The sequence below is a fragment of the Salvia hispanica genome, chromosome 1 (genome assembly GCF_029641045.1).
Source record: "Salvia hispanica isolate PSC_SH4W2 chromosome 1, Shi_PSC_v1, whole genome shotgun sequence".
Lineage (NCBI taxonomy): Eukaryota > Viridiplantae > Streptophyta > Magnoliopsida > Lamiales > Lamiaceae > Salvia > Salvia hispanica.
In genome coordinates, this window is record NC_142692.1 from 24,261,729 (window position 1) to 24,402,664 (window position 140,936).

The following is a 140,936-nucleotide window of genomic DNA, read 5'->3' on the forward strand; positions in this document are numbered from 1 at the left end:
AAGTGACACTGTGACATCATGTATCCAACAATATTATAAACGTTACACAGCAATAGTATACACGCTAGACAACAATCTATAGATTGTTGTCTAGCATATTAGATATTGCTGGTAGGGTTGGCAAATCGTGTGTGTTGTGTCGTTATCGTGTCGACACGATAATGACACGACACGATAACAACAAACACGAACACGACCCGTTAAGAAAACTTCAAACATGAACACGAACACGACCCGCTACCCTCGGACACAAACACGACACGAACCAATTAACGCCACGAACCACTTCGGGTCAACACGACACGATTGATGGGGTTTGGTGTCCCTTGCACAGCGGAAGACTTGTACAGAACAAATAAATCAGATACGGATCTATTTGACCGATTATGCGATTAATCAATTCACATGTTAAACAGATAATTGCATGCTAGAACGCAAATAATTCATGCTTAGAAAATATAAATCCTAAACATGATTTCTACGGTTTAGGGTTACCGATTTTGATTCTCCAAAGAATTGACGATTGCTTGCGCCTTCTCCAAGATGATCTTCAATACTAGACACGGATCTTCTGACTGGTTTCCGAACTGTATCTCGATATCAGGGTGGACTGATCTTATCAAAATACTAGGACTCGAATAAAGAAGACAGAAATTCCTTACAGAGGAGAGCTGAAGAATTTTCGAGCTCCTCTAAAACCAGAGGGGGACGAAAATTTCTACTACTGATTAATTAATTCTGTCTCTCCTTTATTCTCCTATTTATATTAAGATCATATTGGGCCCAGTCAGGAATCTAAGGAAGGTTTTGGATATGGGCTCCTCAATTGGCTTTTTACTAGTTAAGTTGAACCCACAATTTAATACAAGCTTATATTGGAATATTACGAGCAGACACACAGAAGTAATATTGTACTCCCCATCCAAATCCGAAATTACAAGTAATTCGGTTTCCATTATTTATATTATTTATTTCCCGCGCTTAAGATATAAATATCCATTAATTAATTAATGTCTGCTATGGACTTAATTAATTAACATCTTATTAATTTCAAGAGTGGACTTAGCAAGAAACACTTATTTATTATTCATAGAGTGGTAAAACTCCAACTGACCAGTTTTCTGAAAAATAAAACCTTGTTCGAGCTCCTCTTGAGGACATTATCAAACGAGACTCACCTCGCGCACGATTCAACATAATAGCAATCCTAGCACCGCTAGATATTAATCACCACTACCCAATATATCAGGATTATTGGGTTGCGAAAAACCCGCACCATTTGATAAGTCAAAGTAGTGCATAATCAATACCGTATGCTCAATGCTTACGTATGTAAATTAAGAAATAGTATTTTATCAAGACCTAGTCTTTCAGTAGATAGCATAAAGACACGTCTTGCTGTTAGATCCATTCAGTGCTATACCACACCAACGTCATCTTATTTCAGAAAGGCTTAGAAATAATCGGACTGACATTGCAACCTTTCACGATAGGTAGTCTAAGCCTATCTGGGTAGTGAAAATCTTCTTTTTCTTTTGCAAAGCATTGCATAGAACCGACTGTGTTACCTTAAAGTGGACGACGCCCACAACCAGTCTACTAAGCAAAAGACTTAGACTTAGTTTGCTTCTTATACATTTAAATGTTTATAAAACATCTTATAAATGCACAAGCAAACACAATGTAATAATATACTGATCCTATTCGTGCGAACCTGCTCGAATAATACTGAATCGGGTTAAAAGTGGATTATAGAGTTTCACGTATACAAGCAAGATTCTATTCGAGCGAAACTTTCTCGAAACATGCTTTTCAGTATACCAAACCTAACAACGATTACAACACATATATGACACGACACAATAACAACACTAAAATAATAATATTATAATACATTAATATTATTTCTAATATTAAATTATAAATTTTAAAATTTTAAAATAAATAATAAAATAATAATACTATAATATATTAATATTATTTCTTAACGTGTAACACGAACATGACACGAAGTTTTCGTGTCGTTAACGTGTCGACACGATAAGGACACGAACCCAATAAGCTTTGACACATACCCATTAATTTTGTGCGGGTTCGTGTCGTGTTATCGTGTCGTGCCAAAAATTGTCAGCCCTAATTGTTGGCCGAGAAAAATTGTTGTATAGTGTATTGGATATTGCTGGCCGAGAAAATTTACCCTTAAGCATTTTTATTGATTGCTACATGGCAGCTGATTATTCGTCCACGTGTACAAATGATTGACTAGGAATGGTAGTATGGTGTTACTTTAAGAGGTGCTGTCATTTTAATGCACCCCATATATATATATATATGTGTGTGTGTGTGTGTGTGTGTGTATAAATGTAATTTACAAGAAAATAATAAATGTACACATCCATTTAGAATTCTTTTACTACGATTGGTTGCATATTAATTAGAGAAAATAAGTTTCCATCATTATGGTGCAATTGTACACAAATCGGCCGCAACAATACAAAATCAATTGATTCAAAGTCTTTTTTATTACTAATAGATTATAATGTGAAAGGCCAGAGAATTTGTAACTCATTTGTTAATAATTTAATTTATAACAAATAATATTGGATTAAATTCACTAAGAATACGAACAGCTACCCGTTCTCTATAAATTTGACTTTTACAAGGATGATTTATTGAAATGGAAATACTAAATTTGATTCGACTTTGTTCTACAAAATAATTGAGTTCTACCAAGCAAAGAAGCTTGAAGAATTGATGGAAATTCATTCTTGCTAGGGCAACTTCAACAATACTTCAACTTATTGTTGAGATTGAATTAGCTCCAACCATTCTGCAAAACGTCAACTTCAACAATACTTCAACTCATTGTTGAGATTGAATTATCTTCAACCATTATGCAAAAGGTATCCCATTTCATTTTTTTTGCTATTTTTGTATAATATCTATGTTTATTTTTTCTAATGTTGCAAATTTCATTTACACTATTGCTTCTTTGTTTGTTGAATAGAGAAAGGGAGAGAAGTACCTGATTGAGCTGGTCGACGAGTAAAGGTTGGGTAGGAAGATGTTTGTTGTCCAGAAAAAAAAAACCACATAAATATTTGGCGAAGAAGATGAGAATGGAAGCTTTTTTTTGCTAGGTTCGGCTAATAAAGTTATCAAATGTTCACATATGCACAAATGCGTTAGAATTATAAACGTGTATAATTGTATAATTAGTGGCTGATTATATGAATAGATTCCTTCTTGGATATATATGGAATGGTAGAGACGTCTTTTAAGGCTATATTATAGGGATATTTTAATTTTTAAAAATAACAATTTATATGTGCAATATTGGAAGCAATTTTTAGGCTTAAATATTAGGGACATGTATTATTTGATCATAATCGATGCTAAATTGCTAATCAACCAACAATTCTCCATCATTAATGTTAATAGAGATTTCGTACACTTTTTGAATGGCCAATATAACAATGAAAGGATTGCCTGTAGTTTTGTAATTAGAGATTTCAAAATAGAGATTTGTACTCTTAAGTTTCCTTAGTTACGTTTAAGGATATAAAACAAATTAGTCATAACAAAACACTATAATTAAGAAATTCAAATTTGTTTAAATCTTATTTTATTTTCTCTTCACTTTGAACACAATTTCTTAAATCTCGTGCCGAAAAGAAATGTCTTTACAATAAAGGGACGGAAGGAGTATATTCAATCATACTCCATCCGTTTTTTAAAAATAACAACTATTTCCATTTTGGGTTGTTCCTTAAAAATAGAAACTTAAGAATCTTTCTATTTTAGGACATGAACCCCACAATCCACTAACTCTACTTTCACTATTTTTTCTCTTCATCTCTCTTACTTTACTCATTTTTTTTCCATCTCTCTTATTTTACCAATTCTTCTCAATTATTTTACTAATTATGCATTAAAACTCAAGCTATTTTAAATATTTCTATTATTTGTATACGAAGGGAGTAAGATATAATCTTTCAAATCGAACAACCCCTACCGTAAAATATCTAGCAATAAAGATAGAAAATAGAGGTAATGATAAATTACGTACCTTTTTTTTTGTTAAATTTACTTACCGTTTGACAAATGTAATTCGGGCAAATATGGTGGCTCAGTCCAAGTGGGCTCAGACCAATATATTTATTTGAGCATTGCTACAAATAGTATTGGAACCCGCATAGCCCACAGTGTAATTGAGGCCAGTCCAAAGTATGCAGATACATCCACATGGCATTGTGGTGGTCTGCGTCGCATAGCATCTACACCCACTCCAAATTAGGAGTATTATAAATTCATTTTACACCCCGAGTAGGGTTTACAGTTTTGCCTTATTTCCTCGGCTGCTTCTCAAAACCCTAAATATCTCACTCTCTCGCTCTCGCTCTAAACCCTGCAACTCTCGCATCGTAGTCTTCAGCAATGGAATTCTGGGGTGAGTTTCTCTTCTATTCCCTCGCTTCTCGTTTTCCACAGTAGCTGCGTTTCTGCATTCTCTTTCACTACGAATCGTTTTCGCAATTTCGCATGCTCTATTTTTATTTTCTCGTTCCCATTTCCGTCATGTTATCTGCGCCCGTCAATGAAAATGCTTTTATTGAATTCACTATAAAGATGATTCCCCATTTAATTCTAGTATTTCTGAAATTACACCTGGCCTTTTTTTGCTCTATGATGCAAGTTTTTTTGTTTTCTGTTAACATTTTGCTGTAATTTGTCACTGCTATTTGCTTCTAGAAAAATATTGGAATCAATTGCTTGTAATTGCAAGATTTTGGAAAACAATTTCATTGATTGATTCTGCTCAGGTGTTGAGGTGAAAAATGGAGAGACTCTGAAGGTTGCTCCTGGTGAAAATATGGTTTTGCATTTGTCTCAGGTATGTTGCTGTACCTTTTTGATGGACTATGAGTATGATGTTTACCTTTTCTTTTAGTATTCTGAAGCTTAATTTTATAATAGGCATGTCTTGGTGAGACAAAGAAGGAGAAGGCAAATGATTCTGTCTGCTTGTTTGTGAATGTTGAAGGGAAGAAACTTGTTCTCGGAACACTAGTCACTGATAAGATACCCCAGCAACAGTTTGACTTGGTGTTTGACAGAGATTTTGAGCTGTCACATAACTGGAAAAGTGGAAGTATCTACTTCTATGGATACAAAGCCAGCAACCCTTTTGATGAATATCCTTTGACTTGCATTTTTACCTTTAAAGCCATATCTTCATATCAAATACTGTATGTATGATCTGCATAATTGTTTGGATGTTTTCTCCTTGACTCAAGTTGTTTCATCTCTACGGGTTCAGAGGAGGTTGAATCTGGTATTGATACCATGCCTATTATTTTATTTATCAACAAACCTTTCTCTCTATCCTTATATCTCTACCTTTAGTGTTGGGTCATATAATATATTTTGGTTATTTTTTTCAGATGAATCTGATTCTGAAGAGGATATACCACTTGTGACTGCCAATAATGGTAACCTTATTTACCATCATCTCATCTGTTTTGACTGAAACTGGTTCTGTTTTGATGTGATCTAATGATGTGTCATGTAATCTTCAGCAAAACCCGAAGTGAAGGCTAAGCAAGAGAAACCTGCAGAGGCTGTTAAAGCCAAAGGGAAGGAGTCTGATGCTGGCAAACAAAAGGTGAAGATCGTGGAGCCCATCAAAGATGATGATGATGATACCAGTGATGATATGATGTCTGAGGATGATGGTGACGATGACTCTGAGGTGCACATAATTATTTGAGTAGAACATGCTGGTTTGGTATAATATTCATAGTTGTTCCATATTTCTGAATGGTTAAGTCTAAGTCCTAATATAATATTTATAATTGGAAAGCTAATTTAACGGTGATGTAGCCTGTTTCTTCTGCACCATTCCCTTTGGTCAGTGAGCTTCTGTTGATCGACGATCAGCTTTAATTGCTCACTGGTCTTACTTTTGAGTCTTTATTGGAATAATCTTTGGCTATAGTGCAGTTTGTGGTTTCATTGAACCAACTAGAATGTTCCTCACCTTGCAATAATAGTGGACATATAGTTATAGATTTTTATATATTTACCCTATATTTGTTTTAATATATTTGGCTGTTAATATATCTTCATTACTTGAAAATCTTTTGTCCCGGGCATAGCACGGGTGGTAACACTAGTTGATAATAAATGATAAGTTATGGGAAAAACTTCAGATTTTTATTGCATATTCCTGTAAATTATTTTGTTGAGTAATCATTTTATGGTATAATCTTCTGCTCTATGTTTCTCTGATCAACTATTGTCGGTACTAGAGTGTATGTAATTGTTTTATGCTTAAACATTTGTCTATTAGATTTTACAATAGTTTTTGAATTAAAATTTGTCTAAGGACTTCAATTAATAGTTAGTTAATTAATTGCAGGATGACGACTCTGATGATTCTGGTGAGAGTGATGAAGAGACACCAAAGAAGGTAAAAAACAGAATATATTTTTCTTTGTTGGTGTTCAATAATAAATGTAGATTGTGTATTCACTTAATTTTTTACGATTGAAAGGCGGAGCCAAGCAAGAAAAGAGCTGCAGAATCTGCTACTAAAACCCCTGTCCAAGATAAAAAGGCCAAAGTGACACCCCAGAAAACTGGTGATTGTCTTGTCTCAGCCTATTGATTACATTTTTGTAGTCCTGTTTGTATACTTTGTTTCATATATATGTTCTATTATTGATTCAGATGGAAAAAAGGTTGGTGGTCATGTAGCCACACCTTACCCAGCAAAGCAGGCTGGCAAGACTCCGGGTAACAAGCCTAACCAGCAGACACCACAATCTGGAGGATCAGTGACTTGCAAGAGCTGCCCCAAGACATTTGGTTCGGACAAAGCTTTGGAATCCCACACAAAAGCTAAGCATTCCAACAAATAACTTGGGGTTTAGAGAATTTGAATTTTTGCAGACTTGGCTTATTAATAGGGTGTCATCAATGTGTAAAGGCTCAGTGGGGTTGGTTGAAAGTCTTCTGCATGACTGTTTTTCATGAATTTTGGATTGTTGCCTGAATTATGCCTATCTCGTCTCTTTTCTATTCCAATTATTGTTCCATTTTCGATCTTTTCATGTGTTTGTTTTTAAGTCGTCCTGTGCCTTGATGAAGTCTGAAACCAAATGTTGTGCTGATTTCTAGTGGACTTAGTTCTGTCTTCTAGATGAAATTTACCAAAATGTCAGCCAGATGCAGTGAATTTCCTCTTACTACATCCATACACATACATAGTGGTCACACACTTCACACATACATCCAACACTCACTGCATGTTCAATATACACATCCAATATATAATTCATACACTGCACACTGTAACATACAATTAACAGCTGCATACTATAACACACAATTCACAACTGCACATTGCATAGGAAAATACGAGTGACATAGGTAATGAGTGGAATAATCAGACGATGAGTGAGAACCTAAAGATAAATACAATTGCTGCTGAAAGAGTATGCAATGTAGTTCTCATAAGAATTTTATGATAAAGAAATGAATAAAATATAGACTGATTTTACAATAAAGAGCAAAGACTAAAAATAAGAATGAGTGAATTACATAAAATTCATTGAACTATGGGTTTCATGAGTAGTTCCTGAATTTTAAATATATCTCAAGTAGTCCTAGTCCTTGAATTAAGGGTTTATTTCATCCTAGTCCTTGAATTAAGGGTTTATTTCATCGGCAGTCATTTTGCATTTTTCATGGCAAATTTCTGCTGTAAATACCTCCAAAAATGAGATGGATATTTTAGTTCTTCCATATTTTAAAACAAATTTCAAATATATGCATGTACTTGAAAATCATTTAACAGTGACAGCTCTAAAAATATTAAAATGTGAAATACGAAAATGCCCATCTCACTTTTTGGAGAGATTTTTGGCCAAAACTTTCCATCTATAGTGCAAAAAGATTGCCAGTGAAATAAACCTCTAGCTCAGGGACTATTAGGATATTTTTAAATTTCAGGGACTACTAGTGAAATAAACTCTTAGTCCAAAGACCATTTTGAGTTCACTCTAAAAATAAAAAAGTACTAATACTTTCTCCATCCTATAAGAGTGCCCTCTTGATTTAGTATGAGTTTTAATGCACAATTGGTAAAGTAAGGGAGGTGGAGAAAAAATAATTGAAGTATTGTTAGTTAATAATAGGTCCCACCTCATTAGAGAGAAATGACTTTTCAAAATTATAAAATGTATACTCTTATAGGACGGACTAAAAAAGATAACAGTGTACTATATTCTTTTGGGACGGAAGGATTAGAAAATAATTATAATGGAAGGACATGAAATATTACATAAGGAAAATTGGAAGAAAAAAAAATACTACCTTTATTCTTTAAAAATAGCAAGTATTTCTATTTTGAAAACTTTTGAACAACATATTTCCCTCAAACATCATTAATTAACATGCTTGATCTTGCTCATCTTACTTTCTCTAAACAAAAAACTCTATTTGTTGATTCACTCTTAGGACTCGTTCACTTTTCATTGATATGGGAATGCAAGAAATAAAACAGGACAGATTTATGTGTATTGGGCCCACAAATTTTAATTTCAAATCCTCCGTTCAGTGTTCAAGATATAACTCAAGTTTTAACATTTGAAATTTAAAAATTAATTCATAATTTCTAATTCAGACAGTGGGTGGACTAAAATAGCCTCCACTTTCCTCAACCTCCGTCCAGTGCCGCCACGGAGAAGCTACACAAGCGGTACCGCGCCGACAACCAGAGATCCGCCGCCAGTGGGCCCACTTCCATCAAATGCACTCCATGGAGTAGGGCATCGACACCCCCACCCTCCTCCATCCTCCTCATCGAAGAAGAAGAAGAGCACAACAGCAAGAGCAACAGTGTCAAATGCCGCATCAAAGATCTCTACAACCGCCACGCCAATCCGAACAGCGCCTCCAAGCCCGGGGTCCGGATCAAGATGCCGGGCACAGCGGCAAATGCTCCAAACTACCCTTGCGCTAGAATAATCCACAACTTCTCTTTATTCTTCTCCGTGCTGAGCTTCTGCGAGGGCACGACGAGGAACCCCAACGCGGACGGAGAGGAGCTCGCAGAGCCGGTGTCGGAGGGCTCCGGCGCTGGTTGCTTGAGCAACGTGGTGAATTTGGATTTTTTCTTCGCCGTCGCCGCTTCTAATGGCTTGACGGCAGCCGGAAATGAAAATTAGGGGAAATGATAATAAAGGGGAAAATGAAAAATGACAGGGCAAAAAAGTAAATTCCTCTCCAATTCTGGATTTGAACAGCACATCCAGTTTCAAATACCACCTCATGGTCAAGATTTCATTTTCTCTCTTTCTTGAAGGAAAAGTGCGGGCCTTCGATGTATTCTAGGGCTTGCTTGAAATTAGTATAGGAAACTGAACATCAGAAATTCCCCATAATTGACTCTTATTCTTGCTATTTCTAGGAAACTGAACATGTCCTTAATAATCCAATTCAGCAAGTAAACCGACAGAATATGTGTTTTGAAGTGTGTATTGTGTATATGTGTGTATTCAGGGAGTGTGTTTCTGTGTATGATTTTTTTTGTTTTTGCATAGCATGTGTATGTGGTGTATGTGTATGTGTATGTGTAAGTGTATGAGTTTATTGTGTGTTGTGAAAGTGTATACATATATTGGGTGTTGCACGTACCATGTGTGTTTTATACATAGTGTGTGTATTGTATACAATGTAGTGTCTGTATATGCGTGCATATGTTTATTCAACGAGTATGTTAATGCTCCGGCACAATTTCTTTCAATTTAATTTCATATCATTACTTCATTATCAAATAAAAGATTTGGAATAGAATTCCATTCTATAGAATTTCAATGCCAATTTCCTATAAACTCTTGAAGATTTTACTAAGAAAAAGATATTCGACAAGAACCAAGACGAAAAAACTATTGCAGTTTGAAAAACCACAAATTCGATGCTGCCAATATTTTTCACAAGACTAAAAAAGCAGTAAGTAAGATCAACTTAGTCACAACAGAAAGATGCAATAAACGAGTTTTATATGTTACACACCTTACGAATTCAAAAGGAAACAATAATCTTCTAAAGAAAAGGGGAATAATTGCCGAGTACTAAATAAAATTCTAAAACTAAAAGACATTGCACACCCGACGGTTGCTCTGAAGAAGCCAGTTCACTTCAGTGTCGAATCAAGTATCACAAGCACTTACATACTCAGCCATCACATACACTGGCTGTATCTTGGATCTTTTCTGCAGTCAAAACTGGATAACCTGTATACAAATATTGACATAAGCTGCTACACCAAAAGCATGCCCGAGCAGAAGTATCCAACCCTGCACAACTTGACAAAACTGTATTAAATGACCTAATTCTTAAAACGGCTGATTCCTTCAGCTCAACATTGATAGGCGACGGGAATAAAAGGATGCTTACCTGTTAATTATGTTAGTCATCCCAGTAATTGGTTGGGATGATTGGGGTGAGTGGGGGTGGGTTGGGGGAACCTAACATAGTCAAGGAACACAGATGGTTCGAACAGAAACACAAATAATTGAGAAAATAGTCTTAAGTTATTTTCCACAAGGCAAAATAGCTCCTTCTCCACCAACTGATATTTTACTACTAGCAGTAACAAAAAGGCAGTCTTTGCTAACCATGGGGTGGGTGATGGTGATGGTGATGGTGATGGTGGGCGGGGGGCAATGGCATGCTTACATTTCATATATGTATAAACAGCGAGTAATCTATAGCAGCTTATATAGAGTCAGTACGGACTTCACCGAACATGAATGTATGCCTATTCCCATAATTGAAAATTTATTTTAGGATTTTTCGGCAGTTCAAAATATGTTTAACCATATGGCCTGTTTCATTTGCTATTCGTCCTAAACATAGATACTATTTCTTTGGAATGAGGAAAGGGAGAAAATGGTGAATTATCCGCACCTGCACAGTGAAAAATAGGCAGTAAGCCTTTTCTCACGGCAGTACGTAGTTAATGAGTAAATGGGCTAGCGCCAAAAGCCACACGACATGGAATAATCAAACAAAGAAAGAAGACAAACCAAGATTAACTGCATAGAATTTAGAAGTCATAATCTCCATTTCCTTGCTCTGATGGTTGCTGATTGTCGTTATAGGAACGCGATCGCCCATCGTTATGTTCCAAGCCATGGTTACCATCCTCGGCTTCTTCATTATTACGATCTTTAGCAGGTTCAGGATTCTCCCTTTCCTTATTCCACTGTTCAATTTTGGCCCTTCTCTCCGCACTGCTTTCTCTAACTGGGCTCCTGTTTCTCCTTCCCCCAGGACTTCTGCTTCGGCCACTCCTTCGACCTGGGCTTCTGCTTCGAGGTCTTCTGCCTCTATCATGGTGACGGCTATCACCACCCCTTCTCCCAGAGCCATGACGCTCCTCATAGCCACGATGGCGAGGACTACGGCTTCTGCTTCTACTGCGGTCATGTCTTCTTCTACTCTTCCGAAACAATTGCTGTCTCAATTCCCTACAGGAAAATTTAAGAAATCAATCATAAATGAAATGGTGGACCATTTTTTGAGTTTTAATTAATTACAGAAATAACAGTTTGAGACAAAGCACACCTGCTAATCTTTTTCAGATGCATGAAATTGCAGTATCCACCTCGATTGCATACATTTTCTTCGTATTGCCTACAAGTTGCTTCACGGAAATCCGTCACAGGAGAGAAATCAGCAATGATTGGTCGCCCTGGAAATGGTTCAATTAAGATAATTAAAAGTCAGTTTAAATCAAATATAAAAGCATAATAGAAAATCAATTCTACATTCCAGACTCAACGGCAGTAAATAGATTGAAAACATTCCCCAAGAGAACAAATTATGCAGCAGAAATAAATTGCAGTTTCGTGGAAGTTCCACAGTACTATACACCACAAATACAAGGTTTACATATTGGGAAACAGTATACAAGAAAACACATTCATCCAAACTTTTAATGTGCATAACTTTAGGAAGTTGAACATACAGTAAATAAATAGGGGAAAGGAGAGTGATAAAACTTGAGATCAGTGTTTCAAACTTGTGCAAATCATAATCATCTATGATGTACAAATAAACACTAGTTCAGCCTTGGGTATTCTATCAGATATCCTGTTTTGCAGTTCAGGTAAAGGCACAAATTGTAATGAGAACCTTCGTAAGACCGGCCGACAAGATTCTGGAGGGCATTCTGAGCTTGGTCTTCCTCCCTAAACTGGACGTAGACATTACCAACCATGTGGTCAGCCAAATTATCACATATGTTCAGGCTCTGGATATCACCATATTTGCTCAGCTCCTGAAACAAATCTTCGTAGAAATCCTGTTCTCAACCAAGTGAAAACATAATTAATTACACAAATTATCACCGAAACCCTAGAAATTCAACATAAATAGTAAATCATCGCAATGAATCTGAACTTGCTCCAAAACCAATCATCAAAACAAATCAATAGGTTAGCAGGCAATTAATCAGCTGAATTACAATACGAGTGAAATATTGGTCGAATTAACGGAAGAGCAAGAAAGGAAACCTCGAAATGGGATTGGATCTTCTTGGGATCGATGGGCTGGCCCTGAGGGTCGACGCCGGGAGTGATCATATCGGGGCGTTGATACATGTTGGAGAGGAGGAGAGTGGGGCTAGTGCTGGGCTTGGTATGCAGACGCGAGCAACGGTCTCCGTGCCTGCACGCGCCGATCTTGAAGTAGAAGGGGCAGTTCACCCTGTCCTTCTCGGTTCCGAATATCGACGCCAAATGCTCCGCCATTTTTCTCTCTCTGCAGATTTCTTTCTTCTCTGCACACTCACAAACACCCTTCTTTGTAAAGGTCCGCTCTAGGGTTTGGAAATCAAAATTAAATTGTGTGGCGTCTGAATAATAAGGATACTCCTCTTTTGTTAACTAAGTTTAAAAAATATTTGCTGGTTTGCCCGAGTGGTCAAGGGCGATGATTTAAATTCTTCTGCAATGTGCGCGCATGTGTTCGAATTCTATAGACAGCAATAATTATTTTACCCTACCCTAATTCAAAATCAAGACTAAATCTCTATCCTTGGATTTTAAAATGAATGGATGAGATTAAAGCTCACAAATCTCAATAAATAGTAGACAAAATATCAACAAAAGGGTAAGATCATCGTTATGTTATCATATGATAATTTTCGTGAGTGTTTTTTTATATCAACATTGTGTATTACAAATATCAACAATATGACATTAGAATATCAACACAAGGACAAGAAAATATCAACACATTTTTATTGAGATTGGACATGCACAATATTGAGATTTTGCCTACAATATATTGAGATTTTTTGTTGCATTTGTTGATAAAAGCTGCTTATCAACATATACGAAAATTGAACACATTCCAGTTTTAAAATATTTATATAATTACCATATATTCTTTTTCATTTTTAGAAATTTCTCTTATAATTTAAAATAATTATATCATTGCAATATTTATTATCTTGTTTTCTTCATTTCAGAACTTTTTTAAAAAAATTCTATAATTCCAGCATATTCTTTTTTCATGTTTAGAAATTTCTTAGCAAAATTTTATATATTTCCAATATTAATTTATTATTTCATATAAAATATTTGGTGTTTAAAAAACTTTAAATTGTTTTTTCCCATCTTATTATTAGGTGGCAATGATATATATGAATTATTTCTAATTCTACTTCCAAGTTCTAGACTGTGAATCATTAAGTAATTAATTTAGAATCAGATTTTATAGTTCTATGACTTCTATCGGTCATATCTGTCATTCACCGGTCCAGCTCCAATATTAACATTTGCAGTTGTGGATTACTAAATAAAGAATTCCAACAGACCCATTTTATTGCAACAATTTATGATTTATATAAACAGATCTCTGTATAAATACTCCACCAAATATTTTTCTTCAATCAAATTTCAGAAGCGTGGTTGTGGATGAATAGAGAATGAGTCGTCCCCATCTAGGATTTACAAGTAATCCTAGAATTAGTGTAGGTTCTTGGGCAACAGTTTGTTAGTCATAATGTATTGTTGTACAACATTTGTTTTTTAGCATTTCCATGTAGTATTTGTTCATCTTCTAGAATGCGTGATTTCATTGTTCATGATTCCAAATACAGTAGCATTTCTTCATCTTCTAGAATTAGTGTAAATATTTAATTCATCCCATGAATAAAGATGTCAGTGAAAATTTATTTAAATTTTTGAAAATTTAATTAATTTACGGTAATATTATTTTATACGGTACTACAAAACTCAGTAATCTCATTTCTAGTATTAGATATCTTTTTAATTTTTGTATCAACATAAAAACATCCATTAAGTTACTGTATATTATAATTTGTCAGTGTATTTGTACTAAACGACTGTCATTCATTGATGAGGTTTTTAAAATTTTCGCTATTAAAATTGAGAACAGCTAAGTTAACAGTAATTGTGTTATTAAACAATTCTTGCAGTGTAAAATTTAAACATAACTGACGATCATCATTACATTTATTAAATCAAAATTAATAATAAATTTCAGCTTAAATTAGATATATAGTCAGACATAATTTAAATTATTTCTCCGTGGAAAATTAAATTCAGAGCATCTTTTTACGAAAATTAGTCATGCATAATGTAAACTATTTCTCTATGGAAAAGTATTGTACGGAGTATTATTGTTATATAATCAAAATTCGCAATTTTAATATATATTTTGTATAAACTATTTTTACAAATTACTGTCATAAAGTTACGGTATAATTTGAAAGTGTGTATTTTGTATTGTTAAATTTTTTACAAAAGTAGTTACCCAAGATTATAACTATTAGTATTATTATCGAAGAATATTTAGATTTTAGATTTAATATACTGGTCATGTTAATTTTTTTATATTTGTACTTTTATTTATTTATTTGTTTTGTAGTTCATTATATGATTTTTAGGTAATAATTTTGACATTCTAGATATTATACGTTGTAGATTAATTATTGGAAAATTTGCAAAAAACGATGAAGTTTAGTGAAATTTGATTAGTTTCGCAACTTTAAAAATCAACTAGTAAAACCATGAAGTTTGGATTTGTTCTAAATTTTTTCATAATGATTTTTGATGAAATTGTATTTGGAAGCTGAAAAAATCATATGTGGATGTCATATGGCCAATATCAATCGCTCATAATCGCTTACGAATTTCTAAGCTCGATTCTCAAGCACCGTGCGAATTTCTAAGCACCATGCGAATTTCAAGTCATTTTGACATAGAATGTTTTTGGGCACTTTTTCAACGTCTTCGTTGTCTACATGCATCACTATAGCTTAAAGTTTCTTAATTAATGATTATTAAGGGTTGATTAACACTTTAAACTGAATTTAGTTATCTATAATTAACTTTGATTCTTGTTTTACAACATAACACCTTTGGTATATCCTTTTCCATATGAGTTATAGTACGTAATCTTCTCCTAATTCACTATATTTTCTTTTCTCACGACAAATTATGTAATTATTTTAATAATATTTCATATTTTTGCAGTGGCAATATGAGATCCAAAACTGCATGCTCGATCCATATAACGGGGTCTTTGTTATCAGGATTGTAATAGCGAGTATATAAGAATTTTTTTATAGTATATAATAGTCATTCGAATAGTTGGGAAAAGGAAACTCGAGCTATAGATCCAGAGAGACTTACGAGTAGTTTTGCTACAGATTCTACTTACCTATGGATTGTAAGTATATTCAACGTTTTTTGTTTTTTAATTCCAATATAATTTTATATGTAGAAATTAATTATGATCTCACATTTTCTTTTGGTTTGTGGCAGAGATGTTTTTTCCAACAATTCTTCCGGTCTATGACAAAAGATCGCTACTTCACTCTGCGCTAAGTTAGGTTTATATATATTTGCCATATGAGATTCTTTAATGCAGTAGTTAATATATGCATACGGGGGAAGTGTTATATTGTTAACCCAATGCTTAATTGATAACTACAACTCAATAATAGCCATTAGATATTCAAATTAAAGGCCTAGATCATCAACCACGAAATGTCAATACGATAAAAAAAAAAGGTCAATAAGGTCATATGATTAATTCCAAAAAATATCAATAGGGGCATTAATGTCAAGTTAGTTATAACTAACTTTTAAAAGAAATCCCAAAACTTTAAATTCATATAACATATATCAAATTAAAGATAATTTTATAAGGATTCCAACGATATACTACATGCATATGTTCCGACGTCAAAATTTGAAAAAAAAAATCTAGAATTTTCGTATTTTTCGTACACATGCTAATATCAATACAGCTAAGATAATATGTCAATATAAAGCATATACAATGTAAATCCTAAATTTGTGTTGACATTCTCAAAGCATTGTGTTGATATTTTCGAAACACTATATTGACATTTTCATCCAAAACCCTAATTTGGCGTTTTTTTTTAAAAAAATTCGATTTAATTAATAAAAACAAAAATTACACGTGGCAAATTGTAGACCACATGTTTTTTAAAATTATGTGATCTTAAATTAGTTGTAGTTAGCAATTAAATGATGAGTTAGCAATTGATCACTCCCCGTGGTGTACCTAAATTTGATTGTAGCATGCAACAAATGACTCCTTCAATTTTCGAAAAAATATTCAACGATCATTGGAAGACGATTTCAAAGATGTCTTCGGCATAAAGTAAATGGAGTAAATCATAGGAGTTATAATTAATCACCGTTAAAAAATATGTACTCAATTTCCATTTTAATTTTTCACTACAATAATATTTTATATATTTATGAACAACCCAATCATGTGTATGATGGTGGTCATATTCTTTTTTCGATAATCTACTTAGTATTTTGATTTAAAGTAGTATTGCTTCTATTTAATTTTATCTATTTGTCTTTATATGGCTATGGTTCTCATTTCTAACTCTAGTCATGGGTGTATTATTTATTTTCTAAAAAGAAATTTTCTACTTTTGGAAGAGAAATGATGACAAGTACTAATATTGTACTACTATGTTTATAAGAATGCATGCACTTCTGTTCGTGGGAGCAAAACTGAAAATAATAGTGCCAAAAATGACTCCAGCTCAGGTTGACTATTCTTCAGACATCAATCTCTTCTGGTTCAAACGCCTCTAGCTCGTCTGGACTCTTTTTCATTTCGTTCTCTTTATGGTAAATATACCATAAATATAAATTGAAGTTTCTTAATTAATGATTATTAGAGGTTGATTAACACTTTACATTGAATATAGTTATTTATAATTAACTTTGATTCTTGTTTTACAACAGAACACCTTTGAGAACACCTTTGAGATGCCCTTCTTTACATGTGTCACAGTAGAAAATTTTCTTCTAATTCACTATATTTTTTTATTTTCTCATGAGAAATTATTTAACTGAAATAATAATATTTCATATTTTTGCAGTGACAATTTGGGATCGAATCCCGCTTCCACGAAAATGGCTCATTCTTTCTTATCAAGATTGTACTAGTGTGAGTATATAAGGATTTTTTATAGTCTATATTTATTAGAATTTCTACATTCACTCAAAATATTATTAAATGTACATTTGCTTAGTTAATTCAGTAACATGTTAAATTAATTAAATGCAGAGTGACGATACAAGTCCTTTGCAGCCAGGGACAAAAGTAGAAACTAAATTCTGTTGAAACAGGCCGAAAACATTCTTTGTTAGAATGACTTGAAATTCGCACGGTATTTGCAAATTGAGCTTATAAGTCATTCTGACATACTATAGATATTAGGCTAAACTCTAAACAATAAAATTTGCATTGTGAAACTTGAAATTCACACGATAACTTGAAATTCGCACGATGTTTTGAAATTTGCACAATACCATAGATATAAACAAAACTATTAGTGTGGGTTATAGTAGTATTCGTTAACACATTAAGCGTGTGTAATCCACATACAACTTCATGTTTTTATAGGAACAAAATGAGATTAAAACATCATAAACAATAAAATTAAGATAACGAAAGTTATAAGAAGTGCAAAGCCAAAGGGATCCCCATGATCACTTTCCATTACTGATATTTATGCATGAGCCGAAAATTTATATTTCAAAGTTTTAATTTGTGATTCCTTTCTTGTTTCATGAAAAGCAGTTTAATGTAAGGAGTAAAATTAAAATTGAAGAATATGGATTAATAGTGAGCTTTCTATTTAGGATATTAATTACTGGTATTTTAGTTTTAAACGTTTGTGTTAATGAGTTATAACTATTTGACCTTTTAAATAATAAAAATAATTTTAATTGATAGATAAATTTTTAATTTAAATGATATTAATTTAATCTTTTTTAAAACTCTCCTTTTATATATGTATAGATAGATTGTTCCCTTGTACGTAAGAACTATTAAGTTTACGATAAAAGAGGGGAATTACAAGATACTATTTCATCCGTCCCATAAAAATATTTACACTCCATTAACACTATTTTAACTTTCATTTTCCTCTTCTCTCTTACTTTATCAATTTTATCTTAATTTCCATGTCATATCAATGGCTCATATTTTTATGAGATAGAGAGAGTATTAATTACCAAAATTAAATAAACAAATTTTCTAATGCACTAAATCCCCCTACGGCATAACATAAACAAGGAAAACATTCTTAATCTTTATTAGACGTTAACACACCAACAACAAATAAATAAACAAGAACAAAGGAAAACATTCTTAATCTTTAGAGTGAACTCCATAAAAGGGCCCTAACTCTTCGGCTTGTTGCACCGTTGACCCCTAACAAAAAAAAATCCCACCTTAGGAGTCTAACAAAATATAAAATCACAAATCTGATTTTTTCGGACGATAACACCCTTAAGCCCTTAAAGGGCATTTTCGCCTATTTATCGACGCCGCCTCTACATGCCGCCTGCAACATGCAGTTTGGCTTACATCCGCCCAATGATGTGATTGAAATGTCATGTCTCTCCTCTCTCTCCCTTGAATTTTGGCAGACGACGTTTGGCTTCTCACAAGCAACATATGTGTACCTGAATTGAAATATATTAAATAGGATGTGAAATTAAATCACTTATTTTTCACTTCCCTCCAATTCACTTTCACTTGTAGTCTTTTGTGTTTTGCGCTCTCTCATAAGAATCCACTCCACCACTCCAATTTTTATCCATTTTTCGGCGGTGTTCAGACGCCATTTTCATCAATGCCGCCTAAACGAAAACGAACTGGTACCTCTGGAGCGTCCTCGTCCCGTAGTTCGTCGTGGCGGAAAAAGCAACCGGCACCACCGTCGTCTCCGTCTCCGTCTCCGCCACCGTCACCTAGACGCGGTCAGGTAATCGACGTAGACCCAGAAACATGGGACATCCGCAATCCTGCGTTGGATATCTTTTTCCCGGAAGAAGAATACAGTAAGTTCAATTTTAAATTTCACAAATCGCTCACCTACCAATTTTGTGATTTAATTTAGGGTTTCGAAAATTGTTAGTTTTGGGAATTTGTTTTGATTTCGTTGCGTTCTTCTCTGATTTTAGACTTTATATGTGACATTTGTTGGTTTAATTTTGGTATTTTTCTAATTTTCTAATAACCCTAACAGAGGAGCATCCCGGGAGGTTTTCCGTTGCATTTCATCACGGTGGTTCACTCTTCGAAATCACTGGACAGAAGAAGTATGTCGGGGGTCACCTGACATTCTTTGACTATTGCAATATTAACCAATTCGAGCTATTAGATCTGTCCAGTATGGTGTTGAGGTTGAAGTATGATAGGAAAACCGTCTGCGAGTTCTATTACATTCATCCAAAGTATAGTGGTGATTGTATGGGCGTTGACATACACGGTGAGCTGATGCCCATTATTGATGACCCACATATGGCCGCTTTTCTCGAAGTTGCGGCTACTAGCACAAGGCTAGTTCACATTTACGTCGTCGAGATGACGGCGGCGGCAGCCTTACTTAAGAAGTGAAAGGAATAAGCGGAGAAGTTTCTAAAATTTGTCGAAGATAGGAAAAAATCCAAAGTTGTGATTGAGGAGATTGACGAACCTGAAACAATTACTGTGCCCAAACCTAAACCAAAAAAGAAGAGACAACAACCAGATGAGCTTAAGAAAACAGTGTCACCGTTGTTGATGATTGAGTGGTACCCTAGGGATGTAGAGTTTGAAGAGTATTTGACCAAATGTTTAGAAGACAAACGTGCGGAATGGAAGAGGGAAGAGGACGCAGCCCGTAAGAATTTGATGGAAGCATTTGCATCATGTACGAGTGCAGAAGGAGCACAACCCGAAGTTGTTGTGGCCGAGTTTGAAGAGACTGATGCAGTAGTGGAAGTTGATGGACAGGGAGACGTACATGCATGCAAGAGGTAGATGTGCTGTTTGTGATTTATGAGTTACATTGCAATAATAATGGGTCTTCTCTTGTGATTTATTTATGATGTTTAGTACAAATATTGTAGGATGTCACAATCCCAAGACCGTCATCAGTTGATTCCATGACAAGTATGCCAACTGGGCAATCATTGTCTACTCCATTGCGGAAATCTGTACCAGATGTACAACTTGAGGTTGAAGCCGTTGAAGATAATCTTGTTGAAGAAGTTATAGTAGGTGGCCGAGATGCCTATGAATGCATAGCAGAGGTTACTACTCAACTTGGAACTACATTTGTGATTTATATTTTATGTTTGGTATGCATTTGAGATTAATCTTTTTCATGCATTGTAGGTTGTAGTTTCAATGGCCCCAGCTTCAGAAGAACAATGTATTCGAAGTCCTCCGATGGAGCAATCAATTCCTACTCCTTCACCTGCACATCCACGTGACCAAGTGTCTGACTCAGTGGAAGTGGAAGAGCCAAGTACAGTTGAAGAGAATATGTACCAACCGAGCATGGACTTTTCAGCCGAACCACATTGTCAACCGCGGTTGAAAGTTCCCATTGTCGAGGACATATCAGATGAAATGCTAATGTCGGGATTCCATCCTGATGTGCAAGATGGAGCTCCAACGAAAGAAGTATCTGAAGTGCTGGAAGTACCACATGTTGTACCGGATATACATGCTGAGCCGGAACTAGAAGCACCAGAGGAGGTTTACATACCATCATTTGATTATGTTCCGGACGGCTGCCATCTCCATAACGAGGGACCTCCGAGTGATGATGAAGATGATGAGGTCGACCATTTTATCTCGTTGGCACACATGTGCCGAGATGAGCAGCTGTTTACGTCGTATTATGAATCCATATTCCAGCAGCAACATCCGTGTCAGGAGCAAGAGAATGTACACCAGCCGGGGCCAGGGGAGAAACGACGGAGGAAGTATTCACCTTATGTGGAAAAGAAGAAGACGACAGAGAACCCATTATGCGAGGATGAAATTGTGGACGAGCTACAAGATATTGATGACCTTGAAGATTTGGAGGGTTTGAAGAAGAAAGGCATCAAGTATACCCCGTTCAAGCTCAACCTTAATGAGATACCGATGTGGAAGCCTGGTAATGTTTTTTAAGTATAGAGATTTCTTGTTTGATGTGTTGAGGTAGTATGCAATCATGACTAGACGGCGGGTGCATGTGAAAAGAAATGACGGCGACAAACTACGTGTCGTGTGTAAAGGGCAAGACTGTGAGTGGTATGTGTTCTTGAGGAAGCTCGAGACAAACAATGGAGCGGATTATGTACTGAATATGCAACGGGATCACGCGCACACATGCTACCAAGTGCTGGATCAGAAATGGCTCACTGCAAAGTGGCTAGGTGAGCGTTACATGGAAAAGATCAAAGACAACCCTCACATTCCACTAGCAGCTATACGGCAGTGTGTCGATGAAGATTTTGGGCTAAAGATCGGTAGGATGAAGGCATATCGGGCCAGAGAGCACGCACTGATGGCATATTCGGCTCTGCGGCAACCCAGTACAGGAACCTGTTCTACTACAAAGCCGAATTGGAATGGACACACCCTGAGTCCAGTGTACATATACATTATGAAAATACGAGGGATACTGGTGCCGTAGGCCCGAGATTACTGAGGTTCTACTGTTGCCTTGGACCATTGAAAAAGGGGTGGACGCGGTTATGTCGACCAATTATCTTCTTGGACGCGTGTTTCTTGCGAGGATTGTACAAAGGGCAGCTAATGACAGCAATGAGAATTGATCCCAACAATGGCTGGTGGCCGATTATTGCCTGGGCTGTGACTGAAGCGGAGAGCTATGTCCAGTGGAAGTGGTTTTTGGAGTACTTGTCCGACGACTTCGATTTGCACGTTAATGGCCCACGATATGTCTTTATGTCTGACTAACAAAAGGTATGTACATTTTTGTGATTTCACTGTTACGTATTATACTTCGGATGTGATTTAAGTTTAATACTTTATCTGTGATTTTATCAAATATTTAGTACTGTCATTGTGATTCTATGGTAATGGTGTTGTGTTGTGTTGTGTACGCCTGTGGCAGGGTCTTGCAAAAGTGATTACTGAGGAATTCCGATAGAGCGAGCATCGCTTCTGTGTTCAGCACATATACAATAATTTCAAGAAGAGATTCGTTGGGGAAAATTTCAAAGAACGGTTGTGGGAGATAGCCGCGAGTACAACCTTCGAACATTACGTGGACAAGATGGATGCTCTGCAGATTGAGTACCCTTCAGCACATCATTGGCTTTCTGGGGTTGCTCCCAAAGACAAATGGGTGAAGGCTTTTTTCTCCCCACATACTTGTTGTGATGTGCTCCTCAACAACATTTGCGAGACCTTTAAATCGAAGATTGCATTGGCTCGAGAAAAGGCTATTATCAGTATTTTGGAGGACATCAGAACCAGTCAGATGGAAAGGCTCCAGATCAGAGGCCAGTGGATCAAAAGCTACAATTACGCAGTCCCTCCTGTTATCAAGGAGATTATTGATAAATGGTACGCGGGGGCTTCTTCACGGAGAGCTATATGGAACGAAGAGTCTTCATGTTGTGAACATGCGCGATTTTACATGCTCATGCAGACTGTGGCAGCTATCAGGGATTCCGTGCACTCATGCTATCGCAACAATCAACAAGAATGGCGGGGATGTCCTTTACCCAATCAATGGGGTGGACAATTGGCCCAAGAGTTGTGATGGTGCATTGGAACTGGCGCTTCCCAGGACAAAGCGACAGCGTGGACGATCGAAGAAATTGAGGCGTGAGGAGCCCCAGATTCGTCTTCATGCCGACGGAGGTAAGTCCCTGCGACGAACCTTCATAATGAGATGTCGCCGGTGCGGGCAAGAAGGCCATAACATGAGGACTTGCAACTGTCAAACCTCAACTCTTATGACGTATGCACTTACTATAAATAAATTCAAACTTTAAAACAAATAACCACATTTCGAGTACATAAAGCGCACATATTATATAGTTTCAAAACCCCTATTGATCAAGTACATATTTTAAACTTTCTAAACTGTAGTAGGACCTTCTCACCACTCTATTGAATATACATTTATCTACATGCAAAACTGATGAGGAGGAGAAGGTTGTCAAAACGCGTCAGCCGCCGAAACTGATAACACGTGCAGTTCCTACGACCAACGTCAACCAAAAACTTCACTAATCTCTTATTCCTGAAAAATATTAGTGGTTTATATGAGCCACAACTCAGTATATATAAACCATGCCTTTAATTTCACATCACGAAAATCAAACATATTCTCTAGCCAAAATATTCAACAATAAACAACATATATTAAAAATAATTCATATAAATATGCATTATGCCACTCTGCGCAGTTTATTATTCTGTGACAAATCAAGTCTGGTATCTGCCCGGGATTCCTCTATGACCCGAAGGTCCCTCTGTAATTGGACTCATAGGTCCCTCTGTATTCGACTCGAAGGTCCCTCTGTATTGGACTCATAGGTCCCTCTGTATTTGGACTCATAGGTCCCTCTAAAATTTCAGATCCAGTGCAAGGCTGTCACAGATCCTCTTTAATCACATGATTCATGTACTTTCAAAACCACATGTAACATATATCAATGTCATCAACTACATATCTATATTATATTCAATCAAATAATTCCAACATAATATATAAAACATATCCATGTAAATTTCACACCATATAATTCAATTACTCAATCAAATTCAACAATTAGCAATCACTCAAATATCACATATAAAATTAAAAGTGTGATTTATACACACCTGATAAATAATTGAATTAAATTCTGATTCTGGTTTTGCGATCCACAATTCTTATTTCCTTTCTTCTTCTAATTTTCCTCTACTAACTATGTATCATTCTGTTTCCCTTTCTCTTTTTATTTTTTTCTTTGCTCACTGACTATACGTGTGATTATATAAGTAGGCAAAAGTGGTTATTGAAAAGTAATAACTTAAAGCTACTGATAATAATTATAAATATTAAAATAAATAGCAACATGCAAATTATAGTCCATTTATTTGACATTTGTCCTATAAGATTAGTGGCACTATTAATTAGTAGCCACGTACATACTAACACATTTTATTTCAAGCAATGTTACAACTATTATTTATATTATATTGATTTAGGATTACTATCATTTTCTATGTACTAATATATATCTGTACGTACATAATTATTAGTACTATATAGTACACATGCACACACATTTACATAATTATTTATATATACGTGGTATTTTATACTATAATACAATATATATACATCTATTTAATGATTTCCGTATATGAAAACTATCTATATATTCGATTATAGTGAGTCGATCATAACCATAAATATATCCTTTATGACACACTTAATATCTATATAGTATAAATGACAATTTATTATGCAATGACAAAATAATATGATAATATGCAAAATAATGCAAGTTTCGGGTTAGGGATGTCACAGCAACAATGATCCTCGGACAGATGCTCGTGCTGAAGTTGGAGAGAGTTCACAGCAAATGGGTCGCGTACGACGGATAGGAGGGGGAATAACTTGCCCGAATCGTCAAACAATCGCCAAAGCCAAGAGGTAGTATTCATTACATATTCGCATAAAATAATACGAAATGCTTTTTTCATATCATATTATTTCTTGCAGCCTAATGTTGCAGTCCGGGACATAGCACTAGGAGCAGGACCAGGGCCAGGTCTCAGCCTCAGCGTTGTGGCCGCCGCGGTGATCAAGATTGACAATCTTACTTACTGAAGCAGCAGTGGAACAGTTTCAAATCACTGTAAAAACTTGTCTGTGTTTGGAGGTGTTTGAGATGGTTTTTTTGTCAAACAATATGGTGCATATATTGTGAATTGTGGTCGTTTTTGGTACGTATTTTGGTAGCAGTGATGAACTGAAGTTATGTATGTTAATATTTTGTGGTGTTTTGGTAGCAGTGATAAATGATGCTTAAAACTACCACACCATCTGGTTATGAAGGCATATTCATTTGATGGTCATCTTCGACAGTTATTTTTCAGTTGTGTTCGTAGTGTGTTATTTCATCCAAAATTGAATACCTCATTCGTGATTTATGTTATAACTTCAAATTTGAATCGTGAACTGAGTCGTGATTAATGGTATTCCATGCAAACTTAATACGTGATTTCTCTCATAGTTTGTGTCCTGAACTGTGACTGTATCCTAATTTGTGACCGCTTCTGTGATTATATCGTATACGGTTTTTATATTTCATTGATATTCATATGACATCGAAAAATGAAAATTTAAACATAATGACAAAATAATTAGATAACAAAAGACAGTACGTCCCACATACCATATAGCTACAAAAGTAGAAATATTACAATGCATAACAACAAGATTGTGAATTTAAACTTTCGGGACGTTTTCGTTGTTTTAGCAATTTTCAGTGTCAAAGCTTCACACTCGTCAGTTTTCATTGCCAATTGTAACTTCAACACTTCACACTCCTCAATTTGTGTGTGCAATTTCTCTTCAAGAACACCTTCAATTAATGATTTGGCTCTAAGCTGAGATTCGAATTGGTCTCGTTCAAGTTTCACTCTTTGAAAGTAACTCTCTTGGCTTGGGGACAGACTCGCATCGACCCATCGAAAAAACTTGCAATCATCTTCCTGCAGAAAACTTGGTGATTAAACTTCTGCCAACAAAATTCATTTGAAATACTTATTACAATACAAGATTTTAACCTTCCATATTGGGCAGCGATAGTAACATCTACCCGGGTTAGCAGCCGTCCTAGATATCACAAGCTGAGCCTCAAGATCATGATTACAGTTCACAATTTCAGGATGAGGCCAATTCCAATTGAAGCTTGACCCGTAAGATTGAGAAGAAGAAGAGGACATTGCAATAGGGCCTGAATTCAATTCAATATAACAAAATTCAAATAAGCATTGCAAGTTCGACGAAACCAAAATTCAATCCAGAATTGGAAAATAATATGCTAAAATAAACTCAATAGAAAAAAAACAACAACAAATGAAATCCCCAAAAATTTGCATACTACTGTAACCTTAAATCATATGCTAAAATTCTTACCACAATTGCAAAATAAAATGAATCATATGCTAAAAAAACAGTAACATTAACTGTTTGCAATTTAATATTGCTCTCTAAAACGAAATCCCCCAATATTTGCATAGTACAGTAATCCTAAAATCGAAAATCCCTAAACCCCTAATTCGCGTTGCAAATCGTTTAGCCTAAACGGGAAGCAGTTCACTCTATAAAAAATAATAAGAAGACACTAACTCGAGTTAGGGATGGCGATTCGTGGGGTTCACAATACGACGACGAAGAAGAAAAAAACGAAAGGGGAAGAAGGTAGAACGACTGAATAGAGAGGGAGAGATAATATAGTCTAACTCAACATCATAAGAAAGTGAAAACAAAAAGCCTGTTTGATTTTTGACATCTCTTACACACTAGCTTGTTGTCACAGCATAGGTATGCAGGGTTCTGGCAGGTTTCAGGGATAATGAGATGCAATTGAAAGCTATTTGGGCAATTTCGTCCTAAAATTGGCAAAATATGCCAATTTTTTTGTTATGATTTTTTTGTTAGGGGCCAACGATGCAACAAGCCGAAAAGTTAAGGCCATTTTATGCAGTTCACTCTAATCTTTATTAGACGATAGCACACCAACAGCAAATAAATAAACAAGAACAAAGGAAGTAAAGTTCATTAAAAGCAATGCATTCCCCAACTCGGGAAGAGAGTTGAGTTTCAAATGAAATTTTAGATGTTCAGCCTCAGCCTGTGCAGAGTTTCAGTTCTCACGACTAGCTAAAGGTCTAAAACCAAAAATTTTGTTTATTCAAACATCTTACATTTCCCAAAACATAGCAAGCTCTACGAGACATTATTCAGCCGTAGTCAAGCCTCAACTCCATCGAACCCATACATGTCTAGTAGGGTGCAACAGGTGTGCGGAAGCTGGCTCCTGCGTACACTGCTTCTGAACCAAGCTCCTCCTCAATCCTCAACAGCTGCACCCAAGTTATACCACTTAGTTTTATGTCACCAGATATGAAATCAAAACACAAAAGGAGAGACACCGAGTAGTTAGAAAGTTGAGGTTACGAATAATTAGATGCTTACCTGGTTGTATTTTGCAAGACGTTCTGATCTGCAAGGAGCTCCAGTCTTAATTTGTCCCTGTCAAACGAAACAAGTAAATAGATTTTAGCTAAATCCTACATTTAAGTTAAGGTATACACAGGTGTTTAACGTTTAAAACAAGCTTTACCGTGGACAATCCAACTGAGAGATCAGCAATGAAAGTGTCTTCGGTTTCCCCACTACATCAAGAAAGGATCATTTTGAGTATCTACGAAGTTCAATAAGATTTCAACCACAATACATACAAGCATAAAAAGTACCATACCTTCGGTGGCTGGCCATCACGCCCCATCCAGCTTGCTTCGACATCTTTACAGCTTCAATACTCTCAGTCACAGATCCAATTTGGTTAACCTGGTAAACAAGGTGGATAAATTTATTACTATAGAGGAAATAAGGATCACAAGAGACTGTATAGATGATCGCATGAAACGTAGCCATACCTTTAGAAGAAGGGCATTGCAACTCTTCTCCTTGATTGCCTTCTCAACTCTCTGCAGATGTTAATAACCAGCGAAGTAAGAATTTGAAATATAAATTTATATTAAGTACTTAAAACCAGCAACATAAACTACAAGTCAGATTGCCAATTACCTTAGGGTTGGTGACAAGGAGATCATCTCCCACAATCTGTACTTGAGTTCCACATTCTGCGGTCATTTTTGCGTAGTGCTCCCAGTCATCCTGGTCAAATGGATCTTCAATTGACACAATAGGGTACTCAGCCACAAATGACTTGTAGAGATCCTTGAGTTGTTCGCCAGAGATCTTGTCTTTCCCATTATTGTTCTGCAGGGACAAAACGATAATTATGGGAATAGAAAAAGCTACAGACAATCAGTTGATGTTGTATAAGCACGGGGCAGCATGTCTCACACAAGAAAGTAAACACACGAAATCTAATTCTATGACATTGCAGAGCTGTTTAACTTGCCTCTTCCTTGAAGTTCAAGTCATAGGTCTTGTCTTCCCCATAAAACTCAGATGCAGCAACATCCATTCCAATAACAACCTAGAAGCATCAGTATTTGCATCATCAATACCACTTAACAGTTGAAGTTCTCTAAAAGAAGAAACATAATACATGAGTCAGCAATTCACAAATAAGAACTCACTTGTTCAGTATAACCAGCTTTGGCAATAGCAGTCTTTAGCAGTTCAAGGCCCTCCTTGTTCTCCTGTAAATAGCAGTGATGTTGAACATGTAAGTATTCTATCACACAAAAAAATGGAGAAATGCGGACCAAAGTATATGATACCTGAATGTTGGGAGCAAAACCACCCTCATCACCAACGTTAGTGGCATCCTGCCCATATTTCTTCTTAATAACAGCCTGAAATCAAAGGATCAAATATTATGAACCGGTTGACGACATTGCAATTGTAGGAACAACAATTGTAAAATTCGACAAGGATATTAAGTTACAAAATTAACGACTTCTTAGTACACGCTAAATGCAAGCAGAAGAAAAAACAAATTGTGATTGCTATTCTAGATCTTCCTAAAACAAGGCAGTCAGAGCTATTAGGCTTTAAAACTACAACTAGCTCCAGAGATTGATAAGCAGAGTTGGAGGAGCCAAGAGATATAACTTGCCTTCAAATGGTGGTAGACTTCAACACCCATCTTCATGGCCTCCTTGAAGGATGAAGCTCCAATAGGAAGAATCATGAACTCCTGCAGGAAAAAGTTAATTTTGATTGAGACAAAGTTTGATTACAGCAGTAAGATGATTCAAATAAACTTGTGTCATAGACATGCCTGCATAGCAAGCTTGTTTCCAGCGTGTGATCCACCATTGATGACATTGAAAGCAGGCACAGGGAGCACCATGTTCTTGTTGCCAGCTAGGTTGGCAATGTGCTGATAGCAGAAAGATTAATCATGTCAGCAATCTAAACATAGAGACTATTAGTAGTACCAAAATCTGGAAAATATTAATGTTGGGCAGTTGAAAATTCAAGGATGCAACAAATTGATTACGCCAGAAACATAGAATAGAAAAGGCTCCAAAAAAACTGATTCAAATATCTAAAAGTAAATGAGAGTTGGTATCCTTTATACCTTGTACAGAGGGATATTGAGGACAGCAGCTCCAGCTTTGCAGACAGCGAGTGACACCGCAAGAATAGCATTCGCTCCAAGCTTAAGAAAAACAGTTTATCTTCCAATCAATATATATCCCAAAAGAAAGAGGAAAAACATCAACAATTAAACAGATATACTAGGCTACCTTTTGCTTGCACCAACCCCACTCGTTCTGAGTTCCATCAAGTTGGTGAACCATGTAATTATCAATGGCAGTCTGATCAGTCGGGTCCTGAAAAATACAAATTTCAGTAATGTCACCAAATTTATGAAACAGTTTGCTTGCATAACTAGTCGAGGAAAACAAACCTTTCCAACAAGGGCTGGTGCAATGATGTTGTTGACATTGTTAACAGCCTAACAAACACATCAGAACCATATAACAAAAGTTAGGTTCCAAACTTGCAATCAGATTTGTAAAACAGAATAATACACAGCGAACACCGACCTTTGAGACACCCTTGCCAAGGTAGTCAGATCCTCCATCCCTCAGTTCAAGAGCCTCATAAATTCCTAAGATGATATTTAAAGATATATTAAAACCAATAAATACATTAAATGTGTCGCAAACTTTTATTCAGCAGACAGTTGCACAAAACACAGATCATCCACATCAAGTTACTGGAAAACAAAATCAGCTTCGAATAAATAAATCAAACTAAACAGTTTCTCAATCAAAAACTATCAATGTATGAGTCAATTTGAATCGATTGGGGAAATATGAAATAAGCGCAAGGAATCAGATCTCACCAGTGGATGCACCACTAGGAACGGCAGCTCTAGCAAAAACTCCATTGGATGTTTTCACATCAACCTACAGTTAGTTCACACAACCAAACATTACAACAAGAAGCAAAAAGAACTGATGCATGACAGTACAAAGTGTAGGTTGATTATAGCAATCGCCAACAGTCTCGTGACTCAAAATCGTAAAAAACAATCTAATTTAGACAAGAGGTGAAGAATTACTTTAACAGGGGCACAAATATAGAAGCGTAGAGATAAAAGGGAAATTAAGCAGAAGTTGGAAGTGGACGCACCTCGACTGTGGGGTTGCCACGGCTGTCGAAGATCTGACGGGCCTTGATGCTGGTGATAGTGGCCATTTCGGAGAGATAATAGATCTAGTGCGAGAGAGGATAGTGAAGGTAGTGATGCTTTTGACGATTGAGAAGGCGGAGGAAAATATGTGCGTGTATTTGTAGAGGTTGGGGCTTATTTAGAGCCGTTGATTTAGATGAGATTTGAGATTATGGTTGGATTGGGCAACAAGAAATTCATATGACTGCCTTTAACTTTCTTTCATCGACTGTGTCCAAAACTGCAAAATGTCTTTATGACCACTCGTGTGACAGCCGGTGAGATTTAATTAAACAAAATTACTCCTATTTATGACTTTTAAAAATAGAAATTATTTTTATTTTGTGAGATCCTTGAATATAAAAAATTTTTAAATTTTTTATTTTAACATTAACATTATATTTATTATTTTTTTCATTTTATTTTTCTTATTTTATTTATCTTATTTTATCATTTTTTTATTTTATTTAATAAATTATCTATTAAAATTTGTGTTGTTTATAAAATTTTTATTTTTTAAGGACAGAGGTAGTAATTGTAGTAATTTGTATTTAAATATTGGGAAAATGTTGAGTATAATATAGATATAGGTAACGAGAAGGTCATCTCATCACCAATAAAAACTGTTGGGGTGCACCATTTCTTCTTATAGAGAATTTAAGTTTTAAATCCAATTGATTTTTTATTTTGTATTAGTATGTTTTCTTAATTAAAATCATATCTTTATTTTAATCGATAAGTAACTTGGTTGCATATAAAAAATCAGATTATTTAATAATGTTACTATTTAAATGATTTTCACAACTTAAAATGAAGGTTCTTAGATTTATAGTTATAGATAATTTATTTCAACTTTTACACGTTGTATTATTTTTACTGAGATATTATCTTTTAACTATTTAAATAAAGTTTTAGTTTTTTAAAAAATATAGAAAGGATATATAATATAAATGTATTAGAAACAGAAAAAGATTAAAAAAAAGTGAAATCTAAAAGTAATTTTTAATAAAAGTATTTTGCAAAATTATTTTTATATGAAAGTTGAAACGTAAGATACTTTTTCAACATTTTATAAAATACTAGATGATTTATCAAAGTTGAATATTTACTTTGTAAGTTAAAGTTTTGCTTGCTTGGTTTCCTTCAAATATGTATTAAAAAATTATTTTGTCTATAAGAGCATCTCCAAAGAAGAAGAGTAAATTGAAAAATTATATTTCTCATTTATTTTTAAAAAAAGATATAGTACTATATTTTTAAAAAGTAGTGAATTTCAAGTGAAAAGGATAAATTGAAAAAAAAATTAGATGGAGTACAAAAATATGTCCCTATGTACATTTTGTACGGAAAAGAAGTAAATATGCATTTTTAAAATTAAGCAAGATATAGTCATATCCTTTCAAATATAGGACTCTATATCCTACCCATCAGAGTATTTTAAAGGAGGTAAGATATATCAAAAACGTATATCAACGATTTACCTTCTTAAAAGAAAAATATATCATTTGAAAAAGTAATAAACTCCAAAAAGAAAAGGTATATAGAAAGGTAAATTATTATTTTAAAAAATAGTACGAGATAGTGTAACAAAACAAATATTTTATAATATGATTTTCAAGAAAGATAAATAGTCAAATATGATACTTATTCTCAATTTACCATTCTTTTTAAAGATGCTTTTAGAGATACTAAGAATATATAAATTACTAGTATTAATTATTTATTTTTATTCTTTCCTCAGAGATGCTAGTTAAAAGCAAACTTAGAGTAGACCAAATTATTGACATGCCCCTGAAAGAATATAATGATATTCATTTAATTGCTTGAAGTATACAAAAGAATTTGAAGAATCGCTATATTATTTGTTTTTTCCTTCAACAAATACCATTAACCATTAAGGTAGACCGAATTAAAGTCTAGAACTCATTCCTCTATTTTTATTTCTTTCCGAAACCACAAACCGACTAACCGTTCTCACGACCGACGATGCATTTTGTAGAAGTTATTCAATTAGGAAGTCAACTGTTTATTAGTAATTATGTTTTTTATGACAACTAGCCATAAAACTAAAAAGACGGAATAAAGTTAATTAATGTTTTGGTTAAAGAAGGTTGTTGTGTCAAAGTCAAGGACAAGAGCAAACAAATATTTTCAGAGAGCAATTAATACGTTTTCAATAATCACTTTTACTCAACAAGTGTCTGTTTTTAATTTGGAACATAATGTAACTGGCCTTCTTGGTTATAAAATCAACCATTTTTATTTAGAGTAGTGATAAATTAATAAAAATTGTACTATAAAATTGGGGTATATTTGTCATTTTCTTTTAGGAGATGTTGTTTCATAATAATAAATTAAAGAGAAAAATATGGCTTCTACCTTGTGATGGTGGGAATACAAATTTTTATCATAACTTATTTATTGTTGGAATTTTATAAAAAAAAGATATTGACGCCTACTATCATAAAATTTTTCAAAATTTTATTTTTTCCACGAACTTTGAAATTTAGATATAATATCACGAACTTAAATATTTGTTGAACTATTTTCCCTGTGACAAATTCTAACTACATTAAAATGAAATTGATAACTATATCTGGTTTCTAGGGAGGGACTTTGTAATCACATTATTATCAATTTTCAGTGGTAACCATATCTTATAAGTATGAAGTAATAACAAATGAAATTTAGCTAGATATTGTTGCTGGTGGGAAAATACAATAAATGTTTAATTTTGTGATATTATTATATATCAAGTTTAAAATTTATAAAAAAAATATATATTTTTAAAAAATTCATGATATTAGACCCCACTATTAAAAAATAAATAAGCTTGAAGTAATAAAGGCATTGAAAGTATGACACAATATTGCACGTCTCGTGGTAAACTTCGTCATAAATAAAAAATAATTCGTATATATTGCAAAATAGAGCTCTATATCGGCCGGCAAAATAAAATAAAAAAAAACATAATGAGGAGATAAAATGATAATACTATAGGAAATTTGAAAAGGCTAGGTGTTTGGCCTTTCATCTTTTGGTAACCTCCAAATGCATTATGGTATGCATTAATGTCAAGACCTTTGAGGTGGTCTCCCATATCCTATAAATAGGTAGAGTTTGGGAGAGGAGAACACACCAACAATCATTCTCTCTTCTCTCTAATCTCTCAAGCATTCTAGTTCCATCTTAGAAGCATTGCATAGCTCAGTTCTCGTCTCCAATTCAAGTTCGCCGGAGCCTACGAGTTTGAGGTGCTTCAACTCGGTAGGAGGAAAGTCGTTTCATCTTTGGGGACGTTGCGCCAATCCGTGAGCACTAGCCGGGGCGTATCTCGTCTTGCGGAGAGAGGGTTTACCTCGACTCGACTTGAAGAAGACAATAGTTTGCATCTTGTTCTCTTATTGTATTTCTTTTGTTTTATTTACCTTCTAGTTTTTGGTTCTTTTGTAATAGCAAGAGTTGCCCATGTAAAGGCTACACTATTTCCAACAATCGCAAGACGAGATAATGTACTCTTGCCATCATCATGTCGACCGAAGCTGGAGGAAACATAAAATTCAAAGCTGGAATGAAGCAACAAACAGACACAATGTCGATGCGCACTGAAGTGATTAATTTCTTGAGATCCATTCTCTTGATAATTGTGTTTATCGTTTATCATTTGACAAGTAAGACCAGTTTTGACTTGGTAGTAATAATGCATGTGGTGTTGAATATACCAATGCACATATGGTTCAAGATAATTGTGTACTTATTGATGGAGACAATATTGTGCAAATTATTTGAACGTGTTGTTATAAACAACAAATATCAAGAGGTGGTCGCAATGGTCTCCGGCGTGAACCATGGTAATAATCCAAATGAATGGTTTGTTGATACGGGTGCCACATGTCATGTGTGCTCCGAGAGAAGCGTTTTTTCTACTTACAAATCTGTTGGAGGTAGAAAAGTACGCATGGAAAACCAAGCCTCTTCTGAGGTGGTTGGTGTGGGTAACGTGTTCCTAAAATTAGAATCTGGAAAGGTTCTTACCCTTAAGGATGTGCTGCATGTCCCAAACATCCGAAATAATTTGGTGTCAGGCTCACTTCTAGTAAATCATGAATTTTCACTAGAATTTGAGTGTGAAAAGGTTATATTGACCAAGTATGGAAACTTCATAGGTGAAGGTCACCTAGTGAATGGGCTTTTTGAGCTGAATGTTATGGTCATTCACCGTGGAAAAGCAATAAGCAATAAGGAAGATGGCACATCTTCTTATTTGCTTGAGTGCTCTGATTTATGGCATAAAAGATTAAGACATGTAAATCTAAATGCTATAAAAAGATTAGTAAATCTTGATTTACTAAAAGTTGATGAGTTTAATTCACAAAAGAAATGTGAAGTCTGTGTTGAAGCAAAAATGACCAAGCTGTCGTTCTGCTCAGTAGAACGGAGCACAACACCTCTAGAATTGATCCATACAGATATATGTGATTTTGTGCAAACTAGAGGTGGTAAAAAGTATTTCATCACATTCATTGATGATTAAACAAGATATTGTTATATTTACTTATTAAGAAGTAAAGATGAGGCAATTGAAGCGTTTAAAGACTTAAAAAATGAAGCCGAAAATCAACTTAATTGTCGAATTAAGTGTGTTCGAAGTGATAGAGGTGGTGAATATATGACGTCATTTGCAGAATTATGTCATGCAAGTGGTATTATTCACCAAACCATGGCTCCATATTCTCCTCAGTCGAATGGTGTTGCTGAGCGCAAAAATCGAACAGTGAAAGAGATGATGAATGCTCTGTTGATTAATTCAAGATTACCCCAGAACATGTGGGGGGAAGCTTTGCTAACCGCAAATTACATCTTGAATAAGATTCCACTCAAAAATTGGGATGTGACTCCTTATGAATTGTGGAAGGGAAAGAAACCTTCATATACATACCTTAAAGTGTGGGGGTGTTTAGCAAAGGTACAAGTGCCGCCTCCAAAACAAGTTGCAATTGGCCCTAAAACAGTCGATTGTATCTTTATTGGATATGCATTGAACAGTAGCGCATGTCGCTTCTTAGTTCATAAGTCAGCTATTCCCGATGTAGCTGAAGGAACAATAATTGAGTCAAGGAATGTTGTATTCTAGTGAAAGAATGATGGATGAAACCACTAGTTCTAATTCTCCAAAAGTGACGAGGACAAGTCCTGAGGATGTAGAACCAAGACGTGGTAAAAGAGTTAGAGTGGCTAAGACTTTTGGTCCAGACTTCATAACTTTTATGTTGGATGGTGAACCAAAGTCACTATCAGAAGCATTGTCTGGCCCAGACGCAGTGTGGTGGCTAGAAGCTATCAATAGTGAAATGGAATCCATCATGCTAAATAACACATAGGTGTTAGTAGACTTGCCGGAAGGCTGCAAGGCCTTAGGATGCAAGTGGATTCTGAAAAAGAAATATAAACCCGATGGTACTGTAGATAAGTACAAAGCTCGCCTAGTGGTGAAAGGCTTCAAACAGAAAGAAGGGCATGACTTTTTTGATACTTACTCACCTGTTACGAGAATAACTTCCATCTGGGTGCTTCTTGCGATTGCTGCATTACACAATCTTGAGATTCACCAAATGGATGTGAAAACTGCGTTTCTGAATGGTGATTTGGAAGAAGAGATATACATGGAGCAACCTGAAGGGTTTGTTGTGCCCGGGCAAGAACGCAAGGTATGCAAATTGGTAAAGTCTCTTTATGGACTGAAGCAAGCGCCGTTGCAATGACACTTGAAGTTCGACAATGTGATGTTGTCAAATGGATTCACTATCAATAAGTGTGATAAGTGTGTTTACATTAAGAACACAGATAACGGGTTTGTTATTGTGTGTCTGTATGTTGATGATATGTTGATAATGGGCAGCAATAGTGCCATTATTAACGAGACAAAAAACATGTTGAAAAGAAATTTCGATATGAAAGATATGGGTCTAGCTGATGTGATTCTCGGAATCAAAATAGTGAGAACTAATGAGGGAATTGCTTTAACGCAATCTCATTATGTTGAGAAAATGCTTAAGAAATTCAACTCGTTTGATTGTAAGCCAGCAAAGACTCCCTTGGAGCTCATTGTCTATCTAAGCAAGAATGTGGGTGAGCCTGTTGCTCAAGAAGAGTATGCAAAGGTTATAGGAAGTTTGATGTTATCACGAACTGTACTAGACCAGATCTTGCTTGTACGGTGAACAAGTTGAGCAGATTTACGAGCAATCCAAGCAAGGAACATTGGAAAGCTTTGTGCAGAGTTTTGAGATACTTGAAGTATACTATTGACTTTGGATTGCACTACACAAGATATCCCCAAGTACTTGAAGGGTACTGTGACGCAAATTGGATCTCTGATTCAAAAGACTCATTTTCGACGAGTGGGTATGTGTTCACTGTGGGGGGTGGTGCTGTTTCGTGGAAGTCAACGAAACAGACGTGTATTGCTTGCTCCACCATGGAATCTGAGTTTATCGCTTTGGATAAAGTAGGGGAAGAAGCCGAGTGACTCAGAAATTTCCTAGAATGTATTCCATGCTGGAAGAAGCCAGTGCCCACAGTAGTGATACACTGTGATAGCAAAGCAGCTATAGGTAGAGCACACAGTGGCTTCTATAATGGTAAGTCTCAACACATTCGTCGTAGACATAATACCGTAAGGCAGTTGATCACAAGTGGTGTTATCGCAGTTGACTATGTTAAGTCAGTGGATAACATAGCGGATCCATTAACAAAAGGTTTAAACCGTGATCAAATGCATAAATTGCTAAAAAGAATGGGACTGAAAACCACATCTTAAAAGATGAGTATAGTGGTAACCCAACCATACGATTGGAGATCCCATGGGATTGGTTCAATGGGAAACAAAGCTATACAAATCTAGTTGTAACACTCAGAAGATTTTAATCTTTGCCCATTCTTCAGAAAGCATTGAGTGTTGTAACCTGCACGTGGTAAGAGGTTAAGTCTTTTGACTTTTAATGATTCTTGAAATCTCAGGAAGATGAAGTATGGCAGGATACTCATGAAAGAATCACCTATGTAAGTGAGAAGTGGGGCCGCTTCGTGTGTGTGAGTCACTTATGAATTCCAAAGAGGTGTTCCACGGCCGAAACGGACACAAACGTGAGAACTGATGGAGTTGAGACAATATTGTGTTGATACTATTGACTAGGCATACACCAAGGAGGAATAGTTCAAGGCATCGCGTCCACTAGCCTGCCGGTATGTCCGATAGTGTTGACTATGGAATGTTCAAAACCACAAGTTACCTCTCCAAAGACAGTATCGTTTCTCGAGAACTGAGCAAAGAGTCTGCATACATGCATTTGTGTCTGGTGTTGTTTTGAGCTTGCGGCGCTCTAACCAATGTGGGGGATTGTAGGAAAACATGAAACATGTGGGAAATTTGAAAAGGCTAGGCCTTTGGCCTTTCATCTTTTGGTAACCTCCAAATGCATTATGGTATGCCTTAATGTCAAGACCTTTGAGGTGGTCTCCCCTATCCTATAAATAGGTGGAGTTTGGGAGAGGAGAACACACCAACAATCATTCTCTCTTCTCTCTAATCTCTCAAGCATTCTAGTTCCATCTTAGAAGCATTGCATAGCTCAGTTCTCGCCTCCAATTCAAGTTCGCCGGAGCCTACGAGTTTGAGGTGCTTCAACTCGGTAGGAGGAAAGTCGTTTCATCTTTGGGGACGTTGCGCCAATCCGTGAGCACTAGTCGGGGCGTATCTCGTCTTGCGGAGAGAGGGTTTACCTCGACTCGACTTGAAGAAGACAATAGTTTGCATCTTGTTCTCTTATTGTATTTCTTTTGTTTTATTTACCTTCTAGTTTTTGGTTCTTTTGTAATAGCAAGAGTTGCCCATGTAAAGGCTACACTATTTCCAACAAATACTTCCTCGATGCTGAATAGCCTAAAACCATAGTACTACAGTGTTCTAACAATATGTTCTCAAGCATATTCCTTAAAACATATTTCAATAGGTTTTATGTTGATAAATAAAAGGAACAAAGTATAAAATATAAAATTCGCATTGCCAAAAAGTATTAACCAATTCATATTCCCGTGATCGAATTATTTTGTGGAATTTGGATGAAATATTAGTACTCCCTCGGTCTCATTTAAGATTACACGCTTTCCTTTTTAGTTTATCTCAAATAAGATAACACATTTCTATTTTACTCTATAATTAATATACTCAACCATTTTTTCTTTTATATTCAACTATCTTTCTCTCTCCATTTAATACTGATACTATCTTTTATCTCTTCAGTTAAACACACTAACCAACAATTCTCTAAAAAAGCTTGTGTCGACTAAAAAGAGTACTACTACTATATTAGAGTGTCCAATAGACCAGCCGCGGCCGCGGCCGCGGCCGTGTTGCGTGACGTAGCCGCGGTGGTTTATTGCAAGCCGGAGGAGCGCTGCGGCGGTTGGGGGACAACCGAGTACCCGGCGGAGCCGTGTGGCGGGGGCGGTGCAAGACTGTGAGGCATGTTTATTTCAATAAAAATATATCAACGATTAAAAAATGTGAGGCATGTTTGTAAAATGGTTGGATAAATTTTATGTGGCGGCAAAACTGTGATGACTAAGCTGATAAAAAAAAATTTATAAAGTAAAGTCTGGTTGCTTGGCTTTACACTATCGTGGACACTGTACACTCTTAATATGTTTGTACTGCTTTGTGCGAAAGTCGTATCTCATATGCTTATCTGACATAAATCCACGTACATTCCAATATATTACTCCATTTCATAATTAAAAAGGAGGATCACTATATAATCTAAAAGAAAAACGCAAAAAACTTGTCATTTCCATGCCAAGTAGATGTATATTTTAATAGATTAATAATTTATGTCAAATAGTAGTATCAATCTAACTCAAAATAATTGAGTTAATAATTAAAATGCGAATAGTTCAGTAGCATGCGCCTGTAGGTCAACGAATCATTATTTATAAATTATAAATAATTTTATATAAGCTACATAAACATATAGGTAAGATAAAAAAAAAAACAAGTATTATATTGAGTTTGTGTCCTTATCAAGTTGACCTGTTAGGAACCTGATAATTTTGAATTGGATTCAGATACCTGGTAAAAAATTATTATATTTTTAAAAATTACTATATGTTAGTTTTATGTTCTAGATTCTTAGAGCATCCTCATCCATGCTATTACCGAAGAGTATGGATGTAGACCCGAACCCACATTTATTTATTTTTAGTTTCTTACTCTTCCGTAAGAGCACAACACCCACATCCATGCTCTTTCACAAGAGCATGCTCTTACACCATTCAAGGGTCCCACCATTCTATTATTCAATTTAAATACTTCAATTACTAAAAACATTTCCACATATTAAAATGCATTCAAAATACCCGAAATACTATTACAAATTACTAAAAAAATTTAAAATTACTTAATTAAAATCTTAAAAATTAAAAATTACATAATTAAAATTCTAAAAAGTAAAAATTACATGATTAAAATCCTAAAAAGTAAAAATTACATGATTAAAATCCTAAAAAGTAAAAATTACATAATTAAAATCCTAAAAATTGAGATTGAGAGAGTTGGTTGGTGTAGTGTAGTGTATTTTTTTTGTGTTGAAATGAGGGTATTTATAACGAAAGTGTGAATTTTGGGATAAAAATAATGATACCATAAATTAAAAGTGTGGAAAAACGGATATATTTTATTGGGAAGTGTGAATTTATGTATTTTTTTTTTGAATTTTTATAAAAAATAAAAAAAAATGATAAACCAATGGCCAATCAGAGCATGCCACGTCGGCTGCTCGTGCTCTTGCCGATGGTACAGATCTTCCGCAAGAGCACCGATGTGGATGCTCTTATAAATCAGGTTTAAATCGGATTTTTATTGTGTAAATTAAGTTTAATTCGTTATTGTGTTGGTTAACACATACTACCTCCGTTCCTTATAAATACATAAAATATTTTCATTTTAAATGTAGAAACTTTCTTAACTTTCTAATTTAGGAAGTGGATTTCATGGTCCACTACAACTAGGGGTGTGCATTCGGGTTTCGGTTCAGTTTTTTGCCCAAACCGAACCGAATCCGAAAAAGCGAATTTCCTTAAAAATTAAAACCGAACCGAAAAACTAAAAAACCGAAAAACCGAACTAAAAAAACCGAAAAACTGAAATTTTCAATAAAACCGAAAAAATCGAAAAAATTGTGGAGCATATATTAATATATATAATTTGTTTTATTTTATATATACTAATATAGGGATGTAATCAATTGCTAACTAATTACCAATCCCAAATTGAGACCAATTTTCAACCATTAGATTAGAAGATCTCGTGGTTAATATGATGCCAAGTGTAATATATTTTAAATTTAAATAATTATTAATTAAATTAAAAGGGTATTAATGTCAAATCCTACATGTAGTAATTATAACTAACTACTTTCTCTCTCCTCAAAATCATCTCAAATCTTTAAATTTACGTAACTCTCTCAATTTAAATTATTTTTTCGCAAAAAATATATCAAATTAAAGATAATTTAATAAGGATTCCAACGAGATCTCAATTGCATATGTTCCGACGATGTTCGGGTGATGAAATTTGATAAATTATATTTCAATTTTCGTACATGTTGATAAACAGCTATTTTCAACAAATGCCACAAAAAATCTCAATATATTGTAGGCAAAATCTCAATATTATGCATGTCCAATCTCAATAAAAATGTGTTGATATTTTCTTGTCCTTGTGTTGATATTTGTAATACACAATGTTGATATAAAAAAACACTCACGAAAATTGTCATATGATAACATAATGACGATATTACCCTTTTGTTGATATTTTGTCTACTATTTATTGAGATTTTGTGAGCTTTAATCTCATCCACTCATTTTAAAATCCAAAGGCGGAGATTTAGTGTTGATTTTGGATTAGGGTGCTAAAAGCATTAGAATAGGACCCTACTAATATAATATAAAATTAATAGAATATATATAATACATATTATATAAAATATATTAAAAGAATATATATTATATATATGATATAATATATTTGAATTAATAGAATAAATATAATAATATTATATTTAAAATATAATTCAATTTTTTCGGTTTTTTTTTTCGCCCAAACCGAACCGAAAAACCGATTTTTTTTAAAAAATCGAACCGAACCGAAAAACTGAAAAAACCGAACCGAATTTCAAAATTTCAGTTTGGTTCGGTTCGGATATTCGGCTTTTTTGCTCACCCTAACTACAACTATTTCTACTACTTTTTCACTTTCTTTCTCACCCTTTCTCGTACTTTACTAATTCATCTATCTTATTTTATCAATTGTGCATTAAAAACCGTATCATTTCAAAATTTTCTATTTTTCAAAGACGGAGGTAGTACTATATCATGTTAGGTATGAGTTGCCTTCAGGTTTAAGGTAATAGGTCGGATTCGTGTTGTACCTTATTAGATTGGATTGTTACTCGATAATCACACAACATGCATGATCTGTAACTCCTATAAAAATCAAATGTTAAAGTGGCAAGAGAGACAATTCGATAACTTCAAATTCCATTATTTTCGATTGTGTTAGTGGTATGACCATTTTCCGAACAAACACTCGTTCCATGTGGAGATTTTACAGTAGTTTACTCTTGCGACTTTGCTATAGTTTGTGTTAAAATAGAGATCAAACACTATTTGGAGCAAGTATTGATGGATCTATTTATAATGATCCTTATCACAAACCAAGCATTATAATTGAGATCAGCACATAAATGTTTGTCCCCTCACTGTTATAGAACGCTGCTTATACAGTGTGTGTAATTTGATCAATTTTTGAGGGAAATGGAATTCTGAGGATTTCAACTCAATCAGCTGCAGAACAAATTGGTTGGATCGAAAATCAAACACACAAACAAACATATTCGAATTCGACAAGGCATTATCATTATTAGCAACCAAAATAAATTCCCAGACCATAGAGCAATCAAAGAAGTGGAAGAGTGCGAAATTCAAAACTAGAAAAAGAAAATCAATCAAATGGCTTTGAGCAAGTCCTCGGCGCTGCTAACATTGAAGGCACCGCCCTCCTCCAAATTCAACAGCTTAACGACGCCGTTTTCGACCAGCATCGCATACCTCCTCGACCTCACCCCCAATCCTACCGGTTTATCGCTCAGATCCAGCTCGCACCCAATCGCCCGAGTGAAATCCCCATTTCCATCGCTCAGCATCAACACATCGTCCCCAATTTTCAAACCCTTCTTCCACGCCTTCATCACGAACGCATCGTTCACGGAAATGCAAGCAATCGTGTCTACCCCCTTCGCCTTGAAATCGGCCGCCTTCGCGGCGAATCCGGGGAGATGCTTCTGGGAACAGGTCGGGGTGAACGCCCCCGGAACCGCGAACAGGATGACTTTTTTGTTGGATGTTAGGTCGGCGACGGACACGGTTTGGAGCTCGTCGGCGGAGTCGAAGTAGGAAAGTGTGGCGTCAGGCAGCTTGTCGCCGACGGAGATCGTGGCGGATATGCTGGGGAGGGTGGAGAATCGGAGGGGGAGAGGGGCGGAACTGATGGAGAGGAAGGAGCTGGATCTTTTTTGTGAAGAGAAGAGAGAGAGAGGTTGTTTGAGATTGCGAGGGGAGGAAGTGAGGAGCTTCCTGGCGGCGAAAGCAACTGATATTGCGGCGGTGGCTGCCATTTTACCCGTCGATTGGCGACTGAATATTGAGTAGCACGTTCTAGCCGACTTTTATTAGGTTTTTGAGTGTTATTTATATATGTTGGGTAAAATATTTCAATCTAGAAGAATACCTTCTTTATTTACACATTGCAAAGTAGGGTAACACATCAACTCTAAATTTAAGAAACACCAGTGGCAAGGCATCTCATTACAAAATTCTTGGCCAACTGTGACTAATCCTATTCTATTTATATTTGTTGTGCTGACATACAATGCACATCCTAATACATAGCTGAAACACTCTCATCCTAAATGCAAACCAGCTCCATTTTACACCCATTTCAGAGCCCACGAGTAAGCACAGCGCCATCAACATCCTCGAGCTTGGAATGGCATTCAACCATCGCGCTAAAAGTTTCAGCCTTCTCGGGACCAAGACTCCACCAACCATTTCATCAAAGAAATCCCCCGCTCCCTGCACAAACCCATTCGGCCATTCCCATTTTGCCAGCCTCCTCCAGTCAAGTTATTATAAGTCATCTTGTCATGAGGGTTTCCAACAGTCAGCTAATAAGATACTTACTCTCTCATGTCATTTCATCGTAGGCCACCTGGTCAGGAGCCAGCTCCAACTGGGACATTTCTGCAACGATCTTCTCAACAAGATCGAGCCTCTCCTTCTTCAGGATGCTTATCAAAGGATAGTAAGTTCTCAATGTAGGCTTCAGGCCCGATTCTTTCATCCTCTCAAACAATTTCAAACACTTGTCTGCATTACCAGCATACGAGAAACCAGAGATCAAGGAATTGAAGGTGATGACATCAGGGATCAAACTCAAACCATTGTTAGCAATGGTAAAGGCCAATTCTTCTGCTTCTGGAGCCTTACCTATCTTGCAGAGCCCATTTATAAGCACGTTATACGTCACAATGGTGGGAGATACACCATTCCTCGACATCTCATCAAAAAGTTTAAAAGCATTCTCAGTATTTCCTCCCATACAATGGCCACTGATAAGCATATTGTATATCTGAACATTGGGCAGAATCCCTCTCTTAAGCATGTCTTTGAGCATAACTTCGGCTTCAAGAATGCGCCCTTTCTTGCAGAAACTATTGATCAGAGATCCATAGGTGACAACGTTAGGCTCCAATCCATCACTTTCCATTTCATCAAGAATCTGCAAACACTTTTCAAACTGGCAAACACGGCCATATCCATCTATCAAGATGTTAAACGTCCGCACAACCGGGGAAAGACCCTTCGCCTTCATCCTTCCTACCCACTCATGTGCCTCCTCCAGCCGACCCAATTCACAGAAATGGTTGATCATCGTGTTATACGTTATGCAGCTTGGCGTCACCCCTTCTCTCTCCAAGCCATCAACAGCCAAAACTGCCTTATCCACATTTCCCACCTTGCAATAGCCTTTGATCATGGTGTTCAATATCACAACAGTGATCACAACCCCGTGCTCCTTCAACTTGCTCAAGAACTCCTCCGCTCTCTCCATCCTCCCTCCCTCGCACAACCCATTCATCAAGATGCTACACGTGTACTCATCCATTTTGAACCCTTTCTCCACCGCATCTTCATACACCGCCACTGAAGCCCCGAGATCACCACTCCTAGAGTGCCCATCAAAGAGAATACTATAAGTAAATCCATCTGGCACAAAGCCGTGGGCACGCATATCGTCCAAAATCATCTCAGCCTCTCCCATTCTCCCCATTCTGCAAAGCCCCCCAAGCAAAGTGTTATATGTCATAAGATTTGGCTCCACTTTGTCACATTTCATCCTTTCTCTCATATCAAAAGCTTTCTCAATATCGCCTACTTTACAATACCCATCAATTAAACTATTGTACGCCACTCTATTCGGAGATATGTTCAACTGCGACATTTCATCGAACAGATTCTCTGCATCATTCACTCTCCTCTCCCTACACAACCCACCTATCAGAACATTGTACACAAACCCATTCGCCACGACCCCGCGTTTCTTCATCAAGTTCATCAATTCAAAACCCTTGTCCAAATCCCCCAATTTCACGGCGGACTGTATCGCTTTCCCGTAACTGAACTTATCCATCCACACACCGCAATCCATGGCTTCCGCAAAAATCCCGAGGGTCCTATCGAATTGATCCGAATCCACCAGAGACTGGAGAAGCACATTGAAAGCCGATAGCGAGGTGAAAGCGCCGTCTCTTTTAACCAAACTGTACAGCTCGGCGGCCTCGTTTGGGAGCTTCGCCTTCGCGTAAACAGTAAGAAGCGCGTCGGAAAGAGCCGGTTTGATATCCGGCGGTGGAGTCAACTGCGAGAAGGCAGTAAAGAGCTCCGAAACCGAATGATGAGGTATCAGGAGTTTGAGTCGTTTATTGGCGGTTTCGGTCCGTTTCTGCTGAATGAGGATCCGAATATTTCGGAGCTCTTCCAGAAGGTGTTTGGGTGGTGGTGTCTGGAGCGGAAGAGGTGCAGAAGGATTTGGGGAGAGGAAAAGAGAAAGATTTTGAGGGAAGGAGGGGACGAAGGTGTGTCGCCATGGTTTGAGCATCTTCAGTGTTGAGCTGAAATGGAAAATAGCATCATGGGCCATTAAGTTGGAATAGGTTGGGCCTCTGGCTAATTTTTTTATGGGCTGTTTATTACGCAGGAACAAATAAAAGGAAAGACGTTATCTAATTGCATTTTTTTTTTGTTAGATTAGTTTTTTTTTTTGCATTTTTTACTTTATTAATTATATGCACCATACTTTTGTCATATGACAATTGTAGGATTCTCTTGTATGCACCATACATTAGTATCATTATACCAAACGGGAGTGATCAATTATTAACTAATTAGCAAATTCTAAATTAAGACTAAATCTTAGCTATTAGATTAGAAGATCTAGTACTTGAAATAATGCCACATGGATTATATTTTTGTTTAGAAAATTAATAAATAAAATTAGAGGGTATTAATGTCAATTCTCTCTCATTAAAATATCTTAAAACTTTAAATTTACGTAACTTTTTCGATTTAAATTATTTTTTCGCAAAAAATATATCAAATTAAAGATAATTTTATAAGGATTCCAATGACAATTGCATATGTTCCGACGACGTTTGGATGATGAAATTTGATATTTTTTATTTTAATTTTCGTAAATATTGATAACCAGATTTTTATCAACAAATACATCAAAAAATCTCAATAAAACCATGTAAAAATCTCAATAAATATGTGTTGATATTTTCTTGTACTAGTGTTGATATTCTTATGTCATATTGTTGATATTTGTAATACACTATGTTTTGATACAAAAAAAACATTCACGAAAATTATCATATGATAACATAATGACGATATTACCCTTTTGTTGATATTTTGTCTACTATTTATTGAGATTCGTAAGATTTAATCTCATCCACTCATTTTAAAATCTAAGGGTGAAGATTTGGTCTTGATTTTGGATTAGGGTGCTATAAGCATTAGAATATGACCCTAAATGTAGTCACGTAGAGAGTTAGGAATATCCTATTATATCCTTAGCCAAAATAGGAATAAATCACAATTCAAATGTTTCCAGAAAAAAAAAACAATAAAAAATTATTCCATAAATATGTTACATACTTAATTAATGGTATTTAATAGTAGTTTAGTTAAGAAAATATTAGATGGCCTTTTTGACATACGCATATTTTGTTATAATTTCTTCTTCTTTTTTCAACTTTTGAATGTGTATATCTATTATATATATATATACAGTATATAGGAAGTAATTAGGACGAAAATGCTATACGGAATTAGCTTAATTAAGCAATTAGATTACATAAATTAATCAATTTAATCTTATACTGTATATTTTTGGAATAATTTTAAATTTACGTAATAATATTGCTCTAGCAAATGTGTTAAGGATTAAGTTGCTAAAGAAACAAAGACACGTCACCAATGCAAGAAGTTGGAGCATTTGTAGAAGAATTTTTCTTCGTGGAAGAGAAAACAGGCCCAAGAAGGAGAAGCCCAGAACGCCATAATGAGAATAGATGATCTTGAGATACTAGAGATTCTAAACATTACCGATAAGGATACTAGAAATGCATAGATTATGGATTCTAGATGTAGCTTTCACATGAATATAAATGGATTTGCTATTAGGTAGTTTTCGATTCTAAGTTTCTAACTAGACCGATTTACCGGTTTGTGAATTTTTGCTAGCTCTATAACCGGATACACAACCGAATCTTATTCGGTCCCTACACTAACCAGCCGATTAATAATTGATCTATTAGCGTAAAGATTGAAATAAACTAAATCAAATTAATATTAACATTCAATATCTAAAAATTTCAACAATCCAATACATAGTTCTCAATATATTATCAATCATATCAAATAATCCACACCTAAAAATTTAAACAATTTAATACCTAAAAAAATCAATAACGCTAAAAATTTTCTACAATTCAATACCTAAAAACTGATCCTAACAACCTAAATATGTAAACAATCAATACCTAAAAAATGATTAACACCTAAAAATTTATAGTACTATATTTCAATACCTAAAAATTAAAAATAAATCAATTTTATTCCTAATTTTGGTATCGGGTAGCATCGATCAAACTAACCGGTCTGAACTGGTTTTTGGTTTAACCGAGAACTGATATCTAATTAAGCAGTCTTACTGCAAACATGGAATGGTTTGAGCACATTGATCCTGATTAGGGGTGTGTTCTTCTTGGAAACAATAGTGTGGAATAAGGGGCAGAGGAAACGTTAAGACTCTGAACTAACGAATTATAAATTGTTTAAGATGGGATATATAATAATAAAAATCTTAATTACAAGTAGATACATCATACATGTACTTAGCTTAATTGAGGCCTGAGTGTCTCAATTTATTTGGTTTATAGACTAGTCTAGGTCTCTCTATGCCTTGGTCACTCATGTTAGCTTATCATTTTTTTTTTATATATAGAAAAAAAAATAAAGCATATCAGTTGTCGGTTCCTTTTACCAAATAAAGTCAGACTTTGACAAGGTACTCCCTCTATTTAGGGATGTCAATTGAGCTAACCCGCTCGGGTTCGGGCTAATCCATTTGAGTTGTCGGGCTATTTGGATGCGGGTTATTCGGGTTGTGAATTTTTTGGGCTATAAATTTTCGGGCCTAGCCCTAAATCTTCGGGTTTCGAGCTAACCCACGGGCTATTCGGGCAAAAAGTGATTTTATGTGTTACTTTCTATCCAATCCAATATTCTAACTTAAAAAAATATAGATTATCGCAAATAGTAAAAGTATTATCAAAGTGATCAAGAGAAATAAAATAATAACAATTGAAGATTGAAATAAAATACATAAACATATCGCTAATTAGTAGAACACGTGAATCTGACTACAATTAAATGGAAATCATGCATTTAAAAGGAGTTGAATGACATTCTAAATTATATACCCCCCAAAAAATTCTAAGTAGTTAAAAAAGATAGTATAGATAGTAGTATGTCAAAAATAAATTCTATGAAGTTGAATGACATTCTTCTACATCAATAACTTTTGAAGCTTCAACTAGATCATTCTCTTCGAGAGGAAAGATGTAATGTGACATTAATATGAGTAAATATTAATAGCATCTATATTCCATATAACCCTAACTTTCAATTTGAGAGAGAATACATAATTACCATATATACTTCATACCAATGTTGCTTTTAATATTGTAATTACCATATATACTTCATATCAACGCTGATTTTAATATTGTAATTACCATATATACTTCATATAAGTACATAACCCAAAATTTTAATTATATTTTTATTTTAAATGTCCAACCTATGGGCTAACCCACAACCCACCCGGGCCAGCCCACATAACCCGCTGACCCGAACGGGTCAGCCCGTGTAGCCCTATTCTGTATATGAGTTGCGATTTTCCGGCCCTAACCCTATAATTTTACCGGATTATTCGGGTCGATCCACGGGTTTCGGGCTAGATTGACATCCCTACCTCTATTGTATGTTAATAGAGTCATTTTATCCATTTTGGAAGTTTCAAGTTAATTGAGTCATTTCTATATTTGGTGAAAAGTAATTTTCTCTTACTTTATTCTCTCTACATCTCTCTTATTTTATTCTCTCTTGTTTTATTCATCATCCGCTTAACACACTATTCTTAAATTCCGTGCCGAAAAGAAATGTCTCTTTTAACAAGCAACGGATGGAGTAATTTTATAATAACGTAGTAGTACGTATTAATTAAAAAATTGGGCAACCTTTTTTAATGGAACTGTACAACTGAGAGTAGGGATGTCAATGTAGCCCGTCACCCGTGGGCTGACCTGAATAGGCCGCCAAATTTATAAGGTTAGGGCTGAAAATTTCTATCCCAATAAAATCAAAACCCGATTAGTTCGCACCTGATTAACCCGCAACCCGTTCCTATAGTGGATACTCTTAGAGTGACAACAATGGTGGCCCTCTTGGGCATGCCCAAGCCACCATTTGTTGGGCATGCCCAACAAACTTGGCTCTGCCCATGAATTGTTGGGCCACCATTTTTTGTTATATTTCTACAATTAAAATTATTTTCATACATTTTTGTTATATTTTAATATTACTAGAATAAAAATTATATGCCTATAATAATTAAAAAATGCATACTTAAAAAATGGTAGAGATTGCAATTAGGGTTTAGAATTGGGAATGATAAAAAAAATGGGAGGAAGTAGTATTTATAAATCAATTTTCAAAATTTTTTTTAAAAAAAATCGGAAATGGCAGGCCCACGGCTCTCGGCCCGTGCAGTGGCGAGCCGCGGCAGGCGCCCAAGAGCCTCGACCCTCTCTCGTCCACCCCCTTGGGCCTCGTCCTCCTTGTGCCTCGGTAGTGGGGGGTCCCGCCTGGGCCGACTCCGGGCCAAGGGCCGCGGCCCTCCAACTGTGGATACTCTTAGGGCCAGACCCGAAAACCCGATGGGCTGGCCCGAAAACTCGATAAATTTTCTATTATTCTATTTTTTTTACTCCTAATTTGACACTTCATTGATTAATTTTATAATATACTCCCTCCGTCCGCGAATAAGAGTCCCGGATTTCCATTTTAGTCCGTCCGCGAATAAGAGTCTTGGTTCACTTTTACCATACATGGTAATGGGGTCTCACCTTCTACTAACTCATTCCACTCACATTTCATTTAAAACTATTATGTACAAGTGGGACCCCTATTCCACTAACTTTTTTCCACCCACTTTTTTCTAACATTTCTTAAAACCCGTGCCGCCCATGAATGAGACTCCTAATGGCGGACGGAGGGAGTAGATAACTAAAAAAATAACTTTCAATTTTATATTAAATATACAAATTATATATTAAATTTTTAGTGATATAATAATTGATAAATAAATTAAAAACTTCAAATTCACTAAAAAAATATTTAAATTTCAAAAACATACATTAAAATTCCATGAAATATCTCAAATATTAGTATTTGATCATGTTTATGATTGAGTTTAAGTATATATCTCAAATATATCATAATTAAATGTTTTACATTGTATGAATATAACTAATTTTAATCATTATTTATTGGATTGATCACATGTTAATATTATCGGCAGCAACCCGATTAATCCGCTGGGCTAGCCTGAAACCTGAGCTTTTAGGGTTAGGGTTGAACTTTTATAACCCGAAAGAAATCACAACTCGATTAGCCCGCACCCAAGTGACCCGCAACTCGAGTAGGGTTGGCCCGAAACCCGATGGGCGGGCACGATTGACATCCCTAATTGGGAGTAATAAATAATTCTAGCTAGGTCTTTATAAATTAACTTAATTATACTACTAATATGCACTTCGAAGTGTTAATTTTTAAATCTATAATAATATGAATCATGCAATCAAATCACGATTCTATTTTTACCTACTACTAATATATAGAAGTAGTATATTATTCATGTAATGAGAAATGAGTGATCTGAGTATCTCGTTTTCATATTGTTTATACAGTTGTTAGAAATATTATATAGAAAAAGCTCTCAGCTTGCCTTAAAATACAAATTAAAATAGCTCGTGAATCAGCATTGTAACAACTCCAATACAATATTTTAGTTGTGTAAGACTAGGCATCTAATTGGACAATAGTATGCAAGAACTGATGAGCATGTAAAAATAGTTAATTTAAAGGTGAATATATTCATTTAGTCAATGATGCAGGCATACATGAATTTTCTATATTATCGAAAATTATAAAGTTGGCCGAATGTTAAAGCTCGAGATCTGATTAGTGCGTTTGTGAATTTTGTTTTATAAATTTGTAAACTTAATTAAATTATAAATTTTGTTTTAGTCATCTGCATCGTTCAACTTAATTACCATGCGTTTAACTCTTCCGCGGTCTTTGGAGGCGGGAATTTCCACCTCAACAACAAATCTCTCACAAAAAATTGAGTAGGTCAAAATTGCAAAGAAAGTTAGGTGTTTACTGCTAATGTGAAATGTTAGGTTTAAATAGCAAACAACGTGCAATTCTAATCGTTCTCTACAGTAATAAGTTGGGCATGTGTGATAGAGTAATTAGTGTTTTTTGGTTTATGGACATGGTAGGGTTTTCATGATTAGTGTATGTTTCATCAACTCAAATATATTACTCCCTCTGTTACGTGGTAGTTGAGTCATATTTCTTTTTTGTCATTCTAATATAGTTGAATAATTTGTTTTAGGAAAAATAACACCTTTAATTGTGGTTATTTTAATCTCTCTCATTAATTCTCTACTTTATTATCAATCTTACTTTATTTTTATTTACTTAACTCATTAATCATCATAATTTTTGGTTATATACTCAAAAGAAATGACTCAACTACTGCGGAAAGAAGATATATATATTTTTCCACATTTATTAGATGTATCACGTTGATTGTATTAGTAAACGTCACATGTTAATGTTAAGGCCATGCTATACACATCATGTTTGAAATTATCTCCATCTCCACACTTAGAGCATGCAGTTATGAGGGTGAGATTTGGATCACAGGGTGTGTACCCATTGAAAATGGGAAAATAATAATAAAAGGATACATACAAAAAAACACACAGGATCCAAATTGAGGGCTGGGCTATATTAATATAAATTGGCACTTACGTTTAAGCACGTGAAATCCTGCATCACAAAACAGCTGTCTCATACATAGGATTCGAATGAAATAAATTTCTACTACAATTTACTATAGTTGTTATAGTCAATTATAAGAATATAGTATAATGCCTATATAAATGTAAGAGTAACACCATTTTTCATTTATGCATGATAATAAAGGGAATGCCCAAAATGGAAAAATGACAAAGAGGAGAAAGTAGAAATTGTGAACAACAAAAATGAAGTAAAAAAAGCAAATTAGCTAAAAACAACCGTGAACAATTATTCGGATCCATCTGATTAAGACACTTTTAGTGCAAGTGTGATTCACATTATTATTTCTTATCATAGTATTACGTGTGAGATCGGATCCCATGATTTGGAATAAGTCTGCGTCAATAACGGTGGTTGTTTTATTAATTGAATTTCTGCAAATTATAAGAAATATCATCCAACTACCCTGTGATAATAATAAATTATCAGATCTCATGAATCACAATTATGTTATTATACAAAGGCAAATATAAGATATACACTTGTATTTCACTGCGTTCCAAAAATACAACAAATAAATAATGCAAATGGAACGAATTTGTAGGAATGGAAATGTTTTGTTTTGTACTAATTCAGTCATGATTGATGACAGGGAGGAAAAATCACGAAAGTTTCAAAAAGAAATGGAAGAATTAAATTATTTCTGAGGCTATATATAATTACTGCAATTTGCCCATGTTGTTTATGGATTCCACAATTTGTAGGATTATTAAATTTGTGGGAGTATAAATGATTGCATCTTCTCATTCAATGTTAGGGATTGGTGCGAATATTATTTTTTTTATCGCTTTCATTGGTGAACATTGACTTCATTTAAAATTCTCAGGCTCATAAATAAACTTAAATCATTGCTTAATCATAAATTCATAATCAAATTCGAGACAAGGGTTTGGATCCCTGTTGTGATTGATAATACAATAGGGGATGCTATTGCACACACCCAATTATTTTATTTCAAAATTATAATTTTAAAATATTAATTTTTTATTATAAAATAATTAAATAGGTGAAACAACATTCCCGCAATGCTATCAGCAGGGATCCCAACCCTGAGACAGTCATCTCAAAATGGTAAGTGTCATGAACTCAATCAAGCATTTTCTTCTACGAACATACAATGTAATGAAAGAATTACCGAAGTATCACACATTCATCGGTGTAATGAAAGAAGTGCGTGCCATCAACATTAGTCACATTTACTACTCCTATAAAGCAAACTTTTTTCTACATAATTAGTAACTAGTATGATTTGTGGTTGTTTATTTTGTAATTGAAATTTTTAGTTGTTTATATGATAATTACAATTTATGAATTACTAACAAATTTTTTCTCCATCAATAATTGTAATTATGATTGACGTCGTTCATTTTCACTATCATATAGTAGTACTAAGTTGTATATATAATTTTATTTAAGAATAACGAGATTATCAATCTTATACTCCATATAACAACACTTTTGAGCCCCACACTATCTTACTATCATACACTAAAGGACATTTTATTAGAATAATATGATGAGACAATCAAGCTTACAATATACTGGTGACAAAACTAGCATTATGAGCTCCAACTCTTATGCTTAAATCTAAAAGAATTATTATATGTAAGAAGCAAGAAAGATTTAGTAGTAACTAAGTTGAAGAGGAGGGGACAAAGGTGCCGACATAACCGAATCCCATGACGAAGAAGGCGATTGATTGGAGGAGGAGGTAGATGAAGAAGTGGTATTTTCCATAAATGAGGTCGTAGCATCCGCAGAATAAGAGGTAGAAACCGAATCCAAGCTCCAACAAATGAAATCTGTCAATAAATTTGAAGCGTCGTTGATTGGTAGCAGCAGGTTTGACGACCTTCACAGCATTCCCGATAGATTTGATCTTGAGAGCGTCGCCAAGTTTCTCAGTGACAATCCACTCGTTTACTCTGCCCACCTCTAACAATCCGATAAATGTGCCTTTTGTGCGGTGCAATGCCATCACATTTTCGAATACGATCCAGAAAACAACCAAATGGATTGACCTATATAAAAAATTATATATTTCCATTTTAATACTACATAACACCAAATTATATAAAAAAACCTAAACTGGAGACTATTTAACATAACATAATTGAACCTGGGAGTGCTGATTGCGTTGAGGACGGTGATGATCGTGGGAATGTAGACTGCACCCCATTTTGGGATTTCGTAGTCCGGTACCAACACCGCAGCAGGAAGTACAACACAATAAAACACGAACGTTACTATATGAGCTATAATCTTCCTCACCAGGAAGAAACTGTATATAACGTGAACCTTTGTCCAAAGTGTAACTTTCTGCATCCATCCAAATAAAAACAAGTGTTAATCACTACATCCTTATATATCACTACTCAAAATTAATCAAGATATTCTTGTATTTAACCTCGTTTCTTATAATCTCTAACAACATCTTCCGAAACAGATTGGCTGGCCCACACGACCAACGATGTTGTTGGTATCTATACGCCTTGAACGTGCTAGGCAACTCATTTTTCACCTGCAACAATTGATTTTATTTACTGTCACTAACCTTACTATATCCAATCCAACTCATTTGAAAGAAGTGTGTATGTTAATGTACCTGTAGAGCGCCGACGTACACGAATTTCCAGCCTTTAAGACTAGCACGAATGGCCAAGTCCATATCCTCAACTGTTGTACGGTCTTTCCAACCTCCTGCCTCCTCAATTGCTGCCATCCTCCACACTCCAGCAGTGCCTATCCATTTAATTTAATCACTCCATTATTTATCTAATTAATCTAGCTACATTATTTAGTATTTTAAATGCAAGAGAAGTAGTACCATTGAATCCAAAAAATGCATATGTTGATGAGCCAACTTCTTGCTCCACTGTGAAGTGATAGTTGAGTGACATTTCTTGCATTCTCGTCATCAAGCATTCGTTCGCATTCACTGAAATCAATAACTCCGTTAATCAGTTTTACACTAAAATTCAAGAAAAAAAAAACAGCAAAAAGTAAATTAATCCTACAAAATTACAAGAGCACGTGCGAGTTAAAGGCATGTGAGGTAGATACACAATTCACCAACCAACCAGAGTTGGGCATTCTGACATATTCTAACATGCAATGCAAGTGAACAAAAAAAGAGAAAGAAATCTGTTGTTGAACTTGAATAAGAAATTACTACCAAACTTCCAACGAGCCTGCACGAGGCCGATCTGCGGGTTGTGGATGAGGAAGGGGATGGTCCGCTGCAGGAAATCAGGCTCGGGCTGGAAATCAGCGTCGAATATAGCGACATGGTCGCATTCCTTGACATAGGAGCGCTTGAGCCCTTCTTTAAGAGCCCCGGCTTTGTATCCATTTCTGTTGTCCCGAATCTCGTATTTTATATTAATCCCTTGGCTCGCCCATCTCTCGCACTCCGCTTCCACCATACCCTGCAATTGATTCAATCATTCAAATCCATTTTCAGTTAACAATATTAATTCCGACTTAACTACCTTGATGGTGAGGTCGGTTGAGTCGTCGAGGACTTGAACGATGAAGCGGTCGGAAGGCCAGGAGAGGCGGCATGCAGCTCCGATGGAGAGCTGGTAGACTTCCCTTTCGTTGAACATAGGGACTTGGACGAGAACCATCGGGTAGGCGAGGTTCCCCTGCTCCAAATCTTGCTCGATTGGATTGCATTTGTATCTGGTATCTGGTTTCCGGCCTGAGATCTTGACGATGGTGATGACGACAGCCATGTACACCCGCTCCACGAACAGCATCACCGACATTATCAAGCAGATGGCCATGGCGATGTCCAGCAATGGGACGATTATCGTCGAAGCCTTCATCTTCCCCAACACCAGCGTCAATTGCTCTTCCGCCCCCGAAGTCATCACCTCCCAAACCCACTCCATTTTCCGGCTTCCCTCCATATTCCTCTGCTTTTTAGCTACAAACAGAGGAAGAGAAATCGAGATCTATTACAGAAAATGCATTACTTTAGTTTGATTCAATCATAGGAACACCATGAATCAATAGGCCAGAAAAATGAAGACTAATACTAATAGATGAAGATTTGGAGGAAGGGATAAGGAGAATGATTTTATAAAAATCAGTAGTTTGGGTTCTTCTTAAGATTTTGATATATGGTAGTAGTATGTATGAGTGTGACCACTACAAGTTTTAGAACAAATTATGAACATATGATACATATATATAAGGTATATATGACCAATTCAAGTTTTAGAACAAATTAGTACTATTATATTAACAGTTGCTGATTGCTATATAAGCACGCAGTTCACACTCGATCCGAATGTGGACTTGAGCAACTCCGATCTGCACATATTTTTCATTTTTTTAATTATAAAATAATTCTTATTTCTATTAACAGTCATTCTAATAAAATAGTTTTATGTTCATAAGCTCCAAAATTGGATGAAGGGGAGCTTACACAGATTTTAATTATGACCAACCTACTCAAATCTATCTGTTGCTTTCAACGGCTATTCTCAGTTTATTATCTTTTGCCATTTAACTAAAAATGGCTTCCACACCGCGTGAAAGACACGGAGTAGTATTTATTGTAATATACTTGAAATAATATTTTGCTATATTGTTACAAAAATATTTTTCACAATTTTATTAGATTTTATGAATAACAGACTACCTCTATTTTCTAAAAATAAGGATTTTGAAGACGTTTTAATGTGAAATTGATAAAATAAGTGAGAAATAGAAAAAAAAAAAATTAAAATATTATTAATAGAGAATATAGTTCGCATTATAAAAAGAACAAAAGCTTGTCAAAAATGGAAGTACACTGATTTTATGGACGGTCCAAAAAATAAATAAATTAGTACTACTATTGTTTAGAGACACATGGAGTATATAATTAGGATATCAAATCAACTTTTCATACAGCATTAACTATATTATTCATGGACCCCACATTATTTTTTAATCTCATAAGAGAGTATTTACAATATAAAATACATAGATGTGTAGTTTGAAAATTCTCACCCTTCCTTCATGAGATTTCTTCTTCAAGAGAGCGTTCTGCGTGAAAATCTTACAAAAACATCTAGAAATGTTTTCTACGAAAAAACTATTTGCGTGGATTGATCCATTCTTTGTACTCTTCGTCTTTGATCTTTTTTCCATTTTTGGATCCGAATGTACCAAACTCATCAAATAATCATATGATATAAAGTTTAGATAAAAGAAAATCAAAAATCAAGCAAAGTACGATAAGTCTAACCCCAAATGCCTAGAAAATTGAGTTTACAACTCAGATAAAAGGGATTAAAAATTCATTGTCGCTCCATTGTAAGCTATATATGTGTATATATAGGTAGTGGTATATACACAAAATATGCATAAAGACTAAAGTTGATAAAAACCTAATTTATAAGAAGTTAGTAGTATAAGAATAAATTTATCTACTGCTCCATAGTTTGTCATTTATCATTATTTGTTAATTAAATTCATAAAAAATAATCAATAATGGAACAAATAAGTTCTTCTTCTACATTATAAATTGATGGGTTGTTAAATAAGATCTTCCAGTTGTTACCTTGTAAAAGTAAGTCATTGATATCTTTAACCTAGGTAGATGTGGACAATCTATCGCGAACGGTTGCTATTGTTGATTCGAAGTCAGTTCATATCTCGGATAACTTATGACGGAATGGATCATGATGAGTTAATGCAATTAGTTACGTGGAATTCCTTTCTACAATTGATTCAACGAGTCAATGAATACCATATGCACAATCCATCGGTTCCTGATGTCCGAAAAATTGTTATGTGCACCACGGGCGAGAAGTTGTCCCGGCAAGGCTTGTTGAAGATTTCATATTGCGGTGCCGGTAACTGCAAATGCAGGTGCTCGTTGGATTTTGATATAAATAGACGGGCTACAAAAAGTAAAATGGGGCTATGTTAGAATCATCCTTTTATTATAATGTTGGATAAAATATGTTGGACCGGCCCAAATATGGTCCAAAATAAAAGGTTGGTTGTTGCAGCAGATAGATAATTCTGAGAAACACACATTTTTTATTTTTCCTAATTGCCAAATATTTACATTTTCTATTTTAATACTAGTATTATTAGGTGCTTATATTAAAAGGTTAATCCACTTTGCATAGCACAATAAGATCACAAATTTATTTTTGACTTTAAATACTATCCAAAATACTGCCCATCTGTCCTTTATGGTACATATTTATAAATTCTTCCATTCCAAATAATTCCTGATTATATTTAGTATCACAAAATATAAATCATACTCCAAACTAGGGATGTCAATTCAACCCGAAACCCGTGGGTCGGCCCGAATAGTCCGGTAAAATGAGTGGGTTAGGGCTATACTTTTATAACCCGAATACAAAACGGGCTAAACGGGTTGGCCTGAATGGGTTGACGGGTTAAGCGGATTGGCCCGAACGGGTTGTGGGTTGGCCCGACGGGTTGCAACTTTTAATTAAAAAATATTGAGTTTTAGGGATTTTTTGTATTTTTTAATTTCATGTGACACAATCATTAGTCTTTTTCAATCTGCATTCTACACGTTTCTACTCAATCTCACACTATCAACTTTCAAGTTCAACCTCAACTCATTATTCCATCGTCCCATCACCTGTCATTATTGTTTTACTACCACCAACGCCAAAATTAAGAATTAACCCATCAAAATCTCATTATATTTATCATTTTAATAATTATTCAAGTAAGATATGATTTTTAATTTTAAAATAAAATTAATTATGACCAATGTCAAAATAATGACACGAACACAAGCTTTAATTGAAATTAATCGATTTAACATTAATTTATCTTTGTTTAGATTATAGTTGATTGAGATGAAAGACTTCTCTCCCAACTATTGAGGAAAACTATGAAAATTTTGAAGCTTTTATATGATTCTATCACTAAGAAGAAAAAAATAATTAAAATTTAAAATCATTTTATTGAGGAACCCGCCGGGTTAGGGTTGAAAATTTATGACCCGAATAGCCCGGACCCAAATAGCCCGACAACCCGAGTGGGTTGGCCCGAACCCGAACGGGTTAACCCGATTGACATCCCTACTCCAAACCATATAGATACAGGGGACGACCCACTGAAATTTAACGAAATAACATCAGTATATTCAAGTGGATTTTGAATTTTACTCTACAAACAGTTCAATAAACTCATTATTAGCAATTTTTAAGTCTGGCGCACAATTATTTTGACTTTAATTAGTTTCAAATTAACTGTCAAAGAACAATATTAACGCCTTGAATCCTTAGCAATTCAACAGCTCTATGACTAATTAATTGGTTTGCCACCTTAAAACATGATTAAGCTACATTTATCCACCTCTAATATCAACTTGCTACCTAATTGCGTTTACATCGTTACTGATAATGCCGTCATGTCTAACCAATAATGAAAGTGATATAAGTATAACAAAAAGATGTGTTGATTTATATAAGGAATAAAATTACAAGAGTTTATGTAAGGCAACAATTAGTTGATTTATATTCTTTTTTCTTTTTTTTTTTTTATCAAACAGAGGTTCCAAAGTGTGTGTTATGAATCTTATGAAACCTTGGCACTTGGATACAGAGAGCCTGAATTTATTTTTAAAATGGGCAATTCTGTACCATAGAACAGTCCTTTCATATTGCTTAGTTGTAGAAATATGTTATTGTTCATCTTGTAATGGAACTCAAAATGCACAACTGCCTAATTAGAGGGTTGCTTTCTCTACAACTGCATTCAATTTTCTGATCACCAATATTTAAGGCAGCAGTTGGGTAAAAATAATCTCTTATTAAGTGCATCTCCCATTAATCCTAGTAGGTGAAAACAATAAATTTCCACTGTTCAATTGCTCTCCTGTTTTTGTTTTGTTTATTAGTTATTTTAATTATTAGAAAAGAAACATTTAAGATGGGAGGTCTGTTCAACTGCCTAATGTACAGGCTTATTGTTGCATATGTTGCTTTTCAGACTTGGATTCTGTCTAATTCAAACAACCTTGAAATTATGAACAACTAGAAAATGAAATTGATACAGAAAACCAATGATAATTTCAATTTTCAGTGATCCAACTTTATAATATACACATGAAAAAACAAAATCCACAACAACCCTGAGCTCCAACTCTTATGCTTAAACCTAAAAGAATACACTCACTTTCTACATGTAAAAAAAGAGCAGTATACAAGAGCAAAAAAAAGAGGAGAAAGGGAACCAAGACTGCATCATGCTTCCAAATTTAGCAAAACACTAATCGAAGCAAGCAACGAGAAGTTCCTCCTCAAGAAGGGACGAAGGTGCCAATATAGCCAAATCCCATGATGAAGAAGGCTGTTGCCTGGATAAAGAGGTATATGAAGAAGTGGTTTTTCCCAAATGCAACGTCATAGCAGCCGCAAAAGAAGAGGTAGCAACCAATAGCAAGCTCTAACAAATGGATTCTGTTTCAGCAAAAAATTATCTATCAGATTCTTGCAGGTTATGTATATATATACAGAGTATATGCTAAAAATGACCAAGAGATGCATTCATTGATCACAAAATGTACCTATCTCCAATCCTAAACCGAGGTTTCTTGAAAGCTTTGAGTGCAGATTTGAACTTAAGTGCATCGCCAAGTTTTTCAGTGACAATCCACTCATTCACTCTCCCCGCCTCAAGCAACCCGATCAAGGTGGCCTTGGCGCGGTGCAGTGACATCACGTTCTCGAAGAGGATCCAGAAAACAAGCAAATGGAGTGACCTACATATTCGAACTCTTAACATCAAACAAAAGAAGAAAGTGAAATGAACATTAGGCCAATCCGAGGTGCAAGAAATTGGGACCTCGGAGTTCCAACTGCGTTGAGGAGGGTGATGATGGAAGGAATGTAAACTGCACCCCATTTCGGAATCTGAACTTCGGGTACCAACACGGTAGCAGGTAGCACGACACAGTAGAACACGAACGTTACTATATGGGCTACTATCTTCCTTATGAAGAAGAAACTGTATATGACATGAACCTTCTTCCACAATGACACTTTCTGCAAATAAATGCATTTATAGTTTGATCAGCTGTCCCTATCGATATCCATATTTCTCAAGGATCAAACACAGGATTAAGAAAGAGAGAGAGAGAGAGAGATAGATTGCTCAACCTTGTTTCTTATGATCTCAGACAACATCTTCCTGAACAAATTTGCGGGGCCACACGACCAACGATGTTGTTGGTATCTATACGCCTTGAACGTGCTAGGCAACTCGTTTTTCACCTGCAACAAACAGTACAATACCGTTACATCATTTTAATAGCGATCATCAAAGTACAAAACATGACTTGTTTCATTAGGTACCTCTAGAGAGCCAAGATACAAGAATTTCCATCCTTTAAGACTAGCACGAACGGCCAAGTCCATATCCTCAACCGTTGTACGATCTTTCCATCCCCCCGCCTCCTCGATTGCAGCAATCCTCCACACACCAGCAGTCCCTTCAAATTTTCACAAACATCATACATTCGTATTAGCATTATTACAGTGATATTACTCGGTTCCAATCATCTAATTTAAGAGTATGTCATTACCATTGAATCCAAAGAAAGAATAGGTGGATGAGCCTACTTCTTGTTCCACTGTGAAATGGTAGTCGAGCGACATTTCTTGCATTCTCGTCATCAAGCATTCGTTGGCATTAACTGGGAAGATAAATTAAATCTCATTATTAACTAATCCTAGTTAAATAAAACATTCAACAACAACTAGTGTTTAGGGCCATAAGAAAAGTAAATGCCACCATCTAACTGAATGAAGAAGGGTGTCGGTAGATGAAGATTGCGGCCCACCACACTCATATATGCATGCCCTCGGGCCTCAGCAGTCAGCACATGCGATTGCTGGCTTAAAAAAGGTAGGGACCAAGGACAAAACTACCCCTTGTCCACACACCCTCCTTTTTTAAGAATCAAAGATTTACTATATTTACCAACTCTTTTCCTCAGATGGGAAAAAGGATAATAAAGTCAATCCACGAGGTATCACTTATTCAGTTCTCACTATCAACTTTCTAGGACAGCCTACAGTTGTATTTCCATTACAACAATGGACACAACATCATTTCACAAACCACACCATTATAAAACCTGGAAACTAGCACTTTTAAGTCAAAAATTGAATGGTCTTTAATTCTACATCAACCCCCTTTGGCTTTATGTTCTCAACACACAGTGAAGCATGGCTGTTTTGAGTGGTGGATAGGCAGTCCCTCTCATTAGTGTCATCACCGACACATGAATAATCCTTAATTAACACGTGAGAGATGGAGAAGAAGAATAGTACCGAATTTCCAGCGAGCTTGGACGAGGGCGAGTTCGGGGTTGTGGACGAGGAAAGGGATGGTTCGCCACAGGAAATCGGGTTCCGGTTGGAAATCAGCGTCGAATATTGCCACGTAATCGCACTGTTTAACGTAGGAATGTTTGAGGCCTTCTTTAAGAGCCCCTGCTTTGTAACCGTTTCTGTTGTCGCGGATTTCGTATTTGATGTTTATCCCTTTGCTCGCCCATCTCTGGCACTCCATTTCCACCATAGTCTATTGCATTATTCAAATATTACTACTCCAGATTCGTACATAACATTAGAATTGGGATTTTCAATTTTCATAATCATACCTTGATGGTGGGGTCGGTTGAATCGTCGAGAACTTGGACTATGATTCGATCCGACGGCCAGGATAGGCCGCATGCAGCTCCGATGGAGAGCTGATAAACCTGTGCAGTAGAATTGAATTGGAAATTTGGAATGGGGATTTGAAACATACTACTATAATAAATGCACGAAACAAGGAGAGCTCAGCTACCTCTCTTTCGTTGTACATAGGGATTTGGACGAGGACCATCGGGTAGGAGGAGTTGCCGAGCTCCAAATCGTCCTTCATTGACTCCCATTTGTATCTCTTATCGGCTTTGCGGCCCAAGATTTTGACGAGAGTGATGACGACGGCCATGTAAACCCTCTCGACGAACAGCATGACTGACATTGCCAAGCAGAGGAACACCGCCATGTTGAGCAGCGGCACGATTAGCGGCGCCTTGATCTGCCCCCAAATGATCTGGAATTGCTCCGCCATGTCGTTGTGGACGGAGAGGCGTTCCATTTTGATTCCTCTGTTTTTTTGAGTGCGGAAAATCGAGATCTGTTGATAGGGTATATATAGCGCTTTGCGAAAAGCGCAAGAATATTTCTTTTGATTTTGCTTCTGTGAGACGCAAAAACGAATGGGGAAAAGGAGCAGGGTTGTCAGAAAACACACTGCGATCCTTTATGTTGAATTAAACATCAATGCAATGCTTTGTAAGTGGCCAGAAAAAGATTACTTCTTCTCTGGCCGGTCTGAGGGGGAGACGATGGGAAAACAGAGGAAGTGAGGAGTGGGAATACTAAATGGTGTGGGGAAGAGATACAAAGAGAACCTCTTTATAGAAATTCTTTTTTGGCTTTCATGTTTAGCTTGCTTTTTTTATTATTAATACTCCATTATTCATGTTATTTTTCTATTGTCTAACTAAGTCTTCTAACTACCAATGAATTTGACGGTTTCCAAGACCCGTGAAAACAACTCTCCAACTGCACCATTTCTGCCGCCGCCGATATTCCGGCTACATTTCTAGTCCAAATAAGGGGAGTATTTTTATTTTGGAACATCAATTTAGGAGTACAAGAATATAAAATAGGAGAAAAATATATATTTTTTCATTTGTTAAAAACTGACATATTTTGTTATTTTAGATTAGGTTAACTATCATATAAATATACATTTTCCTTTTTACCAATTTTAGTAAGTGGACCTGTGCTCTAATAAATCATTACACACACTCACATTCTATTAATAAATTAATAATGTAAAAATGTAGTAATATAAATTCCACTAATTATTTTTTTTGCACATTTACTCATAAGATTAAAAAAAATTCTTATAACTTGTACTGAATTAAAACGTTACTTTACACACAATCGAAGAAAAGTAGTTAATAATTCTAAAAAAAAACTAACCTAGACTAGGATTGAAAGAGTACAGTACAATAGTCAGATAGATGGGATAATTAAATGTAGACAGTAAATATTGCAACGGTCAATTAGCATTAATTAATTTATCAAATTTATTTATCAAAGCTGTGTTGTGTTGGTTGTTCTTTTTCCTGTGTGCTTAAGATCCTGCTTACTCGAGTAATCGAGGAACTAATTTCAGTGACAAAACTGCCCTCGGAAGTTGGGCTGTCTTTCTACGACACTCCAATTCCAACGACATTTGATATAAATGGAATTAATTTAAGGTTAGCTAACTAATTTACATTCTTTATTAGATTGTTTAATAATATCCGACATTCTACTGTCAGAAAATAAATCATGTCCCAGATTCTTTGAAAAATGAAAACAATAATAAATATGATTGCGAATTTGCGATCTCTTAATTTATCAAATTATGATAAAATACAAATACACTCATACAGATAAGCAAAGATAGATTGGCAAATTACCATTATTTACTACTCACATACTGCTCTAGATGTAGATTCAATATGAGGCTCTATCATTTTATTGACTGAAGAAAATTTTCTTATAATAATTAAATTGCGATGAATGTTTCATCGTCACAGTTTATTATATAAAAAAATTGTAACGACACACGACAACTAAAAGAATGTAATCCCTTTGTCCCATAAATTCACTTTAACCGGACATGGATATTAAGAAATATAAATATAACTAAGATGAAAAAGAATAGAATTATGAATCCTAGTGATAAAATATGAGGTATAAGATAGTAAAATATGTGGTCCACACTCTAAAAAAAAGTGATAAAATGTAAAATGTTATAAATTTTGTGGATCGGACGGAAGTGGAAAAATATGATAACTTAAGAGAATAATTTTCTGGGACGGAAGAAGTAATATTTAACTACCGACAATAACTTAATAGAATGATGTATAGTGTATACTAAGAGCATTCGCAATAGAGGACGATAAAAATGCCTATCCCGGTCAATCGGTGGTTTATCGTCCTCTATTATGAGAGCACCGCCGATCTCACCACCCTCCCACACGCCCGATGCATAGGTAGCGCCAATCCGATCGGTGGTTGGATCGGCTCCTATTGCAGGCCCGATCATCGATCACAGTTTTTTTTTAAAAATTTATTCCTAAATTCACACTATAAATACTCAGTTCTAATCTTATTTCATTCACACATCCACTCCAATTACATATCTTTCTCTCTCTTTTTTTCCACTATCTCTACTCGAAATGGATCCTAGCGACTACGACAAGCTTGTGGGTGTCGTAAAGCGAGCCATGTTGGAGTACAATATGTGCATAGAGCGATAACGGCAACAACAGGAACAACATGTCCCTAGGTTAATCTTCCATCGTGGGCGGGTCTTCCAATAGCATGTCCAGCTGCTGAACGGCTATTCTCGGACTACTTTGCAGCGGAACCACGACGGGGTCCAACACTTTTCCCCAGCGTTTTAGAGTAGCGAAATGCTTTCTTAAGCATTGCTAACACATTGGAGGGACGTGAATAATACTTCAAGCAGCATCTCGATGCCAGCAGCAAACCCGGATTGTTGGTGCAGCAGAAGTGCACGACCACATTGAGGCAGTTGGCTTATGGAAGAGCGGCATATGTATTCGATGATTATCTCCATGTCGCTGACACAACTGGGCGCAAGTGTTTGAAGAAGTTCTGTAGGGGAATTGTGGAGACTTTCAAAGACACATATCAGAGAAAGCCAAACGTTGTTGATTGTCAGGCCCTCCTGAATTTGCACGAGATGACACACAGATTTCCTGGTATGTTGGGAGCATATATTTTATGCATTGAGCGTGGAATAATTTTCCGGCCGTGTGGAGAGGTCAGTTCAATAGTGGGTACACAGGCTTGCACCCAATGATGATTCACAAAGTCGTTGCTGACCAACGGCTCTATGACATGCTTACTTCGGCGTGGCTTGGTCAAACTACCACATCAACGTCTTGAACCCATCGTTTCTCTTCAATGAGCAATGCTCTACCCGTGGTAGAGGCCCAGTCATCTAGTTCACTGTCAACGGCTACCCATATTGTATGGAGTACTACCTTGCTGACGACATATATCTGAAGTGGCCTGTTTTACTGAAGATGATCACTTGCCCAACAGATCCGAAGAGATCTTTATTTGCTCAAAGGAATTAGGTTGTGCCGAAGGATTTGGAGCAAGCATTTGGTGTGTTCCAATCGCGTTGGACAATAGTGAAAGGCCCGACGTGTTTCTTCTACAAAGAGTGTATATTGGTGATGTCATGTATGCCTACATCATTATGCATAACATGATAGTCGAGGATGAAGGTAGAGGAGACATCAATTGGGGCAAGGAGGATGCTAGACCAAGCTCTAGTCCAACCCCTAAGCCCCAAAATCGGGGTTTACCACCCTGCTTCAATACAGTTCTTCATGCACTTGTTCAACCAGCGAAGAAGAAGCTCATACTCGACTCCAACGTGATATGATTGAAGAAATTTGTGTATGTAACCGTTGAAGCTTATTTGTTATTCTTTCAGTTTGTTTCTCATTGTATTGTTTTCGGTATTTTAATATCACGAAGATTTTCATATTTTGTTCTTAAATTTATGTTTTTTGGTATTTTATTTTAGTTTATAACACAAAAATTATAAAAATAGCAATAACTGGAAAATGTGATAGGTGGATTTATAGGACACTATTGCAGGTACTAGGGCGGGAAGATAAATTGCTGCGTGGCAAAGGGAAATTGGAAATGGACAGATTTAGAAGACATATTTTTGTAGTCCACAACTGTGAATGTTCTAATGTTCAATATTCATATAACGGCCTGTATTTATGCTATTTTCTTAATACTAATTATATTATACAGTTTTTATCAGTGATTTCAAATGAGTGAATTGAATGAGAATCAAATAAATTATGAATGTCCTTTGTCTGTTTTCTTCTTATATGTTGTTCAATCTCACTAACTAAATTAATGAACGAGTGATCTATCTTGTACAACTATTTGCTTTTATAGCTAAGGATATTTTAGACTTAAAAAGGTAAAAAATAAATAAATATCATTTTAGTGATATTATATCATACTCCTACTAGTTTACAAATATGCTAGTTTTAAAATTTGGTAAACGGGAATATATAACTGATCTTCTTTTATTATTATTATTTGCATATTTGATATGATTTGCACACTTCTATTCCTATATATAATTGATTTGGTTGTCATGTAAGCGACATGTTATCAAAATGGCAGAATCAACATTCCAATCTGTATATAAACATGTTATGAAGTATTATATTTTCAGATGATTTTTTTAAAGTTATACGTGCTGACTTGAACTTTATTTTTATTAATTAATTTAATTTTGTTGAGAATTGAGATAAAAGCTTGAAGCCATGTCATCCTTGTCTTCGTCTATTTCTAATTACAGTTTACATCTAAATTCAAGAATAAATAAGGACTTAGAAGATTAAATAAATTAATAATAAAAAATTATATTATGACTTTTGAGTTGCCCAGTAAGCAAGTATTAAAAAAAAATTATAAATACTTATATACATATTGGGTATCTCGGGATTAACGAGACTACTCGAGCATATATTGCGTATACCCGATACCGGCAAAACTCAAAATATTTATACCCGACCCAGCCCCCGTTTCCCGATTCCGTCGGGTAATGGGTACCGGATCGGGTTCAGGATTACCCGTTTCGACCCCCCTAATTTCATTATCATTGATCCTCCATCAGCAACGGTGAGAGATCGAATTTGCTTTTAATAAAACTGGGTTAACTGTTAATTGGCTTTAAATCAGCTGCTGCCCATTAGTTTCTGTGAACTTAGTTCGCTACTTCATTATTTCTACTAAACGATCCAACTAATATAACTAATTATAGTACTAGATTTCTAATAAAGAAAATAAATTGCTTAGGTGGGTTCCTTAATAACTTTAATTATAGTTTGTTTTATGTGAAAATCTTGTTTAGTAAAAGAGTGAGATAAACAGCCATATCATAATTACTCATGCACCTCTAAATACTTTTTGTGAAAAAATGAATAAATAAATTAATAATCATCATCATCTCTATTTAGAATTAGGAGTAAGTATGTAAAACAGCAACTTTTTTAATGGGTGAACTTCAAAAATGTTCCCAGTAATATGGATTTATCTCGAAAATAATCTCTGGACTTTGAAAATATCACAAGTAGTCTCTGGACTAAGGGTAAGGGTTAATATCAAAAACAGTCCTTTTGCACTGTTTCGAGATGAAAATGTCCTTTTGAGGGGTTTGGGCAATTTGGTCTTTTTACACTTTTAATATTTTAAATCTGATATTATTTCAGTTATGTACTATATCTGATATTATTTCAAAATCATCATTCTTCTTCCCTCTTGTCATCCTTACTTTGTTTCTTTATTTTAATATTAGATTTAATTTTATAAAATTAAATTTTAAATTTCAGTTTTTAAATATCAATAAAAAAATTTTAATTATAAAAATTATTAAATAACAAAAAATAATAGTCATAATCAATATTTGATAGTGTCTAATATTTAATCAATAAGATATGCCAACGCCTTATTTGTAATCAATATTTAATAGCTTTAATCATAAATAGATCATATAACACGATTTATTCTGAAATAAATATGTATCTAATGTAAGACTAATATAATTTTTGTTTATTAATTTGAAAACAATCAAAATGACTAGAAAATTTCAAACAAAATACTCTTATATAAAATTTTTAGTCAACTTCATAATATCCAATCACAAACAATTATAACAACCGAACGAAAGCTAATTAGAATAGCTCATATTTTCCCATCATGATTAATATTATTTTTGTGTACTTCTTCAATTCAGCTGAATATTATATTAAATGAAAAAAATAATAGTTTTAATTAATATTTATAGTGTCCATGCATTAATAGTTTTAATTAAAAAAATTTATTGATATTTAAAAACCAAAATTTAAAATTTAATTTTATAAATTAAATCTAATATTGAAATAAAGAAACAAATTGAAGGATGACAATAGGGAAAAAGAATGATAATTTTAAAATAATATCAGATTTAGTACATAACTGAAATAATATCAGATTTAAAATGTTAAAAGTGTAAAAAGACCAAATTGCCCAAACCCCCAAAACCCCTCAAAAAGGCGTTTCGTATCGAAACAGTGCAAAAAGACCGTTTTTGATATTAACCCTTAGTCCAGAGACTACTGGTGATATTTTTAAAGTTCAGGGACCATTTTCGAGATAAATCCATAGTCCAGGGATATTTTTTGAGTTCACTCTTTTTTAATTATTTATTTAAAATAATTGTGTATAGAAGTCATAATGTAGCTACATGTGTAAATTTACTGCAAGCAAAAGCCATACTAAACTATTAAATTATTCGTAACTACTCTGGTATCTATAATATGTTTGTTTCAAAGAATAATTACCGATGAATAGAAGATCCCTCGAGCTTTAATTTCGTTTATTAGATACCCTTTTTAGCAGTATTCCAAAGAAGTCAATCGCATTCAGCGAACTCTATGTACTTAATTTACCTCTCAGATAACGAGATATTTACTCAATTTTTTTATGTAAATCTTTTATTAACTGCAATTATAAAATTTATATTAGAGTTAAATACAAAACAGTTTCTAACTATAAGTTTATCTCGCCAATAGTCCATGAACTTTAAAAATATCTCCAGTAGTCCTTGAACTAAGAGTTTATTTTAAAATTGGTCCTTTTGCATTGTTTTCTTCCGAAAATGCCCTTTTGGGCTGCTGGGCAATTTCGTCTTTTCACATTTTAACGGTTTCAATATGATATTATTTCAATGATGTACTAAATCTGATATTATTTCAAAATTATCTTCGTCTTCCCTTTGCCATCCTACACTTTGTTTTTTTTTTATATTTCAATATTAGATTTAATTTTATAAAATTAAATTTTAAATTTAGATTTTCAAATATCAATAAATTATTTTAATTACAATTATTAATTTATGTATTATTTCTCGTCTCACAGCTATATGTATAGAAAATAAAACTATGCAGCCAACCCACACAAAACTCTTTTATTACAAAAACATAAATTAATAATTTTAATTAAAAATATAAATTTTAAATTTAATTTTATAAAATTAAATCAAACATTGAAATAAAATAACAAAGTGAAGGATGACAAAGGGAAGAAGAAGAGAAATTTTGAAATAATATCAGATTTAGTACATCATTGAAATAATATCATATTAATACTGTTAAGATGTGAAAACACGAAATTGCCCAACAACCCAAAAGGGCATTTTCAAAAGAAAATAGTGCAAAAGAACCAATTTTGAAATAAACCCTTAATCAAAGGACTACTGGAGATATTTTTAAAGTTCAGAGACTATTGACGAGATAAACGCATAATCTAAGAATTGTTTTTGTAGTTCACTCTTTATATTATTACTACTTCAAACAAGAATTACTTAAATGCTTTATAGTTTATGGATTTAATTTGCCAGATTAATGGGCAAATTTATAGTACTTCCTGCAGCGTGATTTATTTTTGGAATAAGTTTTAAGAAATTGATTATTAAAAAGTTAAATGGAAAGAAAGTAAAATATGAGATAGAAAAAAGTAGAAAAATGAAGAGAGAACAAAGTAGATGAGCGAATAGAATAAAAGAGAGAGAGTGTATATACTCTTTCCATCCCATTAAATATGAAACATTGCTTTTCGGCACGAGATTTTATATACTTTCGCCGTCCGCGAAATGTTGTCCAAGTTTGACTAGACATGAGTTTTAATAAATGTGAAGAAAAGTGAGTGGAAAAAATTAGTGAAAGTAGATCCTATATTTATATATTATATTTTATAGTAGAACGTGAGTGTAATGAGATAGTTGAAAGTGAGGTCCATTTACCGAAGACAAAACTGGACAACATTTCACGGACGAAGGGAGTAGTGTTTTTCTGTGAGTTAATGAAGAAATAATACAGTAAGAGAGTGAAAAAAGTAGAGTTAATTTTATTTCCATTATAGAAAGCATTTCATTTTTAATGGGACAGAGAGAGTAATTATTTTTGCTAAAAGAGTGAACTATATAAACAGTACCTGATATTTCACTTTCGCGTACAAATGGTACCTGATCTTTATTTTATATCGTTTTTGGTACCTCGCGACAAAAATAACCCGAGGTACCAAATATGTGATTTTTTTTATATGAAGGATATTTTTTGAAATTTCAATTAAATAGTACTCCCTCCATCCCAAATAATTCGTCTCACTTTGACCAGGCAAGAGTTTTAAGAAATGTAATGAAAAGTGAGTTAAAAAAGTTAGTGGAATGTGGGTCCTAATTTTATATACTCCCTCTGTCCCATTAAAAATGCAACGTTTTCCTTTTTTGGTTGTCCCATTAAAAATGAAACGTTTCCTTAAATGGAAACAACTCTATCTCTACTTTTTCATCTCTCTTACTTTACTCTCTCTTCATTAACTCACAAAACAACACTACATAAAATCCCGTGCCGATTCTCAAATGTTGCATTTTAAGTGGGACGGAGGGAGTATTAGTTTTTGTCGCGAGGTACCAAAAACGATATTGAATAAAGATCGGGTACCATTTATGTGCGAAAGTGAAAGATCTGGTACTCCCTCCGTCCCTCAAAAGATGTCACACTTGTGGAACGACATGGAATTTTAGGGGATTTTGTTTTGTGTGTTAAATGGAGTGAGAAAATATAATTTTTATATTAATGTGAGAGAGAACTTTTTCCAAAAATGGATATTTTGTTGGACAAACTAAAAAGGAAAGTGTGATATCTTTTGTGGGATTGAGGGAGTACCATTTATGTAGTTCACTCTTGCTAAAAAGATACTTAGATTGGTCGTCTAAAAAGGAAAAGTGACTCAGCTTTGTGGGACGGAGAAATTTCAATTTTGTTATGCATTATGTTATGTTTATTACTCTCTTCATCCCCCCGTTAATTGGCATTAATTTTATATTTTTGTTTGTCCCTAATTAATTAACACTCATATTTTTTTACTAATTTTGATAATAAGATCCTACCGTTCACCAACTCATTTCACTTATTTTTTCTATTCATTTTTTAGTCTGTATGCCTTAGGGTGTCCACAATAGTTAGCCCATGCCCAAGACCAAGCCCAAGCCACAAATTCTTGTCCAAGGCCACAAAAACTTGTTTAGAACCAAAAAAAAACATGTCCACCTTAATAGTGGACAAGCCACAACCACAAATCTAATTATTTTTTCAATTGTTGGTATTTTTTAATTTAATCAGAATAAAAATTATCAGACTATATTAATTAGAAAAAAATGCATAATTTAATAAAAATAAATTTAAAACCAAATCTTCGTTGTATTATAGATTGGGAAAAATTATACAACAAAAATTTTATAAAAACACTAAAAAGAACACTGCCACCGCCTACTCGATGGCGTCATCAGAATCCGTCGCTCCTTCACCATCTTCCCCGCCATCGCCACCCCGTCAACCCCAATTTTGACATCAGCCTCTGTATGAGCTCGAACAACACCACTTTGGTGACTGGGTTGGACGCGGACTGGTACAAGACACTGTTCTCCTGAAGTTGCTTCATCATCTGCACCTCCAGGTTACTGCTCAACACCGAGGCCGATGATGGGCGCGATCCAGACGCGGCCGCAGTAGAGAGTTGGGAGGTGGCTCTAGCGTCTCGGATTGCGAACTGCTGGCCTTGTGGACGTGGGCGCCTGGAGAGTGTAGAGGGGGGCTCCTCCGAAACATCGTCGTTGAGGTCGAAGGTACATAAGCCGCTACTATGATATGCTTGGATTTTGCACTGTTTTAAGACCTTTATTTTGTATGTTTTTAATGTCTAAATCACAATTCATGTCCATATTTTGCATATTTTCTCTATTTTGGTATTTTGACGTGTTTTGTGAGATTTGTGCATATTTGATTCTAAAAAGACAGGAAAAGTCGAAGTTGAAAATCTGGAGCGATCATGACGTCCAACGGTCCGCTGCAACATGCGTAGCGACCGCTATACCTATAGCAGTCCGCTCTGGAGAAAGTTGTGCTGAAACGAAGAACACGCCTAGCTACCGCTCGAGGAGTTTCCGAAGCTACTGGAATATTTGCAGCGACCGCTATCCAAATGAGCAGAGGCTACAGACATTGCGCAGCGACCGCTGGCCAAGGTGCAACGGCCCGTTGCGAAAACGCGGCGTACAGATTGGACCTACTTTCTCCCCAAGATTTACCAAACTTATCCATCTTTTACCATATTTGATAGGATTCGATTTTCCCACTATAAATACCCCCTCAAACCTTTTCGTTTAGATCTTCTTTTTGCCTCATAATTCTAGAGCATAAAATTGTGAGAGTTCTTCATTGTGCAAGAGGTTGAAGACGGAATCAAGCGAAGATCAAGGCTACAAGGATTCAACCATTGAGTTTTATTACTTTAGTTCTTATGTTCACTTTGTTTTCCCTTCATTCTATGTTTTTAGCTTATGTTAGTAACAACTTTGGTTATACAATTCTTTTTTCTATTTAATATCCGTTTTGTTTTTACTTTGTTTTTCCTTAAGTTGTTCCGTAATACTTCATGCTTGAGTGACACATTCGATGAAGATTTAATATAACTTGCTACATAATCGTGAGAGGAGGTTGACGAGTTAGATCCACTTAATAGACACTACAATTAGCTTCCTTTAAACGACATTGTTAATTGAGATTGAGGACTTTTCAAGGGTCTTAGGAGCTTTTAGGAGTTACGAATCTATGATTGACAACCATAGTGTTAGTAATCTACGCTTGTACCGCATGGGCATAATTTATGTGACTCGTTCTATCGAAGTATAAACTGTGCTAGGGTATTGCAGTTGGAACTTGTATAACTATAACTGTAAATGCACATCCCTAGAATTCTCTTATCTCTCATATTTTTACCTCTTTAAGTTGTTGCAATCAGTTGTTTTATTGCTTTCAAATTATTGTTGTTTTCAAAATTCTCGTTTTACCAAATAATGAAAGAAGCATAGTAGAAGGTAGACAGTATGTGATTCTATTCCCCGTGTTCGATATCCGGTACTGACCTTTAGCTATACTATATATACTATGTATACTTGCAAATTTATTTAGTGCTAATAAAAAGTGCATCATACTACTGATGTAGTTCCCGGCGACGCCAAGTCTTGTCCGCTTGGTGCCAGGAGCACGAGCACGCTCTTCCTCACAGATGGCTCTGAATTTCGGGCAGTCTTACAAAATGAGGAATTCGTCCCAGTAGTCAAACTTGGGGTTCCCTTTAGTGTTGAACAACTGAAGGGACAACGCTTTTATGTCGGATTCGTTGCGGCCGCTCTCAGCTGTCCGGAGTTGGTTCTCATATATGCCAGTGAACTTTTTCGTGTCGGATTCGCTGCGGCCGTTCTCAGCTGTGCGGCTTTACTGATCCTCGAGAACTTTTTCCGGATTTGGTCGTGTGTACGCGGGGCGCTGTGTTGCGGCTTGAATTCGTTGTACACCACCAGGACGCGTTTCTGGAAGTATACGCCGGTTTGATCCTTACCAACTATGGGATCCATCGTGACCGCGTCCCAGGCCCTGGCAATAGCAACGAGCTCCGCTGTTGTGTAGTAGGTGGACCCCCGCTGACCGCCGCCTCGTCTCCCACCGCCTCCTCGCTCCCTCCACCTCCTCTCCCCGCCTCCACACGTCGGACGTTGGGGTCTCCGGTGTGCCTGTCAACTGCTCCCATGTGAACCTATCAGATTCAGACAGAGGAGATTGGGTGGATTGGAATTGCTGAGAAGGAGTGTCAAGACGCGAATAGTTGATCGCGTCCAGGTTGGGTCGGTAATCACCAAACCCCGATTGGGGACGACCCAGGTTCCTCTGCTGAGAGGAGGACTGACCCCGATATTGGGGTGTCTATTGCCACGACGACGGCGATGTTGGACTCTACATCTGGGATGGAGGGGGGTGGGACTCTATCTCTAGGGCTGGGAAGGTGGATAGTTGCCGTATCCCGAGTCCTCATAGCCGGCAGGGACGGATCCATATGGGCATCACAAGGGGCAATTGCCCCAGCTGAAAAAAATTATTTATACTATTTTGATTATTAGTTATTAATTTTTTTTGAAATATTTCTACATGTGCCCCTTCTCTATTTCTTAAAATATCTTTATATATATTTTTTCCCCATCTGCATGGAATTCTTGGCTCCGTCCCTGATAGTCGGGGAATCATCATCTCTACCATGCATATTGAGACTACAAAAATATAGAGTGAAAATTAGGGTGTAAAATGTGTTTGAGGTGAAAATGTGTTAAATGAAAAATTTATAGAAAATTTTCGGAAAAAAAAAACTTGGGTATCACTGCGGCTCTCGGCCGCTGCAATAGGGCGCCGTGTCCGCGCCAATTAGGTGGCGCGCCCACGTCCTCCGACCCCTGCCGCGGCCCAGCTATAGGGAGCTGCAGCCCAGCCAAGTCCCTGGTTGAGAGCTGCGGCTGCCTAGTGTGGACGTCCTTAAAACTTATAGTTAGTCAAATGATGTGAATTAATGAATGATCAAGGGAGTATTAATATTCGTTGCAAAATAACTCTACGAGGCTTGAACCGGCAAATCAAAATGACTGACGTCACCGAAATGACATTCTAGCCAATCGGTGTCCTTATGTTTGTGTTTATAATTATGTTTAATTTATTTTTAAGTTAAACAAAAACTTTATTCTGTTTGAAGTATTTGTAATATCATACGAGTATTATTTAGAATTATTAATGTTAATTCTGTTTAATATCCTATGTCCTATATGAAATATTTGCCTTTTAGCATAGAATTTTGTAGTAGTATTTTTTATGAGTTAATAAAAAGGAAATAAAGTAAGAGAAATGAAAAAATAGAAATGATGTTGTTTTTATCATAGGGAACGTTTCATTTTTAACTAGATAACTCAAAAAGGAAAACGTTTTTCTAATGGACGTAGAGAGTAAGATATTATCTTAATTAATTTGATGTTTGTTTTGTAGTAAATTGTAATTATTGGGATTATGTACTAATTGATTTGATATTTATATATATAGCAAACAAGATTAAGTTATATTCAATCAATTTTTGATATATGAAAAATATTAGTTTTAGTTAATATAGCTAAGATTATATTTAATATTTAAAAATAGCTTCAAAATAAAATAGTAGTATAGAATTTATCAGATTGGAAATTGGAAATTAATGAATTTCCATTTTTACTTGTTTTTTTACTATAAATTAATAGTTTCACATGCCTTAATTATATCCCTTAGATTTGATATCTAATAATCAATAAGTGATTATTTGTTTTATAATATTGATAATAATTAAGTTATTATATATGAGTATATACACACCTCTTTATATTAAAATAACAACTCAAATTTAAATGAGAACCTACCATCAATGCGGACCCTTAAATTTAGGAGTAGATTCCACCATGGTCTGCCACGTGGCACGCTTGCTTGTCTATGTATCGTGGATTGCTTGATTATCTATTGTATCTGAGATTGCTTGGAACTATATGTCGAGTTGATTGTCTATGTATCATTGATTGCTTACCTATATATCGCAGATTGCTTGTCTAGGTTATCATTTTAACCATGGTGTCATCATAATGCTCTAATTTCGTATCGCAGATTGCTTGGAACCATATTGCCGAGTTGCTTGCCTATGCGTTGCAGATTGTTTGTCTAAGTTGTCATTTTAACTATGGTGTCACCATAACGCTTGTACATATATTGTAATAATAATTACAAAATTATTAAAAATTAAGTATTTTATGGAAAGTATAGAGTTTAATATAAAATAACTGCTAAAATTTTTGTTAGGTATTGTATTTATGCATTCTACGTTTATGTGATTCAATATATCTGGTTTTTCACGGAGTATATGTGCAATACAGACTTTGACAATGCGTTCTATATTTAAATGTAGTATTTCCTGTCAGTGTATATTGGTTCTCGAAAAATGCCACACTTTGAAGAATCAATGAGGAAAGCAATTTTCACAGTAACTTATTTGCTTCATAAAAAAGAATTAATAAGAGTTATATTGGTGGAGAGGCGCTTTAGTATATAGTTTTAAGAAAAAGATAGTTGCTCCAAACCTGTTTAAGTCAGTCATATGTTAAGAGGTTGGCAAAATGTGGATTGTCTAATAATTCAATTTACGGCAACATTTATATTGTAGTCTTGACGCTAACCTCGAACTAAAAATAATCCATTATACGCTAAATTACACTCAATTAGATTTATTAAATACTGACTTATAGAAAAAAGAGTAATAACAATAACAATAATACTCTCCCGTTTTCTAAAATAGAAACTTTGAAATGGCATGAGTTTTAATGCAAAATTGGTAAAGTAAGAGAGAGAAAGAGAAAAAAATGGATAAAATAAGAGAGATGAGTAGAATAAGTAGTGGAATTAGTGTTAGTGGACTGTGAGATCCATCATAAAATGAAATTTTTATTTTTAAGAAACGGATCAAAAGAAAAAAAAAATATTTTTAAAAAACGGAGGGATTTATTTTCCATAGAGTATATATGACATACTCTATTAACCATTATACGTACTCCATTAAAATTTTACTCAATAAGGACCAGATTCTAGAGTCCTATATTTTGTAGTATCTCATTAACATTACACTGTAAAGTAATGAGTCATAATTTAATATTTACTACAATCCAGCACTGAAGTTTTAACGGTTATGATTTACAAAGGTGTAATTGATTTCTAAAATTATGAATTTTGGCAAATTAATCTTAAAAACTAGAAACTTTACAATTTGTTCGTTACTTCTCAATCCAACCCAAATACGATATCGGCAGTGAAAAAGTTATTCTGCGTGGATAACTGTGAAATGTTTATGATATTTTAGATCACTTTAAGTTCGTTTTCAAGCAGGTTAAAAGCCACTTAGAAACCACGTGATTTAATACTTCCAAGTAGGATTAAGAATGCACGTAAGTTAGTTGAAAATGGTGCTTTACGTGCCGTGAGAAATAACAAACAAAATGTAAAGTTTGTGTGATATTTATGACCAATTTTAAAGTTCGTGGTAAATACCAAAATTTACCGTTATTTATACTAGTAGTTCAATTCAGAGACCAATATTCCTTTTATAAATTATAAAAGATAATAATAAATTATTAATAAATAAAAGTGAAATAAAATCCTGGAAATTTGCTACATGGAGTACCTTATTTGGGAGTGTAAACCCTAGCATTTGATTATTATCTTCATTAAGGTTCAACAAAAAGGTGCTAATGATGATTAATGTACAATTTTATAATGAGGGCAATCAAATTTAATTACCGTACGTCCAGTTTAAAAGCCTTCACTGTCGTCCACATCTAGCATTACTACTTTTTTTGATTGATTACACCAATAATCATCATAGTCATTTGCAAAAAGAATTACTACTACTAGAACATGGTGGTGGTGGGGAAGAAAGATCTACGCCATCTACACCATGTGATGCTGTACAGCTTTTACATCCTTCCGCCCACTCCCATTTCCTTCATTTCATTACACGACTTTGGTAATAATTATTATAACCCCCACACACTTCTCTTCCTATTTCTTGATTGCGATACATTTGTTTTTCTCTCACCAACCACATTTTAATCAAAATTTTAGCTATTTCTCCACACACCAACTCTTCTGATCACTACATACAAATTAATAATCAGAGTTGACATTAGATTTTTAATAACTATGGTTCATTTGAATGCTGAGTACGTACATTTTTTCTTTTAAATTATGCGTGATTTGTTAAGTATGCATACATCATCCAACTTGAATAAGCATCAAATAAAAACTTATACTATTAGCGTAGAAACTACAAATAATTTGCACTTAATGTATAAATTAAGCAATTGTATTTTCGAGATTCTAGGTTCAAATCATAAATGACCGTAATTTATAAAACCAATTTTTGTTATAACTCAACATTATATCCAACATGCAATTGAGATAGATCAAAATGAAAAAAAATGAGACAAATATCGTTGGACGAGTGAAATACTATATAGCAATGGACACCGTGCATCACAGGAGGCTTAATTGTAGTAATAACGAAAGTAAATAAAATGTTTAAATATTTATGTATAAATTCAAGCTTAAATTAACTTAAGCCTGGACGGTCGAATTAAAATTTCAAAATAGGTTCAAAATTCAGACAAACTTGATTCGTTTACTCTATCTATTAATTTGTGTACATGAAAAAAATATGAATTCATATCGTGACATAAAACTTGATTGTTAATCTTTTTTTCCTGATTGCATATTGTTTTCGAGTGTTTAATGAACACACATTCATCAACAATCATTTCCGTGTGGTGTCTTTCTTTGAGTACACGTGTAGCATGTGCAATCTTATAAATTTTTCTCATTTATTTTTTCAAATTTACAACTAAAAATTTTATATGACTTTTATATGGAGCTGTCGGCGGCGTATTTTATTACTTTGCAAATAGAAAATTAAAACTAAAATAAAACCAAACTAACAAAAAGTCAAAAACAAAAGGAAAACAATTTGAGCTCCTAATTATAATGTGTAAAATATTGATCTTCTTTAGATGCGAACATGCCGGCTCCCTAAATTAGTTGCTTCTATTTTTTTATTTACTTTTTGAATTGCAATAAAAAGTTGCTCCCCGTCCGCAATAGGAGTCGCATTTATTTTCAATACAGATATTAAAAAAAAGTGAGTGTGGAAATGTTAGTGAATATGAATCCCATTCATATATACTTATCCGTCCCCTAAAAATTAAAACTTTTAAAATGACACAAGTATTAATATAAAATTAGTAAAATGAAAAAGAGATAGAAAGAAAATATGTTAGTGGAAATGGTCTCACCTTTGTTAAATCTTAGTAATATAGTATATGTTTAATTATCTTTAAATTGTAAAAGCATATATATCCTGTAAAATAAACATAAAAACAGAAAAAAGTACTAGTAAGTAGTATAGAATTATAGAAACAATATTAATTGTATGGCCGCGGTAGGGGTTAGTAGTAGTGAATGTCGAGACTTATTTATTTTTGGCAATTCGCATGTTTGTTCTCATTTACAAAATCTTTGTTCTATAAAACAAATAAGGTCCCAACAAAAAAGAAATAGGATAAAAACATATGTTGCTTTGTCAATGGATTTCCAGACAATACTCTATATTGTCAGTTCCATATTTGGATGCTATTGAATTATTTCCAATCCCATGTTCTTCTCTTCTGTAGCAATTCTCATTACTTGTGAGTTTTAAATTGTCAGCTTATTATCTTTTGATCTGTATTTTGTTTAATGGCGTTCATGCTTCATATATAGTTTTTAATGTAATTATTTTGTAGTAGGATTGTGTATTTATGTATCTATTATCATTTTATTAAAGTACATTTTTTTGTAGTATATATTTTATGTTAAGGCACTAAATTTTAGTAGTACTATCTTTACGCTGATAAATAGAAAAGTTTTTTTTTTGTTTGCACCCAAATATGTATACTGCCAAGGAGGTTATAATTTGGACCATTAGATTTCAGAATTTAACGTCAATATGTAAATAACGTTAATAAAAAATGTTAACACAATGTAAGTTTGACATTGTGATTGTCATTGTGTTGACATTTTTTGTTGACGTAATTTGTCACTATTGACATCTAATAATGAAATCTAATGGTCTGAATTATAATTTGAAGTCTGTAAATTATATACGCAATTTGCATTATAATAGAACCCTACTTCCAAATCCAGAATATTTTGGAGGTAAATATATGAGTATACTATATATAGGTCTAAGAAACTAGCAAAATAAGTAAAATTTAAGAAAATAGTTCAATACACACAAAAAAATTACATTGTTCTCTTTTGATTAAACATCCATCCTAATGAGTACCTGTTTTTACATGTTAAGTAGATCGATAAATTTAGAAAAGGAAAAAGAAAAGCAAAAGTTATCTCATAATCACTCGATTACATCACATTAATCGAATATGTATAAAAGCAATTCTTTGCATAAAATAATCAGGTTTTATACATATAAAATTTATTGGTTAAGATTAACAGAATCACCACCATTGTTTATAACAGTCACCACAAAATAATTCTTGACTGACTGTCCCATATGTTGATTTTTGTGTTTATAATTGGGTTGTTAGCGCCTTTATTTAAAATTGGTCAATTCGTAATTGGTATTCGGAAAAAAGTAACACAAGAAACGAAAGCACCAACACCATTTTCGTTATGGAGGGAAAAGACAAATGTATTATATGCAGAAAGGGAAGATAAATAAAGAAAGAAAAGGTTGAAAATGAAGAGCACCATATATATTAGGACAAAATAAATGGTTAAATAATGGAAAGTTAATTTGAAGTGGGAATATATTGTGATCTTTATTCTTGTAGTATATTAAATGGAGCGTATCCTTGCTAAATTTAAAGTAGCATCTAATATAGTGACGAATAAATTTGTCCTGTGAAGCTTTTGAATTGCTCTTTACTTCGAGTCCAGTGGAATAAATATAATACAGTACTATTATTTTTTATCTTATTTGATTTTTCAGCCCAATAAAAATAAAGCCCAGTAGAGTTAGAAGTCAATATTAAAAGCCCAATTATTATCGAAAAAACTGTAGTGTGTGAATAATTGAAGTAGTCCTGATTCTTTAATGGATATAAGTAGCCTAGTAGAAAAATAGTTACAGTAGTTTTTAAAATATGAGGTCTTGTGTAATTGTGATCAATTCTACGGGACTGTTTTTTTTAAATAATATCTAATTATAGTTTAGAGATCATTTATAAAATTTATTAATATAAAATTTTAACCTAATAATTGTGAAATATATTGATTTATAAAGTTGTTATGTACTCCATTTCTTTTCTATAACTATAACACAAGTACTTGTGTGATTAAACGTGGTGATTTGTTTTAAATAGATTTTTGGAATGTCTTTTCAGCAAATATACACATGATGAAACTATTTATATTCATGATTGATATAGATATAGTAATGAGCACGTTAGATAAAGTCAAGACTTGATTAAAATTAAAGATCATCACAGGTTCCTGTTTTTGGCTTCGTTATTATCGTGTACTACTAGAACATTGGAGGGTTGGTCCCCTTATTTTTACTAATGTCCTGAATTTGATTTATTTGGGAATAAAACAATGGAGAATTGATAAGAGCATCCACAATAGGCCACGGACTAGCCAAAGGCTAGCCAAAAACTCCTTCTGCCACATTATCATAGACTTCTCATAGGTTAAAGGCTATAGCCAACACCTTAGCCTAACAAATAAATTGACAAATACAATTAATTCATTTTAATTATTGGTGTTTATTAAATATTTTAAAAATGAAGTGCAATGAGTTGTAAATATAGAATATAGAAAAAAAAATTAAAAAGGAGAACTTTATTTTAACTAATACTGTAATAAAGTAGAGATTGAAAAAAATAAGTTAGTCATATTGAAATAAGGTAGAAATAAATAGTTATGTTGGAAATTGATATGTAGTGATATTATGACTTATTGTGATTTGTTAACTTACGACTAATTTTGTTTTAAGGTTTGTTCAATGCATGTAATAAGATTAATTTAGTAAAAATGTAATACAATTATAATTTAATACTCCTATTGTTTTTACAGTTTGCTGAGACATTTAAAAAACCAGTTTCATGGAATATGGCGAGTATAAGTTTTTGTTTTATACTACATTAAAATATTGTACTTATTCGGAGTAATATATATATATATATATATATATATATATATATATATATATATAGAGGGATGTATTCATATCCTTTTTCTAATTATTGTTCTTTTTTCTTCTAAATCCTAGCCCACGATTTTGATGATCTAATGGCTGATTTTTATGCCACATGGATTTAATAAATTAATCAAAAAAATTCGAAAAGGGCACTTAGGGGAGTAGGTAAAAATCGGCAGTTATATCATTTCCATGATTCACGCCTTCTGTTCCATATTTACATAGCTTTTATTTCTTTTCCTTTATTAAATCACAATATGCTTATTTCTTTCTATAATTCATCGATTTTACTCAAATTCTAACTATTATTTCGCTAAAAAATATTGGAGAAAGAGCTTAGTAAAGGCAAGAGGAAAGCTTGATGTGTTTTGTACCTAAAAAATTAGTTTTCGTCTTGTATTCAGTTTTATTATTTGTTTCGTTGTCTTAGTTTTATTATTTCTAGCGCTGTGAACATTTTATGCATAATAAATTTGGATTTTTCGGGAGTTAATGTGCATTATCGAATAATAGCCTTGCATTAATAATGATTTTCTGTGCATTACTCCCTTTTTTTATACCATTATTCCACTACTTTGTTAGCGTGCTAATCGAATAATAGTCTTGCATTAATAATGAATTTTTGTGCATTACTCCCTGTTTTTATACCATTATTCCACTACTTTGTTTACGTGCATTATCGAATAATACCTTTGCATTAATAATGATTTTCTGTGCATTACTCCCTTTATTTATACCATTATTCCATTAATTTGTTAACGTGCATTATCGAATAATAGCATTGCATTAATAATGATATTCTGTGTATTACTCCCTTCATTTATACCATTATTCCATTAATTTGTTAATGTGCATTATCGAATAATAGCCTTGCATTAATAATGATATTCTATGCATTACTCACTTTATTTATTCCATGGCGGGCCAAGTAGAAGTTCCTCAAAATCCAGGGAATAATTTATCCATTATCACTTTACTACATCACACACTAGTAGCAAAATATGCTTCAGTTATCAGGTGATATCTACGGTTCAAAACAAGTCGTCCTTTGACCAAATCAAAATAAGTTATCCAAAAACAACAGTCTTAAAGTTAACGTCAATAGCGTTTCTAATGATTACTCTTGCAATCAATCCAACCGCTCTTGAGCAAACTCAACCCGACGCTGCTTAGATGCTGTCCAGAATATGAAAAAGATATGAATTAGAACAAATAATGTATACGTTACAGCAAATAATGCACCACATCTATTAACCGATGTACAGAACAAAATATTTAATGTATAAACCAAATTATACTAAACAATTACTTCCTATACTGCAACCTATACCACAAAGTGCAAAAAATAGCAATTTCTGAATGAACACAGAGTTCGAATCCAATGAAATGGACAATAATGTACAAGAATGATAAAATAATGCATCACCTTCATTGGGTTCCGGTTGGCTTTTGTACTGCCGGCCTCTTTTAGTCATTCTATATCTGCGCAACAATATTGACGAAATCAGTGATGTTTCAACCATAAATCAGTGAGGTTTCAACCATTTAATGACGAACAATGTAAATATTGATCAGAAATCCACTATACACTTCCATATAGCTTACAACCCTAAATCAAATGCCCACAATTTCATCTTCTCCACACAAAAAAGACATCTTTTGTGCATCGTTCCAAATCGAAAGCTAATGGATGAAAACCAAGCTATAACTCACAACATAACTTAATATACCCAGAATGAACATAACCCTTACTATTATGGTCGCAATTTCATCTTTTTCAAGAAAAACGAGCAAAATAATTTTGTGCATTATTTCCAATCGAAACTCAAAGGAGAACAAAAACTGTGAATCGGCTACTGGTTGTGTTTGTAAACGTCGCCAATCGAGGTTTAGTAGTGTTTCTACCTAAAAAATATACTGCAAACACACACCTTTTTATGTCCAGGAGATGATTCGACTATCAACCCACACCACGAACCAAAACAGCAGCTTTTGTGAGATAGAATCGGCGGTCGACGGCGATTTGACGGCGGAAATCGTTGCTGAATTTGAATTCGAGTGGAAGAGAGCGGCGGCTAGGGTTTCTCTTGTTTTTGAATTAGGGGAGAAATTGGGTTGAGAGAATGTTGATGGGATGGAGTGAGAGAGAGAGAGGAGATGAAAGGTCAATGAAAATGCTGCGTAAATATCGCACCTTCCGTTTTGAAACGTCTGGGTTAGTATGTTATTTTACTGCTTTACCCTTATAATGCACGAAAATGAACGAATAATGCAATACGGAATAAGATTTGTCCTTTTAATCTAGTCCATCCATTCCATCAATCTAATGGTTTATATTAAGAAGAGAAAAGACACTAAGGGTGTAATAGGACCCTAATGCTCCCCTATATATATATATATATATATATATATATATATAGAGTAGTGATATAGGGAAAGTGCCCCTTAAGTATATAACTAGAGAACAAATCACAGCCACAAGATCAAGAAAATTAAGGGCTAGTTTTAACACATGAGATTTTCGAATTTGAAGGAGAAATCAATTCACTCTATCACAGATTTACTTCACTATACAAGGTGGGGGTATAATAGACATTTCACTAAATTGCAGAATTCATCTCCCACCATCACTGCTCTTCCCGTCGCCTCCATCCATCGTCGCCGTCGCTTCCATCCACCGTCGCCATCGCTTCCATCCATCGTCGCTGCAATCGCCGTCGCCTCCATCCATAGTCGAACAATGAATCCAAATGAGAAAGATTTTTCAAAATGTAAGTTGTTCTACTAGTTACTGATTTAGATTTTTCATTCTTATTTAGATTTAGTTTTGAGAATTCTGCAAATTCTAACGCCGAGAGTGTTTAATAAGTGAGATATCCAGTAGTTTATTATGGAATCCAAATTGAACAGAACAGATGTTAGCTTACAGTTAATTACTACAATTAACTACTTCTATGTTTTGTGTAGGTTTTGATCGACAGAAAAAAAGAAAAACAACAACCGTAGACTCTGATCGTGAGTAACAACTACATGCTCTGTTTTTCATTTAGTGAATTATTACATTATTAGAGTGAAGTGTTTGTGATCTATGCTTATTGTGCTCTGTTTTTTCATTGGTTTGAAGTAAAACAGTGTTAGAGTGAAGTGTCTGTGATCTATGCTTGTAGTGCTTTGTTTTTCCATTTCAGTGAAGTAAAACATGGTTAGAGTGAAGTATTCCAGTGTTAGAGCGAAGTGTCTGTGATCTATGCTTGTAGTGCTTTGTTTTTCCATTTCAGTGAAGTAAAACATGGTTAGAGTGAAGTATTCCAGTGTTAGAGTGAAGTGTCTGTGATCTATGCTTGCAGTGCTTTGTTTTTCCATTTCAGTGAAGTAAAACATGGTTAGAGTGAAGTATTCCAGTATTAGAGTGAAGTGTCTGTGATCTATGTTTGCAGTGCTTTGTTTTTCCATTTCAGTGAAGTAAAACATGGTTAGAGTGAAGTATTCCAGTGTTAGAGTGAAGTTATGTGATCTATGCTTGCAGTGCTTTGTTTTTCCATTTCAGTGAAGTAAAACATGGTTAGAGTGAAGTATTCCAGTGTTAGAGTGAAGTGTCTGTGATCTATGCTTGCAGTGCTTTGTTTTTCCATTTCAGTGAAGTAAAACATGGTTAGAGCGAAGTATTCCAGTGTTAGAGTGAAGTGTTTGTGATCTGTGCTTGTAGTGCTTTGTTTATCTATTTCAGTGAAGTAAAACATGGTTAGAGTGAAGTATTCCAGTGTTAGAGTGAAGTGTCTGTGATCTATGCTTGTAGTGCTTTGTTTTTTCCATTTCAGTGAAGTAAAACATGGTTAGAGTGAAGTATTCCAGTGTTAGAGTGAAGTGTTTGTCATTCATGCTTAAAGTGCTTTGTTTTTTCATTTCAGTGAAGTAAAACTTGCTTAGAGTGAAGTATATCATGGTTAGAGTAAAGTGTTCCATGGTTAGAGTGAAGTGTTCATTCATGCTTAAAGTGCTTTGTTTTTCCATTTCAGTGAAGTAAAACTTGCTTAGAGTGAAGTATTCTATGGTTAGAGTGAAGTGTCTGTCATCCATGCTTATATTGAAAAACAAATTCATGAGATAGAAAAATCAACTCTTGCGATGGAATGCTGAATTAGCATATCATGAAATCGACTATTAGCGTTGGAGAAATTAGCTCTGCGATGAAAATTGATATAACAGATCGTGAAATTAACAATTGACGATGGATAAATCAGCTCTTGCGAGAAAATTGATATAGCAGTTCATGAAATCAACAATTAAGATGAGGAAATTAACTCTTGAGATGAATATTTTGCGAGATGTGATTGTTGAACATGAGCCCTAATTTTACTTTCACTGCGAAATCGAGCAAGTTTTCCCCTCATTTCCACCGATAATCTGAAAATCGCGGTTATTTGCAGTGTAATCCTAATTTTGAGCCCTAATTTTACTTTTACTGTGAAATCGAGCAAGTTTTTCCCTCATTTCCATCGATAATTTGAGAATCGAGTTGTGCGGTTACTTGCAGGTCGAAGTATGAGCACTAAATGTGAAATTCCGGCGACGGCCGATTCATCCTCGCCGCCGTGGATCGAGCTGCCTGCAGATGTGACCGGCAACATTCTCAAGAGGTTGGGGGCGGAGGAGAAGCTGTGCAGCGCGCAGCAAGTGTGTGCAACCTGGTGGAACGTTTGCAAGGATCGGTGGCGGAGCGAAGGACGGCGTCGCCGAAAATCTGGATGATTTTGTTGCAGCAAGATCTGGAATTAGCGTGAATCTTCCATAGAATATGGTTTCCAAAAATGCCCTTGTTAATTACTTTTTAATTAAAATATGTAAAAATAGTTAAGCCATAAGATTAATTTTAAGTATTAAGATATGTGGCTGAGATTTGTTCTCTAGTTATACACTTAAAATTAGTTAAACATTGATCACTCCTCTATATATATATATATATAGGGATGTGATCAAATGCAAACTCTAAATATTGTACAAACTCCAAACTATGATCTGGACCGTTAGAAAATATCAACAGATCATGAAATAATAGCAACAAAAAATGTCAACACAATGTCAAAGGTTGATGTTGTGTTGAAATTGTGTTGACATTGTATTGATATTGTGTTGATATCAGAATCTTGAAATTTTATACTGTGTTGACATTATGTTGATATTGTGTTGAAAAAGTTTGGAGTTTGTATAATATATGAGTTTGCATTTTATCACTACCCTATATATATATATATAGAGAGAGAGTTGTGATCAATGTCGAACCAATTTTAAAGACCGAACTAGAGACCAAATCTGGGCCATTAGATCTAGTTTTTTTGATGAGATGTGCTGCTGTGAAAATTTTTTCGGCTTCATTACAAGCCCATTTTACTTCATTATATAGGTTTATTACTTCATTCTGTACTTCAAATGCTTCTACACATACTTCATTCCAATAATTTATTGCATTATTCCATGTGTTTATTAAACTATATTAGCGCCATGGCGTTGGTGATAGATATTGTAGAGAGAAAGAACGGCACGCGGCGGCGAAACCACATTTAAGTACTGGAATGAAGTAAAAACCTATTGGAATGAAGTAAAAACCTACTAGAATGAAGTAAAAACTTACTAGAATGAAGTAATATATTATGGAACGAAGTTAAATCTTCGTAACATGTTAGTATGACTTATTTACCTTCAGATGAATTAAAATAGGCTCGTGATGAAGGCGAAAATAATTTATAAATTTCTGTATCTTATCCATAAAAAACTAGATCTAAAAGCCCTAATTTGGTAGGGTTCGGTGGTTCGGTCTTTAAGAGTAGATTTGTGGATAATCCTTTGGTAGGGTTCGGTGGTTCGGTCTTTAAGAGTGGATTTGTGGATAATATTATCCACAAATCCACTCTTAAAGACCGAACCACCGAACCCTACCAAATTAGGGCTTTTAGATCTAGTTTTTTATGGATAAGATACAAAAATTTATAAATTATTTTCGCCTTCATCACGAGCCTATTTTAATTCATCTGAAGGTAAATAAGTCATACTAACATGTTACGAAGATTTAACTTCGTTCCATAATATATTACTTCATTCTAGTAGGTTTTTACTTCATTCTAGTAGGTTTTTACTTCATTCCAATAGGTTTTTACTTCATTCCAGTACTTAAATGTGGTTTCGCCGCCGTGTGCCGTTCTTTCTCTCTACAATATCTATCACCAACGCCATGGCGCTAATATAGTTTAATAAACACATGGAATAATGCAATAAATTATTGGAATGAAGTATGTGTAGAAGCATTTGAAGTACAGAATGAAGTAATAAACCTATATAATGAAGTAAAATGGGCTTGTAATGAAGCCGAAAATTTTTTCACAGCAGCACATCTCATAAAAAAAACTAGATCTAATGGCCCAGATTTGGTCTCTAGTTCGGTCTTTAAAATTGGTTCGACATTGATCACAACTCTATATATATATATATAGCATAGGAAGATTAAAACAACAAGTTTTGATTTTTTTGTTTAAATCGTTAGTGACGTTGCCTGATTTCCAACTTCTCCCGTCTTAATCTTCTGCTATACTTAAATGTGATTAATAACATACTTAAAAAATATATATATATATTCACACTATTGTATATTTGTGGGTGGATCGGCGGCGGCGCGGGCATAAATTGAGCGGCAACATCTCAAATTCAACTTCACTTGTTTGTAAGTTTTCTGAAACTAGGTGGAGCCAATAACAAAGCTCAAATGTAATAAAATAAGAATAGTACTGTATATAACTATGTAGTAGCAAGAAGCATATACCCCATATATAAACCATATCATATTCCAATTTCCACGCTATTCCCACCATGCCAATTGCCAAGCAACAATAACGACCAATCTTACTTAAACTGACACGTCTCCTTTTGCTTTGACCTCGTTTACATCGCGACAATAATTTTGTACTCACATTTGTCGCCGGCTCTCTCTATATCGTTATGCACTATATCTATATTACTCCTATATATTTGAACAAATCTCCAAACTCCCTCTCCCTCTCCCTCTCTCAATTGTTACATTCAGAGGAGATCGTCATGCTGCCGTTGATGTGACTCGCCTCTAGTTTGCTGGTAGCGGAGAAGATGTTAGTTCACAGTAAGATTTTTTCATGCTATACTTGTTTCTTTATTTTTTTCGTATTAAAACAAACACCTGAAAATAATACTAATATTTTGATTTAGGAGTTTTGAGGAGCTCAAGCAGGCGCGGGCCAATTGTTGGAATTTTGGCATTCGACATCTCCAGGATGATGTCCAGGGTGGTTAAGATCTGGGACTCTGTCAGTGCTAGACACATTGCTACACTCAAAGTTGAGATCGCCAACTCAATCGGAATCCACAGGCTTGTTTCTGACGACGACGACTACCTTCTGGATCTCGCTGTCGCTGAGATCATTGATAACTTGATGGATTTGGGGAAATCAGTTGCTGTGCTTGGGAACAAGTGTGCTGATTCCACCTACCATAACCTCGACCCCATTTTCAACGATCCCAGCGCCATTGACCCCAAATGGTACGGTTGGCAATACAGGCTGAAGAAGATGGACAGGAAGGTTAAAAAGATGGACAAGTTTGTGGCTGCAACGGAGCAGCTCCACACAGAACTCCAAGTGCTGGTGGATAGCGAGCAGAGTCTGAAGCGGATGCGAGCCGGTGCCAACTTTGGAAAGATGAGACTGATTGAGTGCCAACACAGAGTCCTGTGGCAGCGCCAGGAGGTGAAGTCCCTTCAGGAGATGTCTCCCTGGGTGAGAACGTACGACTATGTGGTTCGGCTTCTCCTCAGATCCCTCTTCACCATCATTGAGAGGATCAAGTATGCTTTTGGGAGTGGTGGAGGTGATTGGTTCCCTAGTCGTTGCAATTCAATGCCTCGCCTCGAGCAAACGTCTTCTGAGAGCAATGATAATCACGGAGCTTGCATTAGGAGGACATGGTCAAATTCTGCCTCACGAGCTTGCAAGAGCAAAATGAAGGGCTATGATCGGACTTCTTCGTCCATTCGCTGTGGGATGCAGCAACCTGTGATAGGTAGACGCCTTGGCTTGAAAGGCTGCATGACAGGTGGTGGGATTGAGTCTCCTGTTTTAGAGAACTATTACACGCACTCCTGTGGCAGCTCGTACGCAGGGTCTGAGAACGATGCTAACGAGATAGAAGAGGCGTGCACTGTTAGGCGTCTCGCCATACTATCCAGGGATGGATCTTTCTTTCTTGCCAAACGTCGTCTGTTGAATGCTCCACCATCGACTCTTGGCTATGCGGCTCTGGCTCTCCACTACGCTCATGTGATTGTATTGATGGAGAAGCTAGCTTCGTCTCCTCACTTGATCAGTCTCGATGCAAGGGACGATCTCTATGATATGCTACCTTCGTCTATTAGGAGGAGTCTAAGGGCGAAGCTGAAGGCATTTTCCGCAACCCTGGATTCGTTCGAGTACAATGCTGCCTTGGCAGCTGAGTTGAGCTCAGAAGTTGCTGGCATTTTGGAATGGCTGTCTCCACTTGCTCGGAACATGATACGATGGCAATCGGAACGGAATTTCGAAAGGGAGAGGGTGGTTTGTGGGTCAAACATACTACTCGTGCAGACACTTTACTTTGCAAACCAGGCAGACACGGAGGAAGCAATCACGGAGCTTCTGATGAGGCTAAGTTACCTATTTCATTTTGGCAGAAATACAAATTTACGAGAGCCTTCTGGTAGTAGAGCATATGATGATTATTTCTTTACAAGGGATAACATGTACTACGATGCAATTGATCATATACAATAGTATTAGAAATTCTTGTCATCATAATCATATGTTGTATACTAAAATAAGATCTAAATTCATCATGAAAATTGTGTTGAGCAGTTAAAAAACATGAATATGGACAACTACCTCGCTGATCTGTTTCTCTCAATGTTTTAAAAATCGGACCGGCCGGCGAACCGGCGAAGCTACTGGTTCATGGTTCAACCGGTCCGACCGATTTAACTATTGGTCGAACCGTTATACTATTATAAATATATTAAATTAAATATATAATGCACAAAAAATATAATAAATAATAAAATATAGTTCATAACTAAACCATATAAATAATTAGTTATAGATATAATATAAATAAAAAAATAGTATTCAAATATTAAAATTGAATAATTTTTTATTAGTAAATATAATTAAATACATAAATTATTAATTAGTGTAGATGAAAATATATATTATATGTATAAAAGTAGATAAAGTTCATGTTATTTCAAAAATGTGTGTGTGACGAAGTAATATTATAAAATTATTTAAAAAGAATATTAGGTAGTTTAAGTAAAATATACTAAAAAATAATATTTAATAAATAGTGAACTATAACTAATAAGTAATATGAATATGAATGATAACTTGATAACTAACGATCAAATTTAGTTATTAGTAAGTATGATTAGAAGTTAAGATATAATAATTATAATTTAATATATACTATAATTATAAATTATTTATAGAATATATAATTAAGATGAATTATTTTATTAGTATGGGTAATTAGGTGTATAAAATTTAATGTATGTATATAATCAATGTTCATTATATTCCATCAAGGCCTTGTGGTGGAGTCGAGGAGGTGCTGATATTTGGAGGAGAGGTCATGGGTTCGACTCTATGCAAGAACAAATTTTGAAAAGATATTTTGAAATTGAAGAAAACCGGTTCCCAGTTACCGGTCCGACCGGTTCGGCCGGCCGGTTTCACTGGTTCAAAGCGGGTGAACTTGATGGCGGTTTTTATGGCTTAACCGGACCGGATTGCTTGCTGGTTCGCGGTTGGACCGGTCGAACCGGCCGGTCCGGTCCGATTTTTAAAACATGGGTTTCTCTCTCATTTTTTTTAATGTGAGTTGACTGATCAATCCTGCTCTTTTCTTTTCTAAGTGTTTCAGGTCCTTTTTCTACGCTTTATGTGGGGATCAGACCATTAAGGATTCACTTAAAATCGAGACATTTTCAGCTAATAGACCAATCAAAGAAGCAAACAAGTAAAGAAATACTATGTCCTATTAAAAATGAAATATTTCCTTTTTGGTTATTTCGCTAAAAATGAAACATTTCCTAAAATAAAAACAACATATCTCTACATTTTTTTCTCTCTTAATTTATTTTCTCTCCACTTAACTCACAAGATAATAATACTATATAAAATTACGTGTCAAAAAACAAATGTTTTATATTTAGTGGGACGAAAAGAGTAGAGTAGCATTCAACAAGAATCACCCAAGCTATTCACCAATCTAACTCAAAACAGTTCACAAGTATCATCTGCATCTTCAATACATTAGTTTGAAGATAACAAGATAATAGAACTACGCAAAAACAGACAGGAACATGCGAATATGTAAAATCACAATTAGCTCAGTCTGAAGCACGCACCACACGCGAAACCCCTTTTAACCGAAAGTCGCAAGTAAACTAGTAAAGAACACCCGAAGTAGGTTTCACCAACAAACACACAACAGACACCACCTCAACACACAATCACACTGCATCACTCCAAACACCAAAGAAACCTCTCAAAATCTCTCAGAAACTGTTAGGTCTCCTCCGACTTAGCAGATCAAACACAAATAGTTCGATCTGGGACTTAGCAAGGAAACTCAAGAGACAAGAGATATCATGGAAAATAGCATTTTTAAATGTTTGAATAGCCGATTGAGTTAAAAAAAAAGCAGACTATTTTTCAAGAAAATACAGTTCAGAAAATGTCTTATACTCCCTCCGTCCCACATAATTTTACTCAATATTCTATTTTGGTCCGTCCCATATAATTTTACCCATTTCACTTTTACTATTTTTGGTAGTGGATCTCATATTCCACTAACTCATTCCTACTCACATTTTATTATAAAACTAATACTTTAAAAGTAGACCCACATCCCACCAACTATTTCAACCCACTTTCCACTACATTTCTTAAATCTGTGCCGGGTCAAAGTGTGTAAAATTACGTGGGACGGAGGGAGTAAGTTTTAACTATAGATTAATCCAAAGCATGACTCTGTTTCAACGCCGTTGAAAATATTTTAATTACAAAAAATTAAAATTCGAAACTTAAACCCCAATCAGAGACAGAAATAAAATACGTATAAGCCGCCGGCCGTCAACTGGCGATCTGAAAACCTAAAGACTAACAAAGCAAGTTATTCCTCCTTGTTCTACGAGTAATGCAATGGCGATATCAAGCGGTGAAATAGTGTATAAAATTTACCGAGCCCTAACCTTCGGCTTTTCGCCGTTAATCCGCCTCCATCTACGGTGGCGCAAAATCCGTGGCCGAGAACACCCCATTCGCTGGCCGGAACGCCTCGGCCGCCCCTCCGCGCCTCGCCCCGCCGGTCGCCTCATCTGGTTCCACGCCGTCTCCTTGGGTGATTATTCTCTTCACCTTTACTCAGTGCTCGAAATTAGTTACTGCCACTAATTCCTACGCTGCTCTATGAAAAGGTGAAGGATTGGCCGCCATTCCTGTGATTAAGTGCTGTTTGGAGAGGAGGCCCGATGTGACGGTGCTCATGACCACGACCACGGTCTCGGCATTGTAAGCACAAATTTAGATTATTTATTTTACACAACTGGTCGTTTCATTTTTCTTTTTTATTGCATTTATATGGAAATAGATGTATCTCATTGTTCGCCGTTTTCGTTTGTGTTGCAGTGAAGTGATAAAGGAGAGACTTCCAAGTAATGTCATATATCAGGTGCTTGAAGTTTGTTTGTCAGTCTATGTGAATGTTGTTCTTGCCTATGAATCAAGTACCAAACCAATCATTTATTTTTCAGTATGAGTCTAATCTTTTGTGTATTCTTCTTATTTGGCATAAGGCAGTTTGCTCCTCTTGATATACCATATAGTATGGATGTTTTTCTTCAATATTGGAGGCCAAATGCAGTTATGCTGATGGAAAGTGAATTGTGGCCAAATCTCATCATGGGCGCTGCAAGAAATGGCGTGAGTATTTATTCTCGCGTGAAGAATCGCAATTATAAATTCGTCCTTGCTTGTCTCCAGGTCCGAGTAATATAGAATTATGTTAAGACTGTTATAACTAATCATCAAGAGGCACTTTGAGTCATGGTTCCAACATTTTCTCATCTGGTGGTATTTCTTTTTTTTCTTCCATGTCTGTAGATTGCATTGGCGTTGCTAAATGGAAGAATCTCCACAAAATCATTCCGAAATTGGTCTAATCCAGTAATTTTACCATTGATCAAGTTGATGCTTTCAAAGTTTTCATTGATTCTCCCATTGGTATGTATCATGCTATATTTGAAACTTATAAACTTTCTTCGTTATACCTAATTGCATCTCTCTTTCCAAAATGCCAGAGCACAATCCAAGGGATTCAGTTTCAGCTATTGCAAGCTCCACCATATGTCATAAACTATACTGGAGACCTCAAATTTGGTATCTTATAGAAACACTTTCAGAGTCATTAAGATAGATCAGACTAAAAGGTGGTGCACTTCTTGTTGGTTTATATTCTTGCATTCTTTTATATTTTCCAGCTATATCAGATTATGGAAATTCTGTTGGAGTAAAGAAAAGCCTCGAAGAGATCCAGGCACAGCTTTCCTGTAGGAAAGTATGGATGGCGTCTTCAATTCATAAGGGTGAAGATGAAGGTAACTGATGAGTATAAATTGAACTGATTTTGTGATGTTGTTGTCTTAGTGTGATACTGTTTAGTAATCAACATGAATCAAGTGCTGTTTGGTATAGAATTTTTCAGATTATTTTTAATTACTCTGTTAATTGAATCTTCATTTCTACAGTATTTATCAGAGCTCACAAGTTACTAAAACAAAAGCATCCAGATCTAGTAACTATTATCGTCCCCCGTAAGCCTCACCTTGGACAAGATATCACGTTGGTACAAGTGCTTCTATTTATTGATTGACATTTCTATGTACATCTGTTATTTGGTTTAAGGAAAGCAAATTTAGCTATTTCTCGGGGTAGTATTATAACTTGAGATATTTCTGATTGGGCTTTGCATATTTGGACAAACTCTTATTCCATCTTGAAATGTTGTGTTGGTTCAATATAAGATTCATCTTCATTAGTTTTCACTTTTCACACTTTAGCTAGCTATGGTCAATCTGAGGTATAACAAACTTTGTCATAGTATGTATTCAGATCAAATCCTGATCTCTGTGATGTGAAAAACATTTGGGGTAGACATTGGGTTATTTTGACAGGTGCCTTTTTGCCACGATTATTTCCTTCAAAATGCTTGACAAAAGCAATTATTTTCATCTAAATAAATTACTACTCCAGTAATTATTAAGTTCACTAGTTGGGTAACATTCTATAGAAATATATATGAGTAATAGTTTATAGAGGCATTACATTGTTCCCGAACCTTTTCAATGTGACAGATTTTAGTATATATTCGTCTTTCATGAACTTGATTGATGGTGTTATCTTATTTGATGATACAGAGATCACAGGAGGAAGGAATTTCTGTGGCATTGCGGTCTCGTGGTGATAATCTAACCAATGAAACGGGTATATATATGGTTGACACATTAGGTATTACACATTTGCAATTTCTCTTTCTCTTTGTTCTTCCTCCATATAATATTCTGTATATAGAATGTATTACCAGTGTTCTGACTCTCTCTCCCCTCCCTGGTTCATCAAATGGAGTATTATTTTGCTCAACCAAAATGTAGCTATCAACTGGCTGCTTTTATTTCAAAATTTTAGGATTCAGCCAAATAAGTTTTATGAAGTTTGGAATGTAACAATCATTAGTGCATGATGTCACACTGTACATTAGCCCCTTACAGTATCATACTAGTACTTCAGTTCTTAGTCCTTACAGTGTCAGTGTACTTTTTATCTTCAACAAACTGATAGAATCTTATTTTATGTTATAGGTGAACTTAGAGACTTCTACAGCTTAACGCCAATAGCAGTAGTAGGAGCTTCATTCCTTCCTGGATCAGCAGGTCACAATATATCAGAAGCTGCTGGAGCTGGCTGTGCTGTTTTAACAGGTCATTTTGACTATCTCAATTGAGATTATGTAAAAAGGGGGAACATAATCTATTTATTGATATCTGGTAGTTTATTTTCAGGCCATCATGTTGGCCACTTTTCGCACATGGTAGCCGAAATGCAACATGTGAATCCCCTTTCAGTTCTGCAGGTATGCAAAGTCTCTTTAAGGTTTAGATTATGATATGTGCTTATTAGGTGGATTAGGGAGCTAAAGATATACTCTACTACTCCTTCCGTCCCATTGAAGATGACTCACTTTCCTTTTTGGTTTGTCCCAATCAAGATGACTCATTACTTAAAATGGAAATCCCTTTATCTCTACTTTATTCCCTCTCTCTTACTTTACTCTCTCCACTTAACACACAAAATAAAGTTGCATAAAATCCCGTGCCGCCCAAGAAAGGGGTCATCTTCCTTGGGACGGAGGGAGTATTAGATTCTGTTAGTGAGCTCTTTTAATGGTCAAACTCAAATATTTTCCTTTTTTTTCATGGCGTCGCTCTTAATGATATTATCTCTATATTTTCAGGTTTCACATGAAAAGCTAGTAGATGTTGTTAGTGAGCTCTTTGTCAATGCCGAGATTCTTGAAGCTCGCCGACTGGCTGCCAGACAAGCATATCTTACTCTATCGCGTGGAATTGTTGAAAAATTATGGGATACGTTGCATTTTCACATTTTTATGAAATCTGTAAGCACCGATGATGCACATGGTGAGAGAGGCTAAAATTTAAATGCAAAGGAGAACAATCGCAATGCTTCCGGTTTATTGCTTTTGCAAGGTGAGAAAATTTCCTATTTTGTTGAAAGTTGTTTATTTTTGCGTACCCTCCAGCCTTTTAGTGTAGCATACATGAATGCATTTTAAGTAAAGTGCAATTTCATTAAACATTCTTTGCATTATTAATAGCGAATCAGATGGGAATATGGTTGCTGAGTCAAATTACTATATCTCTGTTTTATCAAATTACAGTAAAAATGGTTGATTTTGGTCAAAAGAAGCCTATTTGTTATGTCAATTTGCTGTCTGATCCGTACATTGAAATTCGATAGAACCGTAGTTTTATTTATCAAATGAAGAATACACCATTTGGAAGACGTCTAATCTCAATTTTCATAGCTTATTTTGCTACGAACACAAGGCTGTAACACCATTCCTTGCTTTTGCCGACAATTGTGACATCGCCTTCTCTGTCATTGTTCATTTTCTTTTTTTTCTTATTACGACAAAGTTTCAAAACAATTATAAAGGTCCGCTTCCCTATGTATCTGTCGACTTTATATTAGTAACTTATTTAACCCAGACACGCTTTTAACTTATGAATCTATTAGTAACTTATATTCCTCTTTTGTTTTTCATAAAATAGTTTACTTTGTCCTATAAATTTGGATTTTGTATGCGAAAGGTGTTACTATATGCGATGTTGAGGATTGATGGAATGAATAACATGTGTGTTATCGAGCTCGATTGATTATTATTAGAATTGCATGTAATTTATATACGTGACGTGAGATGAAATTGAATAATTTGATGATTTGGCAAACGCAACTTTGCTTCTGTGACACTTAAAGTAAGAGCTTTTCTTTTTGAAACAGGAAACAAAAGAAAAGGTAAAGAAAGAAAGAAATGGCTTGTGGATTGGCGAACTCGTACTAATTTATTCTGTAAATCACTACAAATGCCGAACCAAATTCAATTTATATGCCTAGTCTATAAATGAAAAATGTGTAGGTTTACCGCTTTTCTAATTTAAAGTTTCTATATTAGCTAATAATATCATGTGATGGGAGGGAAATTGCGTTTTTTAGATCTATAAGTCAATTTGTAGAGAAAATGATCAATTTGTATTGGCTAAAGTAGCTAAAATTTGAATTTGGTCTTGGGACTGAACTAGTATTGGCTGATCTACAATTACAGTACTAAAGTTGCAGTTTCCCAAATGACATTCTTTACTTTTAATTGATGGTTAAAAACCAATGATTCAAGTACATTTTGAATATACTTAATCAAAGGTTAAATTTGTATGGCCAGTGACTTTGTTACTGAAATGTGGATCCATTTTGTGTCAACTAATCTGTTTTTTACTGTTAACTGAATCGGAAGAATTTGGTTAAAGTCTGAATGTGATCCCTCTCAAGTCTTGAAGAATGTTAGCCCCTTTTATATGTTGCTCAACAATCAGGCCCAGTAAAAAGCATTGAAAAGCTCTACAAATTCTCTTTTCCATTATACCACAAATTTTACAATTTTTTTACTTGACTCCATTTGATTGGAATAGAGTGGAGAACAGCAATCATTCACACAACAAACACACTCTTCACTCTCGCACTCCTTTAATCATTTCGCTCTTTTTATCTATAAATTTTATTAAAGTAGTAAATCAAGCACAATTCCCTTTTCTCTCTCTCTCTCTCTCTACAATCATTGTTCATTCCTATTTGTACTGGCCTAGTCAACATTTGTTTTGAGAAAGATAGAGCGGGAGAGAGACTAATTTCTTACAGCAATCCAGTGATCTTATTTAATCATGTCTTTATTATATACTAGTACTATATTTGTGATGCTTTATTAAGAAAATACTAGCTCAATAAGAACCCATTTTATGAATACAGAGTGTACTAATTAGCTTTTGATGCCCCTTTTTTTTTAAGTTCCATGGTCATTTCTATTAAAAGGAGGTCCAATATAAATGAAAAAATGTATAAAATACATGAGTATATTTGTATTGACCACAATAATAATGTCATAAAATAAAAGGTAAAGTTATTTGTCTGTCCACAGTTTTGAATAAAAGTGAGCCTCTGACGTCCCATGCATTTGCGCTCCATGCTAACAAAAAATGGACCTCATCTCGTCCTCCTTTCTCCTCATTCTGACCTCACTCTTGGTCGCTGCCACCGCCGCCGTCAATGACACCGCCGTCCTCTCTCTATTCCGCTCCCAGACCGACCTTCACGGCACACTCCTCTCGAACTGGACCGGCTCCGCATGCTCCGCCAACTGGCTCGGCATCAACTGCACCAACAACCGCGTCACCGCCGTCTCCCTGCCGTCCCTCAGCCTCCGCGGCCCCATCGACGCCCTCTCCTCCCTCGACCAGCTCCGCCTCCTCGACCTCCGCTCCAACCGCCTCAACGGCACCCTCGCCGCCCTCTCCCAATGCCCCAACCTCAAGCTCATTTATCTCTCTGGAAACGACTTCTCCGGCGAGATCCCGCCGGAGCTCTCCTTCCTCCACCGCCTCCGCCGCCTCGACCTCTCCAACAACAACCTCCGCGGCCCCATCCCCGCACAATTCGCCAACCTCTCCCGCCTCCTCACTCTCCACCTCCAGAACAACGACCTCTCCGGCACAATCCCTAAATTCCTCGATTCCTTTCCTCTTCTCAAACAAGTCAATTTATCGAACAACGAGCTCTACGGCGCCGTGCCGAAATCCGTAATCTCCCGATACGGCGAGGCGAGCTTCTCCGGCAATGAAGGTCTCTGCGGGAGCAGCCCTTTCCCCAAATGCTCATACACAGGCGGCGATCATCAATCATCAACCAATCAAACCGTTCCGTCAAACCCTAGCTCTCTTCCTTCCTCAACAACCGCCACAATCGACGAGCCAACAACAAGCAAGCATCACAAAAAGCTTAGCAACGGCGCAATCGTAGCAATTGTGGTGGCGAACTCTGTTTTGGTATTGGTAATGGCATCGTTCGCGGTGGCCTATTGGTGCGGCGGAAAGCGATCGAGGGAGATTACAAGCTCGAGCGAGGGCGGGAAGAGGAGCAGCTATTCCAGCGAAAAGAGAGTTTACGCTAACAACAACAACGGCGGTGGAGACAGCGACGGCACTAACGCTACCGATAAGAGCAAGCTGGTGTTCTTCGATAGGAAGAAGCAATTCGAGCTGGAGGACTTGCTCCGAGCATCCGCGGAGATGCTCGGAAAGGGAAGCCTTGGCACAGTGTACAAGGCGGTTCTAGACGATGGAGGCACGGTGGCTGTAAAAAGGCTTAAAGACGCAAACCCCTGCGCTAGGAAGGAATTCGAGCAGTACATGGATGTGATCGGGAAGCTCCGGCATCCTAATGTCGTCAGATTCAGAGCTTACTATTACGCCAGAGAAGAGAAACTGCTCGTTTATGATTACATGCCTAATGGCTGCCTCCATTCACTTTTACACGGTAGAGTTGTTGGATATGAATGAATTTAAACTAACACTTGTTAATTATTGATAAAATTGATGGTGGCAGGGAACAGGGGAGCAGGCAGGGTGCCATTGGACTGGACGACGCGGCTGGGGCTGATGCTGGGCGCTGCGCGGGGGCTAGAGAGGATTCACCAAGAGTATGCAGCTTCGCGAATTCCTCACGGAAACGTGAGATCATGCAACGTGCTTCTGGACAAGAACGGCAACGCCTGCATTTCGGATTTCGGGCTGTCGTTGCTGCTGAACCCTGCTCACGCGATTGCGAGATTGGAAGGGTACAAGGCGCCGGAGCAGAATGAGGTGAAGAGGCTGTCTCAGAAGGCGGATGTGTACAGCTTCGGGGTTGTGGTGCTTGAGGTGCTGACGGGGAGGGAGGGCAGCGTGGACCTGCCCAAGTGGGTGCAGTCGGTGGTGAGGGATGAGTGGACGGCGGAGGTGTTCGATCAGGAGCTGCTGAGGTACAAGAACATAGAGGAGGAGATGGTGTCGATGCTGCACGTGGCGATGGCGTGTGTGGTGGAGCTGCCGGAGAAGAGGCCGACAATGGCGCAGGTTGTGAAGATGATTGAGGATATAAGAGTTGAGGTTTCGCCCTTGGGGGAGGACTATGACGACTCACGGAACTCGCTCTCGCCCTCCCTTCCCACAACTGAAGATGCATTCTGAGTTGGTTAGGGAAGAATTGCAATAAGATGCATTCTCATTGCTGCTACTCAACTCTACTGTCTTTGTCCTACGTATTATTTAATTTACTGTGTTTCTCTACGTACGTATTTTGCTATAAATACCTGTTCAATTTTTGGATTTAATTTATGGTAGTCATCAACACTATGCTCCACGTTTCTACTTATTTTCCGCCGGATTAGTGAACAAATGATGAGTTTAATCGATAATGATTCAATTAAATAGACAGTTACTGTATAAAAGATTGAAGGCCTGATGGAAAAATTATAGTGAGTGAGCAGGCCAAGTGATTGATTGGTATTGTATCAAGTCAATAAATAGTCGGAGTGATAATTAGTGTTGATTACTATGATAATCATGAGACATTTATATTTAATGGAAAATAGCTCATCTCATCTATATGGAGATGGAATTTGAGCCTAAGTAATAAAGGCTTCTTGGCAAAGGAGCATTGCTAGGTCCCTTATATAATGACTATCATTACATTTACATCCATGGTTGCTCTAAAGTCTAAGCTGGATGACTATCAGTAACAAGACAACATCATTTTACTCACAAGAGCACCTTAAATCTTTTTTTGCTTTCTTGGATTTACATCAACAACTGAAACTCTCACAAGCTGTGATGAATTGGAATGGAAACTCTCTCTTGCTTCTGTATCTTTCTTCTGTTTTGCAGCCTTCCTTTCTATGATGAATTGGAAACCCAATCCAGTCCATTCTCAATCACTTGCGTACGGATGTACTATGTGAGAGTATATCCCCCTTTTAGGGTTTAGGGTTTTAGTATAAGAGAGCATTCACAATAGGGTGGACACTTTGGCTGGACACTTTTACGTTTTTTGTCCATAGCCACTTTTTATTTGTCCACGGCCACAAAAAAAAGTTTCCGCAGCATTAGTGGACATTTTTTTTAGCCACATTTCACTTTATTTTATTTGTTGTAGTATATTGTAATTCAATTACAATTAAAATTATCGGACTAAAAATATTTAGATAAAAACGACTAATAAAACAAATTAAAATTGAAAACTAAATTTCGTCGGATAATTACAACGAAAATTTGATCTACGGAAAATCACACATGTTCTTCACGCTACGCCGCCTCCCCTACGTGCCCAGACCTCTTCAATCAAATTGACCTGGAGTTGGTCATGTGTTGTGCTCCTGCGTATATCAGCGAAACGTTGGATCAGATATTCATTACTACGTGGTACACCCATCTGTATCGGCGCGGATGCAACGCCGTGACTTGTACTTGCACCATCTTCCGGTGCCTAACGTTTTGCAGCAAATCCTTCATCTTCTATTATCATATTGTGCAATATGATACATGCTAACATAATATTCGCGACATCATCTTCGTGCCAAACTCGTGTCGGGCAGCGTATAATGGCGCACCGCGCTTGGAGCACACCAAAAGCTCGCTCAACATCTTTCCTAGCGGCCTCTTGTTTTCGCGCAAAATGTTGTCTCCTCGCTCCGGCCGGTTGGCGAAGTGTCTTGACGAATACGGGCCAACGAGGGTATATTCCATCTGCCAAATAGTATCCCCTGCGATACTGCGTGCCGTTTGCTACGAAACTGATCTCTGGACCCTCTCCCCGGCACTCATCATTGAAGATAGGCGACGACTGCAGAACGTTGATGTCGTTGTTCGAACCTGCAACACCGAAATACGCATGCCAGATCCACAAACGGTAGTCAGCAACGGCTTCCAGGATCATCGAAGGATGTTTGCTTTTGAAACCAGTAGTGAACTGGCCTTTCCACGCCACCGGGCAGTTTTTCCACTCCCAATGCATGCAATCAATGCTGTCCATCATCCCTGGGAAACTGTGCACCGCACCGTGCATATCTAGCAGTCTCTGGCACTCATCGGGGGTTGGCTTTCGTAGAAACTCCGGACCAAAGACTTCTCGCATGCCCTTACAAAACTGCCGGAGCACCTCTAGACTAGTCGTCTCACCCATCTGTAGGTATTCGTAGAACATATCAGCCGGTCCGGCATAGGCAAGCTGCCTTATTGCAGAGGTGCATTTCTGAAAAGTAGACAGTCCGATCCGGCCAGTGCAATCACTTCGGAGGTTGAAGCAACCGTACCGGTCCGCCAATGTCGTCGCTATATGGGTGAAGAGCGGTCGCGACATTCTGAAACGCCGACGGAATATCTCAGCTGGGTAACGGGGGTTAGCGCTAAAGTAGTCTGCCATAAGCCGCTCAGCCGCTCCGACATGGTCTCGTGGGATTGTCCGACGATGACGAATCTCACGAGGGATCGCCGCCGCTGCCAATTCCGCCGCCGCCGCCGCCTCATCCTCCTCGTCGGCTTCCTTCTGCACCTCTTGAATCAAAGAATCCCAAGCTTCATTCCACAAATCATCCATAAATAGCAATGGAAATCCTCAAATTTTTAGAGATAGAAAAATTGGATAGAAAGTGAAATAGGTGTGAAGATGTGTGTGGAGAGAAGATGAAAATAAGAGGAATATTTATAATAAAAACAATTAAAGATCCGAAATTTAAAAAAAAAAATGTAAATCGGCGACCGCCGCGGTGGTTTCGCTGTGCAATAGATAGCCGCGGCGGCTGCCGCGTTTCTCTCTCCTCCGGCTCGTCCTCGGCGCATTTGGGGCGAAAGCCCTTCCGCCCCACAAAACCGTCGGCCTTCGGGGCGGCCTCTTCCGCCACAGTAGACAGGCGCGGCTTAGCCGCGATCGGGGCGGCCGCGGCGGCGCCCCTACTGTGGATGCTCTAAGATCATACTCCATCCGTCCCGTGATAGTTGTCCACTTTTGCTATTTTCGTCCGTCTCCAATTAATTGTCAACTTTCACTTTTTACTATAAATGGTAAGTAGGCTCTATTCCCCTAATTCATTTCATTCACATTTATTATAAAATTATATAAAAGTGAGATTCATATTCCACTAACTATTTTAACCCATTTATTATTTTTTTAAACCCGTGCCAAAAAAAAAAGAACAATTATTAGGGGACAAAGGGAGTATAATAACAACAATATCACACACAATTACTCAAACCTGAGATGGATTGCATACAATTTGGTCCATGGGCTGGCAAAATACCCATTAACCAGTTTCCCTCCAGCCCACAAAATGACCTTTGTTATCTTCCTCTCTGGCTACACACTTACTTATGATTCTTTCATTTTTTTAACTTCTGAATACAATTGAGATAGACACCATCGAAACACATGATTTTCGATCATGACAGTGCTATACTTATTTCACAAATCAGGACGACCAGAAGACTGCCTGCAATTCGACTAACAACTTATGAAGTTCCAAAATTATACACCCCAAAAGCTTACACATTTCCCCTATTGGTCATAGGTCCCATTTATCAACCCTACATTTTAGATAGCTAAGATGGATATGAATTTAAACAAAAACTGATCACTTAAGACTTTACGAGAAGTAGATCAATAATATCCTAAAATAGGATTATAAAACAACCCTTTTCATGAGGATTCGAATTCAAGCAAAAATTAAGGAAATATATTTAGTGTGTTTAATGAACGAAGAATTGTAGCTGTAGATGGGAAGAATGGTCCCTTGAGAGTTGACGGTAACACAAAATGAATGAGAAATGACCATCTAAATGAACTTGTATGATTTCACATACTACACTTTTGCCAATTCTTTTTCGCAGTCTTTCTTACTCATGGATTAACAAAAAGAAGATATGAAAAATGTATTTTCATGAAACTGTTAACTGTATGTTGAGGGCATCAGATTACAGATGTATTTGCCATCAAGACTTCCCAACATTCCACCATTAATTAACAAAAATAGTACTAAGTTGAAGTAATTAGGGGAAAGTATTTATTTTAATTGAGGTTTAAGTGGACCAAAAGAGGAATATGCTCGCGCATCTAAAATTTCTACTACTATTACTCGCGACTTATTATTGGATCATTCATTACGTGGTGATTTGTTAGTGAATTTACTAATTAAAACAAAAGTATCAACTAAAATAGGAAATTTATACTAGTATAAGAGCAGTTAAGTGCAATTGGCATGTGTTTCTCTGCGCAGATTTAAAAATTTCTTCATCGTCTTCCATTGTAATCAATTAGAAATTCATTTTTGGAAATCATGCATCATTCGAATCACCTGCTGCTCGAGGAGCCTATCCGCATGGCCACCATTCTGGAGCCATCCAAAGCGGTTAGTATGTGTTGGACAATCTGGATTTCGTAATAGATCTGCGCATGCATGATTTTGATATTTGCATGATCGATTTGCCGCAGAGTTTCTTCCCTGCAATGGCGAAGATCGTCGGGACGTTGGGATCGCGCTCTCGATCCGTCGATCTTATTTCTGATTGTCTTAAAGCCGGATTGACTGGTAATTTGATCGACTTCCTTTTTTTATGAGGCCACTCTTCTGATTTATAATGTTCCTATTCTCTCTCTGTTTCGGCAGTGGGGAGATTTGATTTTTCGTTGGGTGATGCCGAGTATCATCAGGGAACTCTGGAAAATTTGAAGACTGCGATTAAGAGCACTAAGAAGCTCTGTGCTGTATGTATATTACTTTTATTAAAAATCGAAACAAAAACATGAATTTAATAATTAAGGAATCAGATTACTTCGGTCAACCAAACATGGCCTTAGTGCAGAGCGTCGATTTTACTTTGTTTCTTTCTTTGCAGGTTATGCTAGACACAGTGGGACCTGAGTTACAAGTGGTTAATAAAGCTGAAAAGGCTATAACACTTAAGGCTGATGAAAATGTTACTCTAACACCCGATAGAGGTCAAGGAGCTTCGAATGGAATTTTGCCTATCAACTTTGCTGGACTCGCCAAGGTTAAGCATCTGCCCTCTTTATCATTGCCTGGTGGCTTTATGTATTGGGATTCTAGTAAGCATGTCATTTGCTGGTTGTTTCATTCCAAGAATATGGATTACTTGCAAACATTTATCAACCTTGTTTCAACCGTCTGGGCATGATTTCCTCTTGCTAACATCTTTCAGGATGTCAATGAAAAAGCACAGTGATGAGTAAATTCATTTCTCATGTTTAATGCTTGCATTCTTTATAAACTAGTCTACCTTATCTGTACTTTGTAATATATCTTGGATACTCGCAGGCTGTGAAGAAGGGCGACACCATTTTTATTGGCCAATACTTATTTACAGGAAGTGAAACCACTTCAGTGTGGCTTGAGGTATGTCTAGAGCAGGAATTCAATTATTGAAATTTTACAATATTCATAGTGAGGCTCCTTTTCCCCATTATTCTTCTGAGGCTTTTTGTCCTGCTTGTGGGTGATTTTCTTCTCCCTTCTTTAAGTATCTCTCTGTCATTTGTTTGCGGCTTTGCATTGCTAGATATTGGTGGTTTTGCTGCGCAGGTAAATAAAGTAAAAGGCAATGATGTGGTTTGCGTAGTCAAGAATGCTGCAACATTGGCTGGATCGTTATTTACATTGCACGCTTCTCAAATCCGTATCGAACTCCCTACTCTGTCTGATAAGGACAAACAGGTTTGTGTAGGACAAAAGGGCGATGTATGTTTTGTGGTTTCTTTATCTGGTGCTTTCATAAAAGGTTTTTTTAAATAATTTGTCTTGTGCTTCTAGTAATATTGCTCTTTTACTTCAGATTATCAGCACTTGGGGTGTTCAAAACAAAATTGATTTTCTATCATTATCTTACACCCGCCATGCAGAGGATGTTCGTGAGGTAACTTTGAAAATGAAAAGAAATGTTTTAACAGGTTAATGTGCATTATATGACCCACCAACTTACTGATGATGCCTTCTTGTAATGCAGGCACGTAATTTTCTCTCCAAGCATGCTGATCTAAGTCAGACACAAATTTTTGCTAAGATTGAGAATGTAGAGGTGATTTCATAAGCTATATCTATTTCATTCCGTGTAGTTGTTAGAGTTTGTGTGAGTACCAGAAAATGAGATATGTTGTAGTTAAGGGGAGTCAAACAGTTTACTTCAGCATCTCCCTCACTTTGCAGGGTTTAACCCATTTTGATGAGATTTTAAAGGAAGCTGATGGCATCATTCTTTCGCGTGGAAATCTTGGTGTAGATCTTCCACCTGAAAAGGTTAGTTGTTATTATTTCTAAGCTATGAATATCTTCCAGGTTCAACACATAGTCTTTCTTTTGGATTTTATGATTTTTGTATATAATTGCCTAGATATAATCCCTGAATTGGCTCGTGCAGACTACATCTTAGTGTGAATTTAACAACACATTTATGAATAAAAGCTATAAAGAGCCACAGTCTATCCCCACCAACGACAATATACAGTAATTGAGCAGTCAACAACTATAAATATGCATTCTCTAGCCCCATTGTTTAAGGGGCGTGATACATTTATACTACAATAACCAATAGGCTTCATTTTTTTTTACCGTAAATCTGCCATGATGTGTAAATACCTTGCATGTTTACCTATCTTTCAGTTTTATCTCATATCCCACATTCCAATTATTTCCTTGGGTTATTCTTGGAATAAGAATCTCTCCTAGAGTATATTTCTGAGGTTGTCCAGGCTTTACTTAAATAACACAGAAAACTCAGAATGATGCATCTTTACTGTAGGCAGATTAGCATTAATTTGGTGCTATTTTACTTGCCTGCTTTATTTTTCTTAGTGAGCTTTCTTCTGTACTTGCAGGTGTTCTTGTTTCAGAAATCTGCTGTTTACAAGTGTAACATGGCTGGAAAGCCGGCAGTCGTAACTCGTGTAGTTGATAGCATGACCGACAATCTTAGGCCTACCCGTGCTGAGGCAACTGATGTTGCAAATGCTGTTTTGGATGGTGTGGCACTCTGCTGAAATCTCAGAAGAATTCTTCTTATTTTCTCTTTATACTTTCTTACTAATATCTTTGAAGAAATCTTTTTATCTACCTTTTGATATTTCTTGAAGAAATTGTTAAATTTTCCTTTTTTCTTGCTGGGAATATGTTGTCTTAATAATCTCTTATCTTACCATTCTATTTATATTTATTGTCCAGATACTGATATATGTTAATAGGTTGCAGCTTACTGGTAGCTGGTGAGATTGATTCCCGGTAACTATTTTACAGGGTGTGATGCAATTCTTCTTGGAGCTGAGACCTTACGTGGACTATACCCGGTTGAAACAATTTCTACGGTGGGAAAAATTTGTGCTGAGGTATGTGTACATGATGTTCTTATCATAAGATACTTGTACACGTTTGCATCTGAATGTATTGATACCTCAAATTTTTCTTGCATTTATAAGTTTCATTTGGCTGGCGTAGGTGCTTTTTCTTCGTACAACTTTGTTACATTTCCTTTATAATTGGTACAAGTTTGATACCCAACAAACAAATTGTATATAGAGTATTTGAAATTATTTCTAGCCCACGTCTTAACTCGACTGCCCTTCTTGTAGAAGACTAGGATATGCACCTGACCATCAAGTAGTTTGACAGTCAATGCTTATCATAATGCAATCTAAAGCTTTTGCTTTAGTAGGTATTTAAAAAGTATTCTTAGTTTTTAAATTGACACGCAGGCTGAGAAGGTTTTCAACCAAGACCAATACTTCAAGAGGACTGTAAAATATGTTGGCGAGCCCATGAGTCACTTGGAATCTATTGCATCTTCAGCGGTATGTTTTCCGCAAAGAAAACAATAAGAATCGAAAGGAAGATAGTGTACTTAGTGCCTTCTATTGTTGGTATATGTTCAAGAGTTCATGGTATAGATAAAATATTTCGGAATCTGTTTAGGTTCGAGCTGCCCTTAAAGTGAAGGCATCTGTTATTATATGTTTTACCTCATCTGGAAAGGCTGCTAGGTAATCAATCCATCAGTAATGTTCCTTTTCTATGGTATATCATTTTTTTTATAATTCTGATTCATCTCTGACTTCAATAACTATCCTGTTAAGTGCAGGCTGATTGCAAAGTATAGGCCAACGATGCCTGTTTTATCAGTTGTCATTCCCAGGCTCAAGACGAATCAGTTAAAGTGGAATTTTAGTGGTGCATTTGAGGTATCAGTTTGATCTTACAACATAAAAATATAAAAACATGTTTTTTTTTGGTTGTTTATATATTTATTTAATTATGTTCAGGCAAGGCAATCACTTATAGTACGAGGGCTCTTCCCCCTGCTTGCCGATCCTCGCCATCCTGTAAGTTCTTCATGTGCTGCAATATTTTAAAAAATCATAATCTCAGGTTGCAATGTTTGTTCACACAAGTTACGTTAAAAATGTGTTTACGGTCTGGGTTTTTGAGTGTCGTGTTCATCACTGCTTGGTTTACAGGCGGAGTCTACAAACGCAACTAATGAATCAGTTCTCAAGGTAGCTCTTGATCATGGAAAAGCCTCAGGAGTGATCAAGTCACACGATCGAGTTGTGGTCTGCCAGAAGGTTGGAGATGCATCAGTGGTAAAGATAATTGAACTTGAAGATTAAACATGCCACCGCCTCCGATTTGCCACTAACTCGTTGCTGAATTTTGCAATGGCCACATCGTATAGTCGATCATATACGTGTGCTGGCAAACGGAGAAATAAGCCCTTTTGGTTTCCTTGTTGCTAATTTAGGATGAAATGCGGCACAAATTGGTAACAAGTGGGAGTGTAAAACTGGAAACGATTCTCCAGGCACAACTCTGGTATCTTATCTCTTTACTCAATGCAATAATTGCTGCAGATTAGAACGAAATCTAAACCTCTAGAATTTTGCTAGTATTTGTCAAGTTTTCTTAATGGTTGAGAAATCACTATTAGGTGAGGAAAAGGAAGGGACCTTTTTGCAGCTAAAATGATCTATTTTAGTTCATTCTTGATTAATACTCACTCCGTCCTTGAAAAATATGAACATTTAGTTCGGCATGAATTTTAATGAATAACTGGTAAAGTAAGAGAGATATAAAAGGTAGTGTTAGTCAAGAGTGGGCTCCACATTATTGGTAGTGTAATGTAATGATATAAGTTGTAAATAAAATGATGTGTAGGTTAATATGTTGTTTAACTATTCCAAAACTAAAAAGCTCTTAATTTTCTAGGACGGACTTATAAGAAATTAGTTCGTACATTCAGGAAAGAATGGAGTAGTATAATTGATTCAAGCATAATATTATAAATCCAATTAATGCAAAGTTTGCCACAACTTATTTCCAAACGCTGTAAAACATTTCTCATATAAACTGAACTAATAAAGTTACATAGTAAAATACTACTATCTCTATTTTCTGAAAACTGAAATTCTTCTTTCCGTTTTCTAAATAAAGAAACTCTTCATTTTAGAAAATTGACCCAATAATTAACTAACACTAATATCATTACTTATTTTAATTCTCTCTTACTTTATCTATTTTTTATCTACATCTCTCTTACTTTTTCAATTTTATATTAAAACTTGTATTATTTTTAAAGTTTTTATTTTTAGAAAACGAAGTGAATATAACTTTGATAATTAAACAAGAAGCGCCCATGGCCTTAATAGATTGCGGGTTGAGTCCCATTGGGTGTGCATTGTAAAAATGTCTCATTTTGCCATTTTAGGATGTCCGCGATTTGAAGTCCTATTTACCTCTTTACCTTTTTACATTCTAAGTGTATCCCACTATTCAACCAAATTATTACATTCTATTTACCTCTTTACCTTTTTACATTCTAAGTGTATCCCACTATTCAACCAAATTATTACACTGACATTAACTCTTACTTCATCCGTCCGCCATTGGGAGTAGCATTTCTTGGCTACACGAGTTTTAAGAAATGTTAAGAAAAGTGGGTGGAAAAAAGTTAGTGGAATAGAGGTCCTACTTGTATATATTAGTTTTAAATGAAATATGAGTTAAATGAGTTAGTGAAAGGTGTGACCCCTATTACTTTTTACGGCAAAAGTGAACCATGACTCCTATTTACGGACAGACTAAAATGAAAAAATAAGACTTCTATTCGCGGACGGAGGGAGTATATAAAAGTGGAGTCCACATTCCATTAACTCATTTTTTTTATTTTTCTTCACAAAGTCAAATAATTTCTTAAAACCTGTATCAAGTCAAAATGAGACTATATATTGCAGAAAGATGCAGAATATTCTCACTTGAATCGAGCAAACCAAAAAGGAAAGGTCATCTTAAATGGAACGGATGAGAGATTATTTTTTTTTTCTACAATCTTATCAATTTATGCATATTGTGCCTCTATGTGTGTGTGTGAGAGAGAGAGAGATTTTGTGACGTCAGTCGTGAGTATGTAAGAGTTAAGAGCTGAAAATATTTGAATAATCATTTTGGAGGTGGACGTACTTCTAAAATAAATTAAAAATTCAAAAGCATATATCCGTTGATTTAAAATTCAAGTATTTACGTTTTTAACAAACAAAATGAATGAAATTACTTAGATTTGAAAGTTGAAACTCACCAGCCAAATTCGGATAAATCGTAGTAGTAATGAATATACCTAACCCAAATTGCAAAATATGCAACCTATTTTAATTTTTCGAATTTCTATCATAATTTCTCTCTTTCTTTAATTACACTGTTCTTAAGATCATTATAATTTGATGTTTGATTTAAGATCCCTGTGGTAAATAATTGAATCAAAATTAAATAATCTAAAAAAAATTGCAGAAGTTTTGCATTTTCAATCCATTATCTATTTTCTTCATACCGATTTCCCCTAAAAGGCTTAAAACCTATTGAATTTGCAACGGCAGATTAATTCATAACAATTGAAGAGAATGATCGATGGAGTTAACAAAACTCGTGATGAGAATGCAGTATAGTTGATGTTGGAGTCGGAGTAGAGGTTGAGGTGGTCGTACATTGAGTTTGGTAGTTGAGTAGTAACATTGAGTAATGTCGGCGGCAATTTATGGTGAATTAGGTGCTGCGATCAATTCTCCAACACCGTTTCCGTCCAAGGCGGCGCCGCCCCCTCTCTTTCTCAACGGTAAACCCTTTTTACTCATTTAGGATTCTCTTGCATCGGATGTTACATTGTTACTACCACTTGGCTGTTTCAGAATTTTTACTTGAGGAAATGCTAATACAATCACACAATTTTTTAATTAGGATACTGTACTTAATTATCCCAATTTTTACTCGTACGTAGCACCTTCAATTTATCAGTTACTAAAAAAAAACTTACCAGTAGTATTTTCTAAGGACGCATGAGATGCAATAAATTACGTTGGAAATTTTTAAAAAATAATCATAATTTAGGACGCAAAAGAAAGGGTTTCTAATTTAAGGATAAATTAACAATTTTTTTGTTTTTTCAGGACGCTTCAATTTGCGTCCTCTAATTTTAGTTGGGACACAAACGATAAGGATATTTTTTTGAAGCGTTAGGGTATATTTAGAAACACAAATTAATATCCTTAATTGTATTAGAAAATATCCTTGTCCGATTTTTTTTTAGCGTCTGTACTGTAAGCATGGTGGAGAAATAGTTTAGAATGCTTTAATTGTAGACAAATTTAGATAAAAAGCATATTGTTTCTTTATCGATAGTATGGAACAACATGAAGCAGACTTCTCTTTCGGGTGGAGTAAAACAAAACATAAGTAGGACTCATGTTATTTCTAACAATTAATTCTTTAGATTTATGATTTTCCACGTGATAGAAACTTGTGATAAAAAGTAATAACCGAACCAAAGTTCAAACTATACCCTAAACTATATGCTAAGAGGGCAAATAATAAACTAAGGAGGCCGTTATTGCGTTTCAAATCCTTTAAAGGTCGTAAATACTCTATACTTGTTTCGTTGTGATATGGAATCAAGTCTATGGATTTATCTTCAAAATTAACTTTATTTGAAAGTTGAAACTATACGTGACCATTGTTTTTGAAGAATTTCATTTCATATGAACAAACACACACAAATAATCTACAAATATCATTGTACGTTGCGTTTGCACACACAATAATATATTACTCTAAAAAAGGGCAACTGGCCAAATAAACCCACGATATTTGGTCAAATTCTAGTCTCAGTACGACAAAACAAAAAACTGTTAAGAATATTTTTTAAATGCAATTAAAGACGTTAATTTGTGTTTCTAAATACAGCATTAACGTTTCAAAAAGTGTTTTATTGTTGGTATCCCAACTAAAATTAGAGGACGCAAATTGAAGAAAAAATAAAAGATTAAGTTAATTTGCTCTTAATTTAGATTTAGGAACGCTTTCTTTTGCGTCCTAAATTGTTGCTATTTTTTGAATTTTCTAGCATAAGTAATTGCATCTCAATTTTTATACTCCCTCCGTCCTAAGATATTAGACCCATACTTAAATCATAATTTTGACAATTTTCTGAACTGTCCCATGAATTTTGAATTTGGAGAAAATTGAGCTTGACATGGACGCTGCAAACGTATGTCGTAATTGAATCTGTAATTCACAACCTCGTGAGTGAAAGGATATATGAGAGAGAGAAAATTCAGATCCTAGTGAGGTTCCATCTTAAAATTATTTAACGATACATGAAGTGATTCGCTAGACATTTAACTTATCTCTCTTTCTTCACATATTTGAAATGAAACAAGTTACATTTATATTCCCTAAAATCCATGAGGATTTTAAAAAGCTACTACCAAGTAATATGCTCCCATTAACATAAATTTGATTGCACTTATATCCACTTTTAGTTTTTCTTTGGTGGGTAAATGAAAATAAAATCATAGTACTATACTACTAATTTAATAAATTTGTCGTAAGTTACTTGGTGATAAGAATTTGTAAAAATGTGATAACCGTTAGAGTGAGATTGTAAGGCCGTGCATTTACGTAGCCCTACACATATCGCCGGCGTCTCATCATGACTCATGAATGTAACGTTCATTTTCTAGGGTTTGAGTTTCCATTATTTCTTTCGACGTTGGGAGTTGAGACTTTATTATTTCTCTGAATAAATATTAAATATCGCACCCCAAACTACACATTCCTATTCTTTTTCTAACTTGATGTTTTGTTTTTATATAACATCATGTTGTCTAAGCTTTATATCTATATAGAAGATTTATTTCAAACTGATTTTGATCTTATGCAATTTATGAGCATTAACAAAGTATCATATATGTACCGTGTCTCCTTTCTTTTAGGGTGTGTTTTAGTTTCTTTTAAGAAAATAGTCGAAAATATATATTTCGCCATTTTTTCATATTTTGTAAACTACTTTATTTTAAAATTATTAGGTTATATAAAATGGAATACTGCTGATTTATCTGATTCAGGAAATAAATTATTGAACATAAAGTAGTGCATATCCCTTCCAAAAGCATATGGGCATATACTTCAGCTAATCTAATAATTTTATTCTTCCAAAGTTATATTATTCCAATCACGAGAGTGCTAATTCGTTGTGAGTATAGAATATTCTTTATCATTCCTAATCAATAACGTAGCAGACTAATTCATATAAACAAATACTATATAAATTAATTACAGGAATTTTGAAATTACAAATTGCAAAATCGAAGTTGCCTTAACTTAAGGCTATTTACTTCACTTCAATACTATAATGAATTATTGCCACCAAGATTTATTGATTTATCTATATTAGGTATGGCAGGACTTTCTCTTTACAACAACGTATCAAATTAAATTCATCTCCCTCGTTTTATCTAATAAGGGTTGGACATATTTCAAATAATTCTTTCCAATCATTACAATGTGCCTTAAAACTGGAAAATAAAAATGATCTTAGTTTAGAGAATTCTGGACGAGAAATAATATACATGGATGAAAGCTTATGAAATAATAATAACTTATTCTGAATAGTTTGAATATATTTGTATGTAATACATAGTAGTAAAAGTTTATGAAAACGTGGATGAATATAATGGTATTGGATTCCAATTTCCAGGCGGTGAAGGTACAAGTATAGTTGGTTGTACTCAAAGATTGAATTATAACAACTAGGGATCGGCGCCTAATGCATATGCCTTAATAATTATAATCCCTATCTACTTAATCATAATCTATAAATCCTACCTATTAATATTCGTGTCAAGGTTGATGACTTGACTTTTCTTATCTGCACCACAATTATTAGATACTTCCAATGTTAATTATTTAATTTTCACTTCAAAATATTTGGTGTATAAAATTACTAATTAAAGCAATCCCAACCATACTATAAAATAGCTAGAGTGAAAATACTATTCGGAATTGTATGAATTGCAATTGGACCTCTATACTCTATTTTGACGATCTAGGCTAGGCAGTAAAAAATTATTAGGAGTATGATTTTTGTTTCGTCGTCTTATTTTGTAATTTTATTTATTTAGTTCTTTACATTTTTAATTATTTTTTTATATGTAATGTAAATCAACTAACATTATGGTTAAACTACAAACCGGCCTCCTTAGTCCTTAAATATCAATTACTATTTTGACTCGACACGAGTTTTAAGAAATGTAATGGAAAGTGAGTTGCAAAAAATGGATAGAATGTGAGTCTTACATGTTTGGTAGGAGTGATAACTCATCTAGGGATGGAAATCTATGAACAAAAAATTTTGTTCATGAATTTCCATCCCTAGATGAGTTATCACCCGTACCAAACATGCCATTAGTTTTATAATAAAATGTGAGTAGGAATGAGTTAGTGGAATATGAGGTCCACTACTAAAACTGGTAAAAAATAAAGTGTGTCAAACTTTCAGAGACGGACCAAAATGGTAAACTGTGTCAAACTTTCAGGGACGGAGGTAGTACGAATTACTGAAAAAATGACAAATTACTTAGAAAATGCCGAATTCATTATGAACTACATTTCGTTTTGCAGAAACAACTACATTTTGAACAATCACTTTCTTTGATTTTGCACACTCTTTTATTCAGCAGTTCTAGATTTTTTAAAATGAGAATCATTTTTAATTACAAAATCATTATTATGACTATATATTATTGTTGTTGTTACTATCATTATCTTTGGACTTTCTTCAAAGTATTTTCTCCAGGTGGGATGCTTGGTTTAATCTTTAAAATTTCGTATACACTGACAATAGAAGCTTAAGATCTATCAAGCTAAAAAAAATTCTCCTATTCGTTTATCATTATCGATTTTTCAGTATTTTGTGTGAATTGATGTGAAAAGCTTATGTCATTCCGCGTCATTTTAAAACGGATTAGTTTCCATGTAAAAAGAGAATTTCATACATTTCTATTATACTTGTGTACCAAATCAAATTTACCCATCAAGTATCATACTCTTGCTGAGAGTTCAGATAAACATTATGATCAAACCGCAAAAGATTTGATAGTAGTAATTGACATTCAGGAAAAAATCCATGCAGCCAGCTAAAGAAACACGAAAAGATTATCACTTGACATATTTTACACAAATATTAACCCAAAATGATTTGCGTCTTCTTCTTTTTTTAACTATGTATTAAAAATTGAAATTGTTAGTTGTAAGTCATGCGTGGATGGGTAAGGGCATCCACAATGGGGCGGACAATCGTCCGCCACTGTAGCTATGCGGATGATGGGTTATCCATTGTCCGCGCCCGATAGATCGTCTGCGGACGATAGGCCTTCTATCATCCATCGTTTGCGGTATCGTCCGTCCCACTGTGGGCGACGCAGAAGAAAGCGCGGACGATGCGACGCGTTTTTTTTTCTTTAATTCATCAAACACTATATATATGCCTCACATTTTCATTCTGTTTCACTCTTCCACTTTCTCAATTCTCTCTATTTCTCATTCTCTCTATTTCACTAAATAGAATTAATCCAGGAGATTACCCAAGTCCGAATAGTCCGATATTCGGTGGTGGTGCACGGTGGCCGGGTACAGAAGCCGATGAATATCGGCCCTTCGACTCCAACATCTAGTACGATCCCGATTTCAGCACGGATTCGTACGGGCTGTCAGACATGGAGCCTTCTCCCACGCACGCACCCGCCCCACCCCGCGGCCGCTCCTCCGCCGCCGCCTCGGGCTCCGCCACCAAAAAGAAGCAAACCAAGGCAAGAGCCCAGAAGTTACCGCTTCCGGTGAACAATGAAGAGTTCGCCCCGAGGAGGACGAACTACAACCCGGATGAATCCATCGTCTTGATGAGGTGTTGGATTGATATTTCCGAGGACCAGGTGTTCTCCAAGAACCAGAGGCAAATCGCGTACTGGGAGCGCATCGTTGATAAATACAACGAGGGCAAGCCGCCGGCCGCCTACAAGCGCCACAGGGAGCAGCTCCACAAGCACTGGGATCAGATTAAGAAGCAGGTCAAGTTGTTCTCGACGGAGTACGAAAAGTGCGAGAGGGAGCAGGGAAGCGGCGAGAGTATGGCGGATGTGCGCGATATGACGATCGCGACGTACACTTCATTGTACGGCGATTTCAAACACTACCAGCCCTGGCTCCTCTTGAAGGAGAAGCAGGAGTTCCAAGGAGGGATTCTACTCCTATAGGCTGCGGCGAAGAGGGCGAAGCACACCTACGCCGGTGATTATACGAGCAACGACAGCTGCGCAACTCCAATGGACCTCAACCATCCGCTGTACGAGGATGAGAGTTCCGGCACACCGATGTCCTCCTGGCGTCCCTCTGGCGTCATGGCTGCCAAGAGTAAGGGCAATGCGAAGGCAACGTCCTCACAGGCTACGCCACTGGCCCCGGCCCCGACCGCAACCGCGGCCCCGACATCGGCTGCGGGACATGCCTACACGGAGTTGGTGGCCTCCGCCTACTTTAGGATTTTGTTGGACACGCACAATGGCCTCTTCAGGCAGACGGACAACCCGACTCAAGTCGAATACCTCAAGGATATGCCGCAAGTTGGGAATGCTTTAGACTAGCCTCACAGTGCACTTGTTTTTTTATTTCAACTTTGTAATTTTTTTTTTAATTAAGTAAATATAGGATTTGCCTTTTAATTGTGGTTTTTTTTATTATTTATTTTGCTTTATATATTTGCAAACGTAAAATTAAATACAAAATAGAAGTATAAAAATTATAGGGCGGACTTTAAAGCGCCCCACTGCAGGTGAAAGGGTAGGAGGATAAAATGCTGACGTGGCGGATCATAGTGCGGACCTTATAGCGCCCCATCGTGGATCCCTAATAAAAAAGAGTGTTTTTGTATTAACATAAAATGGAAGGGTTAAATTTGGAAGGAAGTGGGGGCAGGGTACAGTCATTGAATTTGGATCTTTGTATAGATCCTATTCCTACCCAAATCCTTAAATGCGCGCAGTTGCAGTGTGAAAGAGAAGGGAGCTTCATACAAAACTTAACTCATTTAATTACTCATCTAAAAAGCAACACAAAGTATTAAGAAATGGCATGCATGCATCTCTCTCTCTCTCTTTCTCTCCCCACTACCTTAATAATACTAGTTATTAACAAATATTCTTTTACACAATCCAATCTAGCTATGCTGTGTATACTATTTCCGTCTTTCCGCCATATATATAGTGGAGTAGAATTTCTTTTCTTAGGTCCCAGGGTCGTCAGTTCCGGTCAAGAGGAATTGGTCCATATAAAAAACAAACAATCATACAATATATCTTCTTGTTCTTGTTGTTGTTTATGGCATATATATATTTTTGAAACGCTCTAAGTTATAGGAATACTCCTACTATTTCTGTTCAACATCAAATATGCCACTCAATTGCAATTATGATTTTCTTTTATGGAATGAATATTATTTTAGAATTAGATGTGATATACTCCTTTCATTCATTGTTAAACATCTTATATTGCTATTTTGGGATGTCTATCATTAAAATTCTAATTTCATTTTTACTATTTTTAATATATAAATCAACATTCTACTAATTTATTTTAGTCATATTTTATCATAAACCCCATCCATATAAAAATAGGACTAACATTTCATTAATCTTTTCCTTTCTATTTACCTTTATATTTTATAATCCGTGAGTAAATATGTAAAATTTAATTCTGGACGGATGGAGTAATAAACCATAACCACACCACCCTAATGTATGAAATATACTCCTATTACACTGCAAATAAATGGTATTTGAATCCAAGAACTGTTGCTAATTAAAAAGAATTTAGTGGATAATTAAATAAAATCTTGAAGCCCTACATAACGGATGGAGTAAAAACGCTTTATTGTCAAACCCAACTTTGATACTTATATGTAGCTCATCGTAGGCGCTCAAATAACAATTTTATTATTTTTATTTTCTCAGTATCTATTTTATGAAATTAATGCCAACCGAATACGGATATACTATGACAAAATCTGAGTGTAGTAGTATATTATTTTTGTGAGGCGACTTAAATTTGAATCGAAACTATGAATAAAAAATTGTTTGTCCAAAAAAGGGAGAATGAGTATCCAAAGTTGCGACAATAGGCATGAATGGATGCTCCAAAGTTAGATCTCCTAAATCTCAACAACAATATTTTCCAATCCAAAAAAACATCATTTAGACATTACCCAGTGGACAAGAAACTGGATCATCGAGAAATTAAAAATAAAAAAATAAAAAAAAATTAATGGAGAGGAGAAGGTGTAAACTGTACGGAGAGGAAGGAAACATAGAGTGATGAAGGAGAAGGCGTGAGCGAAAGAGGATGCATATTGTCAGTTGTATGGGGCAGGGGTTTAACGGGGACCAGATCGTGACCCCTCTTCTCCTCTCCACTATTTTTCAATTTTTACTACTTAACCATTATTACACGGCCTATACTTATTAAATACTAGTATTGGTTTGGCTTATACATTCTTTTTTCAAATATTGTATTACTCCATGTGTTTGTTGATAAGGAAGACTTGCATTTTTGCAGTAAATTAATTAGTAGTAGCCTACTTTTACTATTTTTAATCTTTCTCTTACACACAGACAGCACAGTGAGTGTGGGTACTGTTGTGGTGTTAGTAGTATTTATGAGTTGCATCCAAAGTTAGAGGCATGGATTGTTACAAAAGCCAAAGGCCTTTTGTCCAATTTCCTCTTGTGGTGGACAACATTCTTGTAAGAGTAAAGCTTCCAAAAGAGATCCACACTCCCTTTCTCATATTCACTTTGTTTCACCAAAAGGGAACTCAAAAAATAAAAACCCCTCCCTCTGTCTACTACCTCTGCACACAGAGAGTGGTCCATTTGATTCACTAATCCCTCACATCACCTCATCATCATCATCATCTTATATACACTACACTACATTACATTCTTCTCTCTTACTATTAAACAAAACAAACCATGGATTGGAATGGCAACCTCCGCGTCCCTTTCGTTTCTCGACCCGCCGATAACTCTTTCAGCTTTCTCTACAACTACAACTACGATCACTTCCCAGGCAAGATAACCTCTTCTTTTGTCTCATTAACCATTAACTCCGAGTTTTATGACCTAAAATGCGTGTTTTTATTTATTTATCTTTCCTGCCAAACTGGCCGTAAAAACGACTATGATTTCGTCAGGGATGGAGATGAAGCAGGCGTCCGCGTTGCTTCCGGCCATAATGGACAAGAGCAGCAGCAGCAGCAGCATTAACATGAATTACGGAATGGGACATGATCCCAAGAAGAAGCGACTGAGCACGGAGCAGCTTGAGTCTCTGGAGAACAGCTTCCAAGAGGAGATCAAGCTGGACCCGGACCGAAAAATGAAGCTGGCCAAGGAGCTAGGGCTTCAGCCCCGCCAGATCGCCGTCTGGTTCCAAAACCGGAGGGCGAGGTGGAAGGGCAAGCAGCTCGAGCGCTTGTACGACGCCCTCAAGCAGGAGTTCGACGCCGTCTCCAGAGATAAGCACAAGCTCCAGCAAGAGGTACCTTCTTTATTTTGTTTTTTCTCAGAATGCAATTTCAAATGTCATTTTCATGCAAAGAGAAACTAAAAAACTGCTGGAAACAACTTTTTTTTGTGGCTTTGTGTTTCCATATATGCATAAAGTTATTTTGTACTCTAGCTACTTAACTCACAAAAAAAAGGAAATGATTTTTTTTTTTTGTTTTTTTGAAAAATCTAGGTTTTGGCATTGAGGGCGATACTAAAGGATCAGGTGGCGAAGAAGCAAGCTTCGGCAGGGTGCACGGAGGTTTCAGGAGAGGAGACGGTGGAAAGCACGAGCTCGGGGAAGGGGAGAGGGGAAGGCAACAATCAGATGGGAGAATGCAACTATGTGCTGAACGTTGAAGACTATAGTCCAATGATAATGACTCCATATAATTGGGGTGCTCTTCCTTGATCAACTTAATTATATGTTCATATGATCATTAACTAGTGCTACTTCAAACTTTGAGATTATCACTGTAATCCCTAATTTTCTAGGAACCCCTAACAAATTAAGGTTCTTGTAGGAGAGTTGGCTCGCAGGGAATTAGATTTTCTAGGTTTCTTCACCTTACTTTACAACATGCATGTTTCCAGACTTGTTACTTATCACTAATTATTATTTGCTTCATTAAGATTTTTATAACTTCTATTATCTCCTTATTCTGCATGGTTGTTGATTTTCATTCCTAGCTATAAATTCTAATATAGGAGTAATAATTTTTATCTCCTTAACATAATAATTATTAACCGGTTTAATTTAATTGTCACAATATCACTTAATCACCACCACATTAGCAATATCATTTAATCACCACCAAAATATTAGTTGAGAAGTGGTGAAGTTAAAAATTTAATTTTATGAGACAGCGCATTAGCTCTACAAATCATTATTGGTTCAATCATGTCATAGCTTAATTAATTATTCGCTATTAATGAGCCGTGGTTCAATAGTTATATGTATATTGAATTGCTACTCGATAAGCTTAATTAATACTAGGTAGTACTAAAAAGGATACCAGCACCCGAAAGCACTCTTTTTTTTAAATCGATAAGTAATGTTGATGCTATAATGTTTATGTGCATTTACACTATATTAAATGAACGGCCATTCTTTTCTGTCCATCAAAGTGATAAAATACAACGTTACGAGGAGAAACAAAACTAAAGAAAGCATTTATTATGCTGAATATTTAAAAGACACACAAGCAAAAAGTAAGTAATAACTGAATATAGTATTCAATTTTGTGTCACAGTTAATATTCGAAATTTTGTGTTTAAATTTGACATTACGTAACACGCAAAATTATTTTTAAAAATAGTAGCAGTACACTATATATGATATACTAGTATTATTCAATTTTGAAACCTTACATTTCAAAATAAAAAAGAAATTACATAACTATCGAATATATTTTCCGATCAATCTCCATTTTTTGAAAATGTAACCTCGTCTCATTAGAATCTCATAATATCAATGTCCTTTTCCGCTATATATTCATTAAGCATAGTAGTAGTACATTTCTTTCTCAAATAAATGAATGGGCTGATTATGTAGAGGTCCGAATCTGAAGAAGCCCAAAAAAAAATTTACTACATAAATTGATAATCATTACCAATGTGTAATACTACTAATACAACATTTTGTACAATATTAGTCACGCATGTACAAATTGAGTTTGAGGTTGCAATTTTTTCTATTTCTAAACTCCCACCTCTCAACACTCATTTGCCATAAAAAAATTTACAATACGTCCACAACTTATTTGCTTGTCTATTTTTAATAATCTATTATCTTTTGAATTTAATACAAATGGAGCTTTTATACTTCACTTACTATTCATCTTATATTGATTAAGTCAATCAAATTATAAATACTCTTATGGGAAACCCTTGGTAAGAAAAGTTATTTCTTAATAAAAATTGTAATTTCACCCATTTATTTTTAAATTCTTAGCTCCTTAATATGGTCGACGGGTAGGGAGGGGGAGGATCATTAGGCATTTGTGTTAAATAGGTTAATTGGGTGATGAATAAAGGCACCCACGGTTCAGGAACTGGAAGTTCTGATTTCAAAAAACTTGGAACTATAATCAGATTGTGAACCATTTTGATGGTTCCGATTTTAAACCGGAAAAATAGCTGTTTTTTATGGGTTTTGACAATTCTAATTCCGATTTGATGGTTTTCCAATATTTTAATAAAATTTGATTTATATATATAAATCATTTTTATGTTTATAGAGATATCTATATATCCTTGAATGAATGCTCTCTTTTCAAAGTGAGATAAATAGAGGACAAACTTATCACCCTTTTTTAGCCGAGCACTAGCATCTTTTATACACTACCAACTCTTTTAGCCAAGCACTAGCATCCTTGATATTTTTATGATTTTATCCTAAAAAAACTATTGATATCTATTATCCAAAAAAGAGTAAAGGCCAAATATGGTCCCTAACATATGGCCGTTTTATCAATTTGATCCTTAACATTATCTTTTTGATTATTTGGTCTCTCACAAATAAAGTCCTCACTTAACAGAACCGTCTAAAACTAATGGACAATGACATCTAATCAGATTTTGACCAAAATTAACTATTTTAATTAATATTTTTAATTATATCAAAAAAATAAAAAAATAGATCTGGCGACTCCTCCCCCGCTCTCGCGAGATCGACTTCGAGAATCCGCCGCCGTGGGAGGATTCTCAGGGGAATCAGTCGCCGCCGAATTACAAGGTCAAGTTCATGTGCAGCTACGGCGGGAAGATCCACCCGCGCCCTCACGATAACCAGCTCTCGTACATCGGAGGCGAGACGAAGATCCTCACCGTGGATTGCAGCATCAAATTCGGCTCTTTGCTCCCCAAGCTCACCGCGCTGTGCGATTGCGAGAGCATCTCGTTCAAGTACCAGCTCCCGGGGAAGATCTCGACGCGTTGATTTCCGTCACGAATGACGACGATCTGGAGCACGTGATGCACGAGTATGAGCGGCTGTACTGGATTTCGCCGAAGTCGACGCGCCTGAGGATTTTCATTTTTCCGACGCTGAATCAAGGCTTGAGCTCGTCGACTAGGAGCTTCGGCTCCGATGATGTTAAATTGGAGAAGGAGAGGTTCGTGGAGGCGTTGAATTCTGCGCCGATTGTCACTGCGTAGCCGCATACGGTGGCGGCAACGGCTCCTCAGCCGCAACCGCCGCCTGGTAATGCCGATTTCCTGTTTGGATTTGAGAAAGCGAATGCAATGGTGCCGCAACCGCGATTCAGCAACAGATGATGGGGAGAGCTCCGGAGATGGAGGATCCGGTGTTCCTTCAAGCATCCTTTCAAGCACAGGATGAGCGGTCAATTGCGGTGGATCCGATCTAGAAGCAGATTCAGGATCTGCAGCGGCTGACGCTGGAGGAGCAGCAGCAAGGAGTCTACCGAAGAAATAGCGACGATAATCTCTCTGGCGTCTACCATTTTAATTAATGTTTTTATTTTAAATAACGTTGATAGTGTAAAATAAACGGTTCTATTAAGTGAGGACCGATTCGGGTCCGAGTTTATTTGTGAGGGACCAAATAATCAAAAAAATAATGTTAAGGACCAAATTGATAAAACGACCATATGTTAGGGGCCATATTTGGCCTTTACTCTCCAAAAAATTAGCATATTTCAAAGCCCACAAAACGACGTCGTTTCTGCATTGAAAATTTAAAGGTATGTTAAATTTGCAGAATTTGTCAAATGTCACTACTTATTAGAGAGTCACCAATTATTATCTTAGTCAATTTGAAATAGAATTTTTTTTAAGTAATCGTCTCATTATAATGATAGTATAAAATAGTTAGTCAAAGTAGGGGCGGATCTAGTTAAGAACAAGGGGTACAAGTGTACCCCCAAAACTGCAAGTAGTCTAGTGGTAATATGCATTTTTGACATAGCGTTCGCGCAGGTTCGAGTTCTCTCGGCGTTAGATTTTTGTTTTTCACTCTTATTCATATACTCTCTCCGTTCCATTGAAGATGACCCACTTTCCTTTTTGGTTTGTCCCAATCAAGATGATCCATTACTTAAAATGGAAATCTCTCTATCTCTACTTTATTCTCTCTCTCTTACTTTACTCTTTCCACTTAACACACAGAATAAAGTTGCATAAAATCCCGTGCCGTCCAAAGAAGGGGTCATCTTCCTTGGGACGGAAGGAGTATTCCTTTTCTGCCTTATTAATTACGCCCTATTGAGTAATTGTTTTTAGTTTCTACCGATGCATTAAATGTTTTTCACTCCTATCCATTTATCACAGTAATATAGTGTTATTTACTCTCTCCTTTTTATATACACTGTAAATAATGTATTGTTGGATATATCTTGATTATCGTTTATAGTTTCTCATCTAATGTTTGATTAAATATAATAATATACATTTGTTCTCTCATTTATTTTATACTACACAATAAAACATGTATGACTGAAATAATTTATTATTTATGATTTTTGATGCTCAAATTTGGGATTATATAAAAAAAAATATGATGTGTTTTATTTTAATTTAAATATTTAAAACGTTTTCAGAACTTAAATAATTTATACATATATAAATATCTAAGAACTTTCATTTCTAATAGTGAAACATTTTTAGCAATAATATAAAAAAGTAATCTATTTTTTATATCGATAATAGAAGAAAAGATAGATTGAATATTAAATTTTCAAGTTGGTGTAATTATTTATCGTACCCCATTATGAAAGTTCTGGATCCGCTATTGAGTCAAAGAGTGTAACCTAGTAGTCATCTACTGCTTCTAGATTGTGAATTTATTTGACGGAAGCCTTTTGTTTATGGGAAAATGTCTTTTATTTAGGAGAAAAAGAAAGAGAAGCAATGACGCGGATTCAAATGGTGAAGCTCGTGCATGCCGGATTATCTGGCGGGCCTACTCCACATTTTAATATCGCATAACCAAATCGTGCCGGCCCCTTCACGTTATCCTATTTTTATTATTTTCTTAATATTTCCATTTTAAAGAAATTTAGTACTGAAACAAAGAGGGGAAATTTAGAAGACAGATAGATAGTTCACACTTCAGTCACGGTCCTATATATCTTTCCCATCTGATGTAGTAGCATTTATACTTTAGCCAAAAATATGCTAAATGTATTTCAAATATGCACGCATATAATAACTAAGTGAACTGTATAAAAACTAAATATTATATTAATAAATTCCACGTAATTTAAGATTGATATAGTGTTGCACATATTTTTATCACTCAATTTTTCATAATAATAAAACACTTTTTTTCAGCCATAATTCAACAGGCCCTTGCCCATTAAACGAGCCACACAAAAGAGATTAACCAACATATCAAGCACTAGATTGGATCATTAAATGCATTTTAAATGTGTCTATCTACCAATTCAAATACACCCTAAATTTATTTCAAATATTCACGCGTATAAAAACTAAGTGAATTATATAAAATGTTCTTGATGTTTCAATTATGAATATAGATAGTCTTTGAAGAATTTTATAGTCTTGAGTGAACTATGCAAATGGTCCATGAACTTTGTATTTTGCACACCAATAGTCTCTGAACTTTAAACATATCATGGGTTCTTTTCACTATTCGTCATAATTTTGCACCAAAAATGCCACTAAAACTTGCGCATCTTGGGTTTTTTTGTGAAGAAAATAACGATAATTGCTTGAAAGATAAAAGGCATGAATTTCTATTGATTATCGATTATGAAATACTCCACGTCTCAACACATTTTTATAATATATGGAGATACAAAGGTATTTCAAAAATATTCTACTCCCTCCATTCCATAAAAATATGAATATTTAGGACGACACCGAAATTAATGCAAAATTAATAAAGTAAGAGAAAGATAGAAAGAAAAAATAATTAAAGTATTGTTAGTGGAGAATGAAGTCCACCTTATTAGAAAGAATGAGGTTATCAAATACTCCCTCTGTCCCAATAAATATGAAACGTTCGCTTTTCGGCAAAGTTATGTAGTATTGTTTTGTGAGTTAAAGAAGAGAGAGTAAAGTAAGAGAGAAGGAAAAGGAAAAGTAGAGATAAAGTTATTTCTATTTTAAGAAACGTTTCATTTTTTATGGGACAACCCAAAATGGAAAACGTTTCATTTCTAATGGGACAGAGGGAATAGAATGAAATATTTTTATGGGACATCTCAAAATGAATTATTTCTATGAGACGGAGGGAGTAGTATACATGTCATATCAAATTTTAAATATAATTCTAACCAACTAAGGAAATAAATCATAAAAATACAAATTACTAATATATAAAAATTATTAATTAAATCTAGTATAAATATATTTACTCGCTCTATCCAACTAATGAGGGATTAATACTTTAGCCAAAACAAAAACATGTGTATTTCAAATATTCACGTAGTACAAAATGAGTGGACCACAATTTAAGATGGGGATCGTTTATCCCATTATAATTTATTTTTTTTATAATTTTTATTAGTTTTTCTTTATCTTTCATTTTGTGGTTTTTAGTCTAGTAGGATAGATTATGATAACTACGAGTCTACGAGAATCCACCAATATAATTTGAATTATAATTAATATTTTTAAATCCTGGAATTAGAGTTAATTAATCCAAAGTTAAGCTATACTTTTTCAAAATTCTAAATTTCAGTAATAATTTTTTTACTATAATAAATACTCCAATTAAAGTATAGGATTAATTTTTTTTCTAATTTGATTTCATCACCAAAATAGATCAAAATGGTTTTCATAGGTTGCCGTTGGAGGGCCTTTTTGTTCAAAAAATTGAAAAAATTATAAAAGTTAAATAAGGAAGTAAATCATGCCAAATACTATGATCGAAGATGGAGACTGTTTATATACTTAGGTCTTAGTCCATTTAACTTGGAAGTAATTTGGGCCCTACTAAATTTCTCTAAAAATGAAAATATACGTCAGTCTCGTTTGTCGTGTCGCAGGCGAGATATAGATTTACGAAAATGTGTAGCGAAGAAATAGAAGTTTGTTGCAGCTTGAGCACATGACTGCTGTTTGCTTCCATTAAATGTTGTTGAGATTAGAGGAAAAAGAGGAGAAGACAAAACAAACATGGCGGATCCTTCATCCTCCTTTTCTTCTTCTCCCAAATTCGTTTATTTTGTAGTGATTCCGTTAATCATGCTCTCCGCGCTTCTGCTCATATTCAACCACAAACCTTCTTCCTCCTTTTCCTTCCCATTGCCGCCCCAACCTATCGCTCTCACCTCCGCCGCCCCGCCTCCAGTAATATTATTATCCATGTTTTGATTTCTTTACTTTGAAAAAAATACTAGTGCTGATTTTCTCCTCAAAATCCGGCAGGTTGTTGAGAGTAAGAGAAAATATGCGGATTTAGAGATGGTGGAGGCGAGTTTAGCAAAAGCTCGAGCAAACATCCACGAAGCTCGAACCAACAACGAATCCTCATACGACGCTGACTACATTCCGCGCGGCCCCCTCTACCGGAATCCCAATGCTTTCCACAGGTGTTTGTGCTTCAAAACAAATTATGTTGACGAATGATTTTGATTAACGTGGTGCAAATGTAGGAGCTACTTGGAAATGGAGAAAACGTTGAAGATTTACGTATACGAGGAGGGAGACCCTCCGCTGTACCACTACGGCACCAGCCTCGGCATCCTCGGTATTGAAGGCATCATTCTTCATCAAATTGAAATCTCCAGCTTCCGAACCACAGACCCTCTCAGGGCCCACCTTTTTTTTCTCCCCATCAGCTTCCAGTCCATCGCCAACTACGCTTACGTCGTACACAACCGCGCTTGGGATCCCTTGCAGAACATCGCCACAGACTATGTCAACCTCATCTCCACGCGCCACCCTTTCTGGAACCGCTCTCTCGGCCGCGACCACTTCATCGTCGGCTGCCATGATTGGGTAACTAAATTCATCACCTTCTAATTCTCTAATCTCTTCAATTGAATAAAGTTTTGACATGAAATTTGTAACATGGAGACGCCGAAAATTTCTATTGGTGCGGAACATCTGTACAAGAACTCGATCAGGGTCCTCTGCAACGCCAACACCTCGGAAGGGTTCAAGCCGGGGACGGATGTGTCAATGCCGGAGATACACCTCCCCGAAGGCACCTTGGACGGGCTGATCGGAGGGCCACCAGCAGAGGAGCGCCCTGTTCTAGTTTTCTACGCGGGAGGGGTCCACGGCTACATCAGGCAGGTCCTGATGGAGCAGTGGAGGAACAAGGACCCCGAGATTCAAGTCCACGAGTATCTCCCCGAGAACATGTCCTACTACGGGATGTTCAGGAGGAGTAAGTACTGTATCTGTCCCAGTGGGTGGGAGGTGGCCAGCCCTAGAATGGTGGAGGCCATCTACATGGGCTGCGTTCCGGTGCTGCTCAAGGACCACTACGCCAAGCCATTCGACGACGTTTTGGAGTGGACTAAGTTTGCACTTGAGGTTGAGGTGAAGGAGATTGCAAACTTGAAGAAGATTTTGATGGCTGTACCTCAAGAAAAATATTTGGAGATGCAGAGGAATGGTGTGAGAGTGAGGCGACATTTCGAGGTTAACTTCCCTCCTAAACGCTATGATGTGTTTCACATGATTCTGCATTCTATGTGGCTTAGAAGAATCAATGTACAACTCCATCAACCACATATTTGACCAATTCCAACATATTGTATGCACTAGTATATTTTATTCACAACTATACATATGTGATCTGAAGGCGATTTTATTTTGTTTTCACTTGATCAGGAATATAGAGATCATAATTTGAGTTGGAGACTCTACCTTCTGTAAATCACAATTGTAAATCGAATACACATTACTACAACCGAAGCGCTTAAACTATTAATTTGATTTTGTTTATTAGTTATAGACCTTGATGTGAGAGCATCACTCATTGCATTGTCATATTTTGATACACAAATAAACAAGTCGCCTCATACTCTTCATAATTATTGAACTATAAACAGTTCATTTTTGACAACTTATAAACCTGACAAGATAAGTCGCCTGTATGTTCAACGCATCAGAAGCTGGAAAGCCTCATTTTCAGTTTCCATTTCATACTCGTAACCAAGACTATTTGCACGCTCCCGAAACTCTCCCATCTCAGCATCAGAGACTTGGATGCCAACCAACACATTAGCACCAGTTTCCCCCTAAAGATGGAACAGATGGGTAAGTTTTCGGAAATGGAAAGTCCAAAATCTATCAAACAAGAAAAGCTTGGGATAATAACCTGTCCGCGGTAATGGAAGAGACTAATATTCCAACGTGGAGTAAAAGCGTCTAAAAACTTCACTACGGCTCCTGGCCTCTCAGGGAAAACAAAGCGACACAGTAGCTCATCTTTGACATTTGATCGGCCTCCCATCTGCAAAATGAATCACATACAGATAGGTTAAGTAACCAAGCAAGACATATAATCAATATTTTTAAGGTTAAGCCAAACAGAAACTTAAGTGAAGTTGTAGGAAAACAGAATAAAGTTATCAATTCAAAACTCAAGTGTCAAACATGAGGATTGAAGTGAACTCAAGCCAATACTATTTCCTTTTAATAAAGTTACATACAAATATCAGAAATATGAGTCCATACCAGATGTCGCAAATGATCTTTCACCAAGTCATTCTTTGTGAGATTAATAGTATGTAGTTGGGACGATTTTAGTCTTTCCATCATTGCACCAAGTTCTGCTTTTGTGTGATGACCAACACTGTATAAAAGAGAAAAGGGTAAACATAATAAGAGTAATTATACCAAACATGTTTGTTGTTTTTTAGAAAACACGCGAAGTCGCGAAAGGTATGTATTGCCTTGCCTGTATAGTACTAGAGATTTTTCTTTATCTGGATTGAATCTGTATTTGAGTTCAGTGATATTCATAAGTCCGACCTGCAATCGGAAAATATCTAAATAATAAAAAGGGGGATTTATCAGTCATAAAGGAATGACAACGAAGATTATAAAGAAAATCGCACAAGCTCACAAAGCCGCTTAAAGCTTCCTGGCTCCTCTGGCATGTAAGTTGCCAATACAGCTTCACGGTGTCTACCGACATCTGCTAGCTCAGTTACGACTCTCAGTCTATTAAAATTCATGTTAGCACCACTTGTCACAGCTACTACATTAGCACCCTTGAGTCCATAGTACTTGCAATAAGCCTCAGCTCCAGCCAGGGAAAGGGCACCTGCAGGTTCTAAAATACTCCTTTTCTCCTCAAACATGTCCTGTTACATAGAAAAAATGAGAACACTTATCAGAAAATACTACACTATATATGATGTTGGTTGTCCTTAAAACTAGTAGGTTTGAAGGAAGGAAAAGGAAGTTGACCTTTATTGATGCACAAATAGCATCACGGCTAACAAGAACTATTCCATCTACCAGTTCCTTGCAAAGACGAAAAGTCTCCTCACCGACTGCCTTGACTGCTACACCGTCAGCGAAGCCTCCCACATGATCCAACACTACTCTCCGGCCATGGTGCAACGATAACGCCATTGCATTGGCATCAAAAGGTTCAACTCCAATAATTTTGACTTCGGGAGAGACCCTTTTTACATAGGCAGCAATGCCAGCTATAAGTCCACCACCACCAACCGGTACAAATATTGCCTCTATGGGTCCTTTCATCTGTCGCACAATTTCCATGCCTACTGTTCCCTGCCCTGTGATCACATCAGGGTGATCAAAGGGAGGAACAAATGTGCGACCGTCCTCTTCGGCCTGCTTTTTTGCGAAAGCTTGTGCTTCATCATATGAATCGCCCACAATCACTACAGTCGCCCCTAGTCTTTCAACCGATCTCCACTGCCATTATCACGTGAAAGAGATTTAGAAGCGGTCTTAACTAAACAATAGTACTATGAATAAGCACACCACCTTTATTTCTGGAGTAGTAACAGGCATTACAATCACAGCATTACATCCCAATTTTTGGGCAGCTAATGCTACGCCCTGTGCATGATTTCCGGCTGACGAACATATCACTCCTCTTTCAAGTTGTTCCTTTGAAAGATTTGCCATCATATTGTAAGCCCCACGAATCTTGAATGAAAATACCTACAAAACATGTTTTTTACTCACATGTCAAATCTATAGTCACATTTGTACTGTTCACCAATAATCATCTCATTTTATTATTTTCGTCTGCCCACCAATAAATGTTTCATTTACTTTTTTACTGCTTTTGGTAATAACTAATAAGTCTCGCGTTCTTCTAACTATCTCACTCACATTTTATTATAAAACTAATATATAATATTCCCTCCGTCCCACTTTGGGAGTTCCAAATTACCATTTTTGGGTGTCTCACTTTCGAAATTCGGATTATAATACTCCCTCCGTCCCATTTTAGGAGTCCTGGACACTTTTGCGCATCTGTTTTATAAAAATGATACTAATAAATAGTTAAAGTGAAGAAATGGTAAAGTAAGACAGAATAAATTAGAGAAAACTCTCCTCAACATTATTCTCTCCCTTACTTTACCATTTCTCTACTTTAAATTTATTATCATTTTTATAAAACGAGTGCGCAAAAATGACCGGGACTCCTAAAGTGGGACGGAGGGAATATTCCATAAATGGTAATAGGCTTCATATTCCACTAACCATTTTCCACTCACATTTCATTATAAAACTAATAGTATTAGTATATAAAAGTAGGACCAACATTTCACTATCTTTTTCCCTTTACAAGTCTTAAAACTCGTGTCGAACTCAGATGAGACTCCTAAAGTGAACAGAGGGAGTCTAAAACTAGGACTCACTTTCCATTATACTCTCTCTGTCCCACTTTAGGAGTCCCGGTTGAGTTCGGCATGAGTTTTAAGAAATGTAATGAAAAGTTGGTGAAAAAATATAGTCGAATGTGGGTTCTACTTTTTATATTAATTTTATAATAAAATGTGAGTGGAAAAAGGTTAGTGGAGTGTGGGGCCTAATACCATTTATGGACCGAGACTCTTAAAGTGGGATACCAAGTCAAAGTGAGCATTGAGGGAGTAAAAATCTGTGTTTATGTTTTCACAAAATAGAAGCGCAAAAGAAAGAGAGCAGTGGAGTGTAGAATTATTGGAAAATGATGTTGAAAATTGAGAAGAAAAACAGCGAGTCGCAAATACGTACAGGCTGAAAATCCTCTCGTTTGAGCCATAGGTTGGCACCCAACCTATCAGACAGCTTGGACGCCAGCTGCAATGGCGACTCATAGGCCACGTCATACACCTTCGACGACAGAATACTCGTCAGATATTCCATTGCATTCAGCGTGCCATCTCCACCAGCAGAGTTGCCACTGTACCTATTTGGCAGCAGATATCCGCTCTCGCACTGCAGCGAGCTCGGCGGAACCACCTCCTCCGGCAGCGGTGTGGCGTTGGACAAAATCGGCGATGGCAGACTGAACACCGCAACTGCAAAAGATCTCGGAACTGTCTCGCTGCCGGAAAATGTGGAGCGGCGGAGAGGCGACTGCGCAGGGACGAAACGGAGGACTTCCATTTTGCAATTGAATCTGTGTACGTAAGATTCCTGCAATGGAGTTGAAAGCCTTGCTCTGTTTATAAATGTAATTTAAGACATGCTAAATCTCATAGGTACTTAAATAAAATTATAAGCCAATTAGGGTGCTAGTTAGTCTAGGTTTTGCAATATACTACTATGCTATTTCTCACTAGTAATTAAAGTGACTTTAACTGAACCTATAAATAGGACTTCACTAAATACTCCACTTTGTTCCTACCTGGTAGTTGGTACCCTTTTTATTCAATAGTCATACAAATGGTGTGCCTGAATATTCTACATATGAGATTTGACTGTTTTTTAATAAATTGAGTATACAAATGGTTCTGCTAGTAAATATTTTACAGATAAGAATTGCCTATGTGATTCCTATATATTAAGTATGTAAAGTGACTGCCAATTATCCCATATAAATTCATTATTATCCCATATAAATTCATTTAGGCACAACAATTTGAGAATCAAAAATCCATAAGTCCAAACATATATTATGACATCTCATTTCAGTATATATGCTAACAAAAGTAAATAAGATATTAAATTAAGGGAACAGTGAGAAAGATTAATACTACTAGCTTAGATGAGAGAGAGCAAGAGAGGAAAAATAAAGAAGAGATAGGAAATTATAGAGTTAAAATGTAATGGAATTTTAAAATAATATTTTCGACCAAAAATGCCCAATATATGCAATCATCTTTTTGATAATGTTATATCAAAGGTCAAAATTATGTAAGAATATTTTTAAAGAATAGCACTGTATAATTCAAAAACCAAATTTGTACTAGTTCTCTTTTTAAAAAAAAAATTAAGTTGAAGTGTTAGAGCAGGCAAAGAACTGGTATATTTCTTCCTTCCCATATAGCTAGGTAGGGTAGTACTAGTTCATAGTAGTTCTCTCTTTAATTTAAATAAATTAAAGTTCCATAGCAAATAAAGAAATGGTATATTTCTTCCTTCCTATACAGGTAAGTCGGTAAGTTTGTATTTAATTAATTATTATTGATTAAAAAATTCATACTGCTGTCATATTCTAGTCTAGAAAACTATCGCAACGATATTTATAAACTTTTGACTCATCCATATCAAAATATTTAACTCAACAATATAGGTACATACTATATTTGCAACTTAGGACTAAACACTTAGCCATTACATACATATTTTAAGATTATTTTATTAAATTATGAGAGATTGATTAGGAATGAAGTAGAAAAAGTGGAGTAGGAGATCCCTTCTGAAATCCTAGTGGTATAGTTAGGTCTAAAATCACACTCCAGATTCACGATAGTTGAGTCATTTCATTTTTATAAGTTTAACTATTTATTACTATTATTTTTACGAGCGTAAAAATGAAATGGCTCAATTATCGTGGAATAAAGGGAATACTAGTTTCGTGATATTTTGAAATGTCAGACTAATTTTGCAATTCACTATAAATGTAAGATGAATAGATCACACTTTTTTTTTTGTTAGACCAAAAGGAGATCCACTAGTCAATGATTATTCACTATGCTGATTCATTGGTATTTTGAATGTGGAACAATTAATTCAAGAATTTAAAACTGCTTCATATCTAAAAATATAATAAGGATCTATTCTCTAGCCATTTAACTAAGAATGGATGAGTCCCATGTTATTCAACCACATTATACTACTTGGTATTTTAAAAGCATACACTGCAATAATTCCTAAACTTTTTTAATAAACGAATATCATATACACTGCAATAATTCCTAAACTTTTTTAATAAACGAATATCAAGTTGTCTTCACTGCACGTTTCAAACCTGCCCATTACTACTTATTTTAACTAAACGAATATACTTCACCAACATCAATTTTATCAATACATACACGCGTATCCAACTATTGCACTAGCCCATGACTTAATTATATTCTAAAAGTCGTCACAAACAAATAATATTAGAAAGTAACTAGCAAACAACTTTGGTGGATTAAATAAGTGCTCACACATAACAAACAATCCCACACATAATTGTTGTCATTTATGTATATAAGTCTTAATTAAATAAATAGACAACAAAATTAGTTGCTGATTAGCAGATTGTGCACTTATATTTTAGAAGGTTTTTAGATTTCAAGTTTAGTAGAAAGATAGTGGCCGTACCACTAACTTTGGTAAAGGAAAAACTAAATACTAGTAATAAGTTCCACTTTACTTTTAATAGAACTAGTTTTAGCACCCGCGATATACGCGGCTCACGCAATTTTAAAATAATCATGGTAAATTGTAAATAATTAAAAAAAAGCATGATCCTTTAGTCATAATAATTCCTCACACAATTTAATACCTCCCATCCTAAAAAAGGTGAATATTCACTTCATCATCATTTGAATTTTGAACCACCAATAACACCACCACCAATAAATGCAATCCAAGATGAAAATTCGTTAAATTTTGAAGTTTCATCACTAGATTAAAAACAATCCAATATGAGAAAGCGATTGACTTTTGCTTTTATTAATTCTCCTTGCATACGATGCACCTACTTTTTAACACAAATACTTTCATTTTGATTCAATAACAACCGGTCTCTAATAAGTTCCACTGTACTTTTAAAAGAATTAAGAGATTTGTACATTATACTCCATAATAACTAAGTATATTAGTAATAAACTCAAATTAATATGTGTATGAGTTGGCTAAGCTGTAGAGAGTAAATGTCTAAGGCCAAAGGTAGATATGAGACTCTTGTGATACGATCGACCTTTAAATTTAAATTTATTTACCAATAAAAAAAATGTTTCAAATTTTTTGACATCGATGCTTCTTATTAATTAAAGTGTCCTTGTTTAAGTGTATATTGATGACACAGTGTAACTTAAATGATTAAATATATCTCCTACATTTAATAAGTCAGAGTTGGAGTAAACAAAGACCATTATTAATCCTTTTAAAAAAAAAAAATCAAATGCATTATATGGTTATATCTATTATGTACATTCAGGAAAATTTGAAATTGAGAATAGTAATTCAATTTTGTAAACTTAATTCCAATAATATATCATCCAACAAAGAAAAATTGAGAATAATAAACATAAAAATATGTACCTTCCTAAGAATTCAAATGGGAAGGTGTGTGAGTGAGACGAAGTTCTTTGGATTTTCAAAATGGGATTGCATTTTAATCATTCCTATTACTGTTAGGGATTGTATTAAAATCTATGAAAACATACTACATGGATGTCGTTGAACAGCAAAATTTGAGTAGGAGAATACATTTTCCCTTGCGGCTGTTTGGTTAGGAAAAACAAAAGAATTACTGTACCTTGGAATTCTGCTCTCTGTTTTCTCTCTCGTTTCTGTTTGAGAATTTGGACGTGAGTTTTGGGGGTGGAGGAGGTTATGGTGTGTTGCAGGTATGTATATAACCTTGTAACTAATGGAAATTAATTGAAGAGAAAAGAGATAAATGTACATGTATTGTACATGTACATAATATCTTTAAATTTTTTAATTTAATTGAATTTCATTAAAGTTAATTTTGTTAATGGAAATTAATTGAAGAGAAAAGAGATAAATGTACATGTATTGTACATGTACATAATATCTTTAAATTTTTTAATTTAATTGAATTTCATTAAAGTTAATTTTGTTATTTATTGTATTATATGTAGTAATAAGAAAGAAGTGATGTAGAAATTTTATGTCAAATCGTAACATGATTTCAAGCTTGATTTGAATTAATTATATATTATTTAGTAATTTTTTAAAACTATACAAATATTTAAATTAAAATTTCATTTCTTTTAAATCAATTCATTCCTAAATGATTGTACAATTCGAATGCAGATTGTGGAGATAAATTGTGGCCATGTTGGATTGCTAGGAAAGTAAAATGACAAGAAAAATGAATGAATCCTTAGAATATGATTCTTAACAACTTTACTTTCTAGTGGTTGGAAAGATATCAAAATATTAAATTTCATATTTGATTTTATCAATTATAATTTTAATATTATATTAAAAAAAATATTAATTACAAATAACTATAATAATATACGGAGTATTATTTTATTTAATGTATTATAATGACAATTTAAATTATTGGATTAAGATTTTCTTAATTTATAAGTGGTTTATTTTATTATAATCATTAGTAAATATATTTATTATTATAGTCATAATTATAAGTATTTATTGATTTATAATTGAATAAAATTTATAACTCAAAATTCTATTAAGGCTATGTTGATTAATTAATAATTTACAAAATAGTAATAATAATATTATTATTTATTGTATGATACATAATTTAAATAAATGTATTATAATTATTTAATAAATACTCCACTTTATTAAATACCTAAATATGTAAGAATTTTAAAATTAGGAAAAAGTGTACATGAGAAAAGCTAGGATTCAGAATTCGAGAATAATTACTTTCCTCTCAAAACAAACGCAAAAATTTAAAATTTAAGGAATTAAATTATCAAAAATAAACACAAGAATTTAAAAATTAAGGAATTAAATTACCAAACATGGCTGGGTTAACAAGTGGAACGAGAATCTGCATCATGGCCTCTGAATTCCTAACATTTGGGCTCAACAAAACCTTTATTTTTGTTGGATAAATAAGGCCCAATAGGTTGTAATGATATTTAATTTCTCAGATCCAATATAGAGTAAATTTGGACATAAGCCTTTTATTAGTTATACAACTAGTCTACTCAGTAAGGATCACCTAGGTGATCCATTCCGTAGTCTACTAGTATTGAAGCATTTTAGCTTTCCAATTCGTCATACTCGTTACGAAAATAAAAATTACTTCCAACTATTCGATTCTATCTCAAACTAGTATACCACCTGTGCAGATCATAATTTAATTTATAATAATTCAATATTTTAATTTAGTAAAAATTAGAAAATAATTCAACACGTGGCATTGGTTGTAGTTAATATCTGAAATTAATTCTACTGCAATATGTATATTTAGAATAGATATTATAAAATTTCAATTAGAATAAAATATTATAAATCAACTTCACATAAAAAGTTAGTACATGATATAAATCAACTTCACATAAAAAGTTAGTACATGATAATTAACCACGGGTTACAAAGTGAAAATATAGTTTAATTTATTACTTTTGAATAAATTTATTGTACACAGACTTATCAGTAAGATATTAGGAAATTTGCGATTTATTTATAAATTATAATTATATATGGGAAATACACTATACACTTTATTTGGTTGACTTCATCGAAGTTTCAACTTTCGCAAACTTTTAATCTTATTTTAGTTCTTACGTCAATATTATATATAAAAAAATTATACTAACTTAAAAGTTAAAATACATTAAATATATTCGAATAATATTGAAATATAGATTAAAATCTATACATATAAAGATATCACAGTTACATCAATCATACCACAACTTATTTTGTTTAAATATCACAAAATTTTATGGATTGTTTGATTTTATTGGTCAATTAACTAACAAACAATAATTAATAAGTATTATTCAATAAACTTTTAGGCAAATAAAATATTGAATAAATTAAATCCATTAAGATGAATTAAGTAAACAAAACACAATACTCCCTCTGTCCCAAGATATTAGACCCTTATTCCTTTTTTGGGGTGTCTCAACATATTTGAGTCATTTATATTCATGGTAAAAATTTCATTTATATTCATGGTAAAAATTTACTTTTACTACCGACTCTATTTACACCACTTAACAACATCTCTTAAATTCCTATGCCCAAAAGAAAATGCTCTAATATCTTGGGACGGAGGGAGTATAATTTAACTATAGGCAAATCCAATAACAATTAACAAATAAGGAATTAAATAAATTAGTTTACATGAATTGAAAATAACCCATTAAATAATTAAATTAATGTTTTACGCATTAATAAAAAATCTAGATTTACATCCTGGATTTCGGCAAGGTAAATATCTACCTTCCCTTTTCTCTTTATATTCTAGATTGACGACATTTGACACATTTTTTATGTCTAAACCTGAAGACAACGTAGCTAACTTTTATCATTAATGAAGTAAGTAAGGTAGGTGAACCTCCTGGTTTCAAAAATAGCACAAAATTAGTAACATAACA

At 35.3% G+C, this 140,936-nt stretch overlaps 16 protein-coding genes and 1 pseudogene across 21 annotated transcripts; 9 read left to right on the forward strand and 8 right to left on the reverse strand.

The window, feature by feature from the left end:
• Positions 1–4,310: 4,310 nt before the first annotated feature.
• LOC125223347 (histone deacetylase HDT1-like) lies at positions 4,311–7,109 on the forward strand. Its single transcript, XM_048126460.2, has 9 exons — positions 4,311–4,450; positions 4,824–4,894; positions 4,978–5,195; positions 5,313–5,335; positions 5,445–5,492; positions 5,580–5,752; positions 6,422–6,472; positions 6,557–6,644; positions 6,733–7,109. The coding sequence occupies exons 1-9, from the start codon at positions 4,438–4,440 to the stop codon at positions 6,921–6,923; spliced, it is 876 nt and encodes a 291-aa protein (XP_047982417.2). The 5' UTR covers positions 4,311–4,437; the 3' UTR covers positions 6,924–7,109.
• Positions 7,110–10,032: 2,923 nt separating this feature from the next.
• Positions 10,033–12,915, reverse strand: LOC125222634 (splicing factor U2af small subunit B-like). 3 transcript variants are annotated; one of them, XR_007176588.2, is made up of 6 exons: positions 12,588–12,915; positions 12,208–12,376; positions 11,638–11,764; positions 11,097–11,540; positions 10,465–10,977; positions 10,033–10,364 (listed from the first exon to the last, which is right to left on the reverse strand). XR_007176588.2 is itself a non-coding variant. In XM_048125356.2 (5 exons), the coding sequence occupies exons 1-4, from the start codon at positions 12,822–12,824 to the stop codon at positions 11,117–11,119; spliced, it is 957 nt and encodes a 318-aa protein (XP_047981313.1). In that variant the 5' UTR covers positions 12,825–12,915; the 3' UTR covers positions 10,033–10,364; positions 11,097–11,116. The 3 variants fall into 3 exon arrangements, 2 of the variants coding, with proteins under 2 accessions (XP_047981313.1, XP_047981312.1); XM_048125356.2 differs by lacking the exon at positions 10,465–10,977; XM_048125355.2 differs by lacking the exon at positions 10,465–10,977 and having other exon boundaries at positions 10,033–10,301; positions 12,588–12,914.
• A 14,247-nt stretch (positions 12,916–27,162) lies between these two features.
• On the reverse strand, positions 27,163–30,913 carry LOC125222033 (bifunctional enolase 2/transcriptional activator). Its single transcript, XM_048124427.2, has 17 exons — positions 30,758–30,913; positions 30,468–30,531; positions 30,166–30,230; positions 30,027–30,074; positions 29,863–29,949; positions 29,694–29,774; positions 29,391–29,492; positions 29,226–29,306; positions 28,888–28,962; positions 28,744–28,806; positions 28,563–28,640; positions 28,223–28,417; positions 28,072–28,122; positions 27,894–27,982; positions 27,756–27,807; positions 27,608–27,664; positions 27,163–27,495 (listed from the first exon to the last, which is right to left on the reverse strand). Exons 1-17 carry the CDS (start codon positions 30,821–30,823, stop codon positions 27,415–27,417), a joined length of 1,335 nt encoding a protein of 444 aa, XP_047980384.1. The 5' UTR covers positions 30,824–30,913; the 3' UTR covers positions 27,163–27,414.
• Positions 30,914–42,748: 11,835 nt separating this feature from the next.
• On the reverse strand, positions 42,749–43,594 carry LOC125222119 (peroxiredoxin-2E-1, chloroplastic). Its single transcript, XM_048124578.2, has one exon. It carries the CDS (start codon positions 43,529–43,531, stop codon positions 42,863–42,865), a length of 669 nt encoding a protein of 222 aa, XP_047980535.1. The 5' UTR covers positions 43,532–43,594; the 3' UTR covers positions 42,749–42,862.
• A 39-nt stretch (positions 43,595–43,633) lies between these two features.
• Positions 43,634–46,123, reverse strand: LOC125222118 (uncharacterized). Its single transcript, XM_048124577.2, has 2 exons — positions 44,403–46,123; positions 43,634–44,282 (listed from the first exon to the last, which is right to left on the reverse strand). The coding sequence occupies exons 1-2, from the start codon at positions 46,114–46,116 to the stop codon at positions 44,101–44,103; spliced, it is 1,896 nt and encodes a 631-aa protein (XP_047980534.2). The 5' UTR covers positions 46,117–46,123; the 3' UTR covers positions 43,634–44,100.
• An 8,049-nt stretch (positions 46,124–54,172) lies between these two features.
• Positions 54,173–56,917, reverse strand: LOC125219312 (glucomannan 4-beta-mannosyltransferase 9-like). Its single transcript, XM_048121253.2, has 7 exons — positions 56,189–56,917; positions 55,873–56,125; positions 55,525–55,635; positions 55,303–55,439; positions 55,105–55,218; positions 54,817–55,016; positions 54,173–54,718 (listed from the first exon to the last, which is right to left on the reverse strand). The coding sequence occupies exons 1-7, from the start codon at positions 56,609–56,611 to the stop codon at positions 54,331–54,333; spliced, it is 1,626 nt and encodes a 541-aa protein (XP_047977210.1). The 5' UTR covers positions 56,612–56,917; the 3' UTR covers positions 54,173–54,330.
• A 3,823-nt stretch (positions 56,918–60,740) lies between these two features.
• LOC125223862 (glucomannan 4-beta-mannosyltransferase 9-like) lies at positions 60,741–64,146 on the reverse strand. The gene is made up of 9 exons (XM_048127169.2): positions 63,549–64,146; positions 63,361–63,459; positions 63,029–63,281; positions 62,278–62,388; positions 62,048–62,184; positions 61,853–61,966; positions 61,539–61,738; positions 61,261–61,455; positions 60,741–61,153 (listed from the first exon to the last, which is right to left on the reverse strand). The coding sequence occupies exons 1-9, from the start codon at positions 63,843–63,845 to the stop codon at positions 60,994–60,996; spliced, it is 1,566 nt and encodes a 521-aa protein (XP_047983126.2). The 5' UTR covers positions 63,846–64,146; the 3' UTR covers positions 60,741–60,993.
• A 1,845-nt stretch (positions 64,147–65,991) lies between these two features.
• Positions 65,992–67,235, forward strand: LOC148933491 (uncharacterized). The gene is made up of 3 exons (XM_089060297.1): positions 65,992–66,018; positions 66,285–66,540; positions 66,868–67,235. Exons 1-3 carry the CDS (start codon positions 65,992–65,994, stop codon positions 67,233–67,235), a joined length of 651 nt encoding a protein of 216 aa, XP_088916423.1.
• Positions 67,236–90,688: 23,453 nt separating this feature from the next.
• On the forward strand, positions 90,689–92,382 carry LOC125221006 (protein PSK SIMULATOR 3-like). The gene is made up of 2 exons (XM_048123130.2): positions 90,689–90,701; positions 90,788–92,382. The coding sequence occupies exons 1-2, from the start codon at positions 90,689–90,691 to the stop codon at positions 92,380–92,382; spliced, it is 1,608 nt and encodes a 535-aa protein (XP_047979087.2).
• A 2,312-nt stretch (positions 92,383–94,694) lies between these two features.
• On the forward strand, positions 94,695–99,393 carry KDTA (KDO transferase A). 4 transcript variants are annotated; one of them, XM_089068237.1, is made up of 13 exons: positions 94,695–95,005; positions 95,082–95,175; positions 95,293–95,335; positions 95,464–95,646; positions 95,767–95,886; positions 95,964–96,042; positions 96,144–96,260; positions 96,411–96,508; positions 97,080–97,170; positions 97,521–97,640; positions 97,722–97,792; positions 98,174–98,426; positions 99,241–99,393. In XM_089068237.1, the coding sequence occupies exons 1-12, from the start codon at positions 94,807–94,809 to the stop codon at positions 98,369–98,371; spliced, it is 1,413 nt and encodes a 470-aa protein (XP_088924363.1). In that variant the 5' UTR covers positions 94,695–94,806; the 3' UTR covers positions 98,372–98,426; positions 99,241–99,393. The 4 variants fall into 4 exon arrangements, with proteins under 4 accessions (XP_088924363.1, XP_088924365.1, XP_047977621.2 ...); XM_089068239.1 differs by having other exon boundaries at positions 95,464–95,586; XM_089068243.1 differs by having other exon boundaries at positions 94,963–95,005; positions 95,460–95,646.
• Positions 99,394–100,127: 734 nt separating this feature from the next.
• Positions 100,128–102,655, forward strand: LOC125185473 (leucine-rich repeat receptor-like protein kinase PXC1). The gene is made up of 2 exons (XM_048082003.2): positions 100,128–101,820; positions 101,890–102,655. Exons 1-2 carry the CDS (start codon positions 100,485–100,487, stop codon positions 102,510–102,512), a joined length of 1,959 nt encoding a protein of 652 aa, XP_047937960.1. The 5' UTR covers positions 100,128–100,484; the 3' UTR covers positions 102,513–102,655.
• A 965-nt stretch (positions 102,656–103,620) lies between these two features.
• Positions 103,621–104,916, reverse strand: LOC125221005 (uncharacterized). Its single transcript, XM_089060306.1, has 2 exons — positions 104,374–104,916; positions 103,621–103,806 (listed from the first exon to the last, which is right to left on the reverse strand). The coding sequence occupies exons 1-2, from the start codon at positions 104,914–104,916 to the stop codon at positions 103,621–103,623; spliced, it is 729 nt and encodes a 242-aa protein (XP_088916432.1).
• A 1,627-nt stretch (positions 104,917–106,543) lies between these two features.
• LOC125223895 (pyruvate kinase 1, cytosolic-like) lies at positions 106,544–111,234 on the forward strand. Its single transcript, XM_048127204.2, has 16 exons — positions 106,544–106,720; positions 106,804–106,900; positions 106,979–107,076; positions 107,208–107,363; positions 107,648–107,725; positions 107,912–108,043; positions 108,162–108,242; positions 108,333–108,404; positions 108,533–108,622; positions 109,201–109,345; positions 109,616–109,704; positions 110,071–110,166; positions 110,288–110,355; positions 110,454–110,553; positions 110,635–110,694; positions 110,830–111,234. The coding sequence occupies exons 1-16, from the start codon at positions 106,649–106,651 to the stop codon at positions 110,980–110,982; spliced, it is 1,587 nt and encodes a 528-aa protein (XP_047983161.1). The 5' UTR covers positions 106,544–106,648; the 3' UTR covers positions 110,983–111,234.
• Positions 111,235–121,446: 10,212 nt separating this feature from the next.
• On the forward strand, positions 121,447–122,920 carry LOC125224188 (putative homeobox-leucine zipper protein ATHB-51). Its single transcript, XM_048127548.2, has 3 exons — positions 121,447–121,813; positions 121,938–122,284; positions 122,486–122,920. The coding sequence occupies exons 1-3, from the start codon at positions 121,717–121,719 to the stop codon at positions 122,702–122,704; spliced, it is 663 nt and encodes a 220-aa protein (XP_047983505.1). The 5' UTR covers positions 121,447–121,716; the 3' UTR covers positions 122,705–122,920.
• A 1,520-nt stretch (positions 122,921–124,440) lies between these two features.
• On the forward strand, positions 124,441–125,768 carry LOC148933492 (uncharacterized; annotated as a pseudogene).
• A 3,529-nt stretch (positions 125,769–129,297) lies between these two features.
• On the forward strand, positions 129,298–131,167 carry LOC125219527 (putative glycosyltransferase At5g03795). The gene is made up of 4 exons (XM_048121528.2): positions 129,298–129,573; positions 129,652–129,815; positions 129,879–130,224; positions 130,303–131,167. Exons 1-4 carry the CDS (start codon positions 129,400–129,402, stop codon positions 130,972–130,974), a joined length of 1,356 nt encoding a protein of 451 aa, XP_047977485.1. The 5' UTR covers positions 129,298–129,399; the 3' UTR covers positions 130,975–131,167.
• Positions 131,156–134,943, reverse strand: LOC125219526 (threonine dehydratase 1 biosynthetic, chloroplastic-like). The gene is made up of 8 exons (XM_048121526.1): positions 134,449–134,943; positions 133,204–133,383; positions 132,655–133,131; positions 132,300–132,548; positions 132,140–132,213; positions 131,917–132,034; positions 131,558–131,692; positions 131,156–131,477 (listed from the first exon to the last, which is right to left on the reverse strand). Exons 1-8 carry the CDS (start codon positions 134,821–134,823, stop codon positions 131,337–131,339), a joined length of 1,749 nt encoding a protein of 582 aa, XP_047977483.1. The 5' UTR covers positions 134,824–134,943; the 3' UTR covers positions 131,156–131,336.
• Positions 134,944–140,936: the final 5,993 nt, after the last annotated feature.

What these genes read in the sequence shown, in the direction of transcription:
- LOC125219312 (XM_048121253.2), bottom strand. Translation starts at nt 56,611, where the DNA reads ATGGAGGGAAGCCGGAAAATGGAGTGGGTTTGGGAGGTGATGACTTCG. An exon ending in TGCATTTTTTGGATTCAATG is followed by an intron (nt 55,440 to 55,524) that starts GTACTACTTCTC and finishes TTAAATGGATAG; the next exon opens with GCACTGCTGGAGTGTGGAGG. An exon ending in TAGAGATTATAAGAAACGAG is followed by an intron (nt 55,017 to 55,104) that starts GTTAAATACAAG and finishes GGATGGATGCAG; the next exon opens with AAAGTTACACTTTGGACAAA.
- LOC125223862 (XM_048127169.2), bottom strand. Translation starts at nt 63,845, where the DNA reads ATGGAACGCCTCTCCGTCCACAACGACATGGCGGAGCAATTCCAGATC. An exon ending in CTGAGATCATAAGAAACAAG is followed by an intron (nt 61,739 to 61,852) that starts GTTGAGCAATCT and finishes ATTTATTTGCAG; the next exon opens with AAAGTGTCATTGTGGAAGAA. An exon ending in AACGCAGTTGGAACTCCGAG is followed by an intron (nt 61,456 to 61,538) that starts GTCCCAATTTCT and finishes TCGAATATGTAG; the next exon opens with GTCACTCCATTTGCTTGTTT.
- LOC125222119 (XM_048124578.2), bottom strand. Translation starts at nt 43,531, where the DNA reads ATGGCAGCCACCGCCGCAATATCAGTTGCTTTCGCCGCCAGGAAGCTC.
- LOC125224188 (XM_048127548.2), top strand. Translation starts at nt 121,717, where the DNA reads ATGGATTGGAATGGCAACCTCCGCGTCCCTTTCGTTTCTCGACCCGCC. An exon ending in CAACTACGATCACTTCCCAG is followed by an intron (nt 121,814 to 121,937) that starts GCAAGATAACCT and finishes TGATTTCGTCAG; the next exon opens with GGATGGAGATGAAGCAGGCG. An exon ending in AGCACAAGCTCCAGCAAGAG is followed by an intron (nt 122,285 to 122,485) that starts GTACCTTCTTTA and finishes TGAAAAATCTAG; the next exon opens with GTTTTGGCATTGAGGGCGAT.
- KDTA (XM_089068237.1), top strand. Translation starts at nt 94,807, where the DNA reads ATGGCGATATCAAGCGGTGAAATAGTGTATAAAATTTACCGAGCCCTA. An exon ending in CAAGTAATGTCATATATCAG is followed by an intron (nt 95,336 to 95,463) that starts GTGCTTGAAGTT and finishes GGCATAAGGCAG; the next exon opens with TTTGCTCCTCTTGATATACC. An exon ending in ATATATGGTTGACACATTAG is followed by an intron (nt 97,171 to 97,520) that starts GTATTACACATT and finishes TTTATGTTATAG; the next exon opens with GTGAACTTAGAGACTTCTAC.
- LOC125219526 (XM_048121526.1), bottom strand. Translation starts at nt 134,823, where the DNA reads ATGGAAGTCCTCCGTTTCGTCCCTGCGCAGTCGCCTCTCCGCCGCTCC. An exon ending in TTACTACTCCAGAAATAAAG is followed by an intron (nt 133,132 to 133,203) that starts GTGGTGTGCTTA and finishes TGATAATGGCAG; the next exon opens with TGGAGATCGGTTGAAAGACT. An exon ending in TCTTCCATTACCGCGGACAG is followed by an intron (nt 131,478 to 131,557) that starts GTTATTATCCCA and finishes TTCCATCTTTAG; the next exon opens with GGGGAAACTGGTGCTAATGT.
- LOC148933491 (XM_089060297.1), top strand. Translation starts at nt 65,992, where the DNA reads ATGGATCCTAGCGACTACGACAAGCTT. An exon ending in CTAGCGACTACGACAAGCTT is followed by an intron (nt 66,019 to 66,284) that starts GTGGGTGTCGTA and finishes TACTTCAAGCAG; the next exon opens with CATCTCGATGCCAGCAGCAA. An exon ending in GATGACACACAGATTTCCTG is followed by an intron (nt 66,541 to 66,867) that starts GTATGTTGGGAG and finishes GTTTTACTGAAG; the next exon opens with ATGATCACTTGCCCAACAGA.
- LOC125222634 (XM_048125356.2), bottom strand. Translation starts at nt 12,824, where the DNA reads ATGGCGGAGCATTTGGCGTCGATATTCGGAACCGAGAAGGACAGGGTG. An exon ending in AGATCCAATCCCATTTCGAG is followed by an intron (nt 12,377 to 12,587) that starts GTTTCCTTTCTT and finishes GGTTGAGAACAG; the next exon opens with GATTTCTACGAAGATTTGTT. An exon ending in CATCTGAAAAAGATTAGCAG is followed by an intron (nt 11,541 to 11,637) that starts GTGTGCTTTGTC and finishes ATTTTCCTGTAG; the next exon opens with GGAATTGAGACAGCAATTGT.
- LOC125222033 (XM_048124427.2), bottom strand. Translation starts at nt 30,823, where the DNA reads ATGGCCACTATCACCAGCATCAAGGCCCGTCAGATCTTCGACAGCCGT. An exon ending in CACCAGCCCTTGTTGGAAAG is followed by an intron (nt 29,950 to 30,026) that starts GTTTGTTTTCCT and finishes TGTATTTTTCAG; the next exon opens with GACCCGACTGATCAGACTGC. An exon ending in AAGCTGGTTATACTGAACAA is followed by an intron (nt 28,641 to 28,743) that starts GTGAGTTCTTAT and finishes TGATGCTTCTAG; the next exon opens with GTTGTTATTGGAATGGATGT.
- LOC125222118 (XM_048124577.2), bottom strand. Translation starts at nt 46,116, where the DNA reads ATGGCCCATGATGCTATTTTCCATTTCAGCTCAACACTGAAGATGCTC. An exon ending in AAATGGGCTCTGCAAGATAG is followed by an intron (nt 44,283 to 44,402) that starts GTAAGGCTCCAG and finishes CTGGTAATGCAG; the next exon opens with ACAAGTGTTTGAAATTGTTT.
- LOC125223895 (XM_048127204.2), top strand. Translation starts at nt 106,649, where the DNA reads ATGCATCATTCGAATCACCTGCTGCTCGAGGAGCCTATCCGCATGGCC. An exon ending in CCACTTCAGTGTGGCTTGAG is followed by an intron (nt 107,726 to 107,911) that starts GTATGTCTAGAG and finishes TTTGCTGCGCAG; the next exon opens with GTAAATAAAGTAAAAGGCAA. An exon ending in AATCTATTGCATCTTCAGCG is followed by an intron (nt 110,167 to 110,287) that starts GTATGTTTTCCG and finishes GAATCTGTTTAG; the next exon opens with GTTCGAGCTGCCCTTAAAGT.
- LOC125185473 (XM_048082003.2), top strand. Translation starts at nt 100,485, where the DNA reads ATGGACCTCATCTCGTCCTCCTTTCTCCTCATTCTGACCTCACTCTTG. An exon ending in CCTCCATTCACTTTTACACG is followed by an intron (nt 101,821 to 101,889) that starts GTAGAGTTGTTG and finishes TGATGGTGGCAG; the next exon opens with GGAACAGGGGAGCAGGCAGG.
- LOC125221005 (XM_089060306.1), bottom strand. Translation starts at nt 104,916, where the DNA reads ATGGATGATTTGTGGAATGAAGCTTGGGATTCTTTGATTCAAGAGGTG. An exon ending in TGCTAGATATGCACGGTGCG is followed by an intron (nt 103,807 to 104,373) that starts GTGCACAGTTTC and finishes GCAAAACGTTAG; the next exon opens with GCACCGGAAGATGGTGCAAG.
- LOC125223347 (XM_048126460.2), top strand. An exon ending in TGGTTTTGCATTTGTCTCAG is followed by an intron (nt 4,895 to 4,977) that starts GTATGTTGCTGT and finishes ATTTTATAATAG; the next exon opens with GCATGTCTTGGTGAGACAAA. An exon ending in AGTGACACCCCAGAAAACTG is followed by an intron (nt 6,645 to 6,732) that starts GTGATTGTCTTG and finishes TTATTGATTCAG; the next exon opens with ATGGAAAAAAGGTTGGTGGT.
- LOC125219527 (XM_048121528.2), top strand. Translation starts at nt 129,400, where the DNA reads ATGGCGGATCCTTCATCCTCCTTTTCTTCTTCTCCCAAATTCGTTTAT. An exon ending in CCTCCGCCGCCCCGCCTCCA is followed by an intron (nt 129,574 to 129,651) that starts GTAATATTATTA and finishes AAAATCCGGCAG; the next exon opens with GTTGTTGAGAGTAAGAGAAA. An exon ending in TCGTCGGCTGCCATGATTGG is followed by an intron (nt 130,225 to 130,302) that starts GTAACTAAATTC and finishes TGTAACATGGAG; the next exon opens with ACGCCGAAAATTTCTATTGG.